The sequence below is a fragment of the Danio aesculapii genome, chromosome 14, assembly GCF_903798145.1.
Source record: "Danio aesculapii chromosome 14, fDanAes4.1, whole genome shotgun sequence".
Lineage (NCBI taxonomy): Eukaryota > Metazoa > Chordata > Actinopteri > Cypriniformes > Danionidae > Danio > Danio aesculapii.
The window spans coordinates 34,999,590-35,120,356 of NC_079448.1; the positions used below are offsets into that span (position 1 = coordinate 34,999,590).

Consider the following 120,767-nt stretch of genomic DNA (forward strand, 5'->3'; position numbering starts at 1 on the left):
AAATGAGGACATGGAGCAAATAATGCAAATAGATTCAAATGTGTTTATCCAATAAACAAATGCATACATAAACATACTGCGCTATGTAGAATAAAAAAGAAATGAGCCAATTACTGAGGAAATAAAGCTACTATTTAAAGCAAACTGATTTTAAATTAATTGTGTGAAATCTGCCTTTAAAAGCATGTGTTACAACTAACCCTCTGCCTGTTACAACTTGCCCCGCAGGTGTGGTAAATAGTAAAATTTTTACTCCTGGCACTTTTGGCAATACTGCACAGAATCCATGGGTCCGGCGATCATAATTCCAGTGCTCAATTGTAGGAGAGGCTTGTGTGTTGTTGGTAAAAAAAATGCTTTGTCTAACCCCATTACTTTGTTCATTATTTGACCAAAACCAAAAAGTGTAACTTTGTGCCCTACTCTCCGCTATAGCTGTATTTGCGAGTAATTTTTACATGTATATGCACGTGTTTTATGAGTGTGTTGATATGCGCGAAGTTTGATTTAAATCCTACACGGCGCCTCATAACAGTGTGTGAATAACATCTGAATGGATGAATAAATGAGCCGTTTCCTGGTGTTAGCAGTGGATTAGCTTTAGCCCTGTCAGGTTGCTTGTGCGTCTGAATCATTTGGACCTCAATCAGCAGCGACTTTACACATTCAAGGGCAGCAAAACTGAACTGCTATACGACAAAGGTAAGCTTATACTTCAGTTTTGATATGTACATGTATACACCGTCATATCATCCATGTAAATGAAAGTAAATAAATAGTGAATAGCAGTGAAATGAAATGCCGCTGCGTCACGTTAAGACTATTGGTTAGCGAATTTATGGAATTACACTTAAAGAACGGTGTGGGAGTTAATTTAAAGATACATTATATAAAACAACTTGGTTATGGGTAGGAAATGTCATGAAAGTTTTGTAGACAGTTACGAAATCTGCAATGATGTCAGATGACCGGGCGATATATTTATTAGATCATATTATTAAGCTTACGTCATGCAAATCAATCTATGATTATCTATATAATTAATACATATTAATTACAAGATTTTATATGCATCAGCCAGCTGTCGTATATTCAAAATCAGCTCCGCATTGAGTAGAGTGATGTGACGTTGTGCGCCCATCATCACGTGACGAAGCTTCATTTTCGCCTGTACCCACGTGACTGCTTCGAATTTTGATTCCCAGGTTTAAACCATAGACTGTAAAATGGTTTAAACACAGGTTTTCATTCTGGAGAAAATCTCAGGCTGTTTATTTTAGACTGGCTGGAGTAAAAGCTGTTTATATAGGCCTAATAAACACTTCAATATAATTAGCCCCTTAAGAATTTATTTATGTCAAACAAACATTTGTAATGACTTGTCACTCAAAATCATCTTGCTGTAGCTACTTAATTTATAATGTATGTATATAACTTTTCAGTTATTTTTTACATACTTTTATTGTACAGCATGCCATGTCTAAAATTAATGAAGATTAATTAATAAAACAAACAAATGAACAAACTGAACAAAAGGCATTACTATATACACACACACTCACTATACAGACCCTAATAATATCATTTATCCATATCCCTTTTTGAGCCACAAAATTATTGATGCAGCTTCTTCTGTTGATGTATCTTTAAGTAAATTAAATTGGTGCCCCTGCACCTCAAACGAGCCTATTTACATTAGATGTCGCCTACCCTGTTGTTGTAGAAAGAATGCGTCAATAGAGTACAGTACAGAAACTGCATTAGTGAAAATAACCAACGATTTACTCTTAGCTGCTGACCAAGGGTGCATCTCGCTATTAGTTCTACTCGATCTTAGTGCGGCATTTGACACCATTGACCATGGTATCCTTATTAATCGCTTAAAGTCTACAGGTGTCCAAGGACAGGCCCTACAATGGTTTAAGTCATACTTATCTGACCGTTACCAGTTTGTAAATATAAATGGACAGCCTTCACAAATCAGCCCAGTAAAATACGGGGTGCCTCAAGGATCAGTCTTAGGCCCTTTACTGTTTACAATATACATGCTACCCCTGGGAGACATTATTAGAAGACATGGGATCAGCTTTCACTGCTATGCAGATGATACTCAATTATATATTTCAACTAAACCTGACGAGACGTCTAATCTGTCCAAGCTAACTGAGTGTATTAAAGATGTTAAAGACTGGATGACCAACAATTATCTTCTCTTAAACTCAGACAAAACAGAATTATTACTTATTGGGCCTAAATCCTGTACACAGCAGATCTCACAACTCGATCTACAATTAGAGGGATACAAAGTTAGCGTTAGTTCTACTATAAAAGATCTGGGTGTCATATTAGACAGCAATTTAACTTTTAAAAATCATATTTCCCATGTCACAAAAACTGCCTTCTTTCATCTGAGAAATATAGCTAAGTTACGAAGTATGCTATCCATCTCAGATGCAGAAAAGCTAGTCCATGCTTTTATGACTTCTAGGCTGGACTACTGTAATGCTCTGTTTGCTGGCTGCCCAGCATCCTCTATTAACAAACTTCAATTAGTACAAAATGCAGCTGCCAGAGTTCTAACCAGGTCTAGAAAATTTGATCACATCACCCCAATTTTATCCTCCTTACACTGGCTGCCTGTTAAGTTTCGTATTGAATTTAAAATATTGCTTCTTACATATAAAGCTCTAAATAATCTAGCTCCTGCTTATCTAACCAATCTTCTGTCTCGCTACAATCCAACTCGCTCTTTAAGATCTCAAAACTCAGGACTTCTGGTAGTACCTAGAATAGCAAAGTCGAGTAAAGGAGGTCGAGCCTTCGCATTTATAGCTCCTAAACTCTGGAATAGCCTTCCTGATAACGTCCGAGGCTCAGACACACTCTCCCAATTCAAAACTAGATTAAAGACCTATCTGTTCAGTAAAGCATACACTTAGTGCACCACTTAGGGGGCTTCCACACAGGTTATGCATCTTGCTGATATACACTGTGAACATCAGCTACGCTAATTATTTTCTTTATTCTCCATTTCCACCTGGGGATACTCTTCCCGAGGCCCTCAGACTATGCAGAGTCACTGATTCGATCCAAGACCAACGACGAGATGATCCCAAGGTTTCCATATCCTGGACCTGGCCGAATCCTGAACAACTACTGCGATGGTCATGGAAGAGTGGAGAACATGAGACTGTTTCCTATGACGCTCCAGAGACAGACGAGTCTTCGCTGAGGCCAGCTTCCAGCCTCCGCCACTGAGACTGCAGCTCTGCACAAGACGTTTGGCCAGCGGAGAAATTAAAATGGTCGTGCCCAACTGAGCCTGGTTTCTCTCAAGGTTTTTTTTCTTCACTTTCGCCTTTAGTGAAGTTTTTTTTCCCTCTCCGCTGTCGCCACTGGCTTGCATGGTTCAGGATCTGTAGAGCTGCGCATCGTTGGATTTGCTCTTCAATATTTGGACTCTCAGTAGTGATTATTAACCACACTGAACTGAGCTAAACTGAACTGAACTTAAACACTACAAACTTAACTACACTGTTCCTATTTACTGTGACCTTTTATGTGAAGCTGCTTTGACACAATCTACATTGTATAAGCGCTATACAAATAAAGGTGAATTGAATTGAATTGAATAGAGCCGCCATTTTCATACAGGGTAGCGCTCCATTGAAATGAATGCAAGACCAAGGTGCAGTGGAGGACTGGCCATCCAGAGCCTAGAAATACACAAATATGCGTATATCCATGATCGGGAGTTTTCCTGGTGGTCAGTATGCAAGCATTTTTTAAATTACGAAAATTATCATTTTCCATCACTTTTCTATATTGATGGATAAGTGACTGCACGGGCATTCCTGACAAAGAACGAATGTTTGTTTGCATGGAAATGTACTATCCACCATCCCTGTTAAATTTTATCTAATCCGTCTCCTGATACACATCCCCTCTCCTGCTTTCACTTCTCATTTTTCGATTCGTTTGTGAATGAATCTTCGTTATGAACGACTCGTTCACTGAGCCGACAAGTTTCTGGCAGCGCAGCATCTCGTTGTAATATTTCATTTACATTGTTTGCCTATTTTATTCAACAAAACTACCATAAGCTTAGTATTTAGTGCAAGTTGGAGCTACTTTGCCTTATGGTGAATGCAGTAAGTGACTGTATTATCCTCAGTAACACTACTTATTTTGCACAAAAGTTCATAACATGTAAAAAACTAAATCTTACCCATGAAGTGTTCTGCCTTTGTGCTTTGTTTTCTTTGCTTGCTCGTTACTACAGCCGTACACAGCGCTAAAATCCAGTATCTTCACACTGTCTTGACTAGTGCTGTTGAATGACACTTGTCCTGGAAGCACTGTACAAATGTGGCGGCGCTATTGACGCATGCTTGGGGTCCGTATGTGATAGCTAGTGGAGGCTTTCCCAGCATGCACTGCGCCAGCTACGTTGTTTCCGGTTAGCTTCTCGCTACCGTCGACCACCGGGATGCTCAGACATCATTCACAGGACCCGTGTGTTTCTAGCAAACCCGCTGGTTTTCGCCGCTGGACGTGCAATGTCGATGACTTCCGTCAGCAGTTCGAGAGTGACAAGCATTGGTCTGCTAGACGTCAGTTCGTATTGAAACACATTGAGCAGTTCGAGTACGAAAATGGGCTTGATAAGCTGCTGGCCCTGTCGATGGTGTGGGTTAACCATGTTTTCCTGGGATGCAGGTGGGAATTGGAATGAAATAAAAAGTTTAAGAGCATGTTCGTGTCACAAAAGTAGCGAAGAAGTTAATTTTATGTCGTATTTTCGGTTATATAATGTGGCCCCATACAGATCACCTTGAATTTCATGTTATGCTTATGGTTCGCAGGTAGCGTTGCTCAATGCTGTGGCGTTTCTTTCTTTCTTTGGGCAGGTATGGCTCTCAACTGATGGAGAAGGTGCTTGAGATGGCAGAAGGGATTGATATTGGCGAAATGCCCTCATATGAACTAGTCCCAAACGCTGAAGCCAAAAAGAGACCGTGTTCATCTGATGGAAGTAAGTTCATCAAGTCTAGTATTTACTAGGGGTGCTCAAAATAGTCGATTAACCGTTAACCGAAAGGGTGCGTTTGTAACCGATTAAGGGTATCAGTTAAACGATAAAAAATACTATTTTATATAGACCCATTTCTTGGCTGCTGCATGGAGGGCGCCATAGCGACCAGCGTTTTCCGGTAGAATGTTTAGAACTTCCGTTCACAGCGTTTACAACTGGTAATTTGCGCTCCGAAAACGGGTTTCAGTAGCGTTTTGAGAGGATTACGGGGTGTTTTTGTGACACACAACTTTGAAAGGTTTGTTAAAGCCGTTATAATATGCCAGAAGTGGTTTAAGCGCGAGACAAAAACGTTCTCCTAGTTCTTGCGCCTGCCGTCAGAAATACAGTGTGTGTTTCCCTGGCCTGTCAGCTGTTAGCTCAGCGGCTCTTCAACACACACACACACACACACACACACACACACACACACACACACACACACACACACACAACTTCACTGGATTATAGAGCAAACCAGATTACTCGAATGAAATTTAACAAGTATGGCAGTCATGCAATTTACAAAAATGACCAATGAAAGTCTGTTACTGAGACTCTGCTGGCATGTTCATTCTAATCGCAAGCCGTTTATGCTTCATTTAGTGTGTAGTATTTACCAGGGTTTGTGTTTTTCTGTTATTTTAAAATGTCACTTTGTCACAATTTTCACTTTGTCACAGTTATTAAATCAGTGTGTCAGTGGGACAGTAAAGGCAACATGTGGTGAATTATGGTGAATTACATTTGTTTGGGTTGTTTATATATTTGAAATAATCTCAAATATAACTGCAAAAGAACTTCATTTAAACTGCAAAAAATGCCGTCTGACAACAAGGGGAAAATGCCTCACAACAGTTGTTTTCCATCCCATTAGACCAAATTTTTTTTTAAATAACCAGTGCAGGAGGTGGTGCTGATCGACAACAGTATTAGTTAGTTTATACGCATCAGCTGCCACATCATACGTACTAGTTTATACGCATCAGCTGCCGACCGGAAGTTCTTAGCATTCTCCTTGCGCATACACGGTAATTTTGCATTCTAAGAAAGAGGTCTATATCTATATTTTTAGAGTTTGGTTGCATAAGGGGCCGATTATGGCCGAATTCCATATTTGATTTTTTTTTCTCTCTCTCGTTAAGAGGGGCATCTTTTGAATGGTTTACTAACGGCCGCAAGTGTTTTGCACGCGGCTCATCCCAGAGAGCTCATCAAGACAACTACAGAGAACTTTTAAAGAGCACGGTTTCCGCTACATTCATTTTTTCCGGTAAAGTCTAGATCGGATACGGGTAAAGTCTTGATCGGATATGTGGCCGGCCGGAAGTGCAATATACACATCAATATATAGCAGCATTTATATTGACACTGTATAACAGTAATTCATATTTTTACATTACTGTGACGGTTGGGTTTAGGGTTGGGGTGGGAGTAGGGGTTAATAAAATGCAATAAATGGGAAATTTAATAAATAATATAAATTATTCTCGTTAACTTCCGGCCGCAACCATATCCGATTTAGCAACAAGCGATTCTTCCATGGCAGGGCGCCACACCAAAATGCATCCCTCCACGGCTACATTACAGCTTCTCAATCAAAACATTCAGTCATTGTTGTTTTAATAGTGGGTTATAATCTCACCAAAACATATTAAAAGGTAAGTGTATTATAACAGCGCAAACTTATATGTAACTGTAGTAGTGCTGTGCGTTATTTGTTTAACCCTAACGTAACCAAGTTACGTGAGTTATTTTGTACGTAACCTGACTGACTGACAGGTGCATGAGGCCAGCAAACACGACATGGCTTTCAGTTAGGATGAACACAGTTTCCATAATTTAAATTTATTTATAGATAAAGGTCTGTACGTGGTTCTGCATACAGTGACTTTATCTTGCTTGTGTTTATTGCATAAATGCACTAAATAGCATTTCAGCAGCATTTATTTGAGAGCGCACAAGTAGATCTGCGCTTGAGCAGCGTATATTTGAGGGGGCGTGCAAGAGGTTTTTGCACAAGCAGAGGAAATCTGCGCGCGAGCAAAAAGATTTGCATGCTCGTATTGCATAAATGCAATCTCGTAATACTGTGCTCATGACATTTTTCCATTTGTCCTTAAAAATAACGGCATAGGTAGTTGGTAGATTTGTGTAAAAGGTCTGCCGCCACAGCTGAAGATGGAGGAGAGACTAGTGCTCGCTGTTTCAAGTTATCCAGAGCTGTATGACTTTACAAATCTTGAATATCACAATATTATTAAATATTACAATTGTAACAACATAGACAGCAACACTCTTGCTCAATCAATACCCAGATGAGTCGTTTTCTTGCAACATAAAAGAGCATCGCGCTTCTTTTTTTTCTTGTCAACATAAGGCAGTGCGGTGCGCCTCGCCGTTTTGGAATGGAAAAGCACGTTTGCTGTGATCAGCCCCTTAATGTGCAACTGCAACACATATTTGTTAACTCGTGGGACGATAACGTATAACCACATGTGCCTACAGACATATTTGCCAAAGGAGCAAAATGGAAGAATATTGCTGTTTGATACAGACGAGTTGATGCCAAACCAGCGCTGATGCTAATTGCCTCCTGGATCTGCATCATAAACACAGCAAATAGGCTTTAGCTTTCATTTTACAGCTTATAAAGCATGCATGCAAATTAATGCAATGTCATATTTAAACAACAAAACTGTTTACAAAAAGTCAACATATGTGCGCGTTGTCATTGTCTTTTCATCACGCATCACTCGCACTTGAACCGCGAGTGAGAAAGGAAACCATAAGACATAATCTTTAAAATAATGATTTCTATTAAAAATGTAAAAAGGTTTTGTGATATAATAATAATAATAATAACAGCAGGGCAATAAATAAATGCATATTTTCCATAGAGCAAGCGATTTGAGAAAGTCTGCTATTTTTATTTGACGGAAGACAAAAACACATAATTGAAAGAAAAAAACAGCCTCCCGTTCTCAAAAAGTCAGTGACTGACATTCAGTCAGTGTTTTCGTTTTGTAATCTAAGTTAATCATTTAAGTGAAAAATAATTTAGGGCAGGCCTATTTATTTTATTCATTTGATTTAGTTTATTCTGTTCTTTTATGCTGTTGGAAACACTGCAGGTGCGTGAAGATGACCTGTTGTTATGTTCTGTTATTAATATGTTCGCATGTTAAAATAAATCAGTATTTTAAAATGCAATATTTAATGTGTCACACAAAATAGACACATCATTTTTTATTTTTTAATAATAATAATTTTATATTAATCTGACCAGTTAACCGTTATTATGCGATAAACGAGCGTCGGTTGTCTGTTAGCAAAATGAACCGTAATGAGCATCCCTAGTATTTACCAACGACATGTAACACTGAACCTAACTAGGGCTGGGTAATGTGTGGTTTATACAAAAGCTCATCTCAGTGTGTTTGACTGAATTGTGAGATATGGTATATTATGTCAGTATTTTCTATATTTTTATATTTGGATTAGTAATAAATAAATAATCTGTATTTTAACACATTTATTTTACATTCTGCCTAATGTCTGATAAAACAATGTTAACCTAAAAGCTTTGAAGACAAATAGTGAATTTAACCGCATAGTTTCTGCTACTTATTATTAGGGCTGCATGATTCTGGCTAAAATGAGAATCACAATTTTTTTCTGCTTAAAATCAAGATCACGATTTTCTCACAATTTTGTAGATGTCAAATAAAGGTTAATATGAGTCTGCTATTATTATTGTTATTCTTAAACATATGGTAAAACAACTATAAAAATATTAGGCCTGTGTGTGGGTCTACTGTTGGTTAAGATGCTGTATTTTGTTTAGACTTTGAATGGTGGACTTGAATAGACTTTGTATGTCCTAGTTGTTAATTCACAGTAAAGTGATGGCATCAGAATACAGCTATTCATTATTCTGAAGTTGAATTATTATGTTTGAGACATGTGCTAATCAATCACAACATTATTAAACCATTTTTTCACCAGAAAAATGAGACCTATGTCATTATCAGATTCCCTCTTGCATTATATTCAACATTGTATAGGTATAGTAGTTTATACCCAGTAAAAATTTATTTTCATTCACAACACTTTGTGTTCGCTATGAAAGAAAATGTATACTTTATAAATAACAGTATGTGACACTTTTAACATCATTTGGAGATGTCAATGTTACTAAGTAACGTTCTCTCTGACCTTGAAAATATAATTGGCTGAATCGTAGAGATGCTGGATTAAGATTGTGTAGGGTCGAATTGAGATTGTGATCTTTTTTCGAGTAATTGTGCTGCGCCACTTACGTTAAGAGAGGTTCAAATTAAACGAGATTCTTTGCAACTTGATAATTTTATTTATTTGCTTTAGAAAACTTTTCATAATGAAATATCTGTCCACTAGATATATATTGTAACATTCTAAAATACATAAATTCTTTATTTTATATTTTTTTGTTGTCTGATATTTTTAATAGTTTACTTTTGCAAAACAAAAGCCAATTTTAATGTGCCAAAAAAAGCCCCAAACAACTTCATGTGCATACAGTATGTGTGCGAGTGATCAAATTTTTGTTCCAATTTTCATTTTTGACCTTTGCTGAAATGTTAAACATTCCAGATTTATCATGGGTTTAAAACTTCTTTTGGCCAAATTAATCCAAAATATAATTTTTCAAATTCATTTTCAGCATGGGGTCTGTTTGACCCTAAGAGACCTAAACAGTCATTTTTAGTTTTTTTTCACACCTTTAAACAACAGTAAAATCTAGTTTTTTGTGCGTTTTAAGATAGCGAAGGAATTTTAGAAGTTAGACAGATTCATGGCCCTGGGATGAAGAGAACATGAATATAAAAATTGGAAATGTGGGCCAATTAAAGGTTAAATTTATTAGAATTCTTGTAATCACTTTTTTTTTTTACTTGACTCTTGTTTTGACGGTTAGAAAACAGCTTAAATAATTCCACTAAACACTATTGCGGTGTCCCAATTTGCCCTAAAAGTGTGTACTTTTTTGCAAAAGAAAAATATATACTTTTGAGTGTGTAAAAGAAGAGTATGCAAGCTTTGGGACATACTACTCCCTCATTAACATTGTTTTGTTGCTTGAAAATGAGCTCTGTTAATCATCCACATTTCTGTCATATTTAATTTCCTACCTTATTGGAGAAGCAGCAGGTTAATCTGCCATTCACATGTTTTTCATGCAGAGAAATCTCCTCAGGTCTTTGGATAATTCTGCATTCAGGCGTTAATGTTCAGACATGTTTATATAAGTTCAGTATTGTTGGTGCAGATTTCTACACTTAATTTTTACCGAAAATAGTAAACCATCCAAGAATCTTTGGCATACTCTTTTTAACATACTACAATTTGGGACACACTAATTCTATTTTCAAATACTATTTAGGAAGGATAGTATGCAAATTGGGACGCAGCATACCTTTACCTCTGAAAAGCCATTAAATGTTCATGAGCTCATTGGTTAGCTACAGAAGAGTATTGTTCCAAATAGCCTATTGATTAATTACATAACATTTTACAGAATTAATTTAAGTTGTATTCTGTTGTCTTGACATACTGTCTGCTAGAATGTTTAAAAATAATCTGTGTGAATTATTTTAAATTGTAGTTATATAATTTTCTTTGAAAAGCAAGAAAACACATTTTGACTTTTTAATTGATGCAATGGTGAAAAAAATGGTAAAATAAATCAGGGGGACATGAATTGGGGTGACTTGTGTGCTTTTTGCCTATAGGGCACCATAAAGTCTTAATTTACCAATGCTGTTAACAGTTGTGTATCAATATAAACAACCATTTTGGTTTGTCCGGTTGTTGTTGTTGGTTGTATCATTCTGTATTTATATAATATCTATATTTAAACATAATATCCATATGATTTCAGGTGAGGAACCCATGAGCAAAATGCCAATGTCAAAATTCACTCGCAGACCTAGATTTGAGCCTGTACACTTTGTGAGTGGCGAGAGCAGCGGCAGTGGAAATGGAAGAACTGATGAAAAAGAAAATGAGAAGACTAGAAGAAGGGATGAGGTGACAGATGTGAGACAAAAGGAACAAGATCATCAACCATATAACGGCAACCGTGGCTGCACACCCCCCTCAAGCTCTCTTGACAAGGGCAGGTATGGTTATGATTCTTGGCCTGAGCACAGAAGCAAGGATGTGCCCTCGGGTGGCACAAGTGGGCTTGGTTATAGCAGCAGAGGGTCCACCTCAAACTTCATGGGCAAAGTGCAGCAGGAGTACACTGCTAAATATGAGGCCTATAATTCCAGGCAGTCTGATTCAGTCTTACACACAGGCAGATCTGATGGAAGTGGACGATCTGGAACCTACGAGAGTGGACGGCGTGGGTTGGGATTTGGACATCAGGAAAGGCCAACCTCCAGCAAGGCTTTTAGCAGGGTATACGACGGTCCAAGCAGAGGAGGTACAGGCTTGCTCCCTACACCATCACTGCCAGCTTCTGTCCCTACAGCCGCAGTTGAAGAAAAACAGAGGCTGATAGTCAGAGTATCGTCAGCCGTTGCTGTCACCCTCAGAGATCCGGCATTCGTGGGTGGACCTGAAGGGCCAAACTACAATTTCATACTTAGCCGCAGCATTCAGGCCTGCAAGACGAACCCAGAGTACATCTATGTCAATTTAAGAGATATCCCTCCTGCTGACCTTCCTAAAAACAGAAAGGTACCGTGTGATGGATATGCGTGTGAACTGAGGTGTCAGAGTGTGTACCTTGCTACAGGTTACTCTGGGAGTAAAAACGGTGCCAGAGACCGAGCCTCAGAACAGGCAATCAAGCTGTTTATGAGGCCAGTGGAAATTCGTATCTTGAGGCGACTGTACAAGCGCAGATACGTTAATGACATGGTGGTGTGCCAGGTTAACACTCCAAATCCATCCCTTCCGCCACCTCTACGCAACCCTGAAGACAATCCACCCCCAAGTACCAAGGGCCAATATGTGCCTGACCGAAGCAAACACTGGACAGAATTTGTAATCATGGAGAACGCACACGATGCTATCTGTATTCTTAATAACTCTGCAGCTTTCAACCGCATGAAAGTTGATTACACTTTTGACCCGGTTCCCAACAGCAATTTATTGCTCTGTAATGTGTACTTGCAGGGCGAACTGGTGGCACAAGCCAGAGGGACAAAGAAAAGTGCAAAACATTCAGCGGCAGAAGAGGCGGTAAAGAAGTTGCGAATGAACCAAGCTGCTCGCCAACAAGAGCAGCAGCAGCAACAACAACAACAACAACAGCAACAACAACTATTTTCTGGAGGAAACTATTTTTCTGAGGAATCCCCTGGTTGCTACTCCCAGCAAAGTAGCAGTGGGGCACAGCTCGGTGAATTGGTCATCCTTGAAAATTCAGATAATGCTATATGCATAATAAACGACACTGCTCAATTTAATAAGGTGTTGGCAGAATACAAATTCACAGTTCTGGCAGACCACAGCTGGCGATGTGAAGTTTACCTGGATGGTCAGTACGTGGCAACAGGGCTTGGTCCCAAAAAAACAGTCAAGCACATTGCGGCTGAGGAGGCCCTCGCCACACTTCGGCGTACACAGGCTGTGGTGAAGTCCAATCTTAGGAAGGAGGGCCATGCCGATGCAATTTCCCGAGATCAAATCATGTGCCGTTCTGGTGAGGAAGCTGTTCGGCAGGAGATTAAAGAGGACAACATTGGGAACCAGCTACTCCGCAAGATGGGCTGGACAGGTGGAGGCTTGGGTAGAGAAGGAGATGGCATTGCTGAACCTATCAAAGTCAAAGAGCAGTTCACCCGAGAAGGACTCGGTATGGACATGGACAGACATGGTAGTCAGCTGACAAAGCGCGATATTGAGGACATCATTCGGAATTACGCAAGTTCAGAACGGCAAGACGATCTGCGCTTCTCCACCGAGCTCAACAACGAAGAGCGCCGACAGATTCACCAGGTGTCCCAAAGGTACGGGCTGCGTAGCAAGTCGTACGGACAGGGTCGACAACGCTTTTTAGTGGTTAGCCGAAGAGTTCAGAAGGAACAACTGATTGGTCAGCTCTTGCAGGAAGGGCAGGTTGGACGATATGAACTGGTGAAACCTCAGCCTTCATAATCTCAGGCTTCTGATAAGCCCACTGATGCCCACTCATAAAAGCAAAACAGTTTTGTTTTCAACGAGCGTAAAGTATTTTTTAAAAGATGTAAAGTGGACAGAAGCCTGAAAAAAAACGTTCAATGTCTACAAACGTGTACCCTTTTCTCCCGTTACCATTGTGTATTTTCATGTTTTGTCCAAATTTGCTGTAGGTTAGCTTTAGGCCACATGAAGACCACAAATTTAACTAGCCTGTCATATCATATATATATATATCCTGTGGATGACATTTATTGACCTGAATATTAGTAAAGGGGCTTTATGGCAGCATGTGCTCCTGTCTGAAATGACATTCCATTTCCTCCACTTGTTTTCACAATGGACAATTCTTTCATCTTCTGTAAGAGCAACACTTGAAATATAAAAAATAACACTGAATTACAAAACATATTTTGTCATTTTCTGGTTGTAAGGTTAAATATTTCTCCAACTTAAACCTTAAATTTTACTGTTTAGCAAATGCCTGAGCAGGAATCGCCGTGAGGTTGTTTGCTCTTGTTAATACTGTTAACCAACTTGTTTTCGACACATTAAATATCATCTGGTCATAGTCCATTTTCAAATTCATTTAATGGAATGCAAATGCTTGTTTTTGGTCTAGGGTAGGAGAGTCCAAACTCAGTCCTGGAGGGCCAGTGTCCTGCAAAGTTTAGTTTCAACCCCAATCAGAGACACCTGGACTTGCTAATCAAGCTCTTAAGCGGCGGTCACACTGGACTTTTCTTCCCATAGACTTCCCATGCATACGCACCAAATGCGTCAGACCAGAAACCCAAGCTCGTGCGTCAAGTTTCGCAGATCGCAATGTTGGAAGGTTCAAGCTTGGTACACTCTGGCCTGCAAAATCGCATCACTTGAATGCGTGAGACCACTAGAGCATCAAAACATGACCTCTCTGGAAGGAAATTTCAAATTTTGACTAATCGCTCTCTTTTTTTTAATGTTTAATCATCTTGTTTAATCCTGCCCCTTTTCGCAGCGCCATATGACAGAGTTTCGCATGCTCTAACTCTAGTGTGACCGCAGCTTTCTAGAAATGTCTGTGAAGGAGTTTTGAGGCAAGTTTACGCTAAAATTTGCAGAACACCAGACCTCCAGGTTCCAGTTTGGGCACCCTTGTTCTAGAGCGAGGGGGGGGGGGGACCACACCACAGAAGTTATTTTACTGTTTATTTACAAGAAGTGAGAAAATTTACAGTTTCTTACATGGGATACTAGTGCAAGTCCGACACTCTTGTTAAATTAGAAAAATGACAATTTGAATTAGCTAAAATGGACTCTGCATGACAGCATCACATCCAGAATGGTTGGAGAAGCGATTCAAAGTCAGAAATCAAACGGCACTTTAATGGAACTTAAGAAAACGAGCAAGAAAACCATGCATCTTGGGTGCAGCAGACACAAATTAGTGAATACAGAAGGGAAAAAAAAAAAACCACAATAGTGCCAATTTGTAATGCTCTGCACTGGCTTTTGTGAGACACACAGATCATTGTGTACTTTAAGTCAATTACTGCTAACAACTCAGCACACAGTCAATAGGCAACACCTTAAACGCCACTACAGACTGCTGCATTAAAAGAACATAAATCACTTACACTTCATAAAAAAGGACCATTCCCAACATTTGATGCATTACAAATCTCACATCGGTTTTAAAAGATCAGGTCTTCCAAGTGTAAAAGCATGTTTCTGAAACATGTAAGCTTTCCATACGAGACAATTTACCAACCTGCTTCAATGTTTGTTTCCTTGTGACACCTGCAGAGATGCAACAAAATCAGTCTTCAAACTTGAATTCATACTGAAAACAGCAGCCAACATGTTAATATATCCAAAACAAAATCAGTGTAGGAGCAAATTATACAACCAAAGTAATAAGAAACGAGGGCAGGCCAAATAAAAGTAACCCCGGCCACAATCTTTTGTTAAATTAGGGTTTATCCTCTTCCAGGATAAGGTTCTGCATGAAGAGGGAGACCACAACACAACAGCACTCTAATCTTGCAACAGCTACAGAACAGACAATTCTACCGAGTAAGTGGAGAATGATTCAAAACATGTGTTTTATTTTATTCTTTGCAAGGTGGTTTTCCTCTCGTTGGCTGAGGCGGACTATTGTTCATATGTGAACTGTAAGGTGGGTCAACAGTCACGCCAGCTCTGTTCCACAATGGCCGACACACGTTTCTCATACTCTCTCTTGTTTTCCTGATACAGCTGAGCTGCCTGGCTGTTGGCAGGGCTGTTTGGGTTCGGCTCATCCAGTAAAGACTGTGACAAGTGAAAAGCATGTTAACAAGCTGAATAACGGCCTCACTTCTTTTATGGTATCATCAAAACATATACCTGTATTGACGTTAAAATTGAGGAAACGTCATATGTTGGACTCCAGCGATTCTGAAGAATGTCCAAACATATACTACCATCTGCATAAACTAAAGGAATCAAAGGAAGACAATTACATTTCAAGTCTTTATATAATGTAAAACAGTTATAATTATTAAAATAAGATTGTGATCACCCTACACCTTTAGGAATAGGCAGATAATACATTTTTACACAATTATTTTGTTTTATGACAGTTATACATTCACATTGTTTATAGGGCTTACAATCCCATTGGTCCCCGCTCCTTTAGAAATAAATGTAAGATTTAGGAGTATAATGAATAGGACCAGCAGCAAAAAATATCAATAAAAGGAAAAGGTGGTGTATATGGTACAGCAGATACAAGTCCAAAATTCTCAGTAAATACCTTGCATATTGTGCATGGAGAAACAAGAATCATACTCATTGCAAAACAATCCAAAGTTACACTATTCATTTACCTGTATGCAATAACCATTTCGACCAATCCTGATTGAATTTATTCAGTGTTAAAGAGAAAAGGGAATTTTCTCCATATTAAATATATTGGTTAACAATCACTATCCACTCTTTCTTAGTAGGTGGATTCTCATCCAGCCATTTCCTAGTTGCTTTTTTACTAGCAACCAATAATACTTGTGCACTGTTCAAATTTACTACCCTTTTGTAATGTTGGGGATTAAAAACATCCACTTAATTAAACTGCTTTAAAAATGCATCAAATAATTTTTTTTCCAAATTGTTTTGCATAAATCTGTTAATTAACCTCAGCCCTGATCAAAACTACTAAATGTTTTTTTTTAAATGACAGGATTTTAACTCTTTAATTGCTAACTTTACAAATTATGTCACTGATTTGGTTAAAAAAAAAAAAGAAAAAAAAAAGACGTGTTTTCATAATAAAAAGTAATTGTGGACGGGATTTTTATTATTTTTTTTACCTTTTATTACAGTCTTGGACATGTGAACGATTAGGAACAACATTAGCTTTGATGCATTGTTAGATTTTCATTTTTTCTTCCTAATTTACTGTTGGTGGCTGTTTTTTGCTCTGTTGACTTTCATTATAACCACATTTGATGGTGCATAAATACACGGTCTTTGTTTTTGTTTACTCCATGTAGTTCTGAGAGCTGAGATGCATATTTAGATTTTCTCAGACACATCAAGGTAAGTGCGTGAAGGTCACTCACAGACATGCATACACACACTTTAATTTGCTGTTATACGCCATATAAAATCCAGAAACTAAGTCTAGGTCTAGAATTGCAAATTTGACTTCTTGCCAAGAGGGAAAACCACAAACAATCAAAAATGCATGATTATGTGATATCATAGTTTTGTAAGCAAAAAAATTTGGTTATAATGAAAGTCAATGGGGGAAAACAGCCACCAACAGTACATTGGGGAGAAAAAAAAGTGAAAATCTATAAAAAATAATAATAATAATAATCCATTTAAGTCAATGTTGTTTCACATGTCCAAGTCTTGGATAAAAGGTTAAAAAAAATCCAGTGCACAATTACTTTTTATATTGAAAATACGTCATTTTGTGTGTTTTTTCACCAAATCAGTGACATCATTTGTGAACTTGGCAATAAAGAGTTACAATCCTATAGTTTTCTAAGCAATTTAGTAGTTTTGATCAGGACTGAGGTTGATTAACAGATTTATGCAAAAAGTTTGTTCCAGTTTTGGCTTTGTGACAAACTAGTCTAATGTTTATACAAAACATATCTTATTGTATAGCATCCTCTAGGAAGCATTAATTCAAAAGGGAGATCTGTACGGGGTGTACTCATTAATACTGTAAATGTATTTAGTATTTATTAATTACCTGTTTTAAATGTATGGCTCTGTCAAATTCTTTTCATTTTACGTTGCATTCACATAAATGCATATGGTTTTAAAGCAGACGCTTGGCAAATTATTTAATTGTGTTAAAAGTGTCTAAGTTTGCTATAACAAAAAAACAAGGATACTATTTTAAAATGTCATGCAATACATAGTTTCCTAAATATTTTACTCTCAAACTGCAATAAAATCAGAGCCAAAGACCTAAATAAGACTATTTGTTTCCAAATCTACAAATAAAGTGCAAGTGTGACAATATGACCATCTTAAAAAATGTTCTGGAAAGAAATAAAAAACTTTTTGATCAAAAATAGAAGAGCTGCAGAGGTTTATCTCAAGTGCAAGCATTTCGTCAATACAAAAAAAAAAAAAAAAATCACTACAAGATTGTAATCTTACCATTAGGGTGAAACATTTTGGAGACAAACCGAACTGTAGGAGGTTTGTTGGGATATTCTTCTGTAAATTCTATTGTGAGTTTGAAAGTTCCTATGACAAACAGGAAAGAAAATATATGAGATAAAACGATCTGTCACTTGTAGACAAAAAGAGCATGGCACATGTACCTCTATACACAATTACAAACAGTAAATGTCAAAATTATTTGCAACCCAGTCAAATCCAGTGAGATTTGCATTGGGGTATATTAATGTTTAAAGCTATGGGGTCGATAAGACTAAATGAACTGCATAAAAAAATTTAATAATATTTTCAAGTTCCAAACCCTCACTATAGGAATCATGTTTTATTATATTTTTGACCTCACTTTAAAATACACTGTTTTCATAGTAATTGTGCATTCAATACTTGGAAATAAACACTCACTGACACAACTCTGTAATGTTTTGCATATTAAAATAATTGGTGAATGTTATCCTGATGTGCTCTAAAAACAATACTGTGCATTCTGGTTAAAAATTAACTATGAACACTAACTTCATATCAAATTATATGTAAAAGACAAAACAATAATGAAACATGGCAAAAAAAAATGGCATGCTTTTAAATATATACAGCAAAGCCCTTAAGTAAAAACTTAATTAGATTTGTGAACATACACAAGTTTTTAATGTTTGCATTCTGATCTGTGTTTTTGATGTCCCAATTATAGATTGAAGTGCATCTTTATAGTCTCTCTGCAAATAGCTATTTAACACAGTAAATACATTGAAATATCACTACTATTCGTCTATTTTGCTCAAATAAATGATTCACTGGTGAGCAACTTAATGGACTACTCAAGAAATATTCCAAAAATTTTACCAACCCCAAGCTTTAACATTAACACTGATAAAAATCTTTGTTTTCTTGACTTACCATCTTCAAAAGGTGTTCCTTCAGGCCTGTAGGTAGAAAAATGGGTCAACATGTCAGGTTACACACAACACTTGGCATGACAGCAAGAAACAAAGCCAAAATCACCGGCCGACGTGCAAGAGAGCTGCGCATTAAAGAAATCCAAAAATAACAAGGCACAACAGTCTACGGAAATGACATTATAACCGTTTCCTTCTGCACAACACAACACAGCTCTATTCAGGACAGCGTCACTTCAAGATCAAATAACCAGCACCTCTTATGGAGGACTACTGGCCATCTGGCCTATTTAAAACTGCTTATATTACTGCTAACAAGCTGGACGTCAACTAACAGACCTCCAATAGGCTGAGATGAACAAATATATCAATGTGGTGGGTTTCATTTTTACGGTGGTGAAATAATAAGGAAATGACACGAACCCAAAAATGACAGCGTTCCAGACCATGATGTTGTTTTCCGATGGGGCTCCGCTAACTCCGGCTGGAGGATCCTCTTGGAGACTAAAAAGAAAGAATAAAACAATTATAGAGAACATTTATATGATAAACATTACACCTATATCACGACAAGATTCATTACAGCAAATATGACATCCAAATTTAATCAAAAAGGTATAGTTATAGTTAATAAATATCTTCTGTGAGGAGGAAAAAGTCGCCATGATAAAGGCAAAGAGCAGCCGGTGTTCATAAAGCAACCGAGGGCCTTTAGCATTTCCTCTTACCGTTTAAAATCCCTCATCAAACGCCGTCTTGCTGGGGTTGACATGGCTTAATTGGAGAACCGAGGCGTAAACATAAGGTTTCGACGTAGTTTCTTTGAACAATGTTCAGTTCTTTGGGTTCAGGAGACGTAGATTCCGCTAAATTTTGCTGTTAGCCGTTCGCTCTCTTGGATCCTCCTGCCTGTTTTCTCTAAGCCCGTCTCTCGGGGACCGGATCATACCAACTTAACATGGGGGTGTACTAACAATTTCATGAAACAAACGTGAGCTCTTTCACACACTTGTAAACGTATTCTTGCTTTAAAAGTGATTAAACTTATTCCAGAAATAAAGCATTGTTGTTTCGAACGGTTAGTTTAAACATTAAGCATAAATATGGTTAAACCCGTTAACACAAAACCCTCCAGTTGTAGCAGACCAGCATAGTAACGTCATAGTTTTGACAGAAATGGCAAGAACCAGAGCCAACAATATTGAAACTATCAAAAAACAAAGAAAAAAACATATATTAGAGCTGCTTGTATTACAGTGAACGGTAAAAAATAAAAGGGCTCGCAGTTAGTAGTAAAATATATTTATTGGTAATGTTATTATTCTAATACATTCCTCACAGACCCTGTATTGATACTGCAGTCTTGTAAAATCATGGTAAGTAAAATAATCCCATTATCTTTTTTTTGTCCTGAGTTAACCTGTGCCGTTTAAAAAAATATATAGAATAAACAGTTCTTCACAGTGTACAATTTTAAGGTACAAAACAAAAAGTGAACTTAAATATATAGTGATTAAAAAAAAAAGATGTTTAAGATATACACCCAAGATAGTGACATTGCTGAACATAATCACAGTACATTTGTTTAAAAAAGGCTACATAATTGCAAAATACAAAATATGTTCATGCTGCTCAGTAAAGTGAAAGGCTGACCTCTCTGAGGTATGTGAGAATACATTTTACATAGAATATTTATATAAAATATTAAATAATGCACATTTTAAAAACAATTGCCATTGTTAAAATATATACATAAAAACACCTATTATGAAACAAAATCTTTAGATTTAGATTCAGTTAGATGAGGTATTGCACTGAATGCAGGCTCTCCTGGCAGGAACTGCTTTAAAATGTATGAAAGCAGCATCTGTGGACATATACAAAGAATATAAAATATAAATATTGATATAATTTTATTGGATATTTATTTTAAACAAAAAAGATAAGTAATAACAATCTGTATAGTTAGAGTTCTTACATAGACCAGCTTCTTGTTTTCCTCAGCTTCCTGAAAGATCTTAAACACAGTTTCCACATCTGTCTTCTTGAGGATCAGAGAGTTTGAATCTAAAACCACCACAACAATTAGAATGAAGAAGCATAATATGAAAGACATACATTAAGGCATGAGAAAAATGTGTACATACATTTTGAATTTATAAGCTGCAAAGCCTTTTCCTTTGTCTCGTTTTTCTCCTCGCTTTCCCTCGGTGGCTGGGTAGGAGGTAAATTTCCCTCTGGCCACATCGTCTCCCGGAAACTGTCGATGTAGGATGCAATCTGAGCTTCAGTGGGATGCATCCTTTTTAAAAAGCTGTTTATTTTCCTGCATTGGAAGAATGCTTATCTTTAGCTGTAGACCCAAACAACCTATTGAGTAGACATGTTTTGGATAGATATGAAATGGCTTACTTCTTCACCAAAGGCTGGACTGGTTTTAGAATGGCATCAACAATGTTAATGAGGACAGAATTACCTGAAAAGAGAAAACAAAATCTTTTAGTTTCATTTCTAGTCAACCCTAAGGGCCAAACAGCACAAAGGAATGAAATCATACCAGTTATTTCCTTGAATAAATCAAATACAGCTTTAGTGGCTTCAACCTGCTCCCAGTTGCAGTGGGATTCCCTTTTCTGAGCTTGAGGCTGATTTGCAGTCTCTTCCTTGAGCTGTCCAGTTTTCTCTTTCACTTTGAACTTTTGGGGTCCATTTGACTTTTTGCTAGCCAACTTCTCTTTTTTGTGTGTTTTACTCCCAGACTGAGCACTTCTAATGCCATCGCCTGAGTCAATCTGTAGGGCTTCAGTAGAACCTGTGACTGAGCTTGAGATGTCATTGGAATATGCAGTAGGATTGACTAATTTTGACCTATTAACAAAGCTATCCAAGCTTTCTGTAAGACTGTCCTGTCCATCAGAAACCACATCCTGATCATCATCGTTGTCGTCCATATCTTGTTCTCTACTTCTGAAGGGGTCAATCTCTTCATTAGGGATTGAAAACTTTGTAGACAGTGGCCCCTCTGTAATGCTGCCCTTTGGCTCCTCAACTGTGTCGATGCAGGCTGGCTGTGCTGTCGGTCCAGTGTGAAATCCTGAGGCTCCTGCTTCATCAGCCTTATCCTCTCCTTTGGAGTTATGGGACTGGGAAATAACATAGTACAAATGAAATACATCACCACATGATGGCAGCATTCCCAAGCATTTACATGATTCTGGCACTCAAAGGCACTTCTAGCTAAATGAATGTTATATATTTACAATATATTTGGTTTAGTTATATATGAACACACAATATATTTGGACGAGATATCAAGTCTTTAATGTTGGATTTTTGTAAAAACCCAGCTGTTCGGTTTGTCCATATTTTTCTTTTTTCAGACTGCATGTATATTGGCCAAATTTACAGGGACAGGCGAAAATACATTGAAATGTATTTTAAAATAAAATACCAATACCTCAATTTTAGGTGTATCAAAATAAACTACAGAATACAGCAGCCAAAACATGCATCAAAATAAAATACTGTACTTTTGTATTTTAAAAATACTACAAAATACTTTTACAAGTTAGCACGAACCTTCTTTGCAAATCTTATCATATTAAATCCCTTCACCATTAAACTAACTTGGTGAATAAACAATGTTTGTTTTCCCTGTGCAAGTTTTAGCTGATTCTTTGCCATCTTGTTCAACTCTACTCCTTCTGTACATGAGAAGATATCTATATCTGTGTTTGTCATTTAATCATTTAGTAGAAAATTTGTACAAATTTCATACATAAAGTCCAGTTCAATGCAGATAATGAGTCAGAACATAGTACTATATCTGTCAGTTATGTTTCCATGCATTGTGTGGCCAGTAAAATTGACATATCTCTGTACAATTGCAGTTAACATTCTTATATTTTAAAATGGTGATGTATGAAGTATAAATTTTTTTTTGCAATTGGACTCTTCAATACTGAATGTAATACCTGATTTCTAAAAACTAAACATAGTTTTAGTAATTTGCATATAATGTCTTTAATAAAAACATGATATCTTAAAATTCCTAAAAATGTTGTTACGTTTTTTGCAAATAAACTCTTCATATATATCCTGCTGATGCGGAACCTGGTTCGGGTGTTTTTGACTAGTCTGTATAGACTGAATTGCTGTTTTATTAAATATTTGTGCTTCATATATTGTCCCACTTTGACAGGCAGACATCTTCATTAACTATACTACTTGTATTTTTATTAATCATTGTAGGTATTACCTTGATTTATTATGTATTGCACAATTTTCTTCTATACACCAAACATTATCCAACTTCTTCAATATAAATCAATTTCCTGTTATGATCTCAAGTCAAGGCAAATAACTGAGAAAGCACCAATCAGAGGGCACATTTTTATTATGTCAGCGTGTAGACTTAAAGTATTTTACAGTAATTTCAAACTACAAAATTACAAGACAACAACGCACGTTTCAAAACATGTTTGAAATACGTGTATCATAAATGCTGCCCATGTCTGGAATATGAGATTATATTATCTTTTTCTATTTGTAATATATTGATTTACTTTATTTCAATATATGTAATAAAAGAAGTTACTTAATTTTGAAATCTTCAATTATTCCTGTAATGGCAAAGCTAAATTTTCAGCAGATTTAACTTCCAGTCTTTAATGTCACATGATTCTTCGGAAATCACTCCAATTACGAATTTAGTGCACCACAAACATCTATTAATAATTTTTGTGTCCTGATAACACAAATGTGCAACCATGTAAGTCCATGTAATGTAGCAGTTAGAAAACTTTATAATATTACAATTCCAAAGGACGAACTGTATTATATCTAGCACGTTTTCAGTTGTGCAGCAGGCAAAACTTGTCATAATGTGCAATACTTCATGCATGCAAGGATTGCTGGTCTCGCTCTTTCACACGCTGTCCTAAAGGGAGTACTGTATGCTTGGTGCTTTTCCAATTACACTTATTACTAAGCCATACTTACATGCTATTTCAGACTGTATACTCAAAGTAGCATGGTAAACAATATAGGAAGCGCATCACGGGTTGTCATTGTTCAAAAATGAACCAATGTGAATATAAAACCATCTTTACCTCAATAAAGCAGGCTAGGCGGAATAGCGCTATTTACTTATGTTTTGTTGTAAACTAAATAAAAATCTATATTATTGATGTTGTAAAAGGAACCTTACGAAACTGAAAATAGTCACATTAATCTTTCGCCAGAAGATTTCAGTGGCTGAACAACACTTCCGTGCATATAATGGAACCCATTCGTAAAACACAATCTACATCAGCTTTGCGTGACTAAAATAGTTTTAAAGCATAACATTACCTGTCGAAGAGAAATACTTCAGCCATGGTGTCATCCTTCCTCCAGCATGGAAAAGTAACACCAATATTGATACATGATTTGAAAAAGTTTTGATTTAGCATGTTTTTTTCTGCTGTCACTTTTATTGTGGGAATTGTCGGCCAGACAAATTTTAATTGGATGAACATTTTTAGTCATATGCCTTAAGTACATTTATACATTTAAATCATTTACTTTAATCATTACTATTAGAATGTAAAGAGACTTTTAACCAGCATAAAAAATGTTTCTGAAGACAATCACCTATTGCGTCTTTAATGCTGATGATGACAATAGCTATGCTGACGTGTGTCCAAACCTGAATATGGTCAATTTGGTTAATTTACAATATTATCAAAGACCAGTATTCTAAAACAGACTTTTTTGTAACAATTTAAATACATTTTTAATCACTTCTAGCTGAATAAAATGGCAATTTACACCAACCCCAAACAATTTTAGTAGTGCATCATCAATTTTAGTACAAGCTAATCACAAAGTCTGGCTTTACCTCCTCTTCATCATGGCCAGGAGTCAGGAAGCTTGCAAGTCCATTCAGAAGAGTCCAGACACCTCCTTCATGTTCCTTATCATTCAGCAGCCGTGCAAACGGACACAAGAACTGAAATACAGGCTGAGTGTGACCGAGCTGTTCGTCAGAGACCAACACCTGCAAGGAAACCAGAGGAAAACCTTTATTTCTACAGGAAGCTCCCTCTTAAAGTTTGAAAAGTGTGTCTGCCGACTTACCTGTAAAAAGTGCTCCAATGCTAATTTAACTTCCTCTGCATATGCACCATCAAGTTCCTTCTTTGTTTTCTCAACTATTGCAGATACAGAAGGTAAAGAGGAAGTATCCTAAAAATAATAACATTGTTTTTAAATGCAGGGAACTACAATATTTGTAAATATTAAAATAGTATACCTACAGTAAAGCACCGAAATAGTTTGGGATGCACAAATTTCTCACCATTTCCTCTCTCACCTGCCAGAGGCTATGAAAATGAAGTATATCTGACTGGGTCTTTTTCACATCCCAGTGGAGATTCTCAGGGTTACTGCTCTCTTCAAGGTGAACAGTGAAACAAAGCTCTTCATCCTCCTTCTCAACCTATGACATTTATTTATTTGAAATGATTCACATCAACTTAAACGGCATTGTTTAGCTTTCCGTGTACACCTTACATCTGTAACACGGACTGCCCACTTCCCCACACGCCACATCTCATATGAAAGCTTAAACTCCATCATATCCTCTTGGACAGTTGTAAGGTAAACATCCGCATCGCTGTCCTTAAAAAATAAAGCACAGGGAGACTCAACTGCACCAAGAACTTCATAAATCAATTCATTGTTTATATTTTCTGGGGTTTTCCTTACATAATCCGAATCCAGGAGGCTTCCTATAGACCCATCTCTGCTGATTGCACCATCGCCTTCAATGACAGCAGATCTGCGTGCTGATTTAGCCCTAAAACATAGAAGCTCTTGCTCCATCTTCTTAAGTTTTTTCTTTTTGGCTTTCTTTGCTTTGACCTTATCAACAAGTTTAGAGAAGTGTTCTTTGATCTTGTTACCTGCTTATAAAACAGAGAATCAAGTCATGAGAAAAACATTATTAAATTGCACCCTAATATATTAGTCCCAAATCAAATTAGCAAACTACATCACCCTTCTTTTTTTCTTTCATGTCTTCAGACCTACAATCATCAGCGTCGTCTGTCAATCTGTGGAATTTCAATCCTCAAGGTTAAAATCCAAAAAATGCACCCATATGAAATTGAAAAATATACTAAAGGGCTTTTCACTCTTTAAAATCTTGGGTTATTCATGATTATTCCTAGGTATGGATATACTAACTTTTCACTTTGTACAATCATAAACACTAAGGTGACATTCCTTATTTCGTGTCTGTGTCATTGATGTGAAATGTTGACACTGTACACTATACCAGTGAAAACCGCAGTGTGAAAATCCCTTAAGTATTAAGATGACTTACACTTCTGCTTCTTCACTTCCAGTGGAGGATGGTGTGCCTTCTCTATCGGAGTTTAGCAGGTCTCCTACTGAACTTTTAGGAGTTACTCTGTCCATTTGCAAAACGATCATGTGATTCAGGGTGTCTGGATTACAAAGGCATTTCACAAGCACATCAAGTGCTGGAGAACAACACCAGGAGGAACCAAAAAAATAAATAAAAATGACTGTATTAGTAAAAATATGTATTCGAATTAGTACTGCACAAAAATAACAAATTATCCATTACTTCTCTTGCTCCTTTTTACATAAATATACACTACCGGTCAAAAGTTTGGGGTCAGTTTTTTTAGATAAAATTATTCTGTTTAAGGCGGCATTTATTAAAATGTAAATATATATATATATATATATATATATATATATATATATATATATATATATATATATATATATATATATATATATATATATATATATATATATATATATATATATATATATAAAGATATTTCTTTATTACTTATTTTATGTAGTTTCAAATGAAATTATTACTCCAGTCATTATTTGCTTTTATTACTATTAGTATTAATCATATTATTAATAATAATGATAATAATATTAATAACAATAAGTAATATTAGAGTGATTTCTGAAGGATCATGTGACTGAAGACTAGAGTAATGAAGCTGAAAATTCATCTTTAAAAAAAAATAAATAAATAAAATAAAAAAATAAAAATCACTGGATTAAATTATTCAATTTAATTTGTAAACAATTTTTGATCCGATATTTTATAGTGCAATAACATTTCACAATTTTACAATTTGCACTGTATTTTTGATTAAATAAATGCAGCTTTAAATGCAGGATAAGCTAAACATTTAAAACTCCTACTGACCCCCTTTTGACCTGTAAAGTATATGTTCAACATTTCTCCTGTATTTTTCCACAAAAGTTTTATTTTTAGTCACAAAAGAGTTACTTGCATTTAATATATTTTGCATGTATATAAATCTACTTTTATAAGATTATTGTGTTGCAGACATCACAACACAAATATCACACAAACACTCATAACACAGCCAATTAATGTAATTTAGAATTTATTAATGAAATGCAGTTTTGTTTTTATTGATACGTCCCTGTACTGAGGCACAAAAAAATGTAGATGGACAAGACTTAAACAGTAAAAGTGTGCTGAAACAATGCTTGAAGCAATAAGTGATAAAGAATGTTTGTGTTAGAGATACAGTCCCACTCTGAGGAATGAATGATGCCTGATAAATGCTTGGAATGTTCCGATCATTAAAAAGATCTTTAGAAAGTGTTTCAGTATGTAAAAGGTCAGTAGGACAAACCTTTAGTTGCTAGAATCTCAGTCAGGAGACACTGGTAGAGTTTTGGTTCCCAAAGGTACTCCGGGAAAAGGTTTCGCACCAGAGCTTCAGAGAAAGTCCTGAGGATTGCCATTTCCTCAGACCTTGAACTGAACGCTAAAGACCTAAAGTAAACAAGAAAAAAAAAGTCTAATCAACATACTGACTCATTTTAGTAGCAATATTCCTGGAACTGCCTCAGGTGATCCGTCATGAGTTATGATGGAAAGTCCATAAGTTTTGGCACAGGTTTTAAAACATGAGCTCAAGAATCATAAGACCAGAGTTCTGCATGTGGTCTCCAGAATGCAAGAAAGCAAAAAGAAGAAATACCACAATATGATGTCACTCTAGTCAGACTAAGTCATAATTTCCTTAAAATATATAGGGTGTACGTGATGACAAAGACAAATATGTTCACCTGTCTGACTGCTTTGCACTGTGCAGGTGTTGAGTGAGGATCCGAATACAACCCACACTGGTAGAAGACAGATCAAAGTTTTTGGCCTTACAAATGACTTTCTCCACAACCAGAGTGAACTCTTTCTGTAGTGCCCTATGGAGGGGCTGACTGTCACCAAGTTCTGGGACATTGTACCATGGCTGGATCAGGTGAATATAGGCATTTTTAAACACTGAAAAAAAAAGCATACATATAATTACACAGTTGTAGTAATCTCTTGTACAGGGTTCACATGGGCCCTTAAAAGTGAGTTAATCTGAAGAAAAATAAAATCAAGGCCCTGAAATTTTTGTGAAAATAAATAAACAGTGATACAGGTCCTTGAAAATGCTTGAATTTATTTTGTGCTGCATTTATTTTGCTGCATCGCTTGCTTGATTCTTGTTAGTTATGCGTTATGTTTAGTGTTTCCTATGAAAGTAACTACATTGAAGCCTATTGACTCAATATAAACAAGCAGTTAAAATCATGGACTCAAAGCCTATGCGCTGGCATCTTTGTGAAGTTTTATGTAAACACAACCTTTTTAGTTTTGATAGTTTTATTAAAGTTTAATTATCTTAAATTGGTTTTTAAATGTTTAAATAACCATGTTCCAGTCCTGTTTTCTGATCTAATCAGTAGGCATCAGACCTCTCACAGAGTCACATGGGCAACTGCTAATGGTGACTGTCTCGAGCCAAAGTTTAAGACCTCTTTTGGTCAATCTGTTTTTTCTGTAAAGGGAGCCAAACTGTGGAATGATTTACCTGTTAGCCTAAAATCAGAAAGTAATATAAATATTTTAATAGTGTTCTTAAGAAGTGGTTAAAAACAAAACAGCAGTGTTTGCACAAATAGTCTACTGTTAGTTTGTTGGATCATGTCGCCTTTGCTTTTGCCTTCAGTAGTTTTATGTAAATAAATATAATGTTGTGTATATTTATTTATTATATTTCCACTTTGTCAAGCCTCCTGTGGACAGGTGTTGAGAATTAGCAAGTTTGCTAAAACACTTAAACAAATGCATTTAGTTGTCCAGTGTAATTGTGATGTCCATGTCAAATAAATAAATACTTTGATTTGTATTTGGTCATGACTTATCTTAACAAGAAAAGCAATTCCATGTTTCATTAAATTAAATATTTAGGCAACAGAGGTTCATTGGCACGTGAAAGTTATGCCCAAGTTCAAACGGCAAGAATACTTATATTTCATATATTCATAGGTTACACGAACCAATAAGCTCTTTCAAATGAAATCTACACAAAGGTTAATATAGGCTCATTTGAAAATGCAGTATAAGATGTACTGAATGTTCTTAATTTTATGCAAAACGAGGAATACGACCAATAGGATATCAGATCTCTGTCGTATGGCCAAAATTAAATGGAAAAAAACCTATTTTGCATACTTGTGTTTGACACATGAAAACTGAAACAATATCTCTTACAAGGAAAGACGATACAAACTTGTTCTCACTTGACATTGCATACGTGAATTTGCATTTAGTCATTACATTTGCCCAAAGTGACTTACAATTGAGGAGGCATTCAGAGATTCAGCAAGACGAGGTAATACACACAAGAAGTGCTAGTTATTCAAAGGAACTTGTTGGTGCTCAGAGAATTCAGTGCTAGAGTAAGAGAGTTTTTTTATTTGATAGACAGTATTGGTTTTTAAGGGTATTTGACCTGTAATAGTCAATGAATGTAAAGTCAGTCAATGTGTGGGAACCCTGCTTGTAATACCACGTATATCTACCAACTTTGGTAAAGACATGAAAAGGGCATTTCCTGAGATCAGCCACACAAACCTATGAAACATTATCATATGATCTGATAATCAGCACACGGTCATGTTTACTACAAAAATACAAAACAAAAAGTGTCATGAGAATTCTTTCGGTTTTTATCTCTAGACATGCTCAGTGGGTGTGAAGCTTGTAAGCAACAAAATGATTTATTTACCTTGAAGGAGTGACCGGTGCACATTTGGACATTGTGTTGTCTGAGGCACAGATTGTCCGGCTCCATCATCAGTCTCATCGCTGGCCAATATGTGACTTATCTTTACCTGAAACAGGATGATTAAGGTGTAAAGTATTATAACCTCCAGTAATTTCACTGATGATGTGTGACATTCGACTCATCAATACCAAAATTAGGTCAGTAAGAGTTTTGCTGTGTTTACTTAAAGACACCACACTTGGAGACATTAGGAAGTAAAAGCAGTCCGGTGGCTTTTTTTTGTATGTGAGAACCAGAACTAGTCTTAACTAGAGAATTTAATAACTCCGCTGTTAGCCTTCTTTGCTGATTATGCTTCCCAAATTTATCTTCCAATGTGTTTTTTAATTAATCCATTTACAAGAAACATTGCAGAAACAGTGCTCAGCATATACAAGTACACCCCTCACAAACCTATCTTTTAAATTAATATTTTTAATAAGAAGCTAGATAATATTACATTTGTACATATACATTAGATTAGTCAGCACTGAAGCCAAATCTGGGGCTTATCTAAATTAACTTACGATAACAGTCCAAAAACTAGTGGAGGAGCGCGGGGCACAAAGTAACGCAGGGTAAAATGTAACACAGTTTTAAGGTATTTGCTCAGGGTTAACCATGGCATGATTCCGAGGTTTTCACCACAGTGACGGCAGATGTCTTCCTGCCAATTATAGTAAAAGTTCAGCGAAATTTGGATGAGAAACACAGGAGTAGGCATGGCACCATAACCGGTTTCAAGGTATGCCATGGTTTGGAAAAGTCAAGGTTTTAAAACCGACGAAATTTTCTGTAATACCGTTCCTAAAGCATGTGTAGGATTTTTTTTTACATTTATTTAATATTTTATTATATTTTTATTTTTATTTTAGTTTTTAGGACAACAGTCAAAGATTCATTTTAATTATTTAGACTGACATGTTTATTGCTCCAAATAATTCAAAATGTTTCTCAAAATAAAATATATTGTGTTTAAAGGGTGGGGGTGGGGGGGGGGGTTTACCCACACATTTATGAAGATTATATTTTAAAGGAATAATCACAATACCGTGAAACCGTTAAACCGTGATATTTTTATCCAAGGTTATCATACTGTCAGAATCTTATATTGGCCTATGTCTACACAGGAGAAACCATTTTTGCAGCATAATAGTATTTTTTATTATAGTCAATTTTTTTTCCTTTTTAAAAATCTGTGGAAGTATGTAGGCCAAGTAAAATCTTATACTCTTGTGATAACCGTCTTCTAGTCTAAAAGATGGAACCATTTTGAAATATGTAAAACACACACAGTGACTGCCAGCCAGTTTTGAGAAAAACACGACACAGCAGGGTTAGTTGTAACAGGGTGTTACAAATAAGCCACACACTGCTGGACACCAATTAAACTAACAAAATATTTTTGGAATTTTGAGGTTATGTTGAGAACTTTTAAATAAAATGTTTTAATAGAAAATATTTTTTAATAGACAAAAATATATATTTTATTGCTAATACTACAAATAAATGCATTGTATAATAATGAATAATAATCCAAATAAAACCAAATGTGTTTATCCAATAAATAAATAAATACTGTGCTATGTAGAGTAAAAAATAAAATGAGTTAAGTACTGAGGAAATACAGCTACTATTTAAAGTAAACTGGATTGAAATTGTGTAAAATCTGCCTTTTTAAGCATGTGTTACAACCAACCCTCTGTCTGTTACAACTTGTAAGTAGTAACATTTATACTCCTGTCCAGCAATGTTATATAGAAAAATATTAAATGCAAATTTTTAAAAAAGAGGAAAAATCAAGAAGTAAAATTTTTTTAAAGACTTACTTTTTGTAGGTTGCATTTATATATATATATATATATATATATATATATATATATATATATATATATATATATATATATATATATATATATATATATCATGAATTTAATAGTATTATCCTTCAATTTCTAAATATGTTCAGTGAATAAAATATTATTTTTATAAATATATCTGTTTAATCAATCTGTTTTGTTAAAATGCACAAAAATACATTGCCTATATTCACTGAGAAATGGATTAAAATATTCATTTTCAAAATGGGTTGTACTTAATTATGCTGAGCACTGCATGTGTCGTATTACCATGTTGAAAATATTTGTTTTGTTTTGTTTTTAGATGGAAACGATGGTTGTTTAGATGAGAGATTATCAAGAATCAGCTGGTAATCCCATCCTAATGAAACCAAACTGGTTTTGAAAACTGGTCAACCAGCAATTGACAACCAGATTTTACACCATGTCAACAACTCCATGCACATGTTCCAAATAATGACAGTAATAACAGCATAAGTATTCATATCCCTAATGTTCTCAATTTACACACGTTAATGTATACACTCATATTCAACTCATCTGTATTTCTATAGCGCTTTACAATGTAGATTAAGTCAAAGCAGCTTAACATAGAAGTTCTAGTAAATTGAAATTGTATTAACTAAACTGTATAATTTTAAATAGCAATCACTGATGGTTACCTGTTGAATCGTTTCCTCAAGCGTATCATCCGTCTGAGTGCTTCGTTCACGGTCTTGCTTTTTGAAAGGGAAATTGAAAAGGCATAAAAAACAAAAGAAAGCTTGTGTCCATATCTGCCCAAACTCTGAGAAGTACCAGACGAACACAAATATGATGGCGAGGAAGCACCGCCAAGTGTACATTTTACAAAAAGTTCAAGTTCAGGAGGAAATTCCGTCGTATTTGAGCTCTTCATTAGTTCATATCAACCCAACAGTTTAACTCTCTCTACTCTTGCCTTCATCTAGACAAACGAGATTCTAATAACTGCCTAGAGAACCGGAAGGTAAGTGTTTATGGTTTGAGGAACTTGGGATTGTAATGTGATTGGTGCACTTGAATATGTCGTAGTATTCTGTGCAGTGTCTGGACGAAACCATTTCAAACAAATTATTTTAAAAACAATTAATTGCGGCAGGTTTACGGTGTATGTAATTAAAAATGTTATAAAATAAGCACAATGAAAATACTTGATTTAAACAGGCATCATGAGGAATAAAACAAAGCAAACAGTTAATTTATGATTTATCCTATTTGTCTGATCTTTGCCGCAGGGAGGCGCTCTATGGATGAGTTCATTTGTACAAAGAGGTAGAGATGCAGGGTTTTATTCCTGAAGTGACACAAAATGTAACATATTACCTGTTCATGTTTCATGAATTTGAAAGAAAAAAATAAGTCTTATAGGCCTAAATGCATAACAGCAGGTTAACTTTGCCAACATTTCTTCAATATATTTCTATAACGGTATTTTTAGGACTCCTAGGGAAAATGTTTGGAGAGAAAAAAATCTTTAAAATATAGTTAAAGCAATTACAATAAATATTTTAATTAATAAAGCAATAAAGATATAATAAATAAATAATTTAGGAGTAACAGAAACGCAATTAAAATCTGAGTCAATCCAATAATTCATTGTGTAGAGATTTGTATATATGCGTGTACCTGTGTGCTTTTATCCGAGTATATATTTGTTGTTTATTTTGCTTTATTTGTCCATACATTCGTTTGTTGGTTTATTTTACAATGCTTGTTTGTCTGTTGTTTGTGAATCGCTTTGAGTCGCACTTATGTAGAAATACTATTACTTTTACTAGGAATGTATTATTATTATTATAATTAAACAATCAACAGTCATAATTATAAAATAATTAATACAGAATGTGATGAAATAAGTCAAAAACATTACCATAAATTCATTCAAATAAATTATATATTAAAATACAAATGTAAATACAAATTATATTAAAATGAGTAAAAAAAAATACTTATAATAAAAAAATCTACAATTTGTACCCTCATAATAAAACATATTCACAGTATAAATTCACAGATTTTTTATACAAGAAACTATATAGATCCCTTTTACTATTTAGGAGGGAAGGGGGTGGCATCTGAATGAAAGTAAACCCCTATTCAATTTGTTTATTTCTATAGTACTTTACTATTTAGATCAGGGGTGTCCAAATTTTTTTTGTATGAAGGGCCAAAAACCAAATATCATTTAAGAGCCGTGAGCCGAAGGTACATATACCAAACTGTATTACATTAAACTTGCCATATGTAAATGAATTATTTATTTAATAATATTTCAAAATAAATAGAAAGCGTTACTTTATAATCGGATTCACTAATGCAGTATAATTTTTTAAATAACTTACTGCAATAAAAACCTAAACAGTCACATTTATACCACAGTGGAGTTCGATGCTGAATACACTAGTCATGCAGAATCTGCCTTTGACTTGATTTGCTTGGCCAAATTGTCAGGTGACAAAATGTACATTTAAACAAAATCTGATTAATTGACACCATTTAATTGAAACATCTAAATTTAGTTAGCTTTTAACAATAAAACAAACAATAGGGTTACATTAAATTAGAATTCACAATCTCTAAAGCATCTCCATCATTCTCTCTCTTTTCTCAGATGGATGGCAGGCCAAATCAAAGGTTTCCATGGGCCAACTTTTGCCTTGCGCCCTAGTTTGGGCATCTCTGTTATAGATTTTGTCAAATCAGCTTAACATAGAGGAAGTTCTAGTAAAATGAAGCGGCTTCAGTTTAGCTGTCACAATTGAAGTTATGTGTAATGTAAATGTCTGAAAGCTGAAACACCTGAGAGGAACTGAGAAACTCCACCGATGCGCGGCTCCACAAATCCCAAACCAAGCAAGCCTGTGGCGAGGAACAAACTTTACCAATAGAAGAAAAGTGAAGTAAAGAGAAAAAAAAAGCTTCACATGACCAGTTCTCCTCTGCACAAACATCTATTCTATGGTATATAAAGTACAAATGCCATCACATTCATAACCATACACCATGGGCCTCAAACTCAATTCCTGGAGGGCCGCAGCTCTGCAGTTTTGCTCCAAACACAGCTGATCAAACTAATCAAGGTGTTCCAGATTATGAGAGATTATTAAGCAGGTGTGAGTTGGAGGTGATGGGGGCTAAAATCTGCCGAGCTGTAGCCCTCCAGGAATTGAGTTTGAGACCACTGCCATACACTGAAAAAAATGAATTCTTAACACACAACTCTGCCTCCTGCTGGCGTAACATTTTAACCTGCTTGGAAATGGGACCAGAAAGTTTTTTTTTTTTTTGGACCAAATCCATGTCAAATTCGAGTCACTAATGGTTGAGTACAGAGAATACTGTACATCCACTACAGCAGGATCAGCCGCCGAGACGAGAAACCCTGCAGGTTCACTCAGGCAGCTGGCATATGATTAAACCGCCATAGTCACATGATGGGGTAGAGCCTGCTGCCGCTACTGCCAGCCAGAGATTAAACCCGTAAAAATAGAGCCCTATGACTGAACCTATATAAGTCATGTGATGAGCGAGTAGAAGCTGCTGCCAGCCAGCGCGAGTTTGAACCGCCTTTACAGGAATTACGTCACACCCGACATGAGTGTCAGAAGCACAGCCAGCCTATGTTCAGAGCATGCAGCGGCGCGTCTGGTTCTTGTGTAATCAGTTCATCCTGTTAACGCCTGTAATGCATGTGGAATTTTGTCATTTGTTCCACTAAACCTAATATATTTCTCTCCTGGAAGCGTCGTAAATGCCATATTCCATGTGCATATACAGATAAGTGATACTTGATCATTTGCTCAGCCTCCAGTTATTGCAAATCTTTTGGGTTTCTTTAAACACATAGCTTTCATTGTATATTACTACTATGGACATTGGTTTCAGGCATTTTTCAAAATATATCCTTAAAAATAACAGAATATAAAAGAAAAAAACTCAATGCACTTTCACTGTTGAATAAACTATAACCTTAACTCTATTTGAATAATGCTGATATTTATATTAGTGAGTGTAAAATATGGAAAAACAAAAAGCACTTAATTGCATATGTACAGGGTTCCTACTCTTTCATGGACACCAAATTCAAACACTTTTAAAAGCACTATTATTTTAAATCGAGCACCTTTGTAATTCACACCCCCAGCATGTAGCTCCATTTAATATTTACATTAAATTGTCCTAATGATGATGTTTTGAATGTCATTTTTGAAAATGTTGACCGTTTTAAAGTAATGTTCAAAAAACTTTATTATTTGTCAGTTTGTGTATAAGATTGAAATTTAAGATCTTTAAATAAATTTCTTAGTTTTTTTAATTCAGGTTTTGAAAGCAGAATAGTACAATTGGCGAACACCATAAACTTTAAATTTAAGCATTTTCAGGTACCTTTGTATGCATTAATGTACTTTCCAGGCCTTGTATTTATGTCTGAAAATCAAGCACTTTCAAGAAGCGTGGGAACCCTGTATGTAAAAAAAATTAAACCCAATAGAAATCAAAACCTAGTTTAATAAACCAAGTAGTCAACATTAAGCGGATCAAAAAATAATCTTTAGATATAAATGGATGTGGTTTAATAGTTTGACAACTTTGGTGAAAGGTCGAGTTGCACTTTATGTTTACTGTAGTTCATTGCACCCATTCAGAAAGCAGTCCCCTATTTATCCCTGCTGAACATCTTGTAATACTGTACTCAGGAACCCGCCATGCTTGAAGTGAAGGTGATGCAAGGACGGATTAGTGCGCTAATTTACGACTAGCTTGATGTCTACTAAGCGGTCACCAAGGTTTTTAGCGTAGGAGGGCACACACAAGCAGCCTTCTCCAATTGGAGATTGCACGAGAGAAGAGCACTTAAGCTTGTAGCAGTTAAAACCTTTGGTTTCATTCAGGTTTCTTTAGCATTTATAAAACACCTTGGCTAAGTAGTACAATTTTAGGACTACAAGCACTAAGAAGTCTAAATCAGGGGTCCCCAAACTTTCATATGAAGGGCCAAAAATATCACAGAGCAGTGGGCCAAAGATAAATATACCAAACTGTTTTTACATTAAAAGTTGCCATGTGTAAATTTCATAAATTTAAAATAACTTTATAACTTACTGCAAAAAAAAAATAAAAAATCCCCTTTATTAAATTTATGGAGTTCAATGCTGAATACACTAGTCAAGCAGAATCTGCCGCTCACTAAAGCCACTGCATTGTTCTCTATTCGTCAGCATGTACACTAATCCAAAATTACAGCATTAAAATTGAAACATTTAATTTCAGTTTCTTTTTTTGCAGCTTAACAATAAAATATCTAAAGCAAACCCATCATTCTCCCTTCTCATAAGGCAGGCATAAATCAAAAGCATCTTTTGTCTAAATTAAAAAAAAAAAAAAAATGCAGATGCAAATATACAGCATAAAAAGTGCAGCTCTAATGAGGCCTTCAAAGTAAATGAGACCTGGAGAAGTGAATTTCAGAGCGGTACCAGTGTCTCCTCAGCTATCCTTGGCTCAGACTCAAGTACAACTTCGGAGGGCCAACAGGGTATGAGGTTCCGTCTCAGGAAACAAATCGCTATTCGACACCAGAGAACATGTCTGAAGGCATGTGCAAAGCCCAGTCTTTGAATAAACACTTGGACACTACTATGTGACAGCTCTGTGGTAGTTTGAAGGTGCTGGAAGTCATTTTAGCTAGAGTAAAAAAATGTCATACTCCCCTAAAAGGGCTTTTGAACCAACATAACTCAAGGGTTGGTAAAATGCAAAGCAACCTGCAAGTTTAGTTTGCTGACTTGTTTAAGGGTGGAGACGGCATTTGTTTGATTAAAATTAAAAACAGGGCAATATTTATTGAACAGCTGAACTACAACAGCTATAATAAAATAAAATACAGGACAAGAAAATAGTGTAGGTTCATTCAGTGGGTCTTTATTGATGCAGACTAAAAACAGACCGGCTGGAAAACAGGTAGATTTTAGTACCTGGCATTCTTTCGTTCTTTCTTTCTGGGAATGACAGTACGGTGAGGGGAACAAAAAGGAGAGATGAACGGGGCAAAAGAAAAACCGCAAAACAATTTCCCCCAGTACAACTAGTACTGACATACTAGTTGGTCCCTATAAATAAGGCGGAATTTGAGAGTCCTTCCAAATGTACAAGATATGTTACAGTTAAACATCTCACATTGAATGGTGGACAGGAAAACATTTAAATGACCTTCTTCAGCTCATCATACAAGACCAGCACAAAGGCGCCACCCATGCCTCTGAGAACGTTAGACCAGGCTCCCTTGAAGAAAGCCTTGCCACCCTCATCACGTGCGATCTTCCTCCAGCAGTCAATTGTGCCACTGTACATGATGTCAGCTGTAACAAAAGAAAAAACGAGATTAACCCACTGCCCAAATTAGTCATTTTGAAGAGAAAACATAGAAAATGAGATCAACTGACCTCCTTTACGTCCAGACTGCATCATCATACGACGACGGACTGTGTCGAAGGGGTAGGAAGCAAGACCAGCAACAGCAGTCACACTCTGAGCAATCATCCAGCTGACAACAATATGGGTGTTCTTGGGATCGGGCAGCATACCTAAAGACAAAAATGCAGATGTAACAAATGCAACAACAGCACACACCATTGATGACACCTCAAATGCATCCAGGACTCACCCTTGGCTGTGTCATAGATGCCGAAGTAGGCAGCTCTGTAAATGATGATACCCTGCACGGACACGTTGAAGCCCTGGTACAGACCTCGGATGCCATCAGATTTGGAGATCTTTACCAAGCAGTTACCCAGGCCACTGAACTCTCTTTCTGCTCCAGCCTTGCCGACATCGGCAGCAAGACGGGTTCTTGCGAAGTCGAGGGGGTACACGAAGCAGAGGGATGTGGCACCGGCAGCACCACCTGATGCCAGGTTACCAGCGAAGTACCTCCAGAACTGGGTGCGCTTGTCCACACCGTCAAGGAAGATCTTCTTGTACTTGTCCTTGAAAGCAAAGTTGAGGGCCTGTGTGGGGAAGTATCTGATGACGTTGGCCAAGTTTCCTCTCCAGAATGACACGAAGCCCTGCTCCTTGGGGATACGCACCACGCAGTCCATAATGCCCTTGTACTGCTTATCCGCTGTAATCTGTTTGCTAGCATGTTGCACCTGTAAACAGAAGAGAAAAAGTCAATGAGCATACTGAATGAAGAACGTCTCAATGAATGGCAGTGATTAGATTTAAGAATTGAGATAAGCAGCAGCAACTAAAACCTGCTGGAAAATGTTTCAAATAAGACAACGACTTTGGAGAACAAAACGAGAAATCAGAACACGTGATACCGAAAAAACGAAAGAAGCCGGTATGGCGCAAAATGCTCGACATCTTCCGGTAGGTGATTTCCGCAATATATTGACTGACAAGAAAAGCAAAACTGCTTAAATTGGTTTTAAAGCTGTAAAAGTAACAAATACATAACACTTAATGAATTTGGTAACCGTGAAACGTTCATAAAGCAGCTTGTCCTCTTAAACAATAGCAGGGTCTTCGTTGTCCTAGGGCGCGAGCATTAGCTTGCAAGCTAGCAATAAAGGCCTAGCCATATCCAGGCCTCCCCTTCTCGCGACCTTGGCGGAATCACAGAGGATGCTTTTTACCGCGTTTCGCGTAGCAGCTAACAAAATAACTTGAAATGGGTTTCTCAAATCGTTAAATTAACAATAATGACGTTTAGCCATACTACATTTTGGTGATTTGGTCATCAATAAGCTGAGGAATGTCTCGGTCTGTTCTCTCGAGTAGGATCGTTAACGTAAAGGTTACAAGCACTGAAGGCCCCGTCCATCCCTTACCGAAATATTTGACGCCCTGTTCGGTTTAAAACGACTCAAAAAGCATTTAAACATCCAAACACAAAAAGCTACTGAGATGCAAAATAACTGAAGATGTCTACTATGACAATTGGCGGTTCTCCATACGAATGTCCACTAAAACAAGCCATTAAAAAAGCGTAGATTTAAAATCTGAAAATGTCATTACGTTTCATTACAGAAGCATAAATCGACCTAGCGTTACTCTGTTCTCATAGTATTCAAGGATGAATCATCAAGTAATCGCAATTATTAAAAATCTGATATTATATAATCTTGTTAATATCACTGCGTATATCTACCTGAAGCAGCAGCTTGACTCTCTCAATGGGGGCCACGGCGGTTTTAGAGATAGCAGCGGCAATACCCCCGGCCAAGAAGTCCTTGGCGAAGGAGATGGCGGTCTCACTCATTGTTGGATGTTCTTGGAGAGGTGTCGCTTGAAGAGGTCAATCCCGCTCTGCCGCAGGACTAGCGTGGAATGCCGGCTGATTCGAAATGGCCGATTGAAAAGTTGAGACGACGTTTTTAAAAGGTTCGTCTCGCGAGACGAACCGTACCCAAGATTCTCAGACATGATTGGACAATCGGTGAAACGTCATGGATTCCAGGGGCGGGGCCGTCGTGTGATGACGGAGTTGAATGGCTCAAAGTTAGTAAGGTAACCTTAAGCCTTCTCAAGGTGGAAAGCGTAAATGACAACAGGAAGTTTTTTATAACATTAGACGTTATTAAATGTGTTTCAGCCCATCCACTAATTCCTCACTTACAATATAAAAAAATACTGCTTTTGATACACACCTGCACACCACTACAGCTGGAGAATCAGGATTGTCCAGATTTTCCTTCAGCTGTCAAGTCAAGAAGTAAGTTTTCCAAGGTGACACAACATGCGTGTTTGTTACTAGCTACATTGCTGCCTTTCTTTGGTTAATGATCTCCAAGGGCATGTGTGCGAGAAGAAAAAGGCCAACATGTCAGTGCAAAGTCCTTCACATGACTTTTGACTGTGTGGCCCAGCCAGTGATCCAATTGGGAACATGTGACTACAGATGGCAATACAAAATCAATACAACCTGAATCACTGCTGTCTCTGCTAATGCATTTCAGTTATGTTTGCATTATATAATAATAAACAGGTCATATGACAAGTATAACACAAAGTTATGTTTATTGCTATTTATATTTTTTACAATGTAGGCTACTTGTATAGTTAAACATAATAGGCCTTTATGATATACACTTTTAATAATCAAATCATATGCATACATCTGATTCAGAGTCAGTGGTTCCTGGGTTACCGTGTGTCCAGATTAGGCATGGGCCGGTATAAGATTCTGACGTTATGATAACCTTGGATAAAAATATCACGGTTTCACAGTGTTGATTACTGCTCTAAAATATATTCTTTTTAAATGTCTGGGTAAAAAACTAACTTTTTTCCCTTTTGCACATAATATATTTTATTTTGAGAAACATTTAAAACATTTTGCAACAGTAAACATGTCAGACTAAATTAACTATTGACTTCTGCTGTCTTCATTTGTTTCAAAAACAGATTTATTTTTACAATTTAAAATGGCATCTTTGGACATTTTTTCTGCTGGAGATACTGTTGTCCTAAAAGTAAAAAAAAAAACAATAATAAAACTCGTACACATACCTTAGAAACGGTATTGCAGAGAGTTTTGACAGTTTTAAAACCTTGACTTTTCCAAACCGTGGAATACCTTGAAAACAGTTATCGTCCCATGCCTAGTCCAGATCAGCAGAGTACATACACAATTTTTTACAATGCAGATTCAATATACTCTCAACCATTATCAAATAAACCAATACTAAAAGTCCACCACAATATGACGTTAAAAGTTTGTGGTTTATAAATTAAAGACCTTTAAAAGGCATGTGAGGTAAAATACAGTAAAAACTTTGTATATACTAAATATACGAAAGCTTTGTTAGACAAAGGCATTGCTCTACACTGTTGAAATGATGTTCAACATTTTTCCTGAGAAGTGCTAAAAACTTTTCCACACTTCTTAAAACGCCATTTCAGAAGCACATACTGTAAAAGCAATAAATATCAACATAGTAATGAATGAGCACCTTTAATACTGCCTCACAGGTGCACCCCTTTCCTTTAAGGGCCTGTCTCATTGTTTCCTAAAATGTTCATAATGGATGTGCTTCAAGTAAATAAATGCATAATTCCAAAAATAGCCTGTCGGATGTTAAATACAATACATGTTCTTCATGATAATCAAATATACGACACAAATACAACTTTGAATAATAATACATTGTGCACTGCAGCAGTAGACATTATTGGAGGTCTGTTTGTTCCTGATAACTCCTCTTGGATTTTTTACCAACGATTTCCTATTGATGAAGTCTGTGCTTTGTGTGATTTTCTGTTTCTTAGGTAGCGCTTAAATTCCTGCAGTTCATATGGGCCTAGGCTTTGGTCCACACCAGGTTTAAGCTTGTAGCTCAGTGGAGAAATGATATAGCCGTTCCGGTAAAGGCAGACCTGCTTACACATCTCAAAGCAACTGAAGAGCAGGCCAAAATATGGGACAATCTAAAATGAAAAAGAATAAAACACATATTGGTAACAAGGAAGTGGGAAGGCATTATTTATATATTCCACAAACAAAATACGTTAGAGTATGCTATTGCATGCAGAGACCGATCAGGAAAGTCAGTTGTTGTTACTATTGCTTTATTAATTTTGTAGATTGCAGGAAACAGATTGTTCTTTAAGAACAGAATTCCTGCAGGATTTCTGAAGGAAATTTATTCAATTAAATTCATCTTTATTTCTATAGCGCTTTTACAATGTAGATTGTGTCAAAGCGCAGCTTAACATAGAAGTTTAGTAAATTGAAATGTGTCAGTCTAGTTTTCAGAGTTGAAGTTCAGTTTAGTTCAGTTCAGTGTGGTTTAAATTTCATTGATGAAAGTCCAAACACTGAAGAGCAAATTCATTGATGCGCAGATTTTTTTAGGACATTTTTTTAGGACATTTATGACGTTTTAAGATCAAGTAAACATGTATCTTAAAAATGTAAATTTACATAGGGAGCACACAATGAGCTGTATTAACCAAATGTATATTAGCAACAAAGTTTGAAACTGTAACCTTGTATAAATTTCCATCATTTCATCACACTAAAGAAACTGAAGATCTTCCTCTATATTTTGGTTTTGCTTTCCTTGTTAACATCTAAATATGCATAAATCAAGATACATTTAGTTAGGAAACAAAATTAAAGGGCACCTATTTTACCCCTTTTTCAAGATTTAAGACAAGTCTTTTGTGTCTCCAGCGCAAAACACCCATCAGATTATTTATTACAGCTTTGAGAAGATTTGGATTTTCTTCTTTGAATACAATGTAGTTGTTTTTGTGGCCCACGTGCCTGTCAGAGTGTGCCTCAGTCTCCGCCTAGGCTGTGTCAGATAAACAGCACAGTGACAGACATGAAGGAAGCAGCTCTCACGTAACGTTTGTGAGAAATACACAATATTACAGTAAGAACTTTCCCATCGATTAATTGATGTATTTGTTTTGGGATTGCAACAATGAGTCACACACAGCATCGTCTTTTATAATTGTTCTGACACGCGGCTGGGGTGAAAGACAGTAAAATCGCTGTAATTCATTACAAACATGCAATGTTTTAAAAACGTTTTAAACTTGTAAAACTCATTCTTGATCACATTTGATAATAATTGATGATCACAGCGAGCTGAACAGATCTTTTAATGCTTTGCGCACGTCCTGTCTTGTTGATATGAATATATGCGTTACTACGGAGACATGTTAATATGCGACTGTCAATCAATTCGGTGGGTGGGGAAACCATACTCCTACATCACGTTGTGGTGGGCCTCAAAATGGGAGGGATCTGGATCCTATTTTAAGGTCAGGAAATTAAAAAAAAAAAAGAGACTTTTTTTGTTTATATCACCCCAATATGACTGTGTACACACTTTACCTACACACAGTTCTGTCCAAACAGCTTACAAAATGTGCCTTTTAAAAGTGAAAAGAATTAAGCAAGTTTCTGATTAACTTCAAATAAATTTAAGAATAATTAATTTAATTCAAACAGAAAAGTAACTTTCATACCCCACTGACAGATACGTGTCAATATTTATTCTGGAAAACAAAAATACAGATTTTTGCAGTTCATGAAATATTTAATGCCATTTAATTTAAGACTTCTCGCTTTGATTTAAGGCATTTTTTCAGACATGTTTCTGGGGAATGTTTGCGTTATTATATAATTAATGACAGTTCAAACTTTGTATGAACATTTACATAGAACACATAGAGTGCTTTGGTTATTTTTATCTCTCTCACCACGCAAGAACATAAAACAGACGTCACCTTCACCATGTTGGCTGTAAGGCCACTCCACAGAGCCATGACACCCTTGTTCTTGATGACCTGTCTGAAGCAGTCTACCATGCCGTTAAAATGCACATCAACTCCTCCACAGTGGGGCAAAATAAGACTCTGAGCCTAGAGTAATGATTGGAAAATTATTCCTGATTATTAAACAATAATTGCACAAAAGAACACTGACATGAGTGTTTATAGAGAAAAATATATACAATGAATGCAAGATAAAATAAGAGTAAAACTTTTCATTCAATTCATGTACATTTGATTTCCTGAAACAACTGATTGCCATTCTGTACTGAAATATCTCTACCCTTAAACCCTATTGATATGTGTTCTGCAGTTTATGTTGTCTGTGTCTATAAAGACTTTTGTTTAGCACCAAACTGAAATTCTCAGAGCATTCGGCAGCTTTGTTCCGTTTATGTCTGACAATGTCATTTAACTTGCAAAGAGGTAAAAGCAGAAGTTTCAGTATCCAGTTTGTGTTGTGCTCAGCAAAACAAAACATATATGAACTAGAGATGCACAGCACTATGTTAGTTGTGTGTGTTAGGGGTCAGCTATCTTTAGACAAATTATCTTTGGCATAGGCAGACGCTGGACACTATGTACGTTCTCAGCTGTTGCAGGGCCCTGTGTCCTTCATAATAGTGCGCTGTATTGTCATGTGTGACCTGTTGCAAACACTAATTAAAATACAAATTGTGTTTTTAGTTGATATTTAAGTGTATAATTCTTGACATAATCATGGCCACCAGGGGCACAAATAAGTTACAATGAGTGTAAATCTTTATAATATTTAGGGCAGGGGTGTCCAAACTCTGTCCTGGAGGGCCGGTGTCCTGCATATTTTAGTTCCAACCCCAATTAAACACACCTGAACTAGCTAATCAAGCTCTTTATAGGTATATTAGAAACGTCCAGGATGGTGTGTTGAAGGTAAACTATGCAGGACACCGGCCCTCCAGGACCGAGTTTGGATACCCCTGATTTAGGGAGATTTAAGTTTGTGACACTGGTGCAATTGTGCCCTCTTGTGTTGATTTGTTGCACTACAGCAGAACAGTTCAAAAATTCTCACCTGCATTTTCTTTTTCACAGTTTCAAAAGGGAAGGAGAGAGTTTGAGCAACTCCTGCCGCAAGACAGCCATTGATGAAGTTTTGCAAAGATGTGAAGCGAACATGACGCTCCTGCCACAATTTATCCAAGTTGATATAAACTGCATAGCAGCCAACCGAGAAGGGAACAGCACCTATTCCATGGTAATTCGAGCACTTAAATCAACTTTTCAAGCAGAATTGAAGTCAAATTATGAGCTTTAATACTTTAAATCAGGGGTCACCAATCTCGGTCCTGGAGGGCCGGTGTCCCTGCAGGATTTAGCTCCAACTTGCCTCAACACACCTGCCTGATTGTTTAAAGTATACCTAGTAAGACCTTGATTAGCTTGTTCAGGTGTGTTTGATTAGGGTTGGAGCTAAAATCTGCAGGACACCGGCCCTCCAGGAACAAGTTTGGTGATCCCTGCTTTAAATTCTAAGTTGGTCCTTACCCAAAACTGTGAGAGAAAAGCCCCTGTAGAGAGCCTGAAGTCCTTCATTTCTGTATATGACGGAGAGAGAATGCAGCAAGCCTCTGTACGTTGGTTCTTGGCAATTCTGAGCAATAAGTCTGGTTTCAACCACCTCCAGTGGATATGTTGCTAGAGCTGCAGATATGCCTGCCAGTCCACCGGCCACTATGGCTCTCCATTGTGAGATATCGCCCAGTTCATCTATGTGCAGGTTCACAATACTGCCAAACATAGAATAAGATAGATAATAAGTAGTAGTAGTAGATAGTAAGTATTTTTGCGTACATGATTCATATCTATCAGTTACATAAGTAGGTGATTTATTCACAAGGTTACTCGCAGAAAAGTGTAAAATATAGACCAGTGTACCCTTGTAATGTTAAGTTACAGTTGAAGGAAATGTCTGGAAACTTTAAGAGTTACTGGTATTTTTCTGTATATTTAGTTTACTTGTAGTAAATGTGTGTTTAAAAAAGTGATGGGAATTTGTATATTAAACATGGGTCAAAAAGTATAATGGTAAAACGGATTTCATTGTTTTTGTTTGTGCATTACAATGCATCTTATCCATTCATTTTCTTTTCAGCTTGGTCCCTTTATTGATCTGGGGTCGCCACAGTGGAATGAACCACCAACTTATCCAGCATATGTTTTACGCAGCGGATGCCCTGCCCGCCGCAACCTATCTCTGGGAAACATCCATACACACTCATTCATACACATACAGTACAGCCAATTTTAGCTTACCCAATTCACCTATAGCGCATATCTTTGGACTTGTGGGGAAAACCCACCTGGAGGAAACCCACGTGAACAGGGAAAACATGCAAACTCCACACAGAAACGCCAACTGACCCAGCTGGGGCTCGAACCAGTGACTTTCTTCCTGTGAGGCAACTGTGCCACCCACTGTGCCACTGTGCTGCCTGCATCTTATTAAATTATATATATTTTTTTCTGACATCCAATAAAATTGCATTCATTGTAGTACTAGTTTATTTATTCATCAAAGCAAATTTAAAACATGCTACTACTCAGACATACTGTACTAAAGAATCACATTTGCCTTTATTATATATTTGTTAATATCCTTCAAAACAATGTTTTCCAATTTGGCAGTAAGATTTAAAATAAGGTTTAGTAAGGTTTAAATCATTTAAAATAGAATAAAACTTAGCATGATCATCACTTATTTGTTTATATATTTTACATATCTCACTCATATCTTTCGATTTTATTTTCATAAATGTTATTTAAAATGTTAAAGGTGCAGTATGTAAGATTGACACCCAGTGGTTGGGCTAGGTATTGCACTCCTAATTCAAAACACTTTTTAAATGAGTATGGAAATGTGTTCAAACTAATTTTTGTCCTAACCATTACCTGAAATTTCGGTTTCTATTTCTCGCAGCTGAACAACAGCATACACGTCTATGACAATAATCTCCTCAGGAATTGATTATCTGCTTTATTCTGTGTTACCAATGTGCCATTTTATGTGATATGTATTGCCATACTGTAAGCAGAAGCAGATAGTTTACCTTGGGTCTTGAACCTATAGCATTTACTTTTATATAAGCATGTATTTTTAATGAGCGATATGGTGGCTCAGCAGTTAGCACTCTCAATGGGGTCGCCTCACAGCAAGGTCGCTGGTTTAAGCCTCAGCTGGGTCAGTTGCCGTTTCTGTGAGGAGTTTGCATGTTTTCCCTGTGTTTGTGTGGATTTCCTCCAGTTGCTCCTGTTTCCCCCACAGTCCAAAGACATGCACTATAGGTGAATTGGGTAAGCTAAATTGTCCATAGTGTATGTGTGTGAATGTGGGAGTGTATGGGTGTTTACCAGTATTGGGTTGCAGTTGGTATCCGCTGTGTAAAACATATGCTGGATACATAGGCGGTTCATTCCGCTGTTGCGACCCCTGATGAATAAAGGGACTAAACCGAAGGAAAATGAATGAATAAATGTATTTTTAATAACGTTAAAGAGGTTTAATATGTATTAATAAGATTATAAGCCCTAGAGTTTTGTTGGAGTGCAGTGCACTATTCTGAATGGTTGTATTTAAATGTTTCTCTCCTGTTGAATCTTTTGCTAATAGCCTAATCCCTTGTTGCAGGAATATTGTGCTTCACATGTTATTGGGACATGGTGTTACAATGTAACCTAATGTTTACTTTTGTAATATTTATACTTTTTGCTAATGGATATATGCACAGCTAGTGTTTTTCAGCCACAGATAAGCTTCCAGTGAAAGGTTAATGCGACTACTTTTTAATTTCATAAGGTTCCTTTTACAGCATCAGTGATGTAATGTAATTAAAATATAATCAGTTATTAAGATTTAAGCATTTATTTAGATGTTCTGGCATAAAATGAGATGAAAGACTGTTTAGATGCAAGCGCCATCAGGAGCGTAGGGTCATCTAAAGGTTGCGTTTTCGGTTGTGTCTGCATTAAACTGAGACAGTCTTCAAGACTGAAAATAAGTATGGTGCATTTTCCACCAAGCCAAACCGGAGTCGGGTGCTAAATTATAATTGGGTAAACTGGCAGTGGGAGGGTTATGACCAAACGAAAGACAGACATTACAAGACGGAATGCACATTTTGAAAGGAGAGTAACTCACTTTAGCATTGTTTTTCAGATTCACAAATGTGTTCACTTAGCATGTTTTTTAAATATCTGCAAACATATTATGGCATTTATATGATTTAGAATAGTCAAAAACTTACATATAGCTATTTTCATGTAGATGTATACATAAAATATGCTAGTTATAACATTTATTTTGTAAATTTGATGCAGACACTAAAATTTGATGTTCCTGCTTTGATTCATATTTTATTTTTTGTTATTTGAAAAGAAAATTATCAAAAACAAAATACATCACTTAAGTAAAACGTTTACAGTACTGTTATAATGTGTTATTATATGCAGAGATATAATGTACAAAATATATATATAGAGAACTCATTCCTGCAAAGAAAGACATTTAGAGATTTAAACAGATATATTAGATTAATAACCAACAACAACATAAGCTTGCACTGGATATATTTACACGTATTCTTTTCAGAGGAACATGGTGTTCAAAACAGGTCAGAATACACCCTCCACTCTTTTCCTGGAATCCTGGAACACCATGTACGGGTCTTTCTAAAGGCATTTCCGGTGTCTCTGTTAACCCCTGCAGCATGTGAAAATACACGTGACCGGTACAACAATGGAGTACTTTCGTTTATGGACAGGCAGAGGCTTAGCTGAACGCCTCTCCTGTGAAGGGCATAGTTCATATCCATGGAAACACTACAGCTGATACTGCGCTGGCAAGCTGTTTGAGCGTTTACCCTAAAAACATACTAGAATCTACTTTCATGCTACCAGTACTTAATTTTAGATACTAGCGCCTTTGTCATTAATTTAGTACTAATACTCTCTTCTTATCTATGAATGCTTATTCTTTAGGTACTATGGTGGTTGTCAATATATACACATTCTTGGTTATTAGATACTAGTATTTATTTCAATAGTGACTTGTAAATATTATGTTAATGAACAATTTTTTTTTTAATTCCTTTGAATCCTATGGAAATCTATTATTGACAGATCAACTATCTATTCCAGTCACTTACTGCCTGGGCCATTTATATAGAAGTTGATATTTAGCCAAACCATATGTGTGTTTCGTAACATCTAATTTTTTTGAGGTGGGTCGTTACAGCCTAACGCTCAACCCCCAACCTGAAGGGCTAGGACATACACACATACAATACGGACAATCAAGCTTACCCAATTTACCTATACTGCATGTCTTTGGACTTGTAGGGGAAACCAAAGCAAACCCACACAAACATGGGGAGAACATGTAAACTCCGCACAGAAATACCAATTGACCCAGCCGAGGCTTGAACCAGCGACCTTCTTGCTCTGAGGTGACAGTGCGACCCACTGCACCACCGTGCCACCAGTTTATTTATTACAGGTTTAATATTTGTACATAATAACATACTTGTATTAACTAGTAGTTATTCTGTTTTTGAATCATCTATTAATTAATAGTAATTATTCCAATAGTTACATTTATCTTTATTAATATTTCCAATAAGAATATAATAAATACTATTACTTATTTATTTTTAGTGATTTATTTATTAGGTATTAGTGCCTGTTAAAATGGTAGTTATTTGTTAGGTATTAGTTCTTACTTATTATACATCAATATATTTTGTAATCTGGTTTATTTGTTATAGGCTTATAGACTAGCATATAATAAGTACCAATGTCTAATGAATAATAACTATAGTATCTAATTAAATAATGTGCATCTAATGAATATGAGCAATTCCATGCAAATGTCAACCTTACCATGAAAAAAAACAACTTTTTTCATCAAAATAGTGAAACCATTTAGTAGGTTTTTTTGTGTAGGCTTGTATTTTACAGGACTGTAAAAATGTTCAAAAATATCTCTGTCAATGTTTTCAAACAATTATTTTTGATTTACCAAAGTCACACAAGTGGCAATTTCACATCCGTCACATCCATAACTGAGAGATGTCACATCCATAATAAAGCTTTTTTCCCTCATAAATACAAAACTGTCAAAAGTAAACTCAATCATTTTTGTACTATAGAGAGCCAACTCCTTATCATTTTGATTTGCATTATTTATTTTGGGTTGTGCAGTTTAATTCACAGAATTTCTACAAAGTATGTTGTATACTGTAAACTTGCAGACTTTTTTGTCACATCCATAACGCATGTTTATTTTCCCCATTTGAAGTATAAAAATGTTTACAGATTGATGTTTTTCTGATCCCATAACTCTGTGGTTAGTTGTTTTAGAAAATATAAACAGATGTGTAATATAATGTGAACATATACTTTCTCTGTGAATGAGTTTTACTGCAAAGCTCACAATTATAACACTGGAAATGGTTCTAATATGTTCTAATATATATCTTAAAAAGGTATTAACGAATAAGCACAATTGGCTAATTTGGAAGTATTAGTCCTACAGGAAAAAGATACTACCCAAGTATCTTAATATAGACGACAGTAGCATGAAAATTGATCATGTTACAGTTTATAGATTAATGTTAAAACAGCTTGCCATAAAACTGGTAGCGTACTCATTTTATGAATGCGCTAATTTTATGACTTCACAGAATTCAGACCACGCCCACTGGGTTCAGGGTGACGCCACATCAACGTGCTCGTTTTCTGAGCAACGTGATTGGTTAGGAATAAAGGCGTGATGTGATACGTCAGGATGAACTTACGTAAACCCCCTGCTAACGAATTAACACAAGCTATGCTAAATAAGGAAATTAAATAAAATTTTATTTAAACATCCTCTCTTAAATCTGACATCCCACGCACATTTAAACGTGTTAATAATATCTAACAATCTATAATTCGATAATTTGTATTAATCTGCTTTCAAACGCTATCGAGTTAACGCGTCAACTTCCTGTTGTGTTTGTTTACCATCACAGCTGATCGAAAAGTTTATCTTATCTTTAAACAGAATACTCAAAGCAGCTAAACCTACACTGGAGGTAAACGCTAATCACAAAGTATGCATTTGTTTGAATATTGGAGTATAATAAGAATGTCTACTTACTTTTTGTACGTTGCTAAATGTATGGCACTGTAGGGAAACAACCTCAGACAGGAAACCATGTTACCCTTCCAAAATGCTCGAAGTCCCTCATTCTGACAAATTAAAACAAAGCTGTGCAGGAAGCCGCGTTTACAGTGAAATGTTCCTATTTGGCTCAAAATCTTGACGACTTCCAGAGGCGACGTTACAGTTTTGCTAAAAATCCCAGCAAAACCGACGCACATCAAACTTTGCGAACTCGTCAGTCGGGCATCCTTTTTGACTGTTGCCATACTTCATTCGACAGATTAGTTTTTTCGTATAAAAATAACAGATATGGCGTTTAAGAATAACAGAATGACCACACTAACGGTTTTGTTATCATACAGCCGTCCAGCTGCAGAGCAACATGTCATCCAGCAGGCTGTCGCATTGGTGGATATTGTGGTGAAGGCGGGGTGTCGTCTGCGCAAGTTTGGTTGCATGTAAAATCAATTTATAATACCTGTCAAAAGGCTATAGATGGTAACTTATATCCTGTCTCAGACAGCCACAAACAAAGTAAACATGCTTATATTTTTCGCTTTAAGGCAATGAAAATTGATGAATGTAAGGACAATGGACGCATAAGTATAACGTAAGTAATTCTCTTGTAGTTTTTTGTTTTCGATTATATATCTGAATAACAAAGCTTAAAATGGCACTTAGTATGTGACCGTGTACCATGTTACCTGTTTTAAGGTGTATTTGTACGAAAAGCCAACAATACAGGTGTATGAGGCAAAATTATCGATATTTTATGACAAAAATCATTGTAATGTTAAGTAAAGATCATATTTCATAAAGGCATTTGGTACATTTTCTACCGTAAATAGTTACAACAATACTTCTTCCTCCTTTCAGGAATGAGCTAGAGCAGGGGTGCCCAAACTTTTTCTTATAAAGGGCCAAAAACCAAACTTGGCTGAGGGCTGTGGGTCGAAAGTAAATGTACCAAACTGTATGACATTAAACTTGTTATAATTTATTTGCTAATATTTTAATCTAACTAGAGAACGTTGCTGTAAAACATATTAGTCAATTGCAAGTCAGTTGCAATGTTTGACTTTGTCTCTGAGAAACTGAAATGCAAAAAGTGTTGCAACTGTCCCCACTCTCCCCTATATAAAAAGCACTGCAAATAGCTCGATTTGGATAACTTGATTTTTTTTAACCATCAGATTTTAGGTTTCACTGTAGTTTTATCTCAGCCAATTTTTTATTCAGCTTTCAAAAATAAAATTACTCTTATGACTAGTTTTGTTGTCCCTGGTCACATATAAGTAACTATTGCTGAATGTATGTTCACTATGACCAGTATGTTCCAGATATAAACATGGGTAAACAGTAAAGTATTTTTAAATTCAAGCTAAGATCTCCAAAAACAGGTTCGTTTATTTATTTATTTTTATCTCATTTGTGTGCGGCAATACAAAGTAACCATAACTAACCAGCAGATGGCAGTCTTGTCTCAAAAAATGATACAGAAACTTGTAAACAAATCTTTTCAAATGTAAAACATTCTTCTCAAAACAGTCTTCCCAAGTTATGATCACACAATTCTTATAAAGCATATTTTTCAATAGTGAAAACTATGGCTTCTTCCATATGTGGGATGTTCTACTAAATATAGAACATAAATATACAAATCCAAATTGTCATAGACAAATAAAACATCCTTATTCTTCCAATGAAGCTCACACCATACTTAATGTAGTTAGATTTTTTATTTAATCATTCGTTTATTTATTTTAACATGTTATTAACATACATGTAGGTCTATATAAATGATTAGGGTCAGAAACAACTAAAAGAATCATTGCAGGGTGCAATATATTGATTAAAAGTGATAGTGGCTATTTTACTTAATGTCTCAAAAGATTTCTGTTTCAAATAAAAGCTATTTAATTAATTATAATTATTTTAATAATATTATTTACATTTTAATTACAACATAATTATGGCTTCCACAAGATATATTAATATTTTATTTTAAAAGTTTTACATTTTAAAGTTTCCACAAAAGTGTCTTCATCATTAATAATTAGAAGAATTGTGTCTTAAACATCAAATCAGATTATTATATATATTTTTGTTACACAGAGACATTTTAAAATACAGTAAAATAGGATAAATTATTAATTGTAAAAATATATGCCTTTTATTTGTATTTATATTCCTATAAATAGCCTCTGTGAGCATAATAGACTTACATTTTTTAAAACTATTATTCTTTATTAGAAAAATACATTTTACCACCCCAATTTGTACATAATCCAGTATACAAAATAAACATGTAGATACTGAGAGACACCTTCAACATTTTGAACAGACTAAAAAAAGTTTAAATACAAGAATCCAGCAGATGGCAGTCTTTACCCAAAACCACACAATTCTCAAATGAGCAATGGTGTTAACCTCTGATATAATGAAGTGATACATGTAAAGCATTAGAAGAAAGCAAATAAAGAAGATCATTTAATGTGATCACTTAGGTTAATAATATGTTGTAAATATCTAATTTAGATATGCATATGCTTATATACTTGTTGTATATATGCATTTATAACCTTATAATTACCAACTGTTTTACTACATGTGCACTAAATCTAGTTATATTTACCAATCGCAACAGCAGTAATTAGTTCATCAGGGAATTAATTAATCTTGTTCATGAAGCCTATGGTTTAAATATTTAAGTATCAGATTTTATCTCTAAAGCAGACACTGGTTTTGTTTATGCTCCGTTTGTGTTAATAAGCTTTAATCCCCCAAAAGACGAGTTGTGTAAACAATCTCCTCCATGCCACTCATACCCTGACATGACAACAAACGTAATAAAGGATGCCACATTGCGGCATGTTGCCCAATGTATGAAAATGAGCACATGAGTCCCCCTAATTTCCCAGCAGGGTCTTGTAGTTCCTTTCCTGTTAGAGTTAGTGTTTGTTTTCAGCCTGTATCCCCCTGCGATGTGCGCCTCCCTCCCCTGCTGAGTCGACAACCTCAGCTGTCTGTGAAGAGCCCACCTCCTGTCTGTAGCTCGGCCACTTGGCTTTTTCACAAAGGCTACTGGAATAACAGTGTCCCGAGAAGGAAATGACAGTCTGTTCAAAAGAGCCTCTATGTCACTGCATTGCAACTTGGGGGGCTGGTATTGTTTTGAGAAATATAGTATTGCATATCACAATCCAAAGTCCATATTCTGATCATAAAGTTTTCCTAGGCACATTTTACCAATTCCGAACTACATTGTTCTTGTTTACTATTATAATATTGCATATACATACATGCATATATCCAGGGATTAGCAAAAATACATTGAAATGTATTTTTCAATAATATACCAAATACCTCCATTTTAAATGAACTACAAAATATAACAGCCACAAATGTACCAAAATAGAATACTGTATTTTGTATTTTAAAAATACTACAATATACTTTTACAAAGGTATTTCTTTGGAAATCTTCCATCAGTTAGACCTATTCGATCAATCCCTTCCCAATTAAACTGACTTAGTAAAGTAAACATTGTTTGATAGCAAATGTGGCCAGTAAAATTGCCATCATCTCTGTAGATTGATTATTCGACCTCTTTATATTTAAAAATGGAAAATAAAGAGTTAATTAAAAATTATTATTCACATAATCTGTTTCTTTTTTGGCTATTGAACGCTTGTAAAACTCAATGTGAAAACTGTATTAGGAGTTTTTGATTATTAAATATTTGTGTTTCATATGTTGTGACATTTTAAGGCTTACATCTTCCCTCTTCATTAACTATACAGTAGACCTACTGAACAACTACTGGCATTTGAAACAGCCAATGAAGTATTGTAGGAATTGCCACTGTTTGCCACTGGACTTATTTTTACCGTATGTTGTTTGTTTTAACGACAAACATTTGGCATCAACAACAGCAACATCAGCAATCCATCCAAAACTACTATTATTTGTACAGTATACTCTTTCTCCTAAGATTTTTTAAATTCTTCTTTAAATGGAAGAGGCAATAATATTCAAAGCACCAATCAGAGGGTGCATTTATATGATGTCTTGATGAAGATGTCTTACAAAGTATTTTACAGTATTTTAAAACAAAAATACAAGACACTAAAGTATTTTGATACAAAATATTAACCCATTTTCATAAATCACATCTAATACAAATTACAAAATACAAATTTGTATTTAAATTATGTATTTGAAATAAAAATATCATAAATACTGCCCATCTCTGCATATACAGAGCTCTGGAAGTTCCCACAGCCATATCACCTTGCAGCCCAGAAGCTAAGCAGGGCTGAGCCTGGTCAGTACCTGGATGGGACATGGGAAAACTAGGTTGCTGTTGGAAGTGGTGTAAGTTAGGCCAGGAGGAGGTGCTCAACCTGCAGTCTGTTTGAGTCCTAATGCCCCAGTAAAGGGAAGGGGACACTATAGTGTCAGTGAGCGGCATCTTTCGGATGAGATGTTAAACCGACGTCCTGACTCTCAGTGGTCATTAAAAATCCCATGGCACTTTTTGCAAAAAATAGGGTTGTAACCCTGGTGCCCTGGCCAAATTCCCTCCATTGGCCCTCTCTCAACTCCTCCTATAACTGGTGTGTGGTAAGCGCACTGGCGCCATTGTCCTGTGGCTGCTGTCGCATCATTCAACTGGATGCTGCACACTGATGGTGGTGTGGAGAGACCCTCCATGTGATTGTGAAGCGCTTTGGGTGTATAGTCATACACGGTAAATGTGCTATATAAATACACACATTACTTTACATATCATATTTAAAAGTTAATATTCTGATCATAGTGATTTCTCAGGCACATTTTACCAATTACAAACGACATCATTCTAATTCACTATTATAACATTGCATACATATCACAATCAAAAGTCCATATTCTGATCATAGAGTTTTCTCAGGCACATTTGACCAATTCCAAACTTAATTAATATTAAACTTAATTAATAAGTGGTGTATTCGTTTTAAAGAGGACTGGAAGTGAAAGATGCCCTGTATTCAGATGTGCTTAATTATTATCAGGTTTTCCTTTACAAGTACAATTGCCCAAAAATTAGATGTATCTTACACTGAACAAGTTGAACCCCATTTAATGCACATAGGAAGGATGGAATACTATAGAAGCTGCAAAATTAAGCTGTAATCAATGTACAAGAAATGCTCACTGGAGCAGCAGCAGGGCGAGGGCAAAAACAGGTTAAGAGGAATGATAAAATTTGGTTTTAAAACAAGTATTAAACCATCATGAACCCTTCAATCTTAAGTGTTGCATTTCTGGAAAAGCTGGGACACTGGAGACTGAAGGGTTCCTGATGGCTTAATTCACAGTTTCACACCTTTATTCTTTAAGTTAATGCCTTTTCAACTCAATCTGTGTTTTATCACCCTGCTGCCCCACATGAGCATATAGAAAACGTTTCATTTAGTCATTTCTATAGTGTTGCATACTTTAGGGGGGTTTTAATATATATTTTAATGCCCCCTAAAGTATATATACTTATATATACTTTTCAGTGTGTTACATCCATTTTACCAGAAAGAAGCCTGCTTAATACCTTTCACTTCCAGTCTTCGTTAAAATTGAATTAATGATTTTAAAATGATTTTAAACTTAAGATATGTGTGGATTGGAATTTGTACTATGTGCTTTGTCAAGAACTATGATCAGCACACACACTTATGCACACACTGTACATCACAGTCACAGAAGGTGAAACAGTAAATGGTCTCTTCAGGGACTTACTATATTTACACATTCAATATTGACAGTCACTGTCATTGTGATCTGAGCGCAGTGAAAATGAGTGAATTTTCAGCCCTCAGAAAGCAGTAAATGTCCTGACACTTCCTTTGTGCGTGAGAAGAAGGAACCCTTTGATCTTTGGGTCTTATGTATGCAGCTCCAATTACAAGATAATGGGGTGATTCTTATGAAAGATCAGGCGTGAAGTGTGCGCATGTGCTGGATCTTATCAATTAGTGGAAAAGCTACTTGACAAGATGGACACATTGTGTGCTACCGGGACAAAATATCTTCTCGTGATGCTTTAACGTGTCCTTAAGTCCTGTTCTCACCTTTGTTTATTCATCCTCGCCTGCCCGCCTCCTCTGTGATCTGCATCTACTATAGTGGATAGGGCACTGACTTCCTCTTGAATTCACACAGTGGCCTTCCTGACTGTGTGTCCTGGATTTATTAACCCGGGAACTTCCAGAGCTCCTTTGTCTTGCTCTTCTCTACGGCTATTGTCATTCACTGTATGCCATGCGCAAGTCTGCCCTTGATCCCTTGCTTTGAAATGGAGTGCTGGAGGAAGAGGAACTGACTGGCTGACTTTCTGAACTTGCCTCTTATTCCCACCCAGATTAAATCCAATAGGGTGTGTGTGTGTGTTTATTTAAATAATCTAAAGGCAATGTAAACAATCCTCCACAATCCAATTTAACACCTTGGCCTGCATGATGTAGTCTGTAGTGAATGTAAATGCTCAAAAGGGGGCGCTCTCTGTCAGTTAGTGCCAGACTGGAGACAGGCCTCCTCTAGCAGGCTGGTGCCAGGCCAGAGACAAGGGCAATAAAGTTCTCACCTCATTATCAAGAACACAGCCACATCACAGCCCGCAGCCAGGTGGTAAGGGGGAAGATAGAGAGCTTGGGGAGATAATCGGGAAGAAAAGGACTGACGCCCTTTACATAGGAACGGTGCAGATAGCTGACTATCCCTCTCCACAGAAAGTTTTTTTATACTGAAAATTTCTTTATAGTGTGGTTTACGATCTTGTCTAGTAATAAACATTATATAATATAATAAAAACAAGTCATTAACATAGATTACATATTTATATTTTGACTATACTTTTGAATTCCGTATAGATTTATTTTTAACTTATTTCAGAAGCATGGATCACACATTTCAGTGTCAAAACTTTGTCAATTTATTAGACATACATGGCCATTCTAGAGTGTGAATATTGAAAGCTAAATTATAACGTGCAAATATTTAGGAAAGAAAAAATATATTATGGAGAATCAATAAACTATAGTAATTTACTGCCATTGCACAAATAATTTGTAATTAAAATGCATCTTAAAGTGACTGTATGACATCATTTATGCTAATTTAATTTGGACGTCATTATAGAATGTCTAATCTAGGATTTTTGCTGCTAATGAAATTATTTGAAAAAAATCTAAATATATTTATATATATATACACACACACACACACACACACATATATATATATATATATATATATATATATATATATATATATATTTAAATAAAATAACTAACAAAATATTTTATTCATTCACTCATAGCATGACATTTTTTTAGATATTAATATTATATGTCTGGGGGGTTTTACAGTCAGAATTTAATGTTTGGGTTAGATGGTTTTATCTTAGAAAGAATGTTTAAGGCTGTTAAACTCATAAAGGCTGTTTAGGTCATTGTTAACACTTCCTTGTATTATTTCTACACTGTAAAACCCAACAGTCAACTTCATCAAATGAAATGAATGTAGTTCACTCAAAATTGAACGAAAGTTTATTCTACTCATTTGAAAAGAGTTTTGAACTCGGTGTTGAAGATGAGTTCATTAAATACCTCATTACTTCAACTTAAATGCAGTAAATTCACAGTACTCATATAAATTACATTTTTTAACTTAAATGGTTTGTTGCAATTGGTTTCCTCAAACAGCTTGAGTTGCCTTAACTTATTAGGTTTTACTGTGCTCAAGTTGCTTTATTTACTCAAATGTATTAAGTTCGCAGTACTCATTAGGATTTGTTTTTGAACTAAAATGGTTTGTTGCAATCGGTTTCCTCAAACGGTTTGAGTTACCTTAACTTTTTGGGTTTTACAGTGTATGAAGACTAAGATGCTTTCATGAGAGCCATTTAGTTGGCATGCAGCGCACTAGATAGACCCAGGCTCCTGGCAGCTGGCCTTTTCCTATCTTCACATGTACAACCAATAAATCAATATCAAATCTAGCAGGAAGCCAGATGGCCCTCGACATAGTGGGTCACAGGCCTCTCAAAGCCAGCATGGCTACTGTAAGCCAGACTAACAGAGAGGAGCCTTTGAAGGCATAGACATTCAACAAGCAGCCCATGAATGACTAAAGGGGACAAATAAGCTGTTACGACTCTGGTCAGATCAGTGTTTGTGTTTCTCTGAACATCAAAGGCCTGAGACTGTTTGATATGCAGCCCCCACACCTTGATCCAGAGCCGGGACAGGTAATGGGTGGAGTAGTCCATTGAGTAACAAGGAGGGGGGGCTTGTAGAGTCCTCCTCTTAGGTCTTGCTGTAGGGCACTCGACTCAGACAAAGAATATTTTAGGGCTTCCGACTCCCTACAGAGCAGTCGGCCCCACGAAACCATGAGCATCTTCTGCTCATAGCTGCGGGACCTGGTGATGTGGACCAAACTGTGGTCCTAATGGGACTCATACATGAGGTGCTTACTGATCAATCATAAATCAAACATTTTTAATATGTAACTTTTTTTCTTTGCAACACACCTCAGTACTCAAACATTCGTGTACATGGTATTTTTGTACTTGTCTAATTCTGGCCATACACTCAAAAAGGACTTTAGCTGCTGGTTTAAATTACTTAAATGAGTTGAATCAACTTAATTCTTAAGGTTTTTTATGGACACTCACATTGACTCCATTGTCAAAAAAGCTCAACAGAGGCTGTACTTTCTTTGTCAGCTGAGGAAGTTTAACCTCCCAAAGGAGCTGCTGAAACAGTTCTACACCTCCATCATTGAATCAGTCATCTGCACATCAATAACTGTCTGGTTTAGCTCAGCTACTAAATATGACCTCCAAAGACTACGTCGAATAGTTCGGACTGCTGAGCGAATCACTGGTACAACCCTTCCTACTCCCCAAGAACTGTACTTATCCAGAGTGAGCAGAAGGGCTGCCAAAATCACTCTGGACCCCTCACACCCAGCACACTGCCTCTTTGAACTTTTACCTTCTGGTCGACGCTACAGAGCACTGCGCACCAGAACAGCCCGACAAAGAAACAGTTTCTTCCCTCAGGCAATCCATCTCATGAACGCTTGATGATAATAATTGCGAAACCAACATCACTACTTGCTATACACTTTTATACACATATACACTTATTTAACAACACACTTTACATGCCAATTTGCACATAACAGCTGCACATATAACGTTGTATATAGTAATAAATTTATTAAAAAAAATGTTTAGCTTTTATTAATTTGTGTTGGGGCAACATGAAGGAATTGTGTGGAACCCAGCATTCATTACAGTGCATTCAAAAGGCCCCTAATATACAGTTAAAGTCAGAATTATTAGCCACCTGTTTATTTTTTCCCCAATTTCTGTTTAACGGAGAGAAGATTTTTTTCAACACATTTCTATAATTTTTCACCTGTAATTGATAGAACAGCATTGACAGGAAAGTGTGGGAAGCAGAGAGAGGGGAAGGATCGGCATAGGACCACGAGATGGGAATCGAACTCGGGTCGACGTGAGCACCGGAGTGCATGTGTTGACACACTAACCACTACACCACTGGCGCCGACTTCAGCACATTTCTAAACATGATAGTTTTATTATTTCTAATAACTGATTTATTTTATCTTTGCCATGATGACAGTAAATAATATTTGACTATATATTTTTCAAGACACTTCTATACAGCTTAAAGTGACATTTAAAGGCTTAACTAGGTTAACTAGGCAAGTTAGGGTAATTAGGCAAGTTATTGTATAAGGATGGTTTGTTCTGTAGACTATGGAAAAAAAATAGCTTAAAGGGTCTAATAATTTTGACCTTAAAATGGTTTAAAAAAAATTCAAAACTGCTTTTATTCTAGCCAAAATAAAACAAATAAGACTTTCTCCAGAATAAAAAAATATTATCAGACATACTGTGAAAATTTCCTTGCTCTGTTAAACATCATTTGGGGAATATTTAAAAAAGAAAAAAAATTCAAAGGGGGGCTAATAATTCTGACTTTAACTGTATGTTGAAATAGAAATCATAAATTTATTCATTAAGGATGTATGGAATTGATCCATGTGTAGGTAAACATTTATATAATGTTGCAGATTTATATTAAGTTCTATTCATCAAAATATCTTGATGCTATATCATAACAATAAATGTATATTGAGCACCAAAATGATTCCCAAAATATCAAGTGACACTAAAGATGCTAAAATAGTATCATTAGCCTTAAAATTAATAAATTACACTTTAAAAATATATTACAATAGAAACTGTTATTTAAAATTATAAAAATTGCAGACAATTCTGTGCACATTCATAAAATTAGAGTTTTCTGTCGCATAATCACATATGTGCAGATTCAAACTCGCGCAGTAGCTGGCGCTGCTTGTTTACAACTTGCAGCATCCAGCACACGCTTCCTTCCTCTCTGTTGTAAACATAGAGTGTGAGTTTACACCACAAATACGCCATCATGCGACAGGAAGCTTGCAGTCTACACTCTATACTGTCAATGCTGAGACATTGGTTTAACTTTAAATTGTCATAAAGTTTACTTTCGTGCACAGAACAAATATTTTATTTCGATTAGACCTCAAAGTATCATCAGGAGCCACAGTATTTATTTTCATCTACAAAATGCCTCTGCATATTGATTTATATTTACTATTTCTATTTACTGAACTAAAGTTTCAGCTAAAAATCTAGTAAATTAACAGCAATTAATAATTTTTGAGCAAAGCGTCCCTTTGAATTTTAATCAAATGCTCAGCAGTACATTCTATAAGCTTGTACAATCATTACCCAAAACCCTCCAGATTAACCGACACAACACAGCAGTATGCAATGATGTTGCAATTAAAAAAAAAACAAGTCAGAAAAACAAGTTAAACAGTAGTTTGATTGAATGGCTGTTCACAGAGGAGTGTGAAATGCCAGCTCTATGGTGAGGTGTGAATAGGGTGAAGGGGGCAGCTCTGGCCTTTGTGTAACTCCCAGGCTGAATGTGCGACTGCTATTGTTCAGGCACGACCGCCAGGCCTCTCAGACTCTCTCCTCCACAGCTTTGTCCAGAGCTGCATGACCACTTCCTTAACCCAGGTCAGGGCAAGGTCGTGACTTTGATAACTTACCCCTAGACTGTCTGCGCTGTCTGCTCATCCATAAACGCATAAACGCTCAATCAGACTGACTTTGAAATACACTTGAGAACCTGCCAGGGAACAAAAGCAAGTAGGAAAAATAAAAATAAACATCATACATTTAAGAAAAGGAGATATTTCCATTGTAAAAAAACATACTTTAGATTTATGTAAAATAATCACATCTGCTGAGGGAAAGATCACGTCATCAATTTTATAGCATATTAAATTATTAATAACACAAATGACTGGAGAGTTTGCACCTGTACACGATGTTACAGAACCTAGAAGAATAATTTGGTGTGGGTTCCCTTGAGTTTTTGCTATGTGTTGTGATAGAAATTTTTATGAACATCTTGATCAGGGGTGCCCAAACTTTTTTGTCTGAAGGGCCAAAAACCAAATATCATTGTGAGCTGTGGGTCGAAGGTAAATATACCAAACTCTATTACATTAAATTTGCCATGTGTAAATTACTCATTTATTTCTTAATATTTCAAAGTAAATAAAAAACATTCCTTTAAATTGTATTAACCAATGCAGTATATATATTTTTAATAACAAATTACTGCAATTAAAACTAACAATCACATTTATAACACAGTGGAGTTCAGTGCTGAATACAGTAGTCAAGCAGAATCTGCCTTTGCCTTGATTTGCTCACCAAAGTCTCTGTAATCTTGGGTGACAGTATGTACATTTAAACAAAATCTGATTAATTAATTGAAACATTGAATTTCAGTTTGCTTTTAGCAAATAAAACAAAGGTTTACAATACATTTCAACTGGCAATCTCTAAACCCTCCCCATCATTCTCTCTCTCTCTTCTCAGATGGGATGGAGGACAAATTAAAGGTTACTTTGGGTCAACTTAATGGCCCCAGTTTATGCATCTCTGATCTTGATGAAAAACATGTTATGAAGAATGCAGAGAAGCAGTTTGGTACTGGGCAAGGTCAGAGCCAGATACATTGGAGCACTCCTAGTCAACAAGATCTTTTCTTTTCTTTTCTGCCAGAAATGTATCTTTCCTGGAGTTTGGCACAGATGTGAGATATCACTCTATGTGTGGACAAGAGGTGTCATTCTGCAGGATTATTTTAATTAACTACTTTTTTGCTTTGCTCTAACTCTTGTCTGACTTGAAAAGAACTTTATATGAAGAGTTCAGATGCTAAAACCTCTAAGTGCCGTCTGACATTTACGAAAATAAACGTTTTTTCTTTTTCCTTGGTTTATGTTGAGATATTTTACTTTAAATACCAGAAAAAGGACTTATTCTTTGCCATAAGTGATATTACTGAACATACACACAGGAGCCTGATAAAAATGCTCATTTTAGAGGAAATTTTCAGATGGGCATTTAGAGGGTTTTGCATCTAAACACTTCATATATCAAAAACATAATATATATCAAAAACATAACATATATATATATATATATATATATATATATATATATATATATATATATATATATATATATATATATATATATATATATATATATATATATATATATATATATATATATATATATATATATATATATATATAAATAAGAGGGTTTATAGGGATTTCACCCAAAAATGAAAATTTTGCAATATCTACTCATCCTTGACTGTATCCAAACCCTTTTTTTGCTCTGTTCAACAAGAAGACATAATGAAGAATGCTGCAAACCTGTAACTATGACTTTTATATTTGTTTTTTCTACTGTTAATCTCAGGGGTTACAGGTTTCCATCATTCTTCAGTAAATCTTATTGTTGCACAGAAGAAAAAAAATGGTTTGGAACAAGTCAAGAGAGTGTAAATTATGGCAGAATTTCCATGTTTGGGTTAAACTATCCCTTTACACTGTATAACAAAACATTATTAATTGACATTACCTGGTTAATGTCGCAAAATAAACTTGTAATTTCCCCTGCCATGAATCAATGCAGGAAAAAATACATAAATGAATGAAGGAAAAATAGCTGAGATTTCGACTGAAGAAAATGTACATTAGATTGAAAGGAAATTATTAAATTAGTTAATTAGAAATAAATCGATTGACAACTTTCCTTATGTCTATAGACTGGTTTGTATACTTTACACATACAAAGATGAAAGGAGACAACAACAAAAAAACAAATATATAAAGCAGAAGCTTTCCCTTTAACTCTGAACTACAAAACCACACCAAACACCTATTATGTTTTCAAACATTTGTCGCCATCAAACTATATTTCGGATTGTAGACGGCAAAGTTTACATTTAAGTTTAAGACATAAGTCAGCTGGAATAAAAGAGACAGCCAACATGAGCATCTACGAAAGCAATACAACCAAGTGTGTTTTCGAATACATCTGGATGTGGTCTCAAAACATTTTAGACTCTGTTTAGGCAAGGCTATTTATTTATATAGCACATTTCATATACAGTGGCAATTCAAAGTGCTTTACATAAACAGGAATAAAGGAGGAACAAGTATAAGAAAATGAAAACAAATAATAACAGTGATTACAAACAGATAAAACAGATTAAAATGTGTTAAAACAGGATATAAATGAATGAAAAACACCATTATTTAGCGCCATCCTCTTAAGATCGGATTAACAAGAATGCATCTTAATACCAGGTGTAAACTATGATTGAGAGCGTACATAATGCACTCAAATTTACAATGTTGAATTAACCCCCCTGTCAAACAACCAAATGACCTCTTCTATGTAACTGTGCAGACACTGGTTAGTCTGGTCTCTCTCTCTCTCTTGTTCCAAGGCCTGCGAAGAATGAAACTCCTTCACTGTTGATAAGAAGAGGAAAGACTAAAGCGCTCAAAGGCATGGTCTACACGGTTTTGGGGCCGAGTGAAGAAGGAGGGGAGGTAAATCGGCTGATAAAGATCACCATGGGTCTTTGATCTTTAAGAAACTGATAAGACGTTACCAAGTGGCATGCTGGGTGGACAAGCAGGCCCACATGACAGGTACAAACAAGCAAACACAGCCCCAGAGGTGATGTCTTCAAGGAGAGCCAGATAGAGGAATGGCAGATGGGCAATTAGCCGTTTCGCTTTGGAGTGAAGTGGACTGAAAAGTTAACACAGCACACTTGCCTCACTGAGCAAAGTACTTTAGACTTCGTGTGAGATGCGTTATGCATGAGTAAGGACATTATTTATGACTTTAAAACATATGTATTTAGAAATCTAACTCCCTTTTAGGTTAAATCAGCTTGGAAGAACAATGAAAGAACATGCTCCATTTGCACAGCACATTATGCATTTGAAATACATCCAACCTGTATATCCTCCGCAGGAAAGTGGAGAAAAAGATATGCATTGAAACATTAGGTGTAAATAGGTAAATGAGTTTGTCGCATATGACAAAACACATCTCAATACAGTAGCGCAGCAAGTACCTGGAGGAAACATTCGCAGCTGGATCCCTCAAGATTTTCATATGCAGGTTTTTATATATTAAGGTGTAACTACAGTGCTCAGCATATATGAGTACACCCCCCACAAATCTCTCACTTACATTTATGTTTTCTATAGGATCCTTTATTATATTTGTGCATATGCATTAGTTTTGTCAGTACTGAAGCCAAATCTTGAGCTGATCTAACAAAATAACTTACGTTAATGGTTCAAAATTTAGCAGCCCAACTTTCTTAGCGAAAATATTAAATTAAAAAATTAAAAATTTTCCAACATAGCAAAAATCAAGAGAAACTAAAATATATACAATTCAGTTGAAATTTTGTAATCCTTTTTTTTGCTATATTTTGCATGTATTTAAATGTATTATCTTTCCATTTCTAAAGATGTTCTGTGACTAAAATATTCTTTTAATAAATATATCTGTTTAATAAATCTGTTCTGTTCAAATGCACCAATATATATTACCCATATTCACTGAGAAATGGATAAAAATATTCATTTTCAATGTGGGGTGTACTCAATTATGCAGAGCACTGTAAGTATTTTTAAATGACTAATTAAGTATAATGTATCTACACTTTATCAGATTTTTTTTTGCCAACTTTTACTTGACTACTTTCCAAAAAAAATACTGTACTTTCTACTCCACTACATTTTATAAATGTAGCAGGATAAAAAGTTATTTTTGAATCATTTTCAGAAATCATCACACTCTCAGAGATGGCATAGTTTAAATCAGCTGATAACGTGTTAAATCCCACTAATGAAACATACTGGTCTTTTTCCATCTGTTCTTGAGTTAACAACTCACTGATTCAAATAATCCAATGGGCTATATGCACAGCTAGTGTTTTTCAGCCAATGATGAACTTCCGGTGAAAGCTTTATGTGACTATTTTCAATTTCCTTGTACAGCATTGATGTTGTAATGTAATTCAACTACAATCAGTTAAATAGACTTAAGCATTTATTTAGTTGTTAAAGTGACGAAAGACCGTTTAAACGCAGGCGCCGTCATTAGCAGAAGGCTAGCGCAGAAATCTCATTGAAAATACTGGGGTAAAATTAGTTTCCATATTTAAAGACATGGCATGAAATTAAAAATGTCTGTGTGCATGTCAGCACCAGTGGTGTAGTGGTTAGTGCGTCGCTATGTGCACTCTGGTGCTCACGGCGACCCGAGTTCGATTCCCACCTCGTGGTCCTATGCTGATCTTTCCCCTCTCTCATATATATATAAATGTCTGTGTGCATATACCCCATTGGAGCAGGTTCCCAGTAAATGATTAATTTCAATGAATTTATCCATATTACCAACAACAACATAGGTTTTATATAAAAACTAAACACAAATTTATGAACACATGTCTTCCTTATGCTATAGCACATTATAGAAATAAATCTAGCGTGCTACTTTACAAGGCATATTTCACCCTATGTGATATATATTTTATAGTTATATTGTATAGGTATTTGTCAACATACATTTAGTGTTTTTCTGTTGTTTTAATCCATAAATCATTAAAATATATTTCATTTAGTATTTTTTCTTCTGTAGAAAGTCTATTTGTTTTAGTTTGGCTGGAATAAAAGCAGTTTTAAAGGGAAAAAAAAGAAGAAATAGATAATAAATAAATAAGGTCAATATTATTAGCCACTCTTAAGAATTTTTTCGATTATCTAAAAAAACAATTGTCCAATGTCTTGCCTGGTTAACATAATAACCTAGTTAAGTCTTTAAATTGCACTTTAAGCCAAATAATAGTATCTTGAAACGTAACTTGAAACATTTTTATACTGTCATCATGGCATAGACAACAGTAATTAGTTATTAAAACAATTATGTTTAAAAATTCTCTACATTAAACAGCACTTAGGAAATATAAACTGCACAGTCTCTCTCCCCAAACCTTCTCATTCATATCCACTTATCTTTTTAAAGAAATGAAAAATCATACTATAGGCCTACCCCAACATGACACATCATGCGTTTGAAATACATTTGACCAATTTGATGGCTGAAGATTGTTAAAGTGACACTCGAATGTCGTAGCGGGGGTGGCCTGTGTCTGCGTGCTCCCTAGGCACTGATTTAGGGCCTGCATGTGGATGCCAGACAGAGGTTGAGGTCTGGGGGTGTGGGCTGTAGCCTGAAACAGATGCCTGGCTGTCTGGCCAGAGAGGAGGAGGAGGAGGAGGAGGACGGTCTGTGCTGAATGAGATTGGGGAACTGCCTGTGGAGTTAATGTGCTTTCATTGGTCCTCCTGACAACAGAGCTGTAATATTCACTGCACCTGCACCAGGTCTGTAAGTGTGCATACTAGGAGAAGGATGCAGGGTGTAACAGTGAACATTACTGTTGTATACTTTGTTGTAACAGTGTAATTATGTGTATTGGTTTGCAATAATTATATAAAGATGGAGGAGAGATGTCATAGTCAGTTTACACAGAGATCAGTGATAATTAAATAAACTAGCTAAGGCATTTCTCTTATGGACACTCTTGCTTTCCACACACTTTAAGTTTGAAGGTAAAATATGCTCTGAATTATTAAACAAGTTCAAATCTGCTATGGGCCAGTCATCTGTTGAGGACGCATGGTTTAAACAAAACAACAGGAAATAAAAGGCCTTTCACACAAGACAAGCTGTTTTATAACTGACAAATATGCAACAGGCTGTTCATTTGTCCAAGCAGTTTGGAAAAAGAAATAACATTTTTAAATATAATATAATATAATATAATATAATATAATATAATATAATATAATATAATATAATATAATATAATATAATATAATATAATATATTGATAGTAATGTAGAGGCTGTTTATAAGAAGGCAAGTCTCCTTTGCAAGTTGAGAAGTTTTAATGTTAGTACACAGACTTTAAACATGGCCTATAGATTATTAATAGAGAGTGTTCTTACATATTATATTGTTTCACAGTATTATATGTATATGGTTTGGTCACAAATGATCAATTAGGCAAATAAGATAACTGGTTACAAATAACATTCGCTGAAGATTCTTTGACTTCTTTGTGGAAAAAACAGCAATTGAGATTTTTAAAGATAATACACATCCCCTTTCCTCAGCTTTTGAAATGTTACAATCAGGATGCATGTTTAAAATTCCTAGAGCACAAACAAATGCTTATAAAAAGTCATTTATCCCAGTTGCAGTTATTGTATTAAATCAGATCCCTGTTTAATGTGAATGGTGCGGTTGTTAAGAATGATCTGCAGTAATATGTATGGGGCTAATTTGTTTTTAAGTTTTTAATTCATGTGGTTGTCTTGATGAGTGTTGCTATTATGTGATTGTTGTATGTGTGTTAATAGTTTTAAAGACAAATTTACTTTCTGTGCCAAGCAGAACAGACAATAAAGTTTAAATTAAACTAATATAATATAATATAATATAATATAATATAATATAATATAATATAATATAATATAATATAATATAATATAATATAATATAATATAATATAATATAATATAATATAATATAATATAATAAGACTGGCAATTGTCCAAGACAAGTTTGATGTGAATGAACAGATGAAATTAAAGAAAGATAAAAATAAACAAACAAGACTAGCATCTGTCCAGAAAAAAAGAGGTTTGGTAAATAGATGAATAAATGAACAACAACAATAAAAAAATAATGAAATAAACTGCATTAAGTACAACAAAACCGCTAAATGATGGGCTATGCATAAAATACAATCTGTGATGGAATGGCCATACATTCAGAACAAGCAGACTGTACAATGGGCGATGGAAAATGTATATATAAAAATAAAGATTTTTAAAGAAAGGATTGAAGTTGATCGATAAATTAAATGAAATAAAAGAAAATAATCAATAAACAATCATGGACCAAGTGGATCCTCGATTAAGTGGTTTAGAAAATGGAAAAATGAAATGTATTAAGTCTGATTCCTGTCCACGACAAAGACAATTAAAAGAATTAAGACGTAAGAGCCTTCATTATCAGTTCCCTCCTACAGACATCAAAAGACTCATACAGTGAGAGTGCAGCTGCCCTGGTGGTGTGACTTTCTTTCTCTCACACTGCTGTTTGTGTTGAGGATGTTTACTGATCCCAGGAAAGACAAACAGGTTCATTCTTATTTGCGGCACTCATGCTCAAACACTGGAGCCAATAGGATTGATCCAGCAAAAGGGTCAGTCTGTTACTCATTGTTGCTATTGTTGTTTTTTCATCTCCTTTATCGCTAGTCGTGTCTCCATACGCACAGACATTCCCATCAGCTGCCAAGAGGAAATGCTTTAGATGATCTTTACTTATATTTCATACTGCAGAATTTATTCCTGTTGTATTTACATTTGTATTGGATGCATTTATAGAATCCCTAAAGATTGTACATGGAATTTCATTTAAATTGTGTGTTTGAATTGTATTTTGTACACTTACACATGCAGATGGTAGGTTTGCACTCAGTATCCAATTCATTGTGAATGTATACATATGGCGACAGCTGCACAAATGTGGCACTTGAACATCTGATCTCTCTAATGGCAGAGAAAAATAATACATTTTGCTTGCTTTTGATTCATCTTTTTAAATATAATAATATTTGCACATCATTCTGTGGATTGTTAACCATATGAGCTCAAATTTCAACATTTAATCAATGTAAAATATAACAAACCATCATGTATACAATGTGAAACTATTTTGGATCCAGCATGTAGGTGGGACCCTAAAGATTGTCTGACGCTATTGTGGCTGATGTACAAGATTATGAAAGAATAGCTGAACAGTGATTGGTTTGATCAGCAATAGTCATTGTCTGTGCTGGACTGTAAATCACAGAGGGAACAAGCCTCGGCGGAGAGGTTTTATGAGGGCAGACTTCCCTTGCATCCTGCAGGGGGTTTAGCCCAACACTGTTCAAGTGTCAAAGACCTTTTAACTGGCAGGATCACAAACAAAGAATTATGACTTTATTGGACATCATTTAGGGAGACTTTTTTCCACTCTCTCTGATTTCTAGTGGGATAAAAGAATTAACACTTAACTTGATATCAAATGTTTTCTTTGAGGGATACATGTACCCCTGCTGCACTGATATAAAAGGTCTGCTCAGAAAATATATAGTAAATGTCAATGCAATAAATTATGCATCCATAAAACAATAACACACATGAACTGTTTGAACGAGGACACTTAACTGTCGAACAAGTGCATTATGCTAAAATGAATGATGACTATGTTTAAACTTCAATTATTTTAATAGCCGCTAATGAATTGCTGACATAAAGCATTAGCACTGTTGTCAAAACATTTGGAGACGGCAGAATATTCATAGCCGTCATAATTCAGAAGACAAATTAGATGCTCATAAATATCAATCAAATCTCAGAGAAAGCCTACATATTCTTTAGTATGAGAGCTTGGTTTAGTTATCATACTATTCTAAATTAGATTAATATGAGGAGTTTATATTTAAACTAAATTAAATAAAATAGAAAGTATTGCTTCTTGCTATATTGGTAAACAAGTGAGCATAATAGAATTTACTGGGAACTTATTGAAATGCTGAATTTATTGAGTTCTCAGGATGAGGATATTTTTATAATAGTCATATACAGTATCATGACTGTTTATAAGTTGTCATATGATATGTTTTTATGTTATTATATAAACAAACTATTTTGTACACTGTAACGTTTTTCTTTATTCCTCCTACTTTGTTATTCTTGGTTTGGTTATTTTTTGGCTTGTTATCTTTTCCTAATGTTTTATGATTATCTTGGTGTTTAATAATTACAGAGTGAGTTAAATAGTGTTATATCATTAAAAGTTAAATGTTAATATAATAAACAAATGTTGTATAACACCCTAACTGTAGGTTCCAATTGTGCCAACTAACCCTGTACAGTGTGTCAACATGCCCTGTTGTTGGTTTAAACTGAAAAGTGCTTTTCTGTGCATTAATGTTTCATGATTATCTTAATGTTTCATAAGTACATTAGAGTTAAACGTTGCTGTAATAAACTAATCATGCTTGATAATAGAATTTCTGCAGCTTCCTATTGTGACAATATAATGTGATGTAGCATAACATACCATTGAAGAATGTATTCATTCATTTTCCTTTGGCTTAGTCCCTTTATTTATCAGGGGTCGAAAAAATTCTGACGGTAGGATAACCTTGGATAGAGATATCATGGTATTGTGATTAATCCACTAAAATATATTCTTTTTAAATGTCTGGGTAAAAAACAAAAACTTTTTTCCCCTTTCAAAACAATAAATTTAATTTTTTTTAAGATTTATAATATTTTGGAGCAGTAAACATGTCAGGCTAAATAATTCAAATCAATGATTGACTTCTGCTGTCTTCATTAGTTTCAAAAACGCTGATTTTTTTTACAATTTAAAAACGGCATCTTTGGAAGTTTTTTTCTGCTGAAGATACGGTTGTCCTAAAAAACAAAATGTAAAAAAAAAATATATATATATATCTTACACATACCTTAAGAACGGTTTACCAGAAAATGATGGAGGTTTTAAAACCTTGACTTTTCCAAACCGCGGTATACCTTGAAGACGGTTATAGTCCCATTCCTAAAATATACTCAATTTATTTACTCCAAATTTTTAAAAAAAGCATTCAGTCTGTGTTCCTAATGAAAAAGACATGACATATATATAGTGTGCACTGTATCAATCCATTCTTCAAATGTAGGTGACTCTAATTTTAAAAAAAATTTTTGTAATCACTTTTTTACTAGCTGCCAGAAGAAAAAACAACAATGTCTTTATCAATCCATCCATCTAAATTTCATTCACTCATTCATTTTCTTTTCGGCTTAGTCCCTTTATTCATCAAGGGTCGCCACAGCGGAATGAACCGCCAACTTATCCAGCATATGTTTTATACAGCGGATGCCCTTCCAGCTGCAACCCAATACTGGGAAACATCCTTACACACTCATTCACACTCATACACTACGGCCAATTTAGCTTATTCAGTTCACCTATAGCGCATGTCTTTGGACTGTGGGGGAAACCCATGCCAACCCATACAAACTCCACACAGAAATGCCAACTGACCCAACTGGGACTCGAACCAGTGAACTTTTTGGTGTGAGACGACAGTGCTAACCACTGAGCCGCAGTGTTGCTCACAACAAATGTAATCTTATGTATATTGTAAAAATTTTTTGGGATATTTGCAGACAATAGACACTGTCCGAACACTGTACATTTGATTTAATTGTCAATAGCAATGGTTTGATATTGTGTTGCTTTTTTTTTACTTTTTCATTATTATAATGGTATTTTATAATTATTTTACTACTGGTAATAATTGTTCATAAATACAATTGTTTTATTACTGTTGCAATAAAATACAAGTGCTGTATAATGTAGTTTTCCATTGTCACAACATACCCCACCAGTGGAGCAAAGTGAGAAAGCACTTTCTTTTGTATACTGCACATTGATGGACACATTTACACACACTATACTTGTTGTTTTTGGTTGTTACCCTTTCTCACTGAGTCATGATCATCTTGGTGTTTCGTTAAAAAGTTAAATATTATTGTATTATTTTAATTGCTGCTATAATATAGAAATGTTGTGAAAACTTGCCATACATTGTGATAACACGTTGGAATAAAGTGAAAAGTGCTTTTTGTGCATTGTTTTAACTGTGTATTGTGTACATTTTATATTTTACATTGTTTGGTACATGCCCCAATTCTGTATCTAGGCTATTTTCTCCTCAAGAACACAATTTATATGTAACTTATTTCTTTCATTAGTTTGACATTTTACTTTGTTAAATTTTCTTACTGTTTTAAGATAATCTTTGTGTTTCATGAGTTAAACATTTATTTTAAATACTGCTACAGTTTGTTGCATTGTACACTATAGCAGGTTCCCATTGTTATAACTTACCTCATAGGCTATGGTGTGACAACACGCCCCTCACTAGGTCAAAGTGAAAAGTTCCTTTCTGAGCACTCTATAAACTTTAAAAACAACGTTTAATAATTATCCTGCCTTCACATATTTGATAAATTTAATATTTGCCCGGTGTGTTACACATTTCTGCACCTGCACGCCACACGCTGAGTCCAAAGGTGACTTTATTATTCCTACCTGCGCAAACTTCCTGTGAAAGCGTCAGATCCGACTTGTTTGTCTGAAACTCACGCCGCTCACGTCGCCTACGGTTTAACAACACCTGGTGTGTTATACTTATCAGAAAATCGGCAGGGAAGTGATGAAATACTCATATTATGCAGTTTAGTCGAAGTCACGACGGTTAATGTTTTATATTTGGAGTCGTCTTTGTTTATGACTTCCGGAAAACCAGCACAGGTAAGATGAGTTTCGGTCTTGAGCGCGAAATGTCCAACGCGTTTCTTTTCTTACATGACAGACCGATCCTCGCAATATTTGCTTTACCATCAAGCTGTAAGCTACATTTGGTGTTTTAATATCACTACATGCTGTGTAAATGAAGGTAAAAGTACAGCAAAGCGAAAATTACACCGCTTCTAACACATTAGGTAATCTGGGACGCTGTTTTAGCAGGTTGTCTATGTCGTAAAGTTGAGATACAAAGATAAACCGATTATTTGTATCATTTCTTTACCCAATAGGTATTTCAAGGGCACTTGGTTGTCCAGGTTACAGTCGGAATCTACTGTCAGCTGATTGATGAATGATTTATGGCTTCTACTTTCTCGTGTGTCTCATCTACCTGCAACGTGTAGGTCAGACCGCCATTTCTGAAGGTTAGAAATGTCAATTATCATTTTATATCATATTATATGTGGTATTAAAGTTAGCAGTATTTTTTTAAAGCTTGTTAGTATCATTTCACTCCATACAAAGGGTGAAATTATGCCCCCCGGTAGGTGGAGTCACTTTTCTGAATATACAACAGAACATAAACAAATAAGATGTATGTTCTTCTGGTTTGGTTCTGGTAAGCGTTTAGGTTGCTGAGGATGTGTTGTTGATCACATTTGGTCTAATATTAAAGGGATAGTTCACCTAAAATGAAAATAACTCACCAGTGAAACTAACCATTGCGCAGAATCAATTTTTAAATGTGTTTTTTTCCTCCCCTTTAAACACAATGAAAGATCTACAGTGTTCAGCATAATTGAGTACACCCCATTTTGAAGATTAATATTTTTAGCCATTTCTTAGTGAATATAGGCAATGAAATTTTGGTGCATAAAGCAAAACAGATTTAACAAATATATTTATTAAAATAATATTTTAGTCATCAAACATTTAGAGATTGAAAGACAAGTCAGTTCAAGCTAAATATATATATATATATATATATATTAAAAAAAAATTTACAACCTACAAAATTTCAACAAAATTTTTCAATTTTTTTTAGCTTTTTTTGTGATATTTCTATAACATATACATTTGTGTGTACTAGTTTTCAGACCATTATCGTAAATTATTTTGTTAAATAAGCTCCAGACTTCGCTTCAGTACTGACTATATGCACAAATATAATATTGTATGGCTTCCTTTTAAAAATATGAATTTAAAACATAGATTTGTGAGGGGAGTACTCATATATGCTGAGCACTGTATGTGTAATTTGTTCAGGGTATCTGCGGGGTCTTAAATCTTAAAGCTAAGTTTTAGGTCTTAGAAAGTTTAAAATGTTTGGTTGTATGTCTTAAATCCTTTTATAACAGGTCTTAATTTTACCGATTTTTATTGTTATTGTTCACTGAGGTAATTGACAGCTATGTTTTGTTCCATTCTTGCAGGGTTATAGGGTTTGTGAATGGACATTAGATATGGGACGATAACCGTTTTCAAGGTATACTGCGTTTTTGAAAAGTCAAGGTTTTCAAAACCACCAAAAACCACCAAAATTTTCTGCTATACCGTTCCTAAGGTATGAGTAAGTTTTTTTATTTACTTTTTTTAAGACAACAGTATCTCCAGCTGAAAAGATTTCCAAAGATGTAATTTTAAATTAATTTATTTAAATCTGTGTTTTTTTTTTTAACCAATGAAGAGAGCAGAAGCCAATGATTCATTTAATAATTTAGCCTGACATGTTTACTGCTCCCAAAACATTATAAATGATTCTCAAAATAAAATAAATTGTGTTCAAAGGGCAAAAAAGTTTTTGTTTTTTACCCAAACATTTACAAAAGAATATATTTTAGAGTAGTAATCACAATAACGTGAAACCGTGATATTTTTATCTAAGGTCATCATACCGTTAGAATCTTATGCCATCCCATGCCTTATGGATATATGTGAAAATTTATTTAAAAAATATTCAAACAAAATGATTGTATTATTAAATGTATTAAATTTTAATAGTTTTTGATAGTGCAAGTGAAAATCTTTTCTAACTGGGATATTCGAAAAAAAAAATCACAATATAGCTCTGAATAAGTCTAAAGTTTCATTCATAATGGTCTGAAAATGACTTTAAAAGTTTTAAATTTAACTTTGTGAAACCTGCAGAAACCCTTTTGTTAGAGTTCTGTTTTGATTGAATCTTTCCTATGTTAATTCTTAGTCTTGTACACTGTGATTTTCTTATTTGTGCTACACAAAATAAGATGTTAACAGTGTCAGTCCCTATCATTATGCCTCCTTTTTGTGTGAAATGGCATGAGGGGGAGTAAATTGTGAAACCATTTTAGTTTTTGGCTAAACTGCCTCTTTAAGACCTGAAATGCTGGTTAGAGGCAGTTAATGGTTAGAATAGACAATGTTTAATCAGCATGTTTGGTTCTTGTGCTTATTGATTTGAGAGAAAGAGTAGACATCTCTAACATTAGAACAGTATATATATTCATTCTTTCTGAGCTAAGTCATTTGCAGGGCTGTGCTATTGCTCATGTATTCATCCCGTAAGGGTGTGTCTGATATTATGATTCATGTCCCCTGGTAGACTTGTGTAGGTGATAGTGTTTCAGACTGGGTGTTCACGTTTACTTTGATTTACCATTTGTTCTGTAGGTGGTGGACCAGAGTAGTGCCTAACGTCTGAAAACACTGTATTGATTTTGTAACTAGTCAACATTTAGTGACTGTTTGGTACACCAACAGGTAAATAACACATTGTGGAGTTGTTGGATTTTATAATGGGGCTCAACCTTGAAAGATTCCCATACTCTACATCATTACAAGAGATTGACAGGCTGCATGTCTTTAGTGTGTAAGACACTCCCATGAGGCTATGGGGTGAGTCCATTTATCTTCACCAGGGTCACAGCTTCAGCAGACATAATTCAAGCAAATGGCATCACTGTTTAAGAGGGTTCAGGGTTTTCTGATGTTTATCAGAGTGGTCTTAATTATTGTCATTTTACTGTGTCATATCCTACAATACACTCAAAGTGAATTCCGCTTTAAGTATATCAGATACATAATCTTTAGCATATAGATTTTGGCATGCAGTAATGTAATCTTGATAGAGTTGCACTGAAGGGACCTGAATCTTCTCTCTTGATAAAAACACATTATGCATTTTCTGGCACTTCCACTGCAAAAGCCTGCTAGCATTGTGGTTATATATTTTAAAGTGACAATCCATATTTTTGTACAGTGCATATTATTAAATATGAGGGCTGCACTAATATTTAAATTTTGCCATATATTTGTAGGCTAATATCTTTCATGTTGTGGCTGACATTAAACTTTTTAAAATATTTTGTTTAAAAAAAAAAAAACTGTCACTAAAACCCACAATCATTTTTATTAGTTAAATGTATGCATAACATAACAAGTACAGTGTAAAACTGGATATTCATTTTGATATTTGCTTAATGTTATTGTTATAATTGTTAAATTTGTTTGATTAAATTATAGTTAAAAAATAGGACACTAGCTGCTGGAGAATGTGTGGGGAAAAGTAGCTAATCACAATCATGTTTTTTGGGACAATCAGAAATTAACCCCATACTGGAAAGAAATTAAAATACATTTAGATGCCATTTCTGAAGTAGAGATTACTTTCAATTTATTTAGGTAATATAAATTTAGATGGATTTCTGTGTGGAGTTTGCATGTTCTCATCGTGTGCACACTATATATATGTCATGTCTTTTTCATTAGGAACACAGACTGAATACTTTTAAAAAAAATTTGGAGTAAACACATTGAGTATATTTTAGGCATGGGACTATAACCGTCTTCAAGGTATACCGCGGTTTGGAAAAGTCAAGGTTTTAAAACCGCCGGCATTTTCTGGTAAACCGTTCTTAAGGTATGTGTAAGATTTTTTTTTTACATTTTGTCTTTGTTTTTAGGACAACAGTATCTTCAGCAGAAAAAAACATCCAAAGATGCCATTTTTAAATTGTTAAAAAAAATCTTTTTAGTTTTTTGAAACTAATGAAGACAGCAGAAGTCAATGATTGATTTGAACTATTTAGCCTGACATGTTTACTGCTCCAAAATATTATAAATCTTTCAAAAAATAAAATATATTGTTTTCAAAGGGGAAAAAGTTTTTGTTTTTTTACCCAGACATTTAAAAAGAATATATTTTAGTGGATTAATCACAATACCATGATATCTCTATCCAAGGTTATCCTACCGTCAGAATTTTTTACCGGCGCATGACTAATATATTCTTTAATAGTTTAGCATTTTTTTTGAATAGTAACTTTTATATTTAATATTATGTGTCTAAATATATATCTTTTTTTTTAAAGGCAATCTTCTAAAGGACTTGTAGCTCCCCATGTTTTACTGTTTATAGTTGTTGTTGTTAAAGGGAAGAAAATACAAAGCATATGCAAGATCTAAGTAATATATATTTATATCATATATATATATATATATATATGTGTGTGTGTGTGTGTGTGTGTGTGCGCGCGCGTATGTGTGTGTGCGCGCGTGTGTGAGCGCGTGTGTGTGCGTGTGTGTGTCTCGTTCTGCCCAATATTGAAAAAAATTGAGATTGCAATATTTAATTTTTCTGCAATATATATTATGATCTACTGTATCTATACAATTTAAAATGATTGATGACAAATGATTGAATAGCACCATTTAGAAAGACTTTCTAGTCACACTTTACTTTAGGGTTCAAATCTCGCTACTAGAAAACCAATAAATATGAATTTTGCTTCCATAAACTCTTAATTTTCTCCTTATTAATAGATATTAAGGTTTTTTGGTATTGGGTAAGGGATGTAGAATGGAATCATGCACATAATGTAGATTATAAGTACTAATAAGCAGCCAATATTTCAAGAACATGCATGCTAATAAGCAACTAATTAATAGTGAGAATTGGTCCTTGAAGTGCTGTCATTTATATTTATTTTGATTGATTGGGAGGATTCTGTAGGGGAGTGAATCATCCATTAAATGTAGCAAACTACATGCATAGATAGATGCAATAAAGCAATGATAAAAGAGAGAAAAATGGTTTTGCATATGTAAATGTAAAAATTACACTGCAAAGTCGACTCAACATTGCATATCTATGCGATGTGACTATTGCGTATGCTCACATTGCGATATCGATGCTAAAATGAAAAATTGTGCAGGCCTATTGTTAAAGTATTGATTTGTCTTTAACGTAAATGAATAAAAACAGAAGTGTTAATTGCTAGCTGACACTAGCCCAGCTCCTTTGAATAATAACAGATTGAATTTTAATAAATGTGGAAATTAATTCTAATTGAGATTAATAAATGCATTATAAGTAGTTTCTATTTTTATTTTAAAGAACCTTTTTATAAAGTGTAACCATTTTACCATTTTTTTTAGGCTGTGAATCACTGATTTTGTGTGAATTATTAGCCTCACAGGGTTATGTTCATTAGGTTATCAGAATATAGAGGAGGGCAGTAAGAGAGAGAAATATGTCCTGCTTGACCTCGAACAGTGCGCACACACACACACACACACACACACACGTGCATGCGTACGCTGTAATTGGCCAGAGGTTGAGCTTGGTTCTTAGAATGCTCTGCATGCACTAGTACCACATCAGCAGTCTACACTCCCCCTCGTCCTCCGTTTCTCACACACACACACACACACGCACACTCTCAACCCCTCCTCCTGAGTCGGCACAGCCGGACTCTGAACGTTTCTCTCCAGTCTGTTGAGTCCCCTTTAACGGCACGTCCTTGCATACACACACTCACATGCACAAACACACTCTGTCCCTAGTTGAGATGACGGGCTCTGGTTTCAGTCAGGCTGCAGGCGGCCGGCGCAGCTGTTGGGCTTGAGTTTCTTGTTTTCATGCAGCGGCTGCTGGGAGTCTGACTGCGCTGCCATCTGAGGTGGGTTGGGGTAATGATTGAGATTTACTACCTCACATTCATGGCGGACAGTGTGTTTGTTTTGCTCATCCATTGAAGTGTCGGTTGTTAATTGTATCATTGCATTGTGTTACTGAATGAGAATTTTTGATGTAGTGGTCTTATCATCTGTTTATGATATTCTGTATGAGATGTGTTATTAGGATGAGCTTTAATGACATGAAAGTATCTACTGTACACAGAAGGCAAATCATTCAAAGCACATGGACTAACTTTGATTCATGTATGTTGGTTTTAAAGTCCTGGAACATTTTATTGTCATCAAATATAGGTTATAGTTTAATTAATCAGTTGATAAATAGCTATAGTCTTTATTTTATTTGAGCAAGTAACAATTAATTAATGTATCAATATTGTTCAAATTGTAGGGAATTGCACCTCATGGAATCTTCTTGAATGTGTTCATTAAAGGTTTAGTACACATGCTTTCACTGTAGATGGATTTAACAGAGATTATGTGAGAGAAGTGACCCACTGCTGATTGTGAGTCTTTAACAACAAGCTTGTCATTTCTACTCTATTCATTTTGGAATTTAACCTGTTTAGAGCAGCTTCTATGTTTACCCTGGTGGGAGAGTTTTACCCTCCTGTCATTTACCAGAGCTTTAATGACTTGAACAGTGATAGTTGTGCAAACTTAGAGGAAACTCGTGGAAAGGATACAGCTGCAGCCCTCTCCCCATATTGTTGCTGTTAAGTGGATTCATGTCATTTCCTGTCCAGCCGGCATGAGCCAAAAAAAGAAATGCCCTGACGCTAGTTTCAGATTTTCTTTGTTCTCTTTTCCAACAGAAACTTGGGTGTAGATGAAGCAGCTAGCAGATTGTTCTCTCTCTCTCTGGATTGGAAATATTTGGTTGCTTCTCATCTGATGCAGCTGATGTAGAAATTGTGAGCTGTGAAAGAGGCATAGGCTTTCCAGCCTAGCTCAACTTCTCCAGACCATGATGGAGTCTAAGACGTCTTCACCGCTGACCAGTGTAACGTGGGCGCGGGTGTGTAAGGAATGTGGACAGTGCCATGATGGCCAGGACAGTCACCTGTTTGAATATCAGGATGAGGTGGATGATGAGCTGGTCTGCCACATCTGCCTACAACCTCTGTTGCAGCCTATGGACACACCGTGCGGCCACACTTACTGCTTCCAGTGCCTCAGCAATTTCCTGCATGACCAGGACTTCTGTCCTGTCGACCGACAGAGGATTCAGCTACAACAATGCAGAGCCTCCAGCCTGCTGGTACGCAACTTGCTGGACAAATTGGCTGTGCTGTGCCCATTTCGCAGTGAGTGCGAGCTGAGCATGCAACGTTGTGAGCTGCAACCTCATCTGCATAACAGGTTAGTGCATGCTGCAATGTTTTGTTTTTGAATAAAAAGATGTTTACATTTCACTAGGTCACCAAGGCATAAACACAAAGAAATTTCAGAAGAGATAATGCAGATATCTTTCCACAGAAGTGAAATCAGCCTACTTATGAAAAGTCAGTAAATAAATGCGCATGTTATATTACTGTAAGTATTAGGAGAGCTGCTTAAAAATGTGTGGAATTCCACTTATTCAGGTTTCATGTGAACAGAGATTGGTGAGAGCTGAGCGGGATTAAATAATAGTCGTGAGCAGGACCGTATGACCGACTAAAAAGCTGAACTCCTGAAAGAACTGGGTGACACTCTTACATAATGGAGTTAATTAGGAGTCACATGAGTAATTACTATAGAATGTGTGCAGATAGTTCAGCTTGCTCACCATCTGCCAGGAACACATGGGAGTTGGCATTATTAGTTTCTCCTTGTTAAGTTTCGGGATTTAAGCTTTCTTATAAGCTCAACCCAATCCTTCCCATTCCATAACTTTAATCAATTTTTTGAATATAAAACAATAAGGTTGATTCTGGTTAGGGCTGCACAATTAGGCATGGGCCGGTATAAGATTCTGACGGTATGATAACCTTGGATAAAAATATCTCGATTTCACAGTATTGTGTTTACTGCTTTAAAATATATTCTTTTTAACTGTTTGAGTAAAAAACAAAAACTTTTTCCCCATTAACCACACAATATATTTTATTTTGAGAAGTATTTGAAATATTTTGGTACAGTAAACATGTCAGGTTAAATAATTCAAATTAATCATTAACTTCTGCTTTCCTCACTAGTTTCTAAAACAGATTTCTTTACAATTTAAAATAGCATTTTTAGAGATCTTTTCTGCTGGAGATAATGTTAATAATAATAAAAAATCTTAAATATACCTGTAGGAACGGTATAGCAGACAACTTAGGTGGTTTTAAAACATTGACTTTTTCCCAACTGCTGTATACCTTGAAAATGGTTATCGTTCCATGCCTATGCACAATATATTGTTTCAGCATTGTACAATGTGTGCATTCGCTATAGTCACATCATAGGATCTGCAATGTTGAGTTGGAATTATAGTTGATCATCAATGAAGATTGCAGTGTGATTTTACATCACATTTGATTATTTATTACTGTACCTGATTATCTGACTACTGTTTGACTCTTCTAAAAACCATAAAGCACTTCTTCTTTCATTTTTGATTCACTCTGCTACAAAATTATCCCAATTTCACATATCTGCTGAAATTGTGTTCCAATCGCAATATATATAGCAGAGAAATAAAATACTGCAATTTCAGATTTTCCCAATATCGTGCAGCCCTAATTCTGGTTATTAGTAAAAGTGTTGCCTCGCAATTTGATTGCCTCAGATTGTAACAATCAGATTATGAAAACTCTTCAACTCTGAAAACTGAACTGACAGTTTCAATTTACCAGAACTTCTATGTTAAGCTACTTTGACATGATCTACAATGTAAAAGTGCTAAAGAAATAAAGATGAAGTGAATTAAGACTTAATGCGCTGATTTAATACACAATGTAGTGAATTTTTTGTGGCTTATTGCTGCACCATATTTCCTCATTCCTGTTTTTTTTTTTTTTTTTTAACTATAACAGACACGCATGCTTTCGAATAGAACACCATGTAGTATGACCCTGTGACGGTTCATGTCCTGTAAATAGGTTATTTTTGGGCATTTCATTGTATACTTATCTCCTGTGATGTAACAGCACGGTCTAAAGGTTGTTTGACTAATAGTTCACGTGGCCCAATGTAAACAGAGAGAGCATCTGTGGGATGGGGAGGGAGGTGTTGACATGCTGTAGCCCAGATCAGACCTGACTGTGATTGTAGCATCTCCATCCCTGCAATGCAGCAGAAAAGCTTCATCGTCTCTTCATCTGCATAGCTTCAGTACTGAGAAGTCCCACTCCCTGAGCATGTTCGTTTAAGCTAACAGATAAACGCTACGTAGCTTGCACCCCAACGATTAGGCATTGATTTGTTTTGCTGTGCTGTTTTCTGCTGACTTCTGAATATGGTAGATTCAGAGCAGCAGTCAGCATGGGGCATGTTTGGGATATTTTTAGTTACCGCTGCTGCCATCTGGTAATGAATGTCTTGTAGGTTAATTAACAGTAGGCTACTGAGTAATGAAGCATAAGCTCTCACTGTGCTCCAATTCGCTCTTTTTCAGATGCCCTGCGTTCAAGCGACTTAGGGAGGAGGCGGAGAGAAGAAAGAGACCCTCCTGGAATGAGTTAAAGGGAAGCAAATCAGATGGAGATTTAGCTGATGCCAAATCTGCCCAAACAATCGCACGCACGGCTCAGCTCAGCGCACCCTCAGAACCTGGACTGGTCAACCCCGCCTTCGAGGAGGGTGAAGATGGTATTGCATCACTTACCATTACATATGATTACAGAACCTTATAGGCTAAGGAGTGTTAGCTGATCCATGTCATTAAATATTTATGATAGTTCAGGTTGGAATAACATTTGAAGTATTCAGGTCAAAGATAAAGATTTTGATGTATGCGAGTCCCTTTTTCCAAGACGTCCCATTTTAGTGTCTGCATCAGATAAAATCAACAAAGTACTTTTATAAATGTAGAAGAGCATATTCTATTCAATAAGTGTTTACTTTTTATTTTAACAAATATTATTTAAAACATTGTCAAAATATGAGTGAAATAATGCTTCGTCATTATAAAGCAATCAGATACTATTTATGACCGATATGATATTAATAACATAAAAATGAAATAACTCATTGTGACCTGCATTTATAAAATATATAAAGAATGTTTAAAATAAAGATTTAGATTTAAAATGACAGGTAATTAGGGTTCAAGAGCAAAAAAATACACACATTGGTTTAATGCTTGGTATCATACTGCTAGTTGTCCTGTTTATTTTCTTATTTTTTGGATTCATGTAATATTAGGCATTTAATTGTTGCACTAGTAAGACCCAAGTAAGGCCAATTCTACCCCTTAGCCCTTCCCCTTACTCCTACCTCTCATTTTGGGCATTCACATGAAGGAATAGGGGTGTCCCAATTCTCTTTAGCTTGAAGGCATAGGGCTAAGGGGAAGGGCTAGATAGACCTCGAAACAGATTTTTCAGGACCACACTCAAAACCAAGGGGAGATGCACAAATTAGTTTTTTTTTTTCCCATTATTACGCATTTTTACAACAAACAAGCACATATTTTAATACATTTATAACTGTTCGTGTTTTACAGTCAAGCTTTTTAAAAAACTATAATCCACAATAACTCCTGTATCGCAGTCCCACAACATCCTTTTACATCTGCCACTCGATGACACTCGAATACCCTGTCAGAAAAGTCTAAGGGCTGGGAATGAGCTTTTAACAGTGTCTGGTATAATGTTAATGTTGTTTAGTTTATTTACATAGATGAATATGGCCATGGTGTAAATGCACAATAGTTACGAGCTTATTGCCACATTATAGCGTTATAATAACATGATATCATTGCCTTTAGTGATTTCCTATAGCAATTGCCATTGTCAATCTCATTTGAATTAAGAGATCGCAATGACATGATGACGTGTGCAAGTGCTGTAGGTCTGTCCCATTTTTTTAGGAGTAAAATTTGAAGCCCTTCCCCTTCACACTCTTTTTCAAGGGCCAAGGGGTAGGGGTAAAAAAAAATTGAATTGGGATTGGCCCTAATTGTTGCTTTCAACATTTACTTGGTTAATTTTGAAACAAAATAGAAATGTAATAATATTTTTAAATCATTAATCTTTACCAAAATCTCAGAATAAATATATTTTTGGTTTATATAATGATACATACATTTTATAGTATTTTAAACGACCAGTTAATTTTTCTCTTTAATCTTAATAAAATGATCCAAAATGGGATAGAATTTAATGTTTAATATTACAACAACTAATTGGTAACTAAACATTAAATCTCAGCTTAATATTTTAGTTTTCTCTGTACTGTACACCACCTGGTAAGGATTAGATTTACAAAAGAATTAAGCACATTCTGTTGTTGTTGTCTTGTGTTGAATTACGATTGTAACATGTTTTTGATTTGTGGCACCTCAGGAGAAAAGGTGAGAAGAGTGTAACACGTACAGTGAAAAGCGGAGGAAATTGATTTGCAGCTGTGTTTACTTTTGGGTGAACCAAAACAGAGGGAATCTTTCATGTGGTCCTTTATTTTGTGAGCAGATGCCTGGGGAGTATTTAGATGTTATGAATATTGCATCGAAAAACATTGTGGCAAAAAAACAACTGTCTGAAAACATGTACACTCACGAAGAAGATTTATCTGTTTAAACTTATAAAAAGCCTAAGGGGAGTCTGGACCTGTCATCCAGATTAATGGATATGCTGTTAGTCATAAAGTTACCTTGCAGCTGTTTTATTACCTCATGAGAATATTACATCATACATTTGATAATTTGAGTTGCTGCTGTATGTTGCAATGCTTAGCACTTGTGAGTATTTGTTCACTAAATCAGGTTCCTGTTGGTTTTCCCAGACACCCCTCTGAGGTGCAGTCTTGTGGCAGAGGCGACTGTGGTGGAGCTGTTTCGAGAAGATCCAGGCGAGGATTTGGGATTGCGTATAGTGGGAGGGAAAGACACACCCTTGGGCAACATCGTCATTCAGGAGATTGTGCGTGACTCACTGGTGGCCCGGGATGGCAAACTGGCACCTGGAGATCATATCCTGGAGGTGAGACATATCTCAACTTGCCATGCCATCATGTTTGTCTTGACGGATAGTTTAACCAAAAAATGATACTGTGCTCATCATTTACTCGCCCTCAAGTGTTTTGTTTTCTTCTGTTAAACACAAGAAAATGTTTTAAAGGATGTTGGAAACTGGTAGCCATAGAAGGAAATAATATCATTGTTACCAGTTTTCAAAATTCATCAAAATAGCAAAGGTTTGTGTTCAGTAGAGGAAAGAACTCAAACTGGATTGGAACATGAAAAATCTGCAAATTATACCAGTTTTTATTTGTGTGTGAATTATCCTGTTGAGTTTATCAATCACTATAAACTCCATTCCCTTCAGCCAGTCTCCAGGTCTTATGGGAGCTTATCATAGCATAGATTTAAAGGGATTAGACCATTAGCAACTCACATTTTATTATTTGAAGTTGACTTTTCTGTGTCTTGGAGAAAATGGACTGACAGAAAATAGCATTTTCATTTTCAAAGTAGATATGGGTAGGAATCAAAAATGGGAAGTAACGAAGTACGAATATTTTATCACTTTTTACTTTTACTCCATTTTTACTCAAATATCTGTACTTTCGACTCCTTACATTATTTAACTACTGTCCTTATCTTCATTTTCATGTGTTTGGTGGCGCGATCTATATTATTTATTTATTTATTTATGATATTACTATATCATTGCGCAATTTAAAAGCCTTTTTGATGCAATCAATCTAATTTTCATCATTGCGGGCCTGCATGCTGCAGTGTGCAGCTTTTTCAACCAAGGCTATCATGCACCATAGGCTATTTTATGAAAATTACCATTAGAAAGGCAAGGATAACTACGCAGATAAGACAGAGGGAGTCTGCTGATATAACATGACTGATATTGCCCTGTTTACACGGTAATAAGATGCATTTTGCTCGATCGGATCACCGGTCGACAAGAGAGACACATTCCAATTCAACAATATATGCCGTTTAAATGCTTAAGCCTTTTGTCTACTTCGGATCATACTGCACGGGTTTTCTCTGGTCTTTCAATCTAATACTACGAAAAATTGTGCTTTTCGTAACGATTTGTACATTTCGTACTTAAACAATCAAATGCTTTATAAAAACTATTTATTGTTTATATTTCCTAATACAGAATTTGAGCTGTTTTACAGTTTTTTTGTTTTATATATATATATATATATATATATATATATATATATATATATATATATATATATATATATATATATATATATATATATATATTTATTTTTTATTTATTTATTTATTTATTTTTTTAACCATATGATTTCCTGGTTGGAACTATACTTTCAGGCATAGTATTATAAATAGTCCCCTGCTAGAAATAGTTCCCGAAATAGCTAGTATAGTTCCAAGCCACATTAGCCTAAAAAAAAGTCGCTTTTTCTGTCTGTCTTAGTATGTACCCAAAGAAGAGTCAAGCTTTAAATAGGAAAATTATCTAAACTCTTTGGTCAATTTTGAGCAAGATACTAATGCTATAATCTGATTCAATGGTCTATGCTTAGTTAAGCTAAAAGGGTTCCCGCCAGAGCTGGAGATCAGCTGAATGAGTTAAAATATAATAAAACTGTTTAGATATGGGAGAGTTTTAAAATGAGCTTATTTTCAAATATGCGGAGTGTTCCTTTGAAATCCATTAGGTTTTCCACTGATTTTATCTCGCAGTCTCTTTCCATCTTGTTCTCGTATTGTCAGTGTACACACTCCAGCGTACATGTGTTTACATTGCAGTCACATCCCAGGATAAAGGTCACAAGACCCTGCTTTCCCAAATGTCGGGAAATTTCCACTGGCTGACGTCATTGCATGTGTAAAAGTGTAGCAGTTTTCAGTTAAAACAAATGTTACCATAGGTAGTGCATCAAATATATAGTTTACTCAATAGATGTCCTGCATATTTTCTGTATTTATCTGCTCCAAAATGAAAGCTTATATGGATTTTTGTAAACATGAATGGAAATTCTGATTTCATGACATGCAGATCTGTTTTTGAGTGTTAGATATTTAATGTGCATTCAGTTCTTCAGATAGTAGTCTCGGCCTCAGACGAAATGTCAAGCAACGCCCACGGACCTATGGCTAATCATCTGATGCATATAGCTCACTTTCTGGAAACGCATTAGCAGATCCTCAGATTGGTTTAATTATACAAGATTTCCGGGAGTCAAGTGTGCAAGTTCAATCTTAATCAACTCCCTAGAAACAAGTCTGAGCGGATAAAAAGCTACAATGTTTATATTGATTACAGTGCTCATTAATAAACATAAAACTTTCCGAGACATTCATGAATCCGTGATTTACTGGCTGCACACCCTTCTGTAATTGTGAGGATAACTTTGTGATTATGAGCATTTCATCAAATTATCTTAAATGCTGGATTATTAAAAGTATACAATACTCACCGCATAAAAGCTTCAATATGTGGTTTTTGACCATTTAAAGTGGCCCAAATTCCCAGATCTTCAGTTGTTAGTCTGAGGTCTGGTTATGCGAGACTATTCCAATAGCATTTACAAGATTGTTTGTGTACTTTTAAAATATACCACAGTGGTGTTAGTCACTACACTGACATCTATGGACATGGATCAGCATGAGTTTTATCTAAATTGTGTTGACCCCAGTTTTAGTTTAGTTTAACTTAAAGCTTTATTATTCCCCTTGGGGCAATTCATTCTGATATGGGATGGTGCTTCACAAATAACACAATTAACGCAATTAATACCAACACTTAACATCAGTTTCAGAAAGCAGTCTACACCAAAATGAATTCCCTTGCTTCTCTTAGGATCCTATGAGTCAGTTTAATTTTCATCTAGCTCTTTTTATTTTTTTCACCCAAATGTGATGTTTAAAAATGCTTTGAAATAGGTTTTTCTTACGTTCAAATGTTAAAACTGCAGAATAATATTAACATAGTGTAATAATATTACACTATGTTAATATTATGTTAATAACAATAATAATAATAGTAATATTAACCTTTTATGGTAAAATATTCTCATACAAACACTAGTCCATAGTGTCATTTAATTGATACCTTAATGTTTTCTGGCTTTAGACATTTTAAGCATGTTTTGCTGATTCTTCCATTGTTTCTGTCAGTAAATATGTATGCATAATTAGTTCATTAAATAATTATTTTTGTCAAATATTTACACTCTCCACACATCACTACAATGCTAGCGTAGCTGTATATATGGGGTGACTTACACCAAATATAAAAACATTTGTAAAGTAAACTATTATGAGTACAGTAATAGTAACAGATTTTATCTCAATGTTTAGATGACATTGCAACAATGCAATGTACTTGTTTTATAGACTTTTTAATTAAGTATAAAAGGGTTTAATCTGCTATTGAAAAGTTAAAGTTGTACAGCAATGCTTCTCAATTACAAGTCAGATCAGTTAAGGAAAACTGCATTCTAGTTCCCACAATCCTGCGCTCTCCTAGGATTTCTGCCTCTGGCCGTCCTGGAATGCAATGCTTTATTAAAGCAAACCAGCACAACTGGCTTCACATTCAAATTCAAACTCAAAGAGAGAGTTCACCCAAAGACATCTGTGGTCATTTACTCCCCCATGTGTAATTTCAAACCTGTATGACTTTCTTTATTCTGCTGAACATGAGATATTTTGAAGAATGTTGAGAACCAAATAGGCTGTTGGCTGTCCCATTGGCTGTTTTTGTCAATACAACTTTCTTCAAAATATTTTTCTTTGTGTTCCTGAGAATAAAGTCATAGGCGTGGGAATGATGCGAGTCAGAATAAATAACTGAATTAAAGTTTGAATTAATTTATCCAGCCCTTCCTGTCTTCTCTAAAATCACATATAAGGAAATACATTTTAGGCCAAATGACAGTCCTAGGATGATCTGTATGCTAAATGAAGCTCCTTTGACTTTTTTTAGGGTTGTGAGGCCTGTAAAGAGATCTGTGGATGGCTTGGATATCTTATTTCTTGAAATGGGATCTCTCTTTTCCCCTTTTCTGGTTCAACACAGCATTTAATATCACAAGGGCTGTTCCAAGCCTATACATGGTGGTGTTTTTGTTTTTTGGTGCAAAAAAATCCCCCCAAATGACAGCGTTATTTTAGGATTTTTAAAAATATGGTGTTCTTTAGAGGGAACAAAATCTGTTGCCGTTAAACTAATTCCCCACACAGTCAATACTGAACCAGGGCTTTCACTTTCTGAATCTTTAGCAAATATTGACAAAAAAATTGACACTTTTGAGAAATAGCCATATTAGAGTTTTAGCTGGTCAGGAATTTTAAACCAAAATGGCATTATGATTTTGTGGTGGTTTTCTTTTTTCATTTTGAGATTTAGCCTGTCATCTTTAATGAAAATGTCATAACTTACTCTACCAGGGAGTTGAGTGATTTATTTGTTGATGTCAGCTAGACCTCTCCGATCATTTGACCACTTAAGTTCCTCCACTTTCATTCACTTAAGTTCTGATTCGTCGTCTTAACATTTGACCATACATTTGTTTTACTCTGCTGTAAACACAAGGGCAGTGCAATATGGCCATAAGATCTCCTCAATACTCTCCCCAAACCTTTTTCCCGATCTTTTTTGAATTAAATGCCTACTTTGGTTCGTCCATTCAGCTCACGGTACAAAAAACAAGCCATGCGCACTGTTGTCTTGTTAATATTCCGTTTTTCTAGAAACTGTGTCACAATGCAAAAAAACATACAATCGCAGCTTCCGGATCACGGGGACTTTAAACATTTGTCATCCAAAATCTCATACAGTGAAGTCATCCCAATCATAGTTAAAACATGCAAATAGAACCGGGGTGCAGTTACTGCTAGTACAAAACAGTCATAAACATTGTATGGTGTAAACAAGCAGCTCCGTTTAGTTCCACTTTTTAGTATATTCATTATTATGGAAATTTACAGATTTGTTATTGCTTTATACAAGTATCACTTAATCTACCCTACACTCAACAAATGACTTTTGCTGCTTGTTCAAAACAACTTATTTCAAATTAGTTGAAATAACACAATTCTTAAGTTATTTTTGGGACAACTCTATTGTTTTATGTTCAATCCACTTAAATTTGTAAAAATGATTAAGTTAACTTCATTGATTTGTGGTGGTACAACATGTAGAAATTGTGTGGAATCCAGCATTTTTACAGTGTGATCTGGCACTACTTCAGTAATATTGCCACCTTAAACAAAACACCGTGATCTTTTTCAGGTGAATGATGTTAGTCTGGCATCCATCTCTCACAGTCGTGCCATTGCTGTGATTCGGCAGCCGTGTTCCCGCCTCAGGCTCACTGTCATGCAGGAAAAGGGCTTCAAACCCCGGCCTGAACATCACGCTCAACCCTCAGCTTCTCCTCCAACACAGTCGCCCAATACCAACCTGAACCATGGTACCGTCATCCAGGTCACCCTGGTGAAGCATGAGCGCTCGGAGGCGCTGGGAATCAAACTCATTCGCAAGTCTGAGGAGCCAGGAGTTTTCATCCTGGACCTGCTGCCTGGAGGACTGGCGGCCAAAGATGGCAAACTGAGGAACAATGATAAAGTGCTGGGCATTAATGGACAGGACCTGAGACATGGCACCCCAGAGAGTGCTGCTCAGATAATACAGGTACAGAAAGGAAGGACTCATGGGGTGTACTCACAAATTTACCTTTCGAGCCATCAATGACGATGCGACTGTGTTCAGTTTTGAAGAGAAGTGCTCTCGCTCAGTAGAATGGAGATTGCTTTATTAATATTGTTTTGTACTATTTTAAGTCGTTTGGGATGCGATAAGGCACAGTCAAATCTTTTGCTGAACAGATCCACCACTTTTGATACTCAAATGTTTTGAAAGTCATCGTGCTGCATGTATTAGGATGTTTGCTGAATGTGGCAGCTGACGTGCAGCGGGGGGTTGCATATTTAATCGGCTATGACAGTTCGTGTTCATTGAAAAGTAATGATTAATAAATCTATAACAGTCCCTTAAAAGTGACATTACGTCTTCAGTTTTGCGCTCAGGTACGCCCAGGCACAGTTCAGATGGCCTAGTGTGAGTACACCCATAGATTCACTTCAGAAAGAAAAAGCAGATGTCTTGACATTGACTAGTGCTACTAAACACTGCATTGATTTATATGATTCCTGGTTTTATAGTTAAATGTGTTTTATGCATGTTGCAGGCAAGTGAAATGCGTGTGAACTTTGTAGTGATGAGGCTTCAAGATGTCTCCGACGAGGGCGGTGAGGGACAAAGCAGAGGGGCCCGGAGAGTCCCCGAACCACAGTATTTCAGACGCCACTCTGAATACATGAAGGTAACTAAGTTATATTGTTTTATTCATTTATTTATTTTTTTCTCATTACTCCAGGCTGATTATTCAGAAATAATTTGGATTTACTCATTTAGTGCTTTAAAAATACTTAATGGTAGTAAAAACTAGTAGTAGTACTATTAATGTTGAAAACTGTTTGAGTGTTTGAGTCCAAAAAAGCATGAATTAATTATTTTGCTTCTTTTCCGTGCGCAAATTCGTTATTTCCAATGTATTGCCAATATGTGTGTGCAAGCGGAGCAATTGCGCTTGCGCCTTTCAGACGCACCGAGTCGAAAACATCTCACACTGTAGTGGTGAGAGTTGTGGGTGGCTTTCAGTGCATTGTAAACAAAAGATATGTTAGACGAATTAATACAAATTATTAAAATGAATGCATGTATGAACACAGATGATAACAACAGGTCATTTATATACTTGCCTAATATAAAACTTAAAATTACAGTAGACGTGATAACTGTGAAACCATGATTATTCTTCAGACTATATAATCGTACAACCAAAATCTATAATTGTTGCATCCATAATTATGCAGTTCAAAACATAACATGTGAATGCTCAAAAAAGAATGTGTTTGAATGTAGAAGAAGCCTACTTAAGCAGTGCACTGCTTTTGTTGTGCTTTGAAATACAACATTTAAATATGTTTGTAAAAAAAGCCACATTGTACAATGCACTGATGTTATGTTGTTTAAAATGTTAATTTGTTGTTTTTTTGAATGTAGAAAAACACAACGTGGGTGTCTTAAGGAGCAAAAATACAACATATGGGCTCTTATATGCTGTTGTGTCATCACTTTTTTTTATTGCAAGTCATATCTCTCTGGCCCCTCATTTTGCATGCTTTTCATGAACTGCCCCCCATGACAAACTAATTGAATAGCCCTGCCATAGAGCAAAACAGACGGCAAAATAAGATAATGCAAGTTTGCATACTCCTGGTTGGTGAAAGACTAGTTTAAACAGTGGCTGAAACCTGTCGCTGAAAACAACTGCATAATTTATTTTTTCAAACTTTGTTTCTTCCAAGCTTATCTGAGTTCTGTCGCATGATTGTGCTCCATTTATTTATATGAATACAACTGTTTGTTTGCAACTGTTTATGAAGTTAAAGGTATGATCCTGATTAGAACTTGAAGTGGCAACGAGGTCTTAAAATATCCAGAGAAGGTCTATAAAAAGTCTTAAAAAGGTATTGAAATTTCCTTTATGATTCCTGAATATACCCTGTATATTTCGACATTTAAATCAGCTCCAGAAATAATCTGCATGTGCGCTACTTTCCACCGCATGCTGAGAGAAACCGAAAGTAAACTGAACATATAGTACATACTTTGAATGTCCTGTAGATGAGGGTCAAAACCACAAGTGGCTATACACGGCTGCACAACAATGATAGTGATTCAAAAGTATATGTTTTGGCGGACCGAATCTCGTTATACTCTGTGTCGTAGGTTAGTTGCGGGCCGGAGGGAGGAAGAGGGAGGGCTGCAAATGGCCTGCGGGCCGGCAGTTTGAGGCCCCTGATTTAATGCATCCTGCTTGTCTTAAAGTTTTATTGAAAATGACTCCTCCCCAAATCTTTGAGCTGTAATACAAATAATATACAAAATAGAAATAATGTTAAATGTATTTTAATAGCATAAGTAAAATTATGCTTTTGATTTTTAAAAAATTTATTTGATTTTTTTTTTTTCAACTCCAGTTTTATCACTCAACACTGTCCAAAGTGAGATGCTGAATATGCTCAATCAGTTTCTCCCATTTCAGTTTCAGTTATAAACTGTGATGTCTTGCATTGCCATGTATTCAATCATATAGCAGTTTTTCACATATTATTAGGTAGTTAATAGTTTACACCCTTTTTAAGTGTATCAAAAAGTGTTCTGTGGATACAGTTATATTTATTTGCATCAACTCTACTGCATGTTTCGTAGCTTCTGCTGCTATAGTCAAAGCCTGCGCGTGTGTGAGCGTGAGGTTACTTTTCACCCAGAGACCAGTCACACCCTGCTTTTGTGACACTTCCTCACCAGCTGAAGGCCGAGGCAGCAAACGCAGGCTGGCTAGTGGGAGATGAAAGCAGAAGCCCCCCTCTCTTTCTGGGACCTGACCCTGATCAAAAGGTCCGGGGTGCTGCTCTCTGTGCTGCTGCAGCCACTGTGTTTGTTTGTAGCCGGGGATCAAAGCTGGTGACAGTTAGCTTTCACCTGTGGAGATGAAGCTTGGGCTCCTGCTGGGAGGAAGGGCCATCCTGCTGGGTAGGAAGAGGCCGCCCTTCCCCCTCTGAGGCTCTGGAGACTCTGGCGGGATGAGGAGAAGCGTTTTGAAGGATGAAGGAGAGCGTTTTGCCACAATCCATGAGTTATGATGGCAGCGCCGCCAGAGCCGCTCACATTTACACATCTCTCCACTTCGCAGCAGGATCTGGGATGTTTGTTTTTACAAATGTTTTCACAGCAGGGAGAAGGCACATGTCTTAAACTTTCACTTTACACCCTTCCCCCAACTACAGAAGTAACTAATGATTAGTTATGCTTACATGTGTGTATATGATCCTACAGTAACATCTTACTGTACTGCATACGTGTATGTATGTATGCATGCATGTATGTATGTATGCATGTATGCATGTATGTATGTATGTATGTATGTATGCATTGTCATATAGTTACAAAAAAAATCCAATAAAACATGAAATAAATATAGATAATGTAAAGGAGGATTACACAGAGTTTCTATATTACACAGTGTTTCATATAGTTAAATATTTCACTAGAAAATTCATAATAATAAATGTTCCAAATCTGGATGCAAGCTTAATCTCTAAAGGGTCATGTGACACTGTAGTGGTGGAGTAATTAACCTGACAATCCAGAAAACAGTCATTTAGTTTTTATTTCCTTTTAACCTTTTAAATCTTAAACATATGTATTAAATACTTCACCTACTGATAGAAGTTGTAAATTGCCTCACTAATTGTTTTTATTGAGATTATTTTTCTAAAAGATTTCTTATTTGTCATTATCTGGTTTCAGGAGCCTCCAGGTGGATTCTCCAGTCAAGAGAAGACTGTGACCCTAAAGAAGGAGCCTCGGCAGTCTCTAGGCATCACCATTGCAGGTGGCAGAGACTGTCGCAGCCGTTTGCCGGTCTACATCACTAGTGTCCAGCCTGTGGGCTGCCTGCACAGAGACGGCACTGTCAAAACAGGTCTGAAATTCATCTTCCTCATGTCTCTTAATGAAAAAGGCATTTGTTCCTCTCTCTCTGCAAAAAACCTTGTGTTGAAAGTGCTGTTTTGGCTGTTGGTGTACAGGTGATGTTCTTTTGAGTATAAATGGTATTGACCTGACCCATCTGACCTACAATGAGGCAGTGACCGTTCTGAAGACTCAGACTGCTCAGAGCACAGTAAACCTGCGGGTCATCCAGACGTTCGCTGATGATGAAGAACAAGATGTAGAACCTGGCAGTAGAGAAGACATGGACACAATGGAGGGCCCCAAAGACGATGACATCAACTGGGTTCCTCTCTGGACCCGCTGGCTCGGGCTGCCCAGGTTAGTGGGACTTAACCTTTCTTTTTTCACTAGTTCTGTTGTGTTGCTAATTATTAAATGCAGTATTTAAGTCAGTCTGATTGGCTGCCAGATTAAGCTGAAGTGCCAGGTTCACTTCACAGGCATGTTACTATTTTATGTGAAAATAAAATATGTACGCAGATTTACACAAATGTATGCATTTTCATACTGACCCATCAAAATTAAGTTAATATAAAGTTAATATAAATATAAGTTAATATAATATAAAGTTAAGTTAATTATATTAAATAATACTTTAATGAATTCTTGCACATTTTCTCTTCCATGTGCATAATTTGAGAAGAAAGTCAGTTATTTTAGGGTTCATAAAACCCTTTTTTTGTTGAACTCAAATGCTTCCACCAATACGGTTTCTCTGTATCGATTTTGGTATAGGTATGGATCTCAGTTTATAACTATGCTTATAGTATTACAACAATTTATTACAATTACAATTATCTTTTGTGAACTGGAATTTGCAATGTCAGTATTATATATAAATTAACAATATGTAATCTTTCCCCATATTATATACACACACCCTAATGCCTGTTGAAGATGTTAATGGAATCACCTCTTCCTTTTTTTTTTTTTCGATCATAGGCACTCAAGTTTTGTTAATATCTGATACTGCTTTATGTGAATTACCCATTTAAGCTGATACGAATTGCAAAGTATTTGGCAGCAGGGCATAAATATTGGCAAAATTCATAATTTTACCATCTCAACTCTTAAATCTGAAGCTGCATCCACTGGTGTCGTGATATTATGCTGATGAAGACCAACAGTGAGAGCTGGGGCTTCAGTATTGTGGGAGGATATGAGGAGAGTCGTGGCCAACAGCCCTTCTTCATCAAGACCATTGTGCCTGGAACACCAGCTTACTTTGACGGACGCCTCAAGTGAGTAAATATATTAAAGAGAATAAAATTATTAACTGTTTCAACACTGATATGTCTAAAATATGTTTTTGACCACCAAGGCAATGTATTAGTGATTCTAGAGGATTATGGGACATTATTGATGCTGGGTTAGGGTTACGGGTTAATTTGTCCATGTCAAAGCAATTCTTTTTTTTTTTTTCTTTTTTTTTTTGAGCACCAATTTTTATTTACAATAAATAATTAAATGAAATTTAATATACAAATTGGCAAAGGTTTCTTTTTTCATCAACAAGAAGTATATGAACTCAGAATAACTTAATACACTTTGACAGAAAAAAAGAAAAATGTTCAACTTAGCTGGAGTTATATACCGTCTAGTCAGCCATTTATATTGAAGCTATCTAAAATGAGTGCCTGTTGTCTGAGCTTGGGCTTTTTAAAACAATTCTTTTAAGTTGTAATAGTACTCCATTAATTAAATAAATGCAGCCTGGGTGAGCACAAAAGATTCATTCAGAAATGTAAAAAAGTTCTGACCAAAAATGTATTTTTCTGCTATTTGTGTCAAAAGCTGATTGTTTCAAAACAGCTTCTTAGTAATGAACTGGAAAGTAATTCAAATTCTGCTATAAAGTAGCAATATACTGGCTGCAAAATATTTGTACACCATTAGACATGGTTAATTAAATAGTTTGCCTTATTTAAATAATCTGCACTTTTTATTCTAGTAATTATATATTTTTCTGTTATTTATTTCTCATTTGCTGTATATTTTATTAATTTAATGATGTTAATATATTGCATACTTTTATACATTTCTAAAATGCTTTGGCAGTACTGTCCAAAATGTCATGCCAATAATGCCAAGAGCAGCCTTTACCTGTCAGTGGGTGCACATGGCTACTGAATAGCATAAAAGTAAGAGAAATAGTGGATATCTTTTATTTCAACAGTTTTTTTAAAAATAACTTTAACCCATTGAAAAGGTGTATAAAAGTGTCATAATTAAAATATAGTTGTTTTGTTTGTCGCATGTATGTGTATTTCAATCCGGCTACCATCGCAAGTATATTTCAAACCTGTTGGAAGCACTGTATACTATTGTCTTTTTTCCATTATTTTTAACACATTTTCATAGAATTGCATAATACAAGCATTTTAATATTTCTCCATTTTTAATTTGACCTTTTTTTTTCTCCTACATTAATTATTACTACATTTTACCTTTGTATTATTGTGTGATCTTTAATGTGATTCTTTGCTCCAAATCAAAGTTTATAATGGTTTGATTCTACTTGTAGTTAAAGTAAAAGTCCCTATGGGAAAAATTTATCCATAAGACTTCTGTAGTAAATTCTTTATAGCACAAGTTCAACTAGTTCAGAGTCATCAAATTAATGTTATCACTGAATATTAAGTGTGGTTTTGATTTAATAGAGTGAGTCTGTAAAATGAATGGCTTTATTGGGTCTCTGCTGCAGGTGCGGCGACGAGATCGTGGCAGTGAATGGAGTCACTACAGTCGGCATGAATAACTCCTCCTTGATACCCATGCTAAAACTGCAGAAGAACAAAGTCACTCTGACCGTGGTATCCTGGCCTGGCAGTCTGGTTTAAAACTCAACCACAGCATGCATTTGAAGCTGCAGCACAAGTCTATTACTGGAGCATTGAGCGCGCTTGTGGAAAAAGGTGGCACATTGACACAGATTTTATATTATTTAATCCACTGTAGTTCACAGTTCTACACAAGTGTGTAATGCTCTTTGTTAGGCACCGATAGTGTAAGAAGTGCATATAAGGACACTGAACAAGCTTTCAAAAGACATTTTAAACTAGATATTTACCATGCAAGAGGCATATTTTAGTATAGAACGTCTCGCTTTCCATAAATGATCTTTTAGAAGGTTTATGATCGACATCAATAGGTCAGTAGTGAGGTCAAAATTATTTTGACACTACCTAGAGTTGCACACGTTCTCATATTGGTGAGCATTTTTACTCCGCAATATGTTCTGAGAATAGTTACGCTAGCGTGAAGCTCTGTAGTTGCTGTTGGGGGTGATATAGTTGGACTTTTTCTAAATCCACCGCTTTGCTCATTCAACACATTTTTAAGAATGTATCTCTCGGGTGCCTTGGATAAAAATATGTGCAAACACGGTGATCCACACATGCCTTAATTGCCTGTACACCAAAAATGCCATTTATTCTCTTTGGCCTTTTATCATCTGTAGAACGGTTCTTTGAATGCTTTTAGTTTTTTTTTCGTATACTGTATATGTATGTTTGACCCTTTCACTTTTAGCCAGATGTCAAGTCTCAAGGGTTACTATGATGACAAAATTAAAGATTTCGTTTTATTTTATTATGTCATTGTTGTAAGCAGTGGCCTTTTTGTGCTTCATTACATTAGATCTGTTGTTGTTTTCTTTAACTTTTATAGTATGCACAGCGAATGCCAGTAGCTGATTATTTAGAGTGATATCTGCCAGAATCAATCATTCATCTTCTTTTAAAATAATGATTAAAACACACAGTTCTGGAAGAAATGCCAATCTCTCTATTTCAACAGGCTGATTGAGAGTAACTGCTTTCAGACACAAACTGAAAATGCCTTACTCAAGTTTGGAAACTGTCTTGTTTGTCGCCTTAGTGCGGTTCGTTTGGCATATGTGAATCCAGCAATCGTGCTCGGATCCGCACCAAATCAATAGGTCAGATCGCCTGAATGAGGTGGTCTCAGCTCGAATGAAACAAACTCTGGAGCTAATCAATTGCAGGGACAATGCAAAACACTCCAACGAACTAATGAACCAGGCTATATCACAGTGTATTATGTCTGTGTAATTGCCATATATATATGGCTATATGAGGATGGAATTCAATTCAATTCACCTTTATTTGTATAGCGCTTATACAATGTAGATTGTGTCAAAGCAGCTTCACATAAAAGGTCACAGTAAATAGGAACAGTGTAGTTCAGTGTAGGAATGAGTAAGGCGGGATGCCATCATTCCTACAAGTAAATGTGCATTTCATGTCGAATATGAAAGTGAAAGCTTGCTGAAACTTTACCGAGTGCTGTTTATCTTTTAGGAAAAGTGACAGATATTACCATCTGATAACTGTTTTTTTATCTTATACTATTTTGTATTAGACCTATTGTTTTGTTCATTTCTGCACTGACACATCGAAAGAAAGGCCAACAGCTTCATGATCTGACTGTAGTCTCGGTTCATCTGTTTTCTCTATGTATATTAAGCCTATAATGCATAATTCTCGCCAACGTTTTTTATTTATTTATTTTTTTATAGATTGATTGATTCAATAGATAGATTTTTACAAAACTTGACAACTGAAAGACGATGTCTATGGGTGTCAAAATTAAAGTGCACCTTTTCACTTATAATGTCTTATTGCTTATAAATTAAAATAACGTGATAGCTGAGTGGAATCCGTTTACTCACACATGACTTATTTTGACTATTTTGGTCCGTTTAGAAACTGCAGTGTGAAAACAAACCACACCAAGAACAGAAATAAACAATGTATCAATTTTAATTTCAGAATAAAACAATCTATCTACAGGTGTGAAAGCACCCTAACAAGAAGACTTGAGGGAAAGTTTAACCGAAAATGTTAAATTACTCAGCATTTACTCATTCTCAAATGATTATGAAACCTCGTGAGTTTCTTTTCCCTGATGAACACAAAAAGCAGATGTTTAAAGAATGCTGAAATGGGTAACCATTGACTTCCATAGTTGGAAAAACAAATACAATAGAAGTCAATGGCTACCCATTTTAAACATTCTTCATATGTTCGCAGTAACCATTTCTTCCTATGAGCGTTTCAATGAGTGCTCTATAAAGGGTTCACCATCGCCAACTTCACAAACTTTTGTCATCATTGTCACCCAGTTCAAAGTTAATCCACACAAGAGACATTTTCTTCACATGCAGTACGACTTTAAAGCATTTTCTAGCCCACTTTTACTTTGCAGTTTACTATCAGCTGTTTTTAAAGTCAGCCAATAGCGATTATTGCCTAAAAATTTGTTTTATAGATATCTAAAATATTTATATTCCATTCTGTTTTATTGTACAGTGCATTAGATCAAAATCTCATCTGCTTGGACTTCAGTATGTGGCATCAACATTTTAACCCTGTTTGTATTTTCACAAGAGCTAATACTAAAGGCCCATATTTCACTCCACTTCCAAATCATGGAGTACAGTCCCAGTGGGATTTCCAGGCAATAAGAGCGGCTTTGCCACAGCATGTGAGCAGTTTGAAGGGCGAGCTGGACACGTGCTGTCACACAGGGGACCCGTGGAGGATGTAAATCAGCCCTGCGCAGTTTGAATTTAAGCCTTGAACTATGAACCAAGGATTAAATGGTTTTAAATCCTGCTGACAGGGTGAAGGAATGCAATGGTTTGCCAGCTGTGAAAAAAAAAACATTAGCATTAATGGTGTGTGTGTTAGGTGTTCGTTGTTCAGTTAGAAGTGAGATGTCATTTATTGTGGCATCATGTTGATTAACTTGAATCTGGAAATGTGCTAAAGCCAGCACCTGTTGAGATTGTTAGAAGAAACATGATTGGGTGTCAGACAGACATTTTTCATAGCAGATGTAAATCAAAAATAATAAAAGCTCAAAGGGATAGTTCACCCAATAATTAAAATTTGCACACCATACACTCATCCTCAACTGGCTTTATAAGTAACTTTTTTTTCGAGCTGGATATAAGATATTTAGAAGAATGTTGGAGTCTGGACAGACTTTCACAGTAGGAAAAATACTATTTGGCTTAATGACTACCAATTTGTTACTTGCTATAAAACATAATTCAACAGAAGAAACAGTGAGTGAATAGTCACAGAATTCACGTTTATGGGTGATCTATTCTGTATTATATTACTACATATATTTCAAATGCACTTGACATCTCTCATTATTGGAGATATTTATGATATTTCATATTCTTTCATTGGCCACTTTCTTCATTGTGTCTTAGCCTGCCCTCTACAGGATATGTGAAGATCAACATTGTAAAATCATTTTTGCCTTGATAAATTAGAACTCAAAAACCTTCAAATACCCAGAGCACAGGTGGAAGTGGACATGTTTCCTTCCTCAAATGCAGTTGTTTGTATCTGAATGGCTCATGCTGAGGTAAGTTTCTTCACACCGCTACTGTATGTAAACAAGTGGCTCGTTTCCTTCAACCCAGAATCAGAATGTAACTGATGAATCACACCAGTAAATTAAACTGATCTTTCCATCTCCAATTTAATATCTAAAAGCTCTAAAGTGCTACTTTCTACAACTTTTATTGTAATCTTTATTAGTCTTAATAGCATTTTATTTGTGTTTTATTATACAGTATAAAACGATGCATTTTTAAATGAGTAAATAGTTCTTACAAATAACTTTAAAACAGAAAATGAGTCTAGTTCTATTTTGTGTATATACACTAATAACACTATATATGAGATGTCTTAATTTAGTGTTCAAATTAATTTACCAAAACATTTGTGTACACTAAAATAAAACATTTTTAATCATTTAAAATTTTAGGAAAAAAAAAAACAATCACATTCTAAGAAAAACTTATAAGTTTAAATTGAAGGCAAATTAATATTTAATATTGTAAATTAACCAAAAACAAATCCCCTCAAGTGATGCTTGTTTTGAAAGACCCACCCACCAATGGCAAAGATCCAGAATTTGTCCCATACACGAGCTCATTTGTTCTATTTTGACTGCTACACCATCATAAATTGTGAAAATAAGCCATTGAAAAAGACTCATAAGACAAAGCGGAATCCTCTGTTGACAGTCACATCGGTGTGACTTCAGCTAATCAGTTTTGTTTAATGCAAACTATTATTTTTCATCAGTCCAACATCCAGCTGTGCAAGTAAACATAAATCGGATGTAGCCTAAGTGGTCATCTTTTGCTACGATATTGTTTTTAAATAGAGAAAACATTTTGTAAGAAACTTATTTTAAATCTTGAATAAAAAAAAATGAGATTTTATTCATATTTCTTTATTCTAAATCTTGAGGAAATATTTTGGTACATTAAAAAGTGTAGTTGTAATCCATCTGATAAGCTAATCCAGCGAAACAGTGCTTAAACATCATTAAAATGCAGCATTTAAATCTCAGAATTAAGTAGAAAATGAGGCGTATAACTGCAAAAAAGTCCACATTTTGAGAAAATAAAAAATTACTCTGTATACCAGACTGGATACGGGCCTGTGATATGACTTTATATAGACACACATTTCTGCAAATATCTTCTGTAAATCATGTTTAAAAACTTTAAGTATTACAATGACCACCCTTCATATCTGACCAATATAACCATTTTAAAATATGGACGTGTGTGTGTGTATAATATATATATATATATGACAGCTGTTCAAAAACATCAAAATCAGGAATTTATTGAAGCTTTCCATAGGATTAGGTAGGGACAAACATTTACAGGTACTTTACTAGAACCAGCACTGAGAGCAGATTCCTTTCATCTCTGTTAGATTGCAGAAACCATCTACAGAGGCACTCGACTAATGCAGTCTTCACTACAGCATATATGGAGTGAACAGGTACAGAAAACACATTTAAACCTTTACAGTCACAACACTGTGCCTGCAGTTCCACAGCACCCAAAAAACAATGAAGCTGTACTGAGAGAACGAACAAAACATGACAAAAACAAAATACAGGGTCCAACTCATGTTTACCTGTTGTGAAACGAATGACATTACTCATAACAAATTTAGCTTGATTGGCAAATGTTTTAACACACCGCTTATGACATTGTCAAGCAATATCCAAAACCCCCAAGGACAGTTTGCTTGTCCTCGTGTGCTCAAGTGCAATTTTCAGCCCTAACTCCAGTGGCATCTTGTACGTACATTTTATGGCTTACTGGGTAAACAGGTCCATAGAAACTGTCAAGTTACAGAAACAAACTATGCTACAGTAACATCTTGGCGAAAAGAACAAACTAATATTCAGCTAATTTACATAATGTAAACATGGCATACCGCACTGTACATCCTGTCCACGATATTTACAAGTCCATTTGTTGACTTCCCCGTGTAGTAGACAATCGCAAAAGTGCCCGAAGATCATACTTTTCTCTACGTCAGCCCCAAAGCTAGTCATAACACTCTCCGAACAGTAAAACACGACAAGCTTCTGACTTTACACACGTCTGATTTAAAGAAAAAAAAAGGTTGTTCTTTAACGTAAGGCAAGTTCACACCGTACGGTGCCTTAATCGTAACAACACCATAATAGAGTATATGGGGAGGACTTGATGGCTCTTTGGGGTAAATGCACTTTTAAACCGTGTCAATGTTCACTTTCTGTCCATCAACCTTTTATATGTAACAAACCTCTCGAGTGCAACACAGGAACTTTTCTACTACATCAGGAAATGTGCAAAATCTGCTCTAAAGCAAAGTGACAGTGTTGCGAATTCTACTGTACAAGGTACTGGGAGAAAAGGGGTCTTGTAGAAACCCAACCAAGACCCTCAATCCGACATTTATATATGTGTATATATACAAGGCACTAAGGAGAGGAATGAAGGGTCTTCCACGAGGATCCTGCAGTCCTTTAGTCAGGTCTGAATATAGGGTATTTTGGTAGGAACTCTATAAGAATAACCTGCAGACATAAAGAGAAACAAATCACTGTTAAACAACGTTTAAAAAAACACCAGCAGTGTTATTCAAAATGTAAAAGCAAAGGAAACTTTAGTTGCAAGCTACAGAATAAGATGTTTATTGAGAAGCTTAGCTTGCTACTTTAGCTTTTAAAGGGATGAATATTCAAATCACTTGATCTAAATCTGTTTTAGCTTCTTTATTCAGTTGAACACAAAGGGAGATTTACTGAAGAATGTTGGGGAAAAATCAGCCACTGACTTTCCAGCATTCTTCAGAATCTCTGTTTTGTTTTGAGTCGAGTGAGAGAAAATTGAGGAAATGTTATTATATACACAATGCTTTTGATATCTCTCCCTTCAAATCATATTTTTCATCTCTTTTTTTTATTTAGAAAAAAAAACAGAAGAGGAAGAAAAGTAAATAAAGCGGTTGTCATATGGGTTACAAAATCAGGTCACAATAGATTTAAAGCACAATCACATAGTTTACAATGACATCTTCAGTCCATTTTTGCCAATACTTGTTCCATTTTTTTAATCAAGTTTTAGGTTTGTGCTTCACCAAGTCAAATTTAAGATTGTGATCAAATTATAATCATCCTTAAATTTATTTTTACATTTTTATTAAAGTAATCTCTACCTTGCAAGTGTCTGTAAAAGTCCTGCTTGTCTAGGCCAAATGTATCTGATGGGGTCTGATAACTCATAAAATGTCCGTTAGAGGTTACTGAACTGAATGATGTGATTCCCCTCCAAACCCAACGTTGAAATCTCTTATTCAGTCTACACGGTTGAAAATCTGGGTCAAACGCTATCCAGCTTATTATCCCAATGTTTCTCTAATTCCTTTAATGTACTAAACCATAACTTCAGTGAACGAACTGTCCAAGTATTCAATCTATTGTAATACATTTGTGCTTGATTTTTATGACCAAGTAATGATTGTACAGGTGTATCTAGAAGTGTAGTTTCTAGTGTTTTCCATTTAGTCTCATAACTTTGCATACAACAACATAGTAAAGGTTTTAGCTTTGCAGCAAAAAATAATCCTGAAGACATAGGAGAGCTCTCCCACCATTTGCTTTTCTCAACTGCAGCGTTTTGAACTTTCTCCAAGGTCTTCTACTACTCCAGATGAACCCTGAGATCATCCCATTCATTCATTTATTTTTGTAGTACTTCCAAGTGCAAAGATTGGAAAAGATAAAGTAACCATGTTACCACAGTCATTTTAAAATGTTAGGGTTTTCAAAGTAATTTCGTAGTAATCTACCCAGCACTGATTCATAGCACACAACTAACAAAAAAGTCTGGGAGAGTCTGAAGTGGATTTTTTAAAATGAGTTTAACCAAAAATGAGAAGCTGGTGAAGAAATGTGTTCACCCTCAGGCCTGAGTGTGTCAACGACAGTCTGGAGCATCAGCTTCCTGTTGTTTCACAAACTCAAACATGAGCTGACCATTTGTCTTTACAACTTTATATATACACCATACACACACTTGCAGCATCCAAGATAAGCACAACTAAGTATATTAGTTTCATTTTCACAAACAAAACAGACATTCTTCCTCTCCATTGTAGACAGGAAGCTCATGCTCCTGTCTGGGGTCAATTAAATGTATTTATTCATTCATTTTCTTTTCAGCTTAGTCCTTTTATTAATCAGGGGTCGCCACAGTGGAATGAACCACCAAGTTATCCAGGATATATTTTACACAGCGAATGCCCTTCCAGCAGCAACCCAGTACTGGAAAACACCCATACACTCATTCACACACGTACACTACGGCCAACTTAGTTTATTAAATTCGCCTATAGCAAAACAGGAGCCCCTGGAGAAAACCCATGTGAACACAGGGAGAACATGCAAACTCCACGCAGAAATGCCAACTGACCCAGCCGGGGCTCGAACCAGCGACCTTCTTTCTGTGAGGCGATCGTGCTACCTACTGCGCCACCATGATGCCCAAATTAAATGTATTAATGTTTATAAAAAAAGTCCCACAACTCTATTGTGCATGATAACGCTAGTACATGCTAATGTGATTGTTTCAAAAGATCACAAGACTTCCAATGATTGTTGTGTGATTTTCTTTTAAATGGTTTTGTTGTGTTTGAACATTTTAGATCTGAGAAATGGCCATTACTTACATATTCCATCATGTTGTTGCTCTCACATTTTCTCTTGCTGAGCTTCCAGTGCAGGCCCAGCTGAAGGCGAGACACACGGGTTAGACAAAGATCACTTCAGATGCTCAGACACACATTACACACAAGGGTTAGTGGAGGTCAAGCAGTGGCCAGCGCTTCGAGGACTTTCCTTTACATGCCTGCGCCGCTACTGGTTGTCAATCAAAGCTTCGAGACACAACAAAACCAACGTGGCTTTTTTTAACTGCTGACCTTTCCAGAGTCTGGTCAGAATATCAATACATCAGTCCCAAGCAGCCACGAGGGCAACAGGCATTTGACGGGGTCAAATGTTAGCAGCCATTTTAATGACCGTTATCCACCACACACCAAGGCTTAAGCACCTCTTAACATGGCAGCTAAATTGGAGATGGGCTGTTTTCCTTATCTTTACGCTGGGTTCATCTTACCTTGTGATATAATCTGTTGTTTTCCCATTCTAACAATTTCTGAATGGATCTTCGTGTCTGAAAGACAAGGAAATAGAAATAAAAAAACACATTACACACAAATATAGTCGCATACACACTCCGGATTTTAAACTCTTCAAACACGCGTTTAACAAATGCCAATAAAACTCCCAGGGCATGGAGACTTCAGAGGCATTTATGGACCGAAGCTTGTAGTTAAGCACCTTGTTAGCTGCACGTCATGACCAATGACTGTAAAATCAGCACCTCTCTGAAGCATATCACTCAACAAGCCATGACTTCTGACAACTATCAATTTTACACACAGTTAATAAGCGGATGCAGTTCGCTACTGGTGTTTATCCCTAAGTGTTTAAATGAGGCAGTAAGTGATGTGCATTAACAGGACTCACTCTTTTGTTGAGACATATGACCGGCCACAGACTGCAGCCCACCGTACAGCAACAGCACAGGCAGCCGCAGAGCAGCCATTTCACATTGACCGGCAGGTTCTTCTTCAAGCAAGCGTTTACTCGATTGATACTTGTCTTGAACTCTTCTGGAGCGACCTAAAGTGGAAGTCATTAAAAAACTCATTGTGGATTGAGAATATAATAAACAAAGAAGGTAAATATTCATTAAAAAAACATCAATGCATAATTTTTACAGAAGAATTGAACGCTCCATTTAAAATAATGAACTTTCATATTTGCAGATGCTCTCTGAAGATTGCACACTTGCAACTGGTCAACCTAGAGCTCTCAGGGCAAAGGGAGGACAAAAAGATGAGATAAGCCCGTGGCCTGTGGCTGTGGCGTCTAAACAACATGAATGGCTGCTCATTCCTCTCTGGGTATGTACGCCATAAAACCAGGGTCGTAATCTTTTATGACAGGATGCAAAGGTCTCTTTGCAAACAGCAAAAGAACTCGGAATAAAGCCCAGCAGGCCCGATCTGCACCCTTCAGTCATCATAATCCTGACCTCATCCATCAGATGTCACCCTGGGTCACAATACTGGAGCTCCGCTTTATTGCCCCGCACTTCCCTCGGCCTGCTCTTCCCCCTGCAGCCTTTTTGTATTTCTGCGTCCGACCCAGGAAGCTTCCCATTCTTGTGAACGGCACGGCCTTTCTTTCATTATTTTGTCACCGAGATCTGTGTCCTCCCAGTGCCTACCGGAGCTCTGAACGGTTTACTTATTGACAGATTCTGTGGTATGGCTAGATTAAAAATATTTAAGAGAGCTCATCGGCGGATTCCTCATTCATCAAAAGCACATACTGTGGTGAATTATGGTGTGAGGATAAAGGTCAATAGGGACAGATATTTTATTCACACCAGTCAGTATGATTTATTTCATAGTTGTGAGTTAGAGATCATTACCTTTCCTGTCAGAACCGAAGGAAACTCTGTGTCAAATTTGTTGCTTAGTCCAAACCTGTGAACACATATGACAAAATATACATATGACAGTGCTCAGCATAAACGAGTACATCTCATTTTAAAAATGAATATTTTTATCCATTTCTCAGTTAATATAGGCAATATATTTTGGTGCATTTAAACAAAACAGATTTATTAAACAGATATATTTATTAAATATATTTATTATTCATTATATAATACAATTAAATTGATGCAAAACATTGAAAAAAAATTTCAACAAAATTTTTCTATTATTTTGCTTCTCTTGATTTTTTTTTATATTTTAATATTTTTTTATAACATATAAATATATAAACATATATATTCTTATTAATTATTCGTTTTTTGTGCCAACTACTGACCATATATTTTTTTAATAATAATTCTAACTTAATATAATTCTAACACAGTATGTCAAAATTCTTACTTTTCATTACATACTTTATTTCATGATTTATAAAGCATATATTTATAATTACTCATTAATAATATATTAACTATTACTTATAATTAGACACTAAGAATGTTAACAATGACTTCAATGAAAACTGAAACAAAAATTATGCAATCTGCGAGCTCATTTTCATGATAATGTTGTTTTAGGGCCTAAAAAAAGGCAAACTTTATAAAAATGTGATTCAAAATGTGAGTTTTGGCAACCGTCACCACATTATCTTCATGAAATCAAATAAAAATTTGTAAACTTGCAAAAAAAAAGAAAAAAAAAGCAGTGTTTCTTTATTGTATGACAACAACTGTTGGCCTGGCATGAATAATTTAGCATTTTAAATTTTTGTGGATCAACTTGAATTAAATTATTTTGACAATGTTGTCAGTGATATAAACATTTCAAAAGCACAATGGATAAACATTGAAACTGATTTAGTAGTAAGTAAAAGAGTAAATGACAACCTTTTATCCATTATCAATAAACTTTTGTCAAACCTAAGATCATAATTCTGAGAGATGTCAAAAGCATGATGTTTACTTATAAGAAATGGTTGCACAAACAAAGCAATAACAGAAATAATGGGTTAATTTTAGGTAGACGTTAATGTCATAAAAGACAATAGGCTGCAAAATAACAGTGAAAAATGTACACTTTTCTCTTCCTAAACGAAATGTCAGGGAACATTAAATACAAGTGTGATGACTGAAATATATATAATTCTATGGAGTTGTGTTTGTTCAGTATAAACATTATGTTGTTTACCTCATTAAATAACAGAAACTGATTTTGATGCTCCAACTTCTAAACTACTTTAATTACTGACAGTTGCAGAGGACTGTTCAGCGAAGCTACTGTATTTAAACTTTTATTTGTCACGTTTACCTCAGCATATGTACAGTACCCCACAAGTTAACATTAAAGCGAAGCTCCTAATGAGTTTGAGTGTGGTTACGGGGCAGCCTTTATCCACGGACAGCAATAAAACCATAAATCTCTTGGCTAACAACACGGCTTCGGGTAAGGAGGGCTGATTCTTCCGCTTAAAATCACTGTCAGGATACAGCTGGAGTAACTCGGCCTACGTGTCTTTTGATACCACAACTTGGCGACAAAAACATGCAGTGAGCTTAGCATGGAGGCTACAAACACAGACACGAGCTAACAGTGCACTACAGACGCATTATTACGCTTACACAGTGATGTGACCAGCCCCACGCATGACCACGGGCTCGGGACAGTATCTGACGAGATGTTCCTCACTTACAATCCTCTCTTCTTCTTCTTCTAACTCATAAATGGTATCAAAGTCCGCCATGTTGGGCAGTAGGACGCTCATGACGTCTCTGGAACAGCGCCGATGACATCATCACACCAGTGCTGGACCCGAGCGTCATCGCAGCGCAAAAAATCCTGAATGATGAGATGAAGTACAGTCGGGAAATGCTGAAAAAATTGAAATAGGATTATTTGGGTTGTTTAATTAGATTACCTTTAATTTTTTAACACTAAGGCGATTTTATATCACTAAATGGCAGAGCTTATTAAAGTCAAAATTCACTGTAATAAATATAGAAAATAAAACATAGCCTACCATCACTCTAAAATGCTTGGTTATTTTATATATTTGATTAATATATAGACAACCCAGCTTTTTAGTTACTTTGTACATTTCAGTTTTATTGGGTTGGTCCAGCTTTTACCCAAAATGTGGTTAAATTAACTCGGTGTTAAATCAGATTTAGGATGTCAATTGCTTAGTTATTTCACCAAAATACGGGCAATATAAGGACAAATCCAACTTTTGGGTTAAAATTAGACTTGTGTTTACATAAGTTTTTACCCACAGTTTAGGGTTTAAAATACCGTATTTTTAAAGGTTGTCAAGATGTTATATTTGTTCGTTTAAACTTTTTCCTGCACTGCATGCATGAGCCAAGTTTGAACACAGTAAACACTGAAATTTAAACAAATAACATTGAAATTCATTTTATTAATAATAAATTAAAATAATTTGAGGAAAAAGGCCTGAGATTATTTTTCTGCCATGCATTTTTTGGACATATTTGAACAATTTCAATAAATTGTAAATAAAACATTGCATTAAAGCATAAAAATTCTGTATATTTGGAGTGTACACTCTGTATAAAAAAACATGCTAAAACATCTATATCTAAATAACCTTTTAACAGGAAACCTTTTGTAAAATGCAAATATTTCATGGACGAGGTTATTTATGAAACCAGAGATGCCAAAAATAATTTAATATATAATCATGGCTTTTATTAGACTGTTGGGGTAATTTATGCACCTTGCAAATTAATAAATAAATATTGCCATTTAGTTTTCCTCTCACATGCAAGCTTTAAAAGCAAATAACATTATATTAATAACATGCAGGTTATAAGATTTTTCAGCATGTTGGTATTCCAGACGGACAAAATATATTTTTTGTTAACTTTCATAAAGCTTATTGTACGGTTTATTTCAGAGTGTTTTATGTTTCTTCGTTCATCCCTTTTTAAGGAATATGTGTTTCTAATAGTTTACCTACACACTGTAAATTCTATGAACAATTAATCGTGACAGCTTATGTTTTTAGTTATTGTAACTAATTAAACTAAGTTAATCAAACTTATTTTAGAAGTTGCGCAAGCTGTTTTAAGCTAGTTTAAAATAAGTTCAATGGACTCATAAGGTTAATTTGATTCAGCTTAAACAATTAAGTGAACCAGGACCTTTTATAGTGCAGAAAAATTTATTTTTCCGACAGATGTTTGAGTTTTTTGTTGTTGTTGGTTGTTTGTAAACCGTTTTTAAAGTTCAGTGACAGAGAACTGTTTGCACGATTTTTTTCTTTCTTTTCTTCTGTCTTTATTCTTTAAATTCATTAAAACTAAAACCCTGTTCGGTGTGTAATACAAACACAATATGGTCCTAAATAATTGTATAATTGTACAGTTCAATATCAAAATAGGTCTAATGCAAATTAAACAGAGCATATTCGAGTTAATAGCTTCAATTAAATTTCTCAGCTCTAAACCAGCTGAAATGTGTTTTAGGCTAGGCCTATAAGTTTAAAACGTGCTGTAGTGCTGTCAAATAAAACCTCTAGCTAGATATGCGTATAACATTGCCATTTGTTTAATGATACATGAAGACACAATAAAAGTTATTGCAAAACATTTTATTTACACATTGCTGGAATTAAACGTTATACCCGTATCAGGTATGTGACACCTGCACATCACCCCTGTGAAAAGAAAGTGAACGACGTGCGCTTTGGACACAATCTGGCGCATAAAACAGCCTGGCATCGCAGGTCATTGGTTTTCACAGACAATAAAAGTTTAACAGTTCCAGGGTAAGGATCATTACACGTCCCATGAAACTCCGTACCTGTAGTTCTCACTTTATACACAGACAAACATTTAGATACACTCACCACATACAGAAAAAGATATTTATATCTTAATTGAGCAAACACAAACCATTAAAAATATTTAGTCTCTGGATCAGACGAACAAGGTTTTTGTAGTTTTTTTTCTTAATTTTAAAAACTATTCTATTAAAACAATATTTGAAGAGCCTCCAGCATTTTGTCGTATTTCAGACGTGATTTTTCGGTTGTAATCCACAACCCACGCCTCTTGTTTATTTATTAATTTATTCATTAATAGTTTGTAATCCTTTGTGACCACGTTTGGTTCTGTCCTTTCAGCGTGTTGGAGTGCTCAGTTAAAGTTGGATGTTCCAAGTTCGAGTTCACTGAGTGACAGTAACTTGCTGTATGTTTCTCATGGACGGCAAGGCGTTCATTTGTGCTGGATACAGAGAACCGTGTATATCTGAAGGACTCAGTGACCCTGGTACCGGTAAAGGACTGACGGAGCCTGGGTCGCTGTGCACTGACCCTCCGCTTCCGTCAGACTGACCCAATTTCTTTTTGATTAATTTCCTTTCCTTAGCTCTGCGGTTCTGAAACCAGATCTTTACCTGTGAAGGGGGATAAGATAAAGCATTAGAGAACCGAAATTAATGTTTTCATCAAGTGGGATTATTTGAGAGGTGAAAATATGAAAGAAAGAGATGCATTTACCTGTCTCTCTGAAAGCCCGAGGTTTACAGCAAGTTCGGATTTTCTTCTGATTGTGATATAGCGATTAAAATGAAACTCTTTCTCTAGCTCCAGCCTCTGGTGATCTGTGTACACCACTCGGTATTTCTCCTTCGTTCTCGTTTTGCCTGGAAATAAAACCCATCATCATGAAAAAAATGTGCGTAAAACGAATAAATTCGTTGCTAAATAGGCCTACATAGTGTATAATTGATAGTGAGACAGAAAGAAATAGCGTAAAATAATCACCAAGCATCCTAGCCTACTAAAAAAGCTTTGCAATGTTATAATTTCTATTTAATGTAATTGGCTCAATTAACTCAACCATTTATTGTTGCGTTCGCAATTAAATTGTTGCATTCGCAATAACTATACCAATAACTTCTCGTTTTAGCTATAAATCATAAAGACTCTCAGATATTCGGTGGATAGTAGCCTACTACAAACTAAGATCACATCTCCCGATATGCAAATTGAGCTTCTGATCTTCTTTGCGGAGATTTTTTTTGACAAACTGCAGAACAAAGAGATGCAAAGACTTTACCCAAATACCATTGATGTGTTAAGAGACAACATACGTCCTACAAAGAATTACAAGGAGATAGCATCAAAAATCCTTTCCTCAAACCAGGAGCAGGCTGCACTTGTTTGATATGCATCAAACTTTGGAAATAAAACTATATTTTTATAAACGAATAAACATAAATGTCATGTTTTAATTTTAAGTTTAGCGGCAAATTCAGTGAAAGCTCGATAAAGTAAACAAATAATAATAATATTGAATGCTTCATTTCCAAAACATTACTTTTAAAAAGCACAACTGAACACACAAAGTTGTCTTTTAGAGTTAGGGCGTGTGACTCTGTAAGCAGTTGTTTTCTTTAAGATATTTTAGTCTGTCCGCCGGAGACAGCAGAAATTTATTTGCTGTGAAATTTGTCGCTCTTTGAGGTAATATAACCCTCAAGAACAGAGACAGAGGAAGACGAGCTGCTGCATATCAAAGTGAAAAAGGTGTTGAAAGAAGTCGCCGCCTGAATATGACAGATAACCCTCAAAACCTGAGACAATGTAACAGGAAAGTAGACCTCACATCTTGTTTACGGGAGTAGCAAATTAGCATTACAAGTGACCCTGGCGCCAATTCTCAACACCTTCATTTTGCCAAGCATTTTCCCATGCGATTTTTTCAAACATTCTCGGGTAATAAACATATAAAATCGCAAAGAAATAATAAAAGCATAAGAAATGTTATGTGAAGCTTGACATGCTTAAAACTATTTAAAATGGCATGCAATTTTGTCAGATGTTCAATTAGGCCTGCCTGATACAATGTTACAAAATTTCCCCCCCAATCTTACATTTTGCACAATTTGTGTATCCAAAATACCCAAGCAAAATTTTAAAACTATTAGACTATGATTTTTTCGTTATACAATGAGTAATTTTAGATTTTTCTTATAAAAGTTTATATATATATATATATATATATATATATATATATATATATATATATATATATATATATATATATATATATATATATATATATATATAAAGAGAGAGAGAGAGAAGATAATATACCAATAGTTCAGATGCAAAAACGTTTAAGTGCTGTTTGAAATTTTCTTCTAAAATGAGCGTTTTTCTCAACATCCTATGTTTGTGTTTGGTTATTTTACTTTAAAGGCAATGCAAAGAACATATTATTTGCCATAAAATGATTTACTGAACATTTACACAGGAGCTTGACAAAACTGCCCATTTTAGGAGAACGTTTCAGATGAAAATTTCAGCATTTAGAGGTTTTTTCATCTGAACTCTTCATATATAATATATACTTATGTTATGTTATAATTATATATATATATATATATATATATATATATATATATATATATATATATATATATATATATATATATATATATATATGATAAAAAAAGAAACGAGGAGACATTTTTTCTCATTTTGAACTTTCTTTGCGTTCTGTCAAACATTTAGGCCTACTTATGCTACAGAAAAGACATTTATTGGCCTTACCGGTTGATGACGACTGGACGGTTTTGCTCATCCACTGATAGGAATTACGCCTTTCTCTCTCTGGGGAAAGTTGGGCCACAGGAATATTTTCAGGTGGTGGAGGGAGAACCGCTGATCCAGGGCCGTGCATGGTGTTATAATCGGGCGAGCAATAGGAAACTGGTCCCGGAGATGAATTGCTCATAGGTGCAGAAATAGTATTTGGAGGTCCGAGGCTGTAGGCGCCCCAGTCCTCTCTCGGAGAGCCGTAAGGAGCGCCCCATGCCCCTGCCGACTGTGCGTGTGTCTCCATATTGGGCACATGATGGTATCCTGTAAAATCTGAATACTGAGGTGTGGAAACAAAGTTTTGTGGTGGAAGACTGATGCCAGATCGTCGAACCGCTCCTTGGTGATACATGCTTCCCTCTTTCTCCAAAAGGTATCCAACGTACATGATTCGGAAGAAACCCCTAAAATAACTTTTTTAAGGCAACATGCCAGCCATGCATCAAGCCAAATATCACCTGAAACCAAGGCCTGACTCAAAAACGTTTTCTTCAATACTATTTATCTGAAAGAGTAATAGTCCAAAAGGAGCTCCAGGTCACGCGACGTAGTCCTTGACGTGTTTCAATCAAACATGATGTGAGTCTGTTGTCAAGGTGGTGGTGGCAAAGGTATAACCAAGCCCTCCTGACGTCAGCCCCGACTTCAAAACCTCTCGATTTGCATTCAAATGAGCAGCCAATAACACCACCAAGACACTCACAAACTCCCCTAGCGCCAGATTCTTGCATCACCCCAGACTTAGATGCACCTCAAAAAACCCTGCAATTTTCAGTGATACCTAGTTACACGGACTCTGTTCAGGAAAGAACACACTGCTTCGGAGCAGCTTCAAACTAATTTTGAGTTGACTGTATTTCACAGACTGTATTTTTTCAATGCTTAAAACGCCCAAATTAGTGTTAAGCATTCAATTTTAAAGGTGTAGTTTTACCTCATAAACGACAACAACTATAATAAACGATTTATTAACTTTTATTAATAACAATAAACGACAAAAAGTAATAACTTTGATTATATATCTTATTTTTTAGAAATAATATATTTGAGTGTAAATGGATTTATAATCATTATTATTATAATTTAATCAATATTACAATATAATCAATATTATTTTGCACAATAAACAAAGGGTATTAATTAAACGTTTGCTGAAATAATAATGATAAGGGAAATATTTATAAACTTTCTAGATTACTTAATATTATGAATATTATTTTTATCTGACAATTAATCTATACTTACAAATTATTTTTATAGCATTTATTGGCACAAGTATAACAATAATAACTGAATTTTCATTGTTGTGTCAATCATAGTCAATGTAAACTTAATAATAACATATTAATAGACTATAAATATGTTTACTTTGTTAATATAAATTATATTTATTGTTTACAATTTTATTGGCACATGTGACAATTTTACAAGAATTTTACTTCCGATTTTATTGTTAAAGTCATATTAAATTACTAAAGTTAAATATTTTAAGTTAAATTGTTTTAAAATAGGCTATTTATTAACGATAATTCAATTCGTTTACGATGATGTACTTAATACCATTCGTTAATACCATTTATTAGCACAAGTATAACGACGAAGACAACATCATTGATAATATACCCGAACTGAACTTTACAGATGATGAAGATCATAAAATGGTATTAGTGACGTGCTCTCGTGCAGACAGCGTCATCCAGCGATTAATGAAGCTCAACCTGTTGATATGGGAACGTCCCATCTGCATAGTACCCATGCCACTTTCTCGCCTTCAGACTCCGTGCGTATTTGTTAAAGGACACTCTCGTAAAAGAGGTGCAAAGCGGGCGAAGGTGTCTTGAAGTAAGGCGAACTTTTCACATTCCGCATCCCTCACACCATGACACTCTCGGGTCACACTTCACAGCTAATTCCGGTTTATGGAAATGCGGGCTCTCACCTACAGCACCAATGCGACGACAGTGTGTCGTACGTGTCGCCATGTAGTCGAAACATTTAACGAGTTGTTAATCCATTTTATCGCGACGTTTCTGGGGTATTTTATTCATTAACATACGCAGACAGTAGCTTGTTCAGGCTCGCCTCAGATGTTGGGACAGAAAGGACAGTGGGCTACATGAAGTCAGTGTGTTTGACTTTATTGCAGTGAGCTGTAAAATTCCTTATATAGGCCTAGTCAGATCGAGGATAAATAAATGTACGAATTTTACAGTGTTTTAATACAGACAGACATTTAATAGTATCATTTTAATACAAACGACTTGACTTTATTAAAAAAATCTGTACAAATTATGATATAATCAGATTTAGGCTAACAATTATATATATATATATATATATATATATATATATATATATATATATATATATATATATATATATATATATATATATATATGTTTGTATATGTTTTTACTTTTTTCTTTTCAAAACAGTTCAGAACAAAACAAACAAACAAAAAAACATTTTTAAAGCAACATGAAAACAAAAAAGACAATACAAGTGTCAAAGGTCACAGACTCAATCTTATTTACATTCGTATTTATGGTTGATAAAATGTTGCTATATAAAATTTTGTTAAGGGTTACGTATCAAAGATCAATAGGCTACAGATAAATAAAAGCACCACAATAAAATTAAAACATTACATTCCTTCTTAACCATTTACCCCCCAGTATGCAGAAATTTTATAGGCTTGTTGTCTCAAGGAAACTGTCAGTACTTCCATATCATACACCTCTTTTACAATATCATGCCATTCACCTACAGATGGAGGATCTTCCTTCAGCCATTTCTTTGTAATGGCCTTTTTGCTAGTTGTTAGTAGTGTATTAAGAAGATATGCATCATTTTTTTGGTATTTTTTGAATAGTAAATTCTCAGGTACATAGTTTTAAAATTACATTCCAGATTCAATCCCATTATTGCATTTATCTCTTTATTCAAATCTTGCCAAGGTTTGTATAATATTACAATTGCAAAAAATGTGGAAATGATCAGCCAATACATTTCTCCAGCATTCACCTTTTTGATCTCTAGTTTGAAAGTATTTTATTTTAGGTGTCATAAAGAACCTGATTACATTCCTCCGTGAATCTGAATTAAATGTGATCATCTGTGTTTCCCATATAGTTAACCACTCCTCTTTTGTTATAATTATATTGGCTTCCTTTTCCCCATTTCTGTTTTATATACATTGTTGAGAAAAGGGTCTTTGTCAGGGAATTCAATTTATGCAATTCTGTTTGCTGGAAATTTCTATCTTCTAATAATACTAGGAGGGGTAAGTGGATTTGTTATTGTTTAAACTTTCCACTTTGCACAGTATTTGTCATTGCACCAACAAACTATGTGTCTAAGCTGTGCTACTTTATAATAATCATCTAATGATGGTAGACCTCTACCACCCTGATCTTTAGAAAGTTGTAGGGTGTTCAACTGGACTAGGCTAACAAATTTTGACAATTTTTAGTGCACAGAGTATTATCCTCGTAATAATATTTTTATAATTTAAACGTGCCAAACCAATTTAATTGCTCAAAAGCCAAAGGGCAGACAGCATTTCAGCTTAAATTGTGTATTCATATATACATTCTATAAAGTATACTGGATTACCTGAAGAAGTAGTTGACGTCCTGTTGTGTGACCCTTAAAACTATTTCATAAATAAAGAATTTGGTCACACTTTACTACTATGTACAGGCATCAAAAAATAAATACAATGTACTTACTGTGTTCATAATGTATTGCAGATCAATTCTGGTGCTACTGAGGTGGGATATGGCTAGCTTTAGGGGCAGGTTTGTTGGTACAGCTACACTGTAAAAAATTATATGATCAATTAGTCATGACAGCATATGTTTTCAGTTCATCGTAACTTTTTAAACTAAGATAATCACGTTCTAACTTCATTTTTTAAGTTACGCAAGCTGAAAAGTCAGTTTAACATAATATGAGTTCAATGGTGCGTTGCAGTGGCGCAGTAGGTAGTGCTGTCGCCTCACAGCAAGAAGGTTGCTGGTTCGAGCCTCGGCTGGGTCAGTTGGCGTTTCTGCGTGGAGTTTGCATGTACTCCCTGCGTTCGCATTGGTTTCCTCCAGGTGCTCCGGTTTCCCCCACAGTCCAAAGACATGCAGTACAGGTGAATTGGGTTGGCTAAATTGTCCATAGTGCATGAGTGTGTATGATTGTTTCCCAGAGATGAGTTGCGGCTGGAAGGGCATCCGCTGCATAAAACATACGCTGGATAAGTTGGCAGTTCATTCCGCTGTGGCGACCCCTGATTAATAAAGGGACTAAGCCGAAAAGAAAATGAATGAATGAATAAGTTCAATGGACTCATATAGTTAATTTAATTCACCTTAAAAATTTAAGGCAACCAGGAATTTTTTACAGTGTATGTTAAAGGATGGGTTAAAGTGTAGGAGATGGTCAACAGTGTAATTAAACATTTAATTACTTAAATTAATTACAGATGTAATTACATGCATTTATTTAATCAATCATAAGTGCAATGTAAATTACACAATAAGTACACTGTAACGAATTATTAATTTCAGTGTAAGTACATATTAGTTAAGGCCACTTAATATAAAGTGGGACCAAGAATTTTTGTTGAAATTTGAATCCTTATGATAAATCGTGACAAAAAAGCAGGGAGACATGTTATGAGTCAACTAATACTGTATATGAAATGTGCATGTTATAGATGCTGAATAACTATTTTCAAAAATTTGTAATGTACAGTGCTTAACATATATAAGTACACCCCTTAAAAATCTCTCTTTTAAATTCATATTTTAATAGGAAGCCATACAATATTATATTAGTGCATATATATTAGATTAGTCAGTATTAAAGCCAAATCTGGAGCTTATCTAATAAAATAAGTCATGATAACGATCCAAAAACTAGTACACCCAAATTTATATGCTAAAGAAAAATATTAAATACAAATTTTAAAAAAGAGGAAAAATCAAGAGAAGCAAAAAAATTTCCAAAATGAAGTGTGAACATTTTCTTTATTTCTTCCATAAAACTTTATTATTATGAATAATTTTATATAAATTTTATATTAATTATTTTAAAACAATTAATTAGTATTTTAATGGCTGAAATGTGATTTTAAACACACAAATAATAAATGTCTTATGTTAA

At 35.5% G+C, this 120,767-nt stretch overlaps 8 protein-coding genes and 1 long non-coding RNA gene across 16 annotated transcripts; 3 read left to right on the forward strand and 6 right to left on the reverse strand.

Moving 5' to 3' along the window:
• The first annotated feature begins 252 nt into the window (after window positions 1–252).
• nkrf (NFKB repressing factor) lies at window positions 253–13,255 on the forward strand. 2 transcript variants are annotated; one of them, XM_056471677.1, is made up of 3 exons: window positions 253–702; window positions 4,911–5,035; window positions 10,998–13,255. In XM_056471677.1, the coding sequence occupies exons 2-3, from the start codon at window positions 4,927–4,929 to the stop codon at window positions 13,226–13,228; spliced, it is 2,340 nt and encodes a 779-aa protein (XP_056327652.1). In that variant the 5' UTR covers window positions 253–702; window positions 4,911–4,926; the 3' UTR covers window positions 13,229–13,255. The 2 variants fall into 2 exon arrangements, with proteins under 2 accessions (XP_056327652.1, XP_056327651.1); XM_056471676.1 differs by lacking the exon at window positions 253–702 and adding an exon at window positions 4,471–4,719.
• A 1,171-nt stretch (window positions 13,256–14,426) lies between these two features.
• On the reverse strand, window positions 14,427–19,752 carry ube2a (ubiquitin-conjugating enzyme E2A (RAD6 homolog)). The gene is made up of 6 exons (XM_056471678.1): window positions 19,539–19,752; window positions 19,234–19,314; window positions 18,812–18,837; window positions 17,894–17,983; window positions 15,620–15,708; window positions 14,427–15,544 (listed from the first exon to the last, which is right to left on the reverse strand). The coding sequence occupies exons 1-6, from the start codon at window positions 19,580–19,582 to the stop codon at window positions 15,416–15,418; spliced, it is 459 nt and encodes a 152-aa protein (XP_056327653.1). The 5' UTR covers window positions 19,583–19,752; the 3' UTR covers window positions 14,427–15,415.
• Window positions 19,753–20,096: 344 nt separating this feature from the next.
• On the reverse strand, window positions 20,097–32,826 carry si:rp71-46j2.7 (uncharacterized). 4 transcript variants are annotated; one of them, XM_056472545.1, is made up of 16 exons: window positions 32,509–32,826; window positions 29,949–30,054; window positions 27,958–28,171; window positions 27,519–27,661; window positions 26,180–26,339; window positions 25,852–25,907; window positions 25,561–25,760; window positions 25,366–25,473; window positions 25,151–25,291; window positions 24,931–25,038; window positions 24,692–24,850; window positions 21,368–21,953; window positions 21,223–21,286; window positions 20,958–21,136; window positions 20,789–20,877; window positions 20,097–20,677 (listed from the first exon to the last, which is right to left on the reverse strand). In XM_056472545.1, the coding sequence occupies exons 1-16, from the start codon at window positions 32,689–32,691 to the stop codon at window positions 20,576–20,578; spliced, it is 2,598 nt and encodes an 865-aa protein (XP_056328520.1). In that variant the 5' UTR covers window positions 32,692–32,826; the 3' UTR covers window positions 20,097–20,575. The 4 variants fall into 4 exon arrangements, with proteins under 4 accessions (XP_056328520.1, XP_056328518.1, XP_056328519.1 ...); XM_056472543.1 differs by having other exon boundaries at window positions 25,366–25,757; XM_056472544.1 differs by having other exon boundaries at window positions 25,166–25,291; window positions 25,366–25,760.
• A 4,943-nt stretch (window positions 32,827–37,769) lies between these two features.
• Window positions 37,770–40,226, reverse strand: slc25a5 (solute carrier family 25 member 5). Its single transcript, XM_056471667.1, has 4 exons — window positions 40,023–40,226; window positions 38,532–39,018; window positions 38,311–38,451; window positions 37,770–38,226 (listed from the first exon to the last, which is right to left on the reverse strand). The coding sequence occupies exons 1-4, from the start codon at window positions 40,131–40,133 to the stop codon at window positions 38,069–38,071; spliced, it is 897 nt and encodes a 298-aa protein (XP_056327642.1). The 5' UTR covers window positions 40,134–40,226; the 3' UTR covers window positions 37,770–38,068.
• Window positions 40,227–40,461: 235 nt separating this feature from the next.
• Window positions 40,462–66,203, forward strand: LOC130240234 (uncharacterized). Its single transcript, XR_008838748.1, has 3 exons — window positions 40,462–40,586; window positions 45,236–45,398; window positions 65,300–66,203. It is a non-coding gene; the product is annotated as an uncharacterized LOC130240234 (long non-coding RNA).
• On the reverse strand, window positions 40,868–51,746 carry slc25a43 (solute carrier family 25 member 43). Its single transcript, XM_056471665.1, has 5 exons — window positions 51,339–51,746; window positions 45,689–45,930; window positions 45,216–45,388; window positions 44,117–44,251; window positions 40,868–42,301 (listed from the first exon to the last, which is right to left on the reverse strand). Exons 1-5 carry the CDS (start codon window positions 51,608–51,610, stop codon window positions 42,086–42,088), a joined length of 1,038 nt encoding a protein of 345 aa, XP_056327640.1. The 5' UTR covers window positions 51,611–51,746; the 3' UTR covers window positions 40,868–42,085.
• Window positions 66,204–74,141: 7,938 nt separating the features above from the next.
• On the forward strand, window positions 74,142–99,602 carry lnx2b (ligand of numb-protein X 2b). Of its 4 annotated transcripts, XM_056472159.1 has the most exons (12): window positions 74,142–74,334; window positions 74,619–74,753; window positions 75,762–75,892; window positions 81,099–81,645; window positions 83,867–84,060; window positions 86,197–86,393; window positions 91,650–92,051; window positions 92,608–92,742; window positions 95,799–95,973; window positions 96,080–96,323; window positions 97,088–97,246; window positions 98,710–99,602. In XM_056472159.1, the coding sequence occupies exons 4-12, from the start codon at window positions 81,251–81,253 to the stop codon at window positions 98,843–98,845; spliced, it is 2,037 nt and encodes a 678-aa protein (XP_056328134.1). In that variant the 5' UTR covers window positions 74,142–74,334; window positions 74,619–74,753; window positions 75,762–75,892; window positions 81,099–81,250; the 3' UTR covers window positions 98,846–99,602. The 4 variants fall into 4 exon arrangements, with proteins under 4 accessions (XP_056328134.1, XP_056328135.1, XP_056328136.1 ...); XM_056472160.1 differs by lacking the exon at window positions 75,762–75,892; XM_056472161.1 differs by lacking the exons at window positions 74,619–74,753; window positions 75,762–75,892.
• Window positions 99,603–103,664: 4,062 nt separating this feature from the next.
• On the reverse strand, window positions 103,665–110,756 carry chic1 (cysteine-rich hydrophobic domain 1). Its single transcript, XM_056472771.1, has 6 exons — window positions 110,599–110,756; window positions 108,913–108,967; window positions 107,940–108,095; window positions 107,527–107,583; window positions 107,078–107,137; window positions 103,665–104,924 (listed from the first exon to the last, which is right to left on the reverse strand). The coding sequence occupies exons 1-6, from the start codon at window positions 110,739–110,741 to the stop codon at window positions 104,874–104,876; spliced, it is 522 nt and encodes a 173-aa protein (XP_056328746.1). The 5' UTR covers window positions 110,742–110,756; the 3' UTR covers window positions 103,665–104,873.
• Window positions 110,757–112,608: 1,852 nt separating this feature from the next.
• cdx4 (caudal type homeobox 4) lies at window positions 112,609–116,200 on the reverse strand. Its single transcript, XM_056472466.1, has 3 exons — window positions 115,563–116,200; window positions 113,502–113,647; window positions 112,609–113,398 (listed from the first exon to the last, which is right to left on the reverse strand). Exons 1-3 carry the CDS (start codon window positions 115,996–115,998, stop codon window positions 113,168–113,170), a joined length of 813 nt encoding a protein of 270 aa, XP_056328441.1. The 5' UTR covers window positions 115,999–116,200; the 3' UTR covers window positions 112,609–113,167.
• Window positions 116,201–120,767: the final 4,567 nt, after the last annotated feature.

Coding starts and splice junctions, on each gene's coding strand:
- nkrf (XM_056471676.1), top strand. CDS start 4,490: ATGCTCAGACATCATTCACAGGACCCGTGTGTTTCTAGCAAACCCGCT. Junction 4,720..4,910: donor CATGTTTTCCTGGGATGCAG/GTGGGAATTGGA, acceptor TTCTTTGGGCAG/GTATGGCTCTCAACTGATGG. Junction 5,036..10,997: donor ACCGTGTTCATCTGATGGAA/GTAAGTTCATCA, acceptor ATATGATTTCAG/GTGAGGAACCCATGAGCAAA.
- ube2a (XM_056471678.1), bottom strand. CDS start 19,582: ATGTCAACCCCAGCAAGACGGCGTTTGATGAGGGATTTTAAACG. Junction 19,315..19,538: donor TTGATGAGGGATTTTAAACG/GTAAGAGGAAAT, acceptor CTTTCTTTTTAG/TCTCCAAGAGGATCCTCCAG. Junction 18,838..19,233: donor TGGAACGCTGTCATTTTTGG/GTTCGTGTCATT, acceptor TTCTACCTACAG/GCCTGAAGGAACACCTTTTG.
- si:rp71-46j2.7 (XM_056472542.1), bottom strand. CDS start 32,691: ATGTACACTTGGCGGTGCTTCCTCGCCATCATATTTGTGTTCGTCTGG. Junction 21,287..21,367: donor TTTATTCAAGGAAATAACTG/GTATGATTTCAT, acceptor TTCTCTTTTCAG/GTAATTCTGTCCTCATTAAC. Junction 20,678..20,788: donor AAAACAAGAAGCTGGTCTAT/GTAAGAACTCTA, acceptor ATATGTCCACAG/ATGCTGCTTTCATACATTTT.
- slc25a5 (XM_056471667.1), bottom strand. CDS start 40,133: ATGAGTGAGACCGCCATCTCCTTCGCCAAGGACTTCTTGGCCGGGGGT. Junction 38,452..38,531: donor CATCTATGACACAGCCAAGG/GTGAGTCCTGGA, acceptor TTTTGTCTTTAG/GTATGCTGCCCGATCCCAAG. Junction 38,227..38,310: donor GCAGTCTGGACGTAAAGGAG/GTCAGTTGATCT, acceptor CTTTTGTTACAG/CTGACATCATGTACAGTGGC.
- slc25a43 (XM_056471665.1), bottom strand. CDS start 51,610: ATGGCAACAGTCAAAAAGGATGCCCGACTGACGAGTTCGCAAAGTTTG. Junction 45,931..51,338: donor CATTTAGCAACGTACAAAAA/GTAAGTAGACAT, acceptor TATGTTTGGCAG/TATTGTGAACCTGCACATAG. Junction 45,389..45,688: donor CTTTTCTCTCACAGTTTTGG/GTAAGGACCAAC, acceptor ACCATGGAATAG/GTGCTGTTCCCTTCTCGGTT.
- lnx2b (XM_056472159.1), top strand. CDS start 81,251: ATGATGGAGTCTAAGACGTCTTCACCGCTGACCAGTGTAACGTGGGCG. Junction 96,324..97,087: donor CGCTGGCTCGGGCTGCCCAG/GTTAGTGGGACT, acceptor TTAAATCTGAAG/CTGCATCCACTGGTGTCGTG. Junction 97,247..98,709: donor TACTTTGACGGACGCCTCAA/GTGAGTAAATAT, acceptor TCTCTGCTGCAG/GTGCGGCGACGAGATCGTGG.
- chic1 (XM_056472771.1), bottom strand. CDS start 110,741: ATGAGCGTCCTACTGCCCAACATGGCGGACTTTGATACCATTTATGAG. Junction 107,584..107,939: donor TCATATGTCTCAACAAAAGA/GTGAGTCCTGTT, acceptor CTTGTCTTTCAG/ACACGAAGATCCATTCAGAA. Junction 104,925..107,077: donor GCAACAACATGATGGAATAT/GTAAGTAATGGC, acceptor TTATGTCTGCAG/GTTATTCTTATAGAGTTCCT.
- cdx4 (XM_056472466.1), bottom strand. CDS start 115,998: ATGTACGTTGGATACCTTTTGGAGAAAGAGGGAAGCATGTATCACCAA. Junction 113,648..115,562: donor CGTCCAGTCGTCATCAACCG/GTAAGGCCAATA, acceptor TTTTATTTCCAG/GCAAAACGAGAACGAAGGAG. Junction 113,399..113,501: donor TCGGGCTTTCAGAGAGACAG/GTAAATGCATCT, acceptor CCCCCTTCACAG/GTAAAGATCTGGTTTCAGAA.